The following is a 106154-nucleotide window of genomic DNA, read 5'->3' on the forward strand; positions in this document are numbered from 1 at the left end:
TCCGGGGGTGGGACTGGGATAAGTAGCGCCTGGGAGGACCCAGACCAGAAGGGCGGGGGGGGAATGGTGATAACGCAAGGGGGGGAGGGCAGCACGGAACATCCCCGCCCCCTTCCTGCCCCCGAGGGCTCCAGGGCCAGGCTCGGGCAGGGAGACTCGGATGCGGCCCCCCAGCGCGCGGGGGCGGGGTGGGGGGTCTCAATCCCAAAGGCTTGTCCTAGGCGGGAGTGTCGGTTTCCGGCCGGACTGTTTTTCAGCGTTGCACCAAACCCGGCCCGGATGTGGTGACCGGAAGTTCCACGTGGTTGGGGAAACGTGGAGCCGGGGAGGTGGCCGGTTCAGCTTCCGCCCGCGGCCGGCGGCGGATCAGCCACGGTCGCTCGTTCATCGCTGACCCCGACGCCGGCAGCATGGACCGTCTGCAGCTGCCGGACTCTAACGCCCGGTACCGGGACCGGTGCTTCTGGGACTCCCGGTACCGGGAGGCAGGAGCTGCTCCGGCTGAGTGGTTTGGGGGCTTCTCCTGCTTTCGCGAGCAGCTGGAGGCGGAGCTGCGCCCGGGGGACCGGATCCTGGTGCTGGGTAAGTGACACCCCCTCGGGATCCCCCTGAGCCTCCCCGGGGCTTCCCCCTCCCTCCAGCGGGCTGGAGCCTGGTGCTGAGTTAGGGGTGCCCCGGGCTGTCTTACCCCTTCCCCCGGGGCCTGGATCTCGGTGGGCGTGTGCTGGCGCTCCCCGCGCGGGATGACACGTGTTTTGACTGACGCCTCCTTCCCCTCCCCCCCCGCGTTTTCGGGTACTGTAGGTCCTCCATAAACAAAGCCCCGACTGTGCCTCCCCCCTTTACTACGGGTGCCTCCCCGAGTATGTTCGGGCTTATGCCCTCGGTGGGTTGTAGCCTCTAGGGGCGCCTTGGGACCTGTCTGCCCTAGGAGACGCTCCCTTAGTGGGGGCACCTGGATCTAGCGCCCGCTCAAGATGGGCCTGAGCCATGTTCCCGGATAGTGCTGGGCCCGTGGGTTGTGCTGGGCCCTGTGACTCTGAGGCACGGGTGTAACTTGGCTCAGATCAGACCTGCCTTCTCCACGAGAGTGAAACATGTTTTAACCGTGTCAGGCTCTGGCATGTCCCCGGCCCTTGGCGGAGGAGCGGGATTGATGTAGGTGGAGCAGAGCGACAGTGCGGCCCGTAGGAGCAGGGGCTGACATGCTAGCCAGTGCGACCCGGCAGGTGATGCTCCGTGACAGGGCTGGGGTGGAGCTGGTCCTGGGGGGCGACACCTGTACACTGAGGTAGCGCCTAGTGGCCCCCGCCCTGCTGAGCTCGGTTCTGGGTGAAGTCAGACCCAGAAGCAACCTTGAGAACCTGACAGGGGTGTAGCCCCATCTACCTGAGCCTGCTGGCTGTTAGGAAGGAAACCTCTGAGACCCGTGACCTGCCTCCTCTTGTCCCAGAGTTGTTATCTCTGAAGCCTACTGATGACATGTTGAGTGTTGATGTTAACTGTTTCATTGCTAACCATTGTAGTAGAGAAATCCAGTGACACTGGGGTCGTGGGGGGAGGCTGAGCAGAGCATCCTCCTTTACCCCATGCACATCTCTACCCTGTGCTGGGCACTTCCAGGTGTGGAAGGGGAGATACTGGAGGGTGGGCAGCTGCTGGTGTCAGTGATGGGAGGCAGCTGCACCGAGGGCCTTGGGGTACAGGATCAATGGCAGGCTTCGCCCGGCTTCCCTCCCAGCAGCTGTGGGGAAAGGCTGGGCTGTGAGGGGATGGCCTCTGGCTGTGCAGTGTGGGAAGAGCCCTGTGAGTTGGTGATCCTTGAATGTGGCCTCCCTGGGGCTCAGTGCTGCAGAACAGGCACGGGAGAATGTGGCTCTGTCTTTCCCTCTGTCTGGGGATGTAACTAGCTGCTTCTGCGAGGGGTTGTGGTGAACTTCATGAGGAGGAATAGTGGGGTCAGCACTGACTTGGAGAGGAGAATGTCCCCTACCCACTCTACTCCTCCCTGCAACACAAGCCAGAGCCAGTCTGGTTAGCTGCTGAGATCCGCAGCCTGTTGGAAATGTCCCTGATAGGTTTACCAGGACTCGTTTTCCACACAAGCATTCCTTTCTTAGTCCAAAGGCCACATGGTATTGGTTACATCCAAAATATCAATATAGGCAGATAACACCCTTATATTCTACACCCAGCCACAATGCAGTGATAAGCATAGGCCGAATACTCCAACTGGATCAGGCCTGGGGGACGTCTTCCCATAGAGTGGCACGGACAAGCTCTGACAAAGAACCCCTAGCAAAGCTCGCTCTACACACTATGACAAACAAGCGATGTCTTTGCTGGTGGCTGGATCTTAGCTGAAGCAGTTTAGGGCTGCGTTCCGCTCTCCGGGGTTTTTCCCCTTCTCTCACTTTGCCATATTTTTTCCCCGACTGTTGCACTGAGCATTTCTAACCAATGGTTGACTGCGCCTGGTGCCCAATCAACCATGTTTTCTTTATCCCTGTGGCTTAGCCCAAACCTTAAACCTGGTAACGCGGCTATTCCAAAGGGTCACTACGTGTTTAAGGCGATCCATCCTCCTTTCTCATGATTTCATTCTGTTTGGTCACGTGCATTGGGCCTCTCACTCATGCTAACATCCAAACTCAACTCAAAACCATCGCTCACCCAGGGCTAATGTGTCCCTATATTCCTACACGGCCTGAGACGGCACCAGGCAGCTGACTAAGGGTGTGTGTATTCTGAGTGTTCTCCCCATCCCTGGATATTCCAGAGCCCCTGATCTTCTGGCTAGTCATTCGCTGTAGGCTCTTAATAAGCCTGCTCTGTGCTCCAGGAAATACCCCTTGCTGCTGGTGGGTGTGAGTGCGAGTGCGGCCACGGACGTGCCAGCCCCAGCTCTGGTTCAGCCCCACCCGTTGCTGATGCGGAGGCTGAGAGGTTTGGGGCTAGAGCCGGGTTGTCCTCCCAGGGAAGAAGCTATTTTGTTTATGGAGCAAAGGGGCTGTCAGGTGCCAGCTTGGCTTGCATAGCTTCTCCCTCCACGGGGACGTCCATATGTGCCACCCACCCCTCATTCCCCTGTCCCTGCAAGATGCTATGGGGGAAGCAGGCCTCTGGCCTGCTGCCTGAGCTCCCCATTCCCTGGATGATGGAGGTGCAGCCTGTGTGTGCAGGTATCAGTCTGGGAGGGCATCCAGGGCCCCCTTATTCCAGGGCGACCTTGGCAGCGGGGGCGGGGGGGGCGGCACTGGAGCCCACTGACTTCCATCTGCGGAAGTAACCTCTAGAAAGTAGCAGGTGCACTACCTGCCGATTCCTCCCGAGCTCCACCAGGGGGCAGCATGGCCCTTTAGCCTGTGGCCATGCGGGTGGGTGCTGCATGCCGCCAGCCGCTCACTTCTGGGCCCTGTTACGGGCGAGTGCAGCGCTCCGGCTGGGGCAGCCCTGGGAGCTGGCTTAGAGCCAGGGCCGCATCCCAGGGCCAAGCCCCTCGGTCACTGCGTGGGCGTTGGGCTCGCTGCGGGTTGGGGCTCCCTACGCCCTTCCGGGAGCTGCTCCGCGGACCCACGCCGGGGGACCCATTGCTCTGCTGGGCGTGTCTGGGATTGTGACCCCGGGCTGGTCACCTTGGGCGGCTTCTCCTCCTCGGTCTCTGGCCCCTCTCCTCTCCCCTGCCCCCCTTCATTTTCTTTGCCAGGCCTTTGCCCCCTCTGCCTGGCCCTTGACCTGGAGCATCTCTGGGGAGAGCCCCCTGCTCTTTCCCAGCATGCTTTGCTAATGAGACCTTTGCACTCCTGTCTCTTGCTCCCGAGAGCTGTGCTGCTTGGCGGGGATGCCCGGGAGCTGCTGCCCGAGGTTCCCAGCAGGGTGCTGGTGGGTGCTGCACCCAGGAGGACTTAGCGCTCGCGCCTCTGTTCTCCTCTGGGGCTTCACTTGGCCAGAAGAGCTCACGCTCTCCTCCTCCCCCTGTAGAAGGGCCAAGGGCCATGTGGGGAACTGAGGCAGAGAGGAAATGGACTTGCCCAAATTCAGGCAGGTTGTTTGGGGCAGAGTCAGGGAGAGAACCCAGGAGTCCTGGTTCCGCCTCGCTAGCCCAAGGCATGTGGAGTCCAGCCTGGCGCAGCCTTTGGAACGGAAATGTCGGGGGTGGGAGGGGGAGTTTCCTGCCCTTCCGGCCCCTGGGTGTCGTCACTGGGCTAAAGCTGCGGCACCAGCGCCTGGCACCGGGTGTGAGTGGGTCCTGGCAGCGGGGCTCTGCGGGCTGCCCTTGCGCTGACTCAGCCCAAGCCTAGCTGGGATTGCAGCCTGTGATCACTTATCCAGGCCAGTCTGTCCTGTGTCTGTCCCCCCCTCCCAAGTATGCTCAGGATCTGCTGCAGTTTCCACCATCTTCCTCCTCCACCCTCAGGAGAGGCGGCCAGCACCACCCCGAGCAGCCGGGGGCTTGGACCTTTTCAAGGGTCTCTCTTCTCTCTCTCTCCCTTAAAGGCACCGGGCCGTCTGCTGGGCCCTTTCATCTCTCCTGTGGGGCAGGCACCGCACCACCCCCGTGCTCCAGCAGCACGTAGCCAGCTTGAGGTGAGGCCGTAGGAAATAGTGGCTCCCCGCTCAGCCCACTTCCATCGTCTTCTCCTTCCTCTCTGGATGAAGTCCCAGGGCCGGGGCGCTCCCTTGGGGCTCCGCCCTGCACTTGCAAGAGCCCTGGTGTCTGGTGCAGACCAATGCCCCGCTGAGCTATGCGGGAGTCCCTGGAGACGCTGATCAGTCTGGCTTTATATATGGCCATCCCACCGTACCAGGCAGCGCTTCAGGAACCTCCCCTCTCCCCGGGGTGGGGCAGGATGGAAGATGGGCCCGAGGGGTTGCGACACATCAGTGACTCTTCCCTGGGGTGGGAGGAGGGGGACCATGATGCTGAGCTCCTTTGGGAAGGGCTTTGAGATCTGTGGGTGACCTGGGCTACGGAAGAGCAAGGCGGTGGTAAGGGTAAATGTTGGTTTCCCGTCCAGAGGCTTCTGTGCGGTAACAATCAAGGCATTTTCTGATGTCTCCCGTCCAAATGGGAAGGATTGAGGGGCGGTATCCCGAGTGGTAGCCGGTGCCTTTTATTGCTGGCAATAAATTCTTTGAAGGGATGTCTACACTGCAGTAAAACACCCCTGGCCAGCCCATGTCCGCTGCCTCGGGCTCGTGGGGCTATAAAATTGCAGTGTAGATGCTCAGGCTTGGGCTGGAGTCTGGGCTCTGGGATCCTCCCACCGCGTGGGGCCCGGGAGCCCGGGCTTCTGCCCACGCCCAAATGCCTGCCCTGCAGTTTTATAGGTTGGCAATCCCAGCCCGAGTCAGCTGCCACGGGCCAGCGGTTGGTGTTTCATTGCAGTGTAGACACACCCTGAGGGAAGCAGCCTGGCCTGTGTCTCACATCTAGACCGAACGCCGCAGTGTTCAGGGGAAGATACGAACGCACAGTTGGCTTTTGAGGAGCTGAGAAGCAAGAATGCACCATCACTAATTGGAGGAAACCGCTGGTGACCCGCAGTTCCTGTGGCCAGGATGCACCATCAGGACGTCCAGTTCTCGGTGCTGGCTCAGACGGACCCTGGCAGCAGCCCTTGGCTTTGACTGGCATCAGCAGAGCTGCAGCTTCCGATTCCAGTTAAAGGGGCCTCTTCGTTCGTGAGGGTCAATGCGTCGCCAGCAATGAAGGAGCTGAAATGTCAAGTCTGGCTGTTGCACGGGGGGGGAGGAGAGATGTGCGAAAGCCCCCAGCAGAATGGGAGCCAACTACTTTCCAAATGGCCCCTAAGCATCCAGAACCTGCTCAGGCGTGTCATTGCTGCTGTCGCCAAAGCATGGGAGAGCTGGTGCTGATCTTTACGTTGTGTCAGCATCACTGGACTGGACCGAGGGGCGCGAATAAGAGAACACGTTCTATGGGACCGTAGTAACGGGGCATCGCAATCGCACATTTACCCCCATGTCACCCCTGTGAGGCCGGGCAGTGCTTTTATCCCCTCATTGCAGCTGGGGAATCGAGGCAGAGAGGCTGCGACTTGTCCAGGGTCGCACAAGAAGTCTGGAAGAGCAGGGTCTAGAACCTAGGCCTCCCAAGTTCCTGGCTGGCGCCCAGACCGCTGGCCCGTCCTCCCTCCTCCGCCTGCCCTGGTGGCGAAATCAGGGGTGGGGATGGGGATTCTTCATCACTGGAAGCCTTCACACCAAGACTGGGCATCTCTGTCTAGAAGAGCTGAGTGGGTGGGCTGGATGTGGTGCATTCGGTGCACTCGATGGCCGGCGTCTCTGCGGGCGGGCGGGCAGAGATGATTCCCTTCTGGCCTCGCTGTCTGAGTGCAGGAGAACACGGCCTCCCCTACAGTGGGGAACTTGCTGTGCCCATCGCCACCCTGCCATTTTGGCCAATCCGTGCCTCTGTCTGGGGAATTAATGCACACAACGCATGATTCATCTGTGGAACTCCTTGCTGTGGGGTGTTGTGAAGGCCAAAAGTATAATTGGGTTAAAAAAACCTAGATAAATTCCTGGAGGTCCAGTCCATCAATGGCAGTGAGCCAAGGTGGTCAGGGACGCCACCCCATGCTCGGGGCAACCCTAAACCTCTGACTGCCAGGAGGGGAAGATGGGGTGGATCACTCCATAATTGCCCTGTTCTGTGCACTCCCCCTGCAGCTCTGATACTGGATATGGACGGAGGCAGGATGCAGGGCAAGATGGACCATGGTCTGACCCCGTGCGGCAGTTCTTGTGTTCTCACAAACACGCTCCTGCTGTGAGTTGCATGGTGTGTGTTTGTGTCTTGATTTGCAAAGACTTTGGGGTGGGGCTGGGGGCTGGACAGTGCCCACCACCTCCTGCCTCTCTCCAGCCTGCCCCTATCCCCTCGCTGTCCTGAGCACCCGTGAATTAACCAGATCCCCCAGCAGGCAGCAGGAGAAGTCCTGTCTGTCTGGGGGATTTAGCAGGGCAGAGAGGAGTCAAAGCGTCACTTAATTCCACCTGGTGCTTTATCCATCTCTGATCTGGCTGCTGCTGCTGCAGCTTTTAACCTGGTGCCGCCTTAATCTGGAGTTTTCCCCGAGTTTCCAAGCAGGTTCGGATTAACCAGGTCTAATCTCCTGATCCTGTTAGGGGATCAATCTATGCGATCCATGATTAATAGCAGCCAAATCCCCCCGGGCCTGAGGGCTGCTCTGGAGAGCCAGGAGGGGAGCCCATAGGTGTGGGGTGGGGACAGGGGCCAAGCCTGTAGACAAGGTTCCTGGTGCGGGGGAGGGGGCTGAATGTGCAGGGCCAGGCTCCATTGGGAGCAGGTAATGGAGTGTCTCACCTCAGTCTGGGGCGGGCGGAGGGGTGGTGGTGGTGGTTCTGCATTGGGGGAGACCCCGGGATACACCTGGGATGGCCTGGCTGCCACCTCTGCATGAGGTTTGGGTTGGGAGCTTCCCCTGCCCCTGATCTGAGGGCGCTTGGCCAAGGCTCGGCTGTCCCAGCTGTCTTCACTGCAGGGCAGTGCCAGGATCCGCTCCCCCTCCCTCCCACCCGACCCATGACACCCCTGTGGGGCTGGCTGGGGAGCTCCCTAGGGAGTGTGGATGGCCGGTTCCCTTCCCTGCCCTGCCTCGCATGTGTTACAATCACAGATGCTCCTTCCCTTCCCCCCGCGGTTAAGCCCTGCCAGATGGTGCCAGGCTGCAGTAATCTGCTCGCTGGCCAGTGGCCCTCTGCTTCCCAGCTGCATCCCTCCCCGGTAGGTCGGGTCCCCACACAGCTCAAAGGGGGGGGGCGTAGGGACCCCCAGGCTCGCTGGAGCCAGCGCTGTGACTCGGCTGCCAGAGAAACCCTGTAAAGAACTGGGCCGCTTGGGGGTGCCCCATCTCTGCACCCCAGCCTGGCATTGGGGGGGCACTGGGCTGCTGGGGGAGCTGCCCTGTGCTGCACCCCAACCCGGTGTGTGTGAGGGATAATGCTGGCCTGCAGGGGGCGGTGCCCTTCATTCCCTGCCCGGGCCCCATCGCACTGTGAGTAGTACACTCACAACCCAGCTTGCTAGTGCTGGTGTCTGCAGCCCGGGGCATGGCTGGCATCTGGCCCTGGGTGTGAAGGTCTGTCGCTGGGTCCCTTCCTTGTAGCCAGCGATCCAGGTCTGATGGTTGTGCTGCCCCGAGTGTGCTCCTTGCCCCAGACCACTCTGACATGGGCTGGCCCCAGTAAATCCCAAACTGGACTCTCTCACCTGCCCGACCTGGAGCGGGGCAGGGCAGAATCTTGCTCTCTCTTCCCTGGTGCTGGGTTCCTGGCCAAAGCCCTTTAGCCCATGGTGAAGCTGGCCAGGCTGGAGAATGAGTTCAGCCGGGCTGGGATCTGCATCCCCAATTGCTATGTGGGATGGAGCAGAGTCCTGGGTCCTTTTGGCTGCTCTGCGTGGGCGCCGGGCACACCTGCCCCACGCGGGTGTGTACGTGGGAGAGGGGGTGCCCAGGCATGCACCCCTGTGTATGTGGGCCCACACTCAAAACACAAGGTCCAGTGTGTGTGTGTGTGTGTGTGTGTGTGTGTGTGTGTGTGTGTGTGTGTGTGTGTGTGTGTGAAATTCACATGGAATTTGCAAACTGTTCATGAAGTGCTGCTTTGTCTCTCAGCTAATTTCACCCTGCTGCACCCTCCCAGAGCTGGAGGCTCCTGGAATCACAAAGCAGAACTGGAGAGCCCAGCTGCGTCCCGCTGGGGTTGACCCCTAGGCAGCACTGCTGTTCTCCAGGCCTTAGTCAAGATTTAAATGGTCCAAGCACCAATTTCTGGCCCCTCTTTCCTCTGTGCCTAGCCCACACCTGCCTGAAACTAGCCAGGCCGATCCTGATGACAGGGAAGGGGAGGAGTATTGAGGTTTGGGGCTCGGGAGGGCCTTGAGCTGGGCCTGTGACTGTCCTGGTCAGAGACCCCGCAAGGGATCTGGATGTGTGTGGCATGCCTGTGGCTCTGGAGAGGACAAGAGTGTAATGACGGCTGCAGAGCCAGCAGGGGGCACCCAGGCGATTTTGGTGAGCCCTGCAAAAATGGAGATTACGACTGATTTCTCGTTAGTGGCGGGGACCTTGGCCCCTGTTAGGTTGGAAGCGGGTCGTTCAGCCTTTGAGACCAGACCCCGTGCTGGGGCCCTGTCAGGCTGAGCGCTCTGTGTATCTTCCGCTGTGTGTTGGGGGGGCTTGAGCCATGGGGGGGCGGGGGGGCAAGGAGCCAGGCCCAGAGCCTGCTGCAGAGCGGACCGTGTGTGCCAGCTGCAATGATGGGAAATCACTAGAGTTTGTTGGATTGGCTGTGACGAGAGACACTGTCAGGCCAGGCTCTTCCACACTCCCCAGCTTCTCGGGGGGGGAGCAGGGAATGCGTGTTATCGTCTAACCGATCTGCGGGCGGGGAGAAGCTGGGAGGGGGCAGTGGGGAAGGTCTCAACTTCCCACCCCCCCCCTTGAACATAGACTCACAGACTTTAAAGTCAGACGGGACCATTATGATCATCTAGTCCGACCTCCTGCACAATGCAGGCCACAGAACCCCATCCACCCACTCCTCTGATAGGCCCCTGACCTAGGGCTGAGTTATTGAAGTCCTCAACTCATGATTTAAAGACTTCAAGGTACAGAGATACTGTGTGACCAAGGCTTGAGCTCCTAGTCCCGCACCCCAGCAAACAGCAGCCCCCTGGCCCCAGGATCTGCCCCTGTGTCCACTGACAGAGGAAAAGTGCAGTAGCTGGATCTTGCTGCTAAAATGACTGGCACTGAAACAGTTAACACTGACATTTGAATAGTCATCTGTAGGTTCCAGAGTTAACAGTTGACTGAGCTGGGTGGGGCAGCTGGCTCCTTTGTGGGACTCTGGTTTTCAGGCTGTCTGCAGACTGAGGCAGATAGTCCCATGTAGGGTCCCACCTGGGGGAATTGACTTTTCTTCCAGAATGGCTACAAACTTGTTTGTAATGAGTTGCATTTCTTTGACAGATTCCCCAGGTGCGAAACATCCAGGGCTCTGCTTGGGGCCATGGCCCCGCCCCTGCAGTTCATGGCCCCATCTGCCTTGGCTGACTCTCACCTGGGCATCTGTTTCACCTGAAGTCTCCTCCTGTATCTCTCCCAGCCCTGGCAGGGGGATGGGGGACTGCAGCCTCAGCTCCTCCCCCTGCTGACATCCACCTCCTACCTTCAGGAGGGCAGCTCCCTTCTGGGGGCTCCCTGACTCCCAGCTGCCACACTCCAGCACCTTAGGATGCCGCTACCCAAAGAAGCCCAACTGCATCCCCATTTGCCCCCCCCCCCCAGCTCATTACAGGATCTGCTTCAGTGGGGTCCTCTGTAGACTTGCTCCAGCTGACTGCCCGGGGTTCATCTCTCCCTCCTGCTCCCACTTCAGCCAGGACAGCCTCCCTGTGTGGGTTTCTAGTCCGTTTCCAAATCACACGTGTCCTAGGCCCCATTGTCCTGACTGTGAGGCGCAGGCTGCGCCATTTCCGTGAGCCGGCTGGCCTGGGTGTGCGTGTAACCTCCGCTGTGCCCCCTTGCAGGCTGTGGAAACAGCGCCCTGAGCTACCACCTGTTCCAGTTGGGCTACACGGATATCACCAATATCGACTACTCTCCGGTGTGCATCGCAAGCATGCGAGCCCGCTATGCCCAGTGCCAGGGCATGCAGTGGGTGGTGATGGATGCTCGGGACTTGGCCTTCGCAGACAGCAGCTTCGACGTGGTACTGGAGAAGGGCACGCTGGATTCCATGCTGGTGGGGGAGACGGACCCCTGGAATGTGTCGCCTGACACCGTGGGGCTGCTGGATGAGGTGCTGAGGGAGGTGAGTGGGTAGGGCTCTGAGGTCTTTGGAGACTAGATGACCCAGCAAAGGGGGGCTGTTCTCAGCCACTTTGATCCCCTTGTGGCAGGGTGGTACCTGCCTTGGGGCCCAGAGCCTGGTCTGCAGGGGCCCAGCTGGGATGTGGGATTGTGTCCCTTGGCCTGAGACCCTGACACCGGCTCGTGCAAGCACCTGGCAGCAATGGCTGCCCCTGGGCTGGGCTTGGTTGGAATGGGCCATCTGGTGCCCGAGAAGGGAGAGGCTCTATTTCCAGAGTGCAGCTTGCTGGAGGTAAGCCTGGGTGTAAAGGGGCCTGCGTGTGGAAGCTTGCCAGGTGTGGACATGCCATGTGGATGTGTCACAGAACTGGGACTGAGCATCCCTGTCACCCCCCATGAGAACTGCCTGACTGCTCCAAAGCCAGGGGCAAAGTCGGCCCAGCCCTGGGCCTTTATCCAGCAGGGAGCCAAGTGGCATTCGGGTCTGGCCCAGAGAGCAGGGCTCTATGCTCCAATCTATGGGTCTGGGGGACCTGTCTCTCCCCAAAAGGGGATGCTCATGACTCCTCCCCACCCACACTCGCCATACAGAGCTCTTCCATGACCAGCATCTCTGCCAGCCACCGGGGCACATGCCAACCATTCATCTCCTCCTCATCTCCTGGGAGGCATTGGAGTGGATGCCGGGTCCCTGGCTTGTCCCAGAGACCTCTGGCCACGGGTGATCTCGCTCTGCCCCAGGGCTGTATCCTGAGTCTTGGGAGGGGAGATGCTCGTGTGTTCCTTTCCAGGGCATCAGAGATGGCCTTTCCTTGGCGGGGCGGGGATGTTGGTCCACAGTGTACGAAACGTCAGGCTGGGTATCTCCGCTCTGAAGGCAAAAGCGGGTAAGGGGACTGCGGGTCAAGATTGAGAGGCATGAGCAAAGCTGGGTGTGGGGAGAGCCCAGGGCTGGGATTGGCACTGATGGGTGCCGGCAGCGCTGGGTGTGGCCCCGTGGCTGGGACTTTCTCCCTGGAAAGAGTTAACTCTGCAGTTTGTGTGTGAAGGGGGTGAAATGCCTCTTCCCCTTCCTCCCCAGTACAATGACTCATCAGGGTTGCCATGGTGACGTGGCCTGCAGAGCCTGCTGCCTGCAAATCGTTTCAGTCGCTCACCCTTTGATGTTGGGTTTTGGGGGGGATGCCCCTGCCAGGAAGATGGAGCCTGGCTGTGAAATCTCCACCCAGGGAAGGGCCCTGGGCTGGGTTGGAGGGCCCTGCATGGGTGCTCTGGAGACCTGGGTTCTGCTCCCACCTCTGCCCCTGACCTGCCGTCTGACCCTGGGTACCTCACTTCCCCTCCCACCCTTTGTCCACTGAGGCTGTAGATTCTTTGGGTCCCCACGGTGGGTCCCTGGTCTCAGTTGGGGCATCTGCCCGTGGCACTGATCCACAGGGATCTTGCCTCTGGCCTATACATGGTCTCTCCAGGTGGGTGCCTCATGTAGTGCTGAGCCCCCACCACCTCAGTACCCTGATACTGGATCGCTGGCACCCCTGTTTCTCATTGTGGATCTTCCTGCAAGACATTCCACCTTTGGGAGAAATGCAACCTGCAGATGTTTTGCAGAGACACAGGGCAGCCTTTTCACAGCGAGCCAAAAGAAATATTCGTCCGCTGGAGCACGGCGTGTCAGGTGCTGAGGTTAGGACAGAAAAGGTAACGCTTACATGCATGTCCGTGCTGCAGTGTTACCTGCGCCTGTCACCCAGAGCATCCAGCATCTCCTCTCTCTGCCTCACTGGTAACCAGTTCTTACTACCTGCTCCGAGCACCTCCATCTGTTGTTCCCAGTTACACTCATGCTGGTTCTGCATCCTTAGACGTTCCTCTCTGGTCCTTGGTCTTCCATTGTATCTCCCAGGCAGACACTGACTGTCTCTGATCGTTCATTCAAACCAACAACCCAGCCATGCCTCCTGTCTACCTCACTCCTATCCGCTCCCTGGTGCAGGGCAGAGATGAACTCCTGCCAGGTCTCCATACAGCATGGGTGGGTAAAGCCAGGCTGTCGTCTACACTACGGAGCCGATGTTGGCCTAGCCCTGGTGTAGACACAGTGTCTGCGGAGAGGAGATTTTCTACCACTTCCCTGTGTGACATTAGCTAATTCTTCTGTCGACATGGCTGCATCTTCCCTGGGGCTATGTCTATCGGGGCTGTGGTTTTTTCACTCCCTGACTGAGATGGCTATGCCGGTAGCAGTTTAAGTGTAGACCAGGCGCCCGCGCCCCCCTCCCCCTCCCAAAAAATAAAATCGAAGTGAAGCTGGGGACTAGGGACAGAAACAGGAGGTATTAGAAGCCAGGTCCCCTCCCCCTGTGATTCCCTCACTTGGATCTATCTCATTAGCTGGGGACCCCCTTGCGGAGGCAGAACTGACTGGCTTGTTTTCCAGGTTGCCCGTGGAAACCCTTGTCAGTATTGACTAGGCCAGTGACGTTACCATGGGGATGGGTGATGCCTCCAGGCCATTATTAATTGGTGCTAGGGGGAGATGTGGCTGCAACAGCAGGAACCAGATTCAGCTCATGGGGGGGTGGGGCACTGGGGATCCCTGGTCCCAGGCCCTGCTGTCCATTGGCACTCCTCCTCCCCCCGCCTGCTCTCCTGTGCTTGGCCTTTTACTTTCGCTGATTTTTTTCCCCTCTCTCCTGCCCCCCCCCCCGCCAGGGTCTCCCCGCTACCCAGCTGTTCTGCTCAGTGAGGCTATCTCTATGGGGCACTTGCCCAGTGCCAGGGCTCCTATGGATGACTCACCCTGGACCAGGGGGTTGGGAAAGACCCTGGCTTTCTGCTCAGCTTGAAACAGCCCCATGCCCTCCCAAGCCCACCCCTGTCCTGCACCGAGGCTTTCCCCTGCTCTCCCCCATGCAGGCACTGTCTGGCTGTCGCTAAGCATGCAGTGCATGGGGGGGGGGGGGGAGTCTGTCCCCCTGCTGATGTGCAGGCTTCCATGTGCCTCAGCCACAAATAGACCAAGGATCGATCACTCCTCTGAGCACCATGAGCTTCCTTCCACTGCCCTCAGCCCAGGTCACAGCCCCGGGACCCCCAGGCTCTGTCACAGTCCCCTGCCATCCCCACCCCCTAAGGCTGGGGATAGGGACAGGAATCCTGCATGTTTGCCCATGCTTCTGTCTTGAGATCCCAGGGGCCCTCTGGGGCTCAGAGCAGCGTGCCTGGGGCCTTGCAGTTGTGGGTGCTAGTTCCCTTCCCTGCCCACAGCTGCTGTCGACTGGGCTATCAAGCGGCTGGTTCAAGCAGATCTGGGGCACTGGCTGCTGCCCTCTGGGAGAAAAGGGGAGTGTGCAAAGAATTGGGGGGCCCGAGAGTGAGCTGCATCCTGTCCTGCAAGAGGAGGGGAGCTGTGGGGCTGGGAAAGAGGGGGGGACCTCAGTCTCCCCATGGAGCTCTATGAGCATGATGCTCCCTGCCCCGCCTGGCCCAGAGGCAGCAGCAATCACCCTCAGGCTGGTTAGGCTGTGTGGGGAGGAGAGGCCCTAAGGCCTCCCTGTTGCTCAGCAAAGCAGTTTTCCAGGGGCACCACATGCCCCCCTTGCCTACCCCCACTCTGTGCTCTGCTGGTTAGGAGAGGATCTTGCAAACTCTGTCTACCCCCTGGGAATCAGGAGATGTGTGTGTGGGGGGGAGGAGTTGTGGGAAGGGGGGATGTGGGAGCAGTGGTCCCAGCCAGCCCCTCTCCCCAGGGCAGGCTCTTTCCCTCCAGCCCAGTTTGCTCTGACTGTCCCAAACCATGGGGCTCCCTGACCAGCCGGGTGCTTTAGCTTCTCCATTGCCCCGAATGGTCCCATGCTCTCTGGTTTACCCTTCACTTGCCTGCAGGCTGCTCCCCCAGTTCCCCACCAGACCAGGGCCACTTGTGTTGCTGTGGGGCCTGCAGCTGTCAGTTGACCAAGTTAAGCTCTTCTGACCTTTGCTCCAACCTCAGTCCCTCCAGCTTTGGGTCTCTGAACTCCCTGCAGCCTCTCTGGCTTAGAACTGGATGCAGCAACTTTGGGGGTGGGAGGGTTGCTGGAGACCGGGGCTGTGTGCACCCTTCGGAGGGAGGGGTCCTGGGCTGAGCTTAGGTGGCGTCTCCCTGGAGCTGTGTAGGGCCGGTCCCCTCACCACTCCTCTGGGGGAGACCATGGCCTTTGTGCAGCCTTGTCCCATTGCAAACTCCTCCTCCTCCCACAGCCTCTCTTGACCTCGCCTGCTCCCATCATCTCAGGCAGGGGCTGCCTTTCCCCAGACGCATTAGCTGTGTGTTTCCTGCCCTTCTGCTGGCTGTGGGCCCCTCTGTGCCGCCTTCCCTCCTGGCTGCGTTTTGCAGCTCTCCCAAACGAGCTTCTGCCCGTGCTTCCCCGGTGAGCGGTGGAGATGTTCAGAGCAGCCCTCTGCCGCCAGCTTCGTTTGCAGCCACTCTGCCAGGGTCTGGTCCCTACAGCGATTCTGGGGTGAGCTCTCCTGGGTGCGGCTCTTTCTAGGCCCTTGTATCCAGCGAGAGTCCAGCATAGCCCCACTGAGGTTACTTGGGGGCTGCCCTAGGCTGGCTGGCTCTTCTCGTGCTGGAGGATGAGTATTGCACCCGCCTCGCTCTCCACTTGACAGAGACTCTCTGGGGATTGTGGGCCGGCATCCCTCCTGCCCTTCCTGGCAGTGGAATTTGGCCTGGCTGGGTGAAGGAAGCTAGATCCAGATGGCCCCTGGCCCTAGTGAAATGGCGTAGGGCTGGAGGGCAGCGGGCAGGGCTGGTGTGGCACTGTCATTGCACATCTGTTTGCTTTCCTCCTCCCCCTGCTGTTATGAAACGAAGGATCCAAATCCCTCTGCCCCAGGGCTGGCCGGGGGGGCACTGCCCTCCCTCTAAGCAGACCCACATGGTCTCGCCTGCTGGTGTTGCTGTGCCTGGACCGTTGACCTGGAACCTAGGATGCCAACTTCTGCTTGATGCGGAGCAGAATCTCTCTCCTGACTGTCCAACTGGCAGCTCCAATCCTCTTAGGGAGCAGCGCGGGGCTCTCGCTTTAACAAGATTACGGGCAGCCGCCCCAGCCATTCCCAGTTCCCGCGGGGGGATGTGTGCATACACACTGCACCCTGGCGCTGCATGAGCACACAGGGCGATGGCTGTGGGAGGGAGAGCACAGACCTGCCCACAGGCCACGCACACGTATGGCTTTGCAGGCTGGGTATGAAACACGTCACAACACGTGTGAACATGTGTAGACCCCTGTGCTCACAAATGCACTTGGCCTTTCCTGCCTTCCCTGCTTGTGCACAAGGGCTTGCCTGCCCTGCACCTTCTCCTCTCCATGGCAGCGCCTCCCCTGTTTCCATTCCTGCTGCAGAATCCACCTAGCTCGTGGCAGATCTGTGGACTCAGAGTCCTGCAGTTGAAGCCTGTGATTTGTGAAGGTCCCCAGTGGCATCAGCTCCCCACTGGGCAAGGAGAAGGTGGGGGGGACAGGCACCAAAAGGGAGAGAGGAATGGGCAGAACTGGGTGTGCATTGGGGGTAGAGATTGAAGGACGTTGGAAGCCAGGGCTGGAAGGGGAGGAGGCTGTGGGCTGGGGGGCAGTGGCACAGCCAGGGGAGGCTCTGCTCCTCAGTCTGTATCTCACTTCCCCACGTGTAAATCCCTGCCTGATTTGAAGCATACCCCGCACAGCTGGAGAGCCCAGCGGCCCCTGGGAGCTGTGCCAGGGAGTGAGCAGATCCTGCTGCACTATAGGGGATGGGGAGGGAGCCTGGGGTCCTCTTGGAAGCAGATGCTTCTCCCCTTGCCCATCTCCCCAGAGCCTCCGCAGCAGCTACTGGTTGAGAAGAGTTCTGTGAAACCGTCTCTTAGCAACGTCCATCAGTCCTTTATTAACTGGAGATTTCACAGCAGGAGACGGGATCCCACCAGGTGTGTGATGGGTCCAGACCCTTCCCTCCCCAGCAGCCTGCTCTCAGCAGGGACCCCCACCCCTCACTCCTGCCCCACCCAGGCAGCTCTGGGTACTGAGGAAATAGCTGGGTTTGGCCTGGCGCTGGGAGCCCAGCGTAAGGAAATTTGCACCAAACCTGAAATCCTGTGACTGTTTCTGGTGCAGCCGGATATTTCCATGGGAAGCACAGAGGCCCAGATTGCTGCCTGGATACCTTTGGGGATCTGGGCCGGACGTTTCATGCCCCTCTGGGAGGCAGAAGAACAGACTAGACGGGTTTCCAGCCTGATCCGGGCTGGCAGTTGCAATGTTGCTGATGTAACCCACTGTTCACTCAACTGCTGGGGGATGATCTCCTGGAGGCACTCGGTTCAGATCTGGGCGAGTCGGCCACGTTGCCTGGCTCCAGACAGTGAACCTCCGTGGCTGCCCGGGGGTGTGGGGGAAGTCCCTTCGGTTTTGTCTCCAAGCACTTCTCGCCTTTCCCTGGCTGTTGCCTTCTGTCAGTTGTGCCTGCTGCCTCTGTGGGCCTGACCCCCACCTGGGGCTCCCCCACGCTCTGTAGCCCTGCTCCCCACCCTGAGCGGTTGGCTCTCCTGGCTGTGGTCTGCCATCCTTCAAGCCCTTGTCGGACGTGGGCGGACAGGAGATGTTCTGCATATTTCCTCTTCCTTTGCTCTTGTTCCCTCACTCCAGCTGCCTCCTCCTCCCCACTTCATCCCAGCACTCGCCCACTTCTACCCCCTTTCCCCACTGGATTCCCCAGCCATGGCCCCTCTTATCATGGTAACGCACTTTCTCCTGCTCCCCTATCCCAGCCCAGCCACTTGGATCATGCCGGCCCGAGTGCTCGGCATGGGCTGACTTCCAGTGAGAAGGTCCAGGCTGGCCTCCGCCCTGCTTGGCAGTTCCCTTGCCCGTGCAGGGGGCCGCTCGTCCCACCGTTTGGATGTGCGGCTTCCTTTTGCGCTGCTCGGCTGGCAGCTGGCTCAGTGGAGACCCCTGCTTCCTGCACTGGCCTCTTGTGACTGTAAACCCTCCTGGCCAGCTTCCCGCTTCCAGCGATCGATCGAGTGACTGGCAGCTGTTTTAACCAGGGTGCTGGCCCCAGCCTGCTGAGGGGTGGGAGCTGCTGGGGACAGGCTAGTGCCTCGGCGGAGGGCTTGGTGCATCATCAGTGTTTTTCGGGTGAATTCCCCCTGGTTTGGGTTGGGGGAAATGCAGCAGCTGAGAAAGGGCTGCCCCTTGTCCATGGAAGCCGTATGGGGTGAAAGCCCTGGCCAGGTGGGGCTGTTATCCCGCATGTCTGCTCCTCTTCTTGCTCATTGCCTTTCTCCTCTGCTAAGCTCTGTAATGTACTTTGCCCCTTTGACACTGATTCCTCCTCCTCTCTGCTGCTAATCCCCTGTCATTGCCACGCAACAGGAACTGGGGGGCGAGGGGCCAGTTCCACTCATCAAACTGGCAGTGACCTGCAGCACCCAGACCCGCCTTGGAAACTCTGCCCTGTGCAAATCGGGGCTTCCAAAGCGCCGTTTCTACCCGCCGCTGAGCAGAATTGGGGAAAGGGGTGGCTGGGAGCAGGGGCCCCACTTGTGGGGGAAGGGCCGATTCTCCTAGGCCCGTAGCCTGGAGCTGGGTCTGGGGGCGGGGGTCACACTGGGGTCCAGTTGCTGCTGGCTGAGCACGGCTCTTTGCTGGCCGGGTGAGGCCATCAGCAGCTGGCTCCGGGCACCCCAGCCCTTCTGCAAAGCAAAAGCCTTCAGGGCTGTTCACGTGGCGAGGGCGTAGGGACTGGCGGGCCCAGCTGCCCCTGGGCAGTGAAATGGAAGCACAAAGGGCTGTGATTAGCTCTTCCAGTGCCTGGTTAGTCTCCCCAGCTGTGTGGGTCCGGGCTCGTGGGGCTTGGGCAGCTCTGGTTCCCAGCTCTTGGGCTGTGTTCTGGTCTTGTCCCAGTTGGGCCCCTCCCCATGGCTGCTTTCTGCATGGCGCAGGCCTGGAGTAGGGACGTTCCCTGGGGCTGGACCTGGGCTGTGCAGCCCTGCCCCCAGCCCCGGCCCTTGAAGGAGGAGAATCCCGACTCCAGCTCTCTTGGAAGAGGCAGCGAAGGCCACGTGGGGTCTTGCCGAATCCCTGCGCCGTGCGGCGCTGAGGGTGAGTCAAAGGGCCCGGCCCTCAGGTCTCCATGGCAGAAAATTGGCCCCTCAGCTTGCTCCGGCACGCTGGAGGCCAGCGTAGTACCGAGCCCTTGCAGCTCTCCTGCGGGGCCTGACTTCAACGTGCCCTTGCCTCCTGTTACCCACTGCTGGAATCATCCCCCTGTGGGGCAGGGCTTGCTGCCCTCGTCACTAAGGGGGATTGGGGTGGAGGGGATGCATAGATGCGTTCCTGCAGAGCCCTGTGCACGGACTCCTCTCCCCCTGCCGAGTGCCCCCCTCCCCGTGGGGCAGGCATTCGTGCTTCTCTGCTTCTGGGGTCTGTCTAGGGCAGGTCATTTAAACATCTCTCTCCCCAGCTGCTGGGAGGAGAAGTGGGGGGACAGGGGGTGCTTCTTGCCTGATCACTCTGCTGGTGACCAGCTGCCTTGTGCTTGTGGGGCTGGGCTCCAGCGTCAGCCCCTCTGGGCACGGGGGCTTTTCCTGGCCCATCCCACCCGGGGAAGGAGGCGCAGGCTGTAGGCCGGCCGGGGGCGTGGTGTCTCCCTGCAGCAGCCTGTCTGGGTCCCAGGCACTGGTTTATGGCCTCTCTCAGCGGAGAGATGATGGACCCTCTTGTCCTAGTTCTGGGTTCTTAGGCTGAGGCTGCTCGCCCCAGACGGGGGCTCCCGTCCATCGAGGGAGCCTCGTTCAGGCGTGAGGGGCTGAGTCCTTGCTGGGGGCTGGGTCTCTGGGCATCAGCCAGGGGCAGCCGGTCACCGTGAAGGGGAGGGGGGCAGAAATAACCTGCCTGTCAAACCTCCCACTGCCCCGCATGGGTAGGGTGGGGCTTGTGGGCCCCAGGACCAGCAGCAGTCCAGCACTGACTGCCACGCAGCCTGGCCTCCCCTCTCGGCCCAGGTCAGAGGGGTCCCTCAGGAGAGGGGGGCTGATTTCTGTTTAAGCCTTTGAGTGTGCCGGCCAGGGGGGCAGTGTGTGGGCCAGAGTGCCAGGCAAGACCCCTGTGGCTGAGCAAATGGGACCCGAGTCCTCACTTGTGTTGCTAGGGCTGGGCTGGACTGGCCAGTAGCACCTGTCACAGTTTCAGGGTGACTGCCCCAGTATTCCCCTCTCCCCCCGCCATGGTCCACTCCAGGAGTTCCCAGCCAGGTCTCGGGTCTCCAGTTGTCACGTGCCTCTGCGTGTCCCCCTCCCTTCCGACGGGAGGCGGGGGTGTTAAAGCTGCACAGCCCCCTGCCGCGCACTGCAACATCCCCAGCAAGCCGCTCTGCAGAAGGGCCGACCCCTGTGCGTGCTGTCTCTGCGGGGGCTGTGGCCGGGGTGTTGCCAGCAGGTACAAGTTACCCCACAGCTCTTCTGAGCGAGCACCTTTATCCGTAAGGTAAAAGCATTACACAGCAAACACCATGACACCCATCAAAGTGCTTCTATGGCTGCTGGCACCTGCGAGAGGTCACCCAGCCGTCTTATGGGGCCCTAGCAGGGCAAAGTTTTCCCACCCCTTCCGCAAAGGTTGGGGCTCCCCAGGCACAGAAAGTCCTGTCTGTTTGCTGAATAAAACAGAAGCCCCCGTGTCAGTTTGAATGCAGCCTTTTTATACGCACGGCCCTTTCCTTGTCCGTTGCTCTCTGGAAAACCCACTTTGAACCAGTATGTAGCAGCCTCCCCAGGGGTGGTACTTCTCTGCTGGTGTTTGTAACCTAAGCGAGTCACCTTAAATCACCCCAGCTGTTTTTAATTCCTGGAGAAGCCGTGGTAATGCCCCCAGAGCTGCATGCAGTTCCCAGCCACAGGGATACATCAGCTTCATATAATGTGATCCCCAAAGCTGTGCCATGTGGTTGCAATATCTTTCACAGCACTGACCTGGGAAGCCCAGGGCTGGCCCTTCTCCCTGCCTCCTCTCCTGCCCTATGACGCTGTGACTGGCCTGAATGGGCCCTGCTCAGCTCTTATCTCCCAGGGACCAACTGCGGCTTCCTCCTTCGGGGATCAGAGCACAGGGGCCATGGGACACCCAGCTGCTGATTTTTCAGGGTTAATAGCCCCTGAGTTGCCTGTGGCAGCAGCTCTGGATTCCTCTCTGCATCAACTGATGGACAAACGGACGGTGTTCGTGGCAGACACTTGTCCCTGTATTGCCAGGGCATCTGCCCTGCCACAGAGATCCCATTCTGCCCTGTTTGAATGCTCCTTCCCTGCCCGCTTGCTGCAGCGCGTCCCACCCCGCCCACAGCATTTTGCAGGGACCGCAGCAACAGCAGCTCCTCGGCTCTGTAGCCCTTTGGCAAAGCGTGAGTCATGAGAGATGAAGGACGGTCGGTCCCCACCTGTCAGGGGCCCAGGCAGCCGAGTGCGGGGGAGTTCCCGGCTCTGCTCCGTGCCCTTCCCATCAGGCTGCACTGGGAGCAGCCGTGCGGCAGAGTGCAGGGAAGCCGCCGACGCTGGCTGCTCGCACCAAGCTGCGCCGTTAGCATGCTGAGCACGCCGGGGCTGGCCGCAAATGCCTTTGACATTGGATAAAGCCAAGCAAGAAAATTGATGTTCTTTTCCATCCTATTAGCAGGAGCTTAGTTCTAGTGAGGAGAAAACGATGATTAAAAGGGTCAAGTCCTCTCTGCTTCAAACACCCCGTACCTTGGACACCGGGCTTTATAGCTCGGCGCGGGAACGTTCTGGCGTGACGAGCGCAGCGGGGGGCTGGGACGGGGGCTCTCGGCGCAAACAACCGCTTGGAATGAGGAGGCTCCTGCCTTTGGGGGATCCTGTGCGGATCCTGGGGCTATTGCCCTGGGGGAGGGGCGCGAATGGGGTCCTGTCACTCATGGGGGGGGGGGAGCTGTACCCTCATCTGTGCTGCTGGGGCATGCACGAGAGTTCCGGAGAAAAGACAAAGGAGAAACACCCCCCACACACCCCCGTCATAGCACTGGCCTGGAGCTGGCTTCCTGGTTCAGGGGCTCCAGGAGCTGCAGCTCCAGACCCAGGCAGTGCTCATGGTTTCTTGGCAGCCAGAGGAGCCGGGGCGGATGGTGACAAACGCCAGCTCACGCAGTGGAAGCCGGAATCTGCCAGATCCCATAACATCCCCCTGCCCCTCCTTTCAGTGGGGACCGGGCATTGCTGCGCCCTTTCCTGCCCAGCTGTGCTGCCCGTGGGACGGAGGAGATTCCTTCCTGACCCCTGTGGTGAGCAGCAGATGCCCTGAAACTGGGGCTCGGCTCCCCGCTCTCTGCATTAGCCGGGTTCTGTGGTGAGACATGACGTGACCCCTTCTCTGCACACTCCTGGAGCAGCTGCCAGGGCAGAGGGGTGCGCTGGCGGGGAGGGCAGGGATTTGGAGAACCTGCCCACATGCTGGCTGTTGGGGCGGGGAGCCTGCACAGTGCAGGGGGAGCGCTGACCGTGTCCGCTTTCACCTTTTCCTCCCAGGTCAGCCGAGTCTTGCGGCCGGGAGGCCGTTTCATCTCCATCACCTTTGCCCAGCCGCACTTCCGCAAGCGCCACTACGCACAGCCCGCCTACGGCTGGTCCCTGCGCCACTCCACCTACGGCGCCAGCTTCCACTACTTCTTCTACGTCATGTGCAAGGGCCAGGAGCTGTCCCCTGCGGACCTCGCGCTGGGGCAGAGACTCCATGAGCTGCCCTGCCCCGCCTGCGCACCCAGCTTCCTCCAGGCCTCGGACAGCGAGGATTACCTCAGTGCCATCGAGCTGTGAGCCGGAAGGGCCTGCCGCAGTGCTAGCAGCAAGGAGTTCTCCAGCCGGCCTGGGGGCCTAAGCCAACCAGTGCCGGGTTCGTGGGGCTGGCTGATGTCATGCTCCGCTACTCCAGTGCCTTGCCTGTGGCTGGCGGCGGGAGCCCAGCCCATCCTTCCAGGCACTGGGCGCCGTGAGACCCAGCGGACAGGTGCTTTGTAGCCGGCTCAATAAAGCCGGTTTCTGTCTAATCCCCCGGCCCAGCCCCTTGTCCTGGCGCTGTTCAGCTCAAGGCTTCAGCATGTGGCTGTATTCCTCGGGGCCCCCTTGTCCCAGGCCCCCTCCGCCCATGAAGGTCTGGCGTGTGTAGACTAGGGTTCCCAGCAGCCAGCGGGGTCAGGCTGCTCTGGAGGGCTGGTGTCTCTGCAGCTCTGCCTCCCCCCATAGCAGGGTGACTGCAGCCTGTTCCTCCCGCAACAGCGGTGGGTGGTGAGGCCAGGGTGACCTATGGAGCACCCCACCTCTGGCTGTGGAGCCCAGCAGGACAGGGGTGCCATGGGGACTGGGATAGCTCCCTCCACTCCTGCCAGTCCACTGTGGTGCGTGTGCTCCGTGGGGCTGGATCCAGAAACCTGCCCCAGTTTTGCAGGCAACCAGGGGCAGGCCAGGTGAAACCGGGGAAGAGCTGGGACAGCACCTGTGCGGGGGGAGGCTCTTGTTGACGCAGCTCCCCAGAGAGCTCGGTGCCTGGGCTCTCTCCCCACCCCCAGGCCTCTGGCCTTTGGGGCTGGAAATGAAGCTGCCAGAGAATCCCTGAATCATATTAATTCCCTCCATTCATCTTGGCAGCGGGGGGAGAGGAGACGCGCCTGCGCCTCATGCTCTCCGATGTAGATTTCGCAGCAGTGCAGAGGCAAAGGGAGGGATTTTATCATCCGCCACAAGCAAATCGCTCTAATCCAGCGGCTGGCCTCGCATGATTAGGAAGCATTGTGCCAGCAAGAAAGGGGCAGGATTCCCAGTTCCTGAACAACATTCCCTGCTCAGCTGGCCGCCCCCCAGGAATTCACCCCCAGTGTGGCCCAGACTGGCCCATCCTCTGCTTGAAGGTGCTTTGTGCAGCCCGTTCTCACCCCAGGGAAGGAAAGCTGTGGCCTGGCTTGGGCTGGGAGGAAGGGTGATCCCTTAAATTGTTGGGATTAGGATGTTTGACGCATTATTTTACTATGCATGTGGCCAGAAAGTGTGGGGGAGGGGGAGAGGCAGAGAAAGGGGGAAGGGCTGGTTATACCATGCATGGTCACGGACCGATGGGACATGACGACCCACTGCCTCGGGGACAGGCACTGGTTGCTGGAATGGAGCTGGCTCCTGGACTGGAAGAAGCCAGGCACTGAACTCAGCAGGGACTCAGGCCCTGGGATTCAGGACTCCTGGTTGTTCAGTCCAGCCGGCCGCCTCTTTGGAGGAGGGGAGAATCTGCCTGGTGTTGAGTCAGTTCTGGATTTCATCCCTGTGCCCCAGGGTGGAGAACCAGCTCCTTTTTCTGGCATAGCCGCTCACTCCACCTGGTCCAGGGAGCCTGGGTCTCCCAGTGCTATGCATGGGCCTCTTTCTCCTGGGTCAGGAAGGAGATGCCATTTCCACCATGTCAATTGCTGGCTTCCCCACTCCTGGAGGAGGCGATCCCCTCTTCCCAAGGCCGCATCTGTCCCGAGGCTGGGGTGGCGCTTTCCCATTGCTGCAGTAGCACAGGTGCAGCTCCTCTGGTGCTAACGATTGGGGAGCACTCGAGTTCCCTGGTGCTGCAGAAGACTGCGCAGGTCGCAGTGACCTGATGGTAAAACCAGCAGCATTTGGGTTACAGTAGGCTCCCCTACAGGGGCCCGCACCACCCACGCTCCAGCATCCCAAGCACAGCTGGTTGGGTAAGGCTAAAAAGCACCCCTCCATCTTCCTGGGTGGGTGCCCTGGTCTTGTCCAGCATTTCCACTCTGCTCCGCCAGTGCATCAGCCCCTTCTACACGGATGGGGACCCTCCCACAAATAACACCCCGATGTTAAAATGGATCTGACGCTGCCCCCCATTTGTTCAGGTTCTCCCCAGTGAGCGTCTCATGCCATCCCCCCGCTGTGGCCGTGGAGTTGGCTTTCTTCACCCTTGCGTGTCTTTCCCTCCTGCTGCCTTTGGGCCGGATCTGTGAAGCACAATCGCTTGCCACATGTATGTGGGAGCTTGTAAATGTCAGCCCTCTCCCTGTTAGTCATCTGGCTGGCTCCCTCGCTCGCACACACCTTTCCAGCTCCTCAGAGCCGCTGCAGCCGCTGAGTCGGAGCTGCAGCACCAGATTGGCTACCAGTGCCTCTCCGCCCACACGGGTCTGATAAAAACTCTGATGTTTCCCAGTGTTTATATTAGCTCTGCATAAAATTTGTGTGCATGAAATCTTTAATGTTGCTCATGACCTAGATTTATCTGTATGGATAAAATGGGTGGAAAACGCACTTCACTTTTCAGCTGCCACTTTGGGAGCAGTTGAAGTGAATTGGGCTGGTTCTTTCCCAAGTGGTCTGGAAGGATTGTGTGGAATCCATGTGTGATGGGCAGGGGCACAGTGAAAGCCTTGGACGGGTTAGTATGGGTTGGGGGGAACCGTTTTTCCTGAAGTCCGCCAATTAGCTGGACTTTGGTAAGATCTTGGAAGTTTAGCAGGCATGATTTGGGGATTTCAGTGCATGCCAAGTGAAGAGCTGTCTCTATAGAAGACTCCACGAGTCCGATTTACAGCGTCACTGGCCGACTCATTAGCAAACTTAAGGACTCAGTGAGCCTGGCTAGCCCACCCAAAAGAGTCTGAGTAATCTCAGCAGTGGCGTACCGAGAGGGGAAGATTGTGGGGGGATCCATGCACTCAGGCATCGGTCTGGAGGTGTCAGCTGAGCCGTTGGAGGAGGAGCGGCCCCCCACTGTCGCAGGCGGACAGGGGCCTGCGGCTGTGCTGACTGTAGTATCGATAACTAGGACTGATCAGAATTTGAGACTGTTCCAGACCTAGGTCTCAAAGTCTGATAGGTGCTGGTTATTGGTACTACACCTGCGGGAAGAGCAATGAGGGAGCTGTGGGGACCAGAGCCCGTCATGTCCACCCCCCCGCGGATCTCCCAGCCGCACCCGCCAGCCCCACAGCACGGGGGAGTGGGGGGACAGCAGGAAACGGGCCCACAGACCCCCCCCCCATGGGGCGCTGCTGCTGCCAATGGTGGGGGAGAGCGGGAAACAGGCCCGCAGACACCCCCCATCCCCATGGGGCGTTACTGTGAGGGGATTGCAAATGAAAGTGTTGGCCCCCAGGCACCAGAGACCCCTGGCATGCCACTGAATCTCAGAGACATGGGTTTGTGCCCCATGGTAGGTGCAGTCCTTTATTGTTACAGGAGTAACGGTGGAGTTCTCTGGCCTGCATTATCTGGAAGGTAAATCTAGATTGTTTGAATGGTCCCTTTCTGAGCTGTGGAGATTCAACTCCCCTCTAGCCCCTGGAGCTCCAGGTCCATGCGCAGTTGGGAGGAGATTGGGGTACATTTGATCTTTGTTCTTGTTTATATTTTTGGTAGCTTCTGTGGGCCCCAAGCCTTGATTCCCTTTGTGCTTGGTGCTGTCTGTACTTGGTGAGGACAGAGTCCCTGCCCGAAGGAGCTAATCTAGAGCTTGTCTACGGTGATCAAGGGGGGCCATGTCCCAGCACTAAGTGCAGGTAAAAAGCAAAAATAAGAGTGTTCCACAAAGTAACTGAGGAGGCTTTGAATGATTCGCCAGAATGGGCTCTTTAAACTCCCAGGGGAATGAAGGCGAAAGCAGGCAGAGGAGGTGCTGGCACTACACACCCTGCGGCTCCAAGATTCAGCAAACATCCCTGTTCCTGCCACAACCTGGACCTTCTGCTGTCTGGCTTGGCTGTCTCTGATTTGTGCTCTGGGTGGATCTGTGGCTGGGTAGGAACCAGAGTGACACTGAATGTGTCAGGAGAGCCTCGCCTGCAGAGAGCACCCCAAAGTGAATGAACGTGTGCAATAGCAAATGGCTCGTGGGCCCCCGAAAGCGGAGACTCTGCTGGCTGGCAGACCTGCCTCTCTCCATTTCACCTGTCTGCTAGCGAACGCCTCGGCAGCTCGGAACGTGACAGGAGCCAGCAGCAGCTGAGCTGTGGGACCTGGCGGTCCTAGTGCAGCTGCGTGTTCTGTCTGTGTCCATCAGCAATGGGCACAGGCACAGGCAGGGTCCCGGGAAGGCTTTGCTCTTCCTTTGGCACCTGGCATAGCTGCTTCTGTGTCACCCACGGTCTGTAGCCCCACAAGGAGGAAAACATTCAGTGAGTCAGAACCACTGGCTCGCTCGCTCGCTGCCGGGAGTCACAGAAGGTTCTGTGAGGAGCAAGCCCGTGGAGGGATGGGACTTGCATTGTATGATGGGCGGGGTGCAACGGGCCTGCTGCCGGGCAGGAGTGCAAGGTGTGGGTGCTAGGTGGGAGAGCAGGGTGTGTGCTAGACCCTGCCCACTGTGGCAGGAACCAGTCAGGGGCACAGTCAGGGGCTGCTTCATTACAAATTCCATCCTTCCGCTGAGATCCAAGCAACAGCCCTGATGCCACCACAGCTGGGTTCCTGCAGCCGTAGCCAGCACGCTGCCTTGCTACGCTGTCCCACGGTGCTTTGAGCAGGTAGCCCATGGTGCCCCAAAAACAGCTGCCTGCACCAAAGACAAGGGGTGTGTTTGTCCTGGAGCCCCTCCCCGTTCCACGGAGGATGATAGGATTCCTTATGCAAAACCTGTACTCCCTCTGTCTGGGGACACAGGCCATTTGGGATCATGGAGCCCTTCCTGGGACTGTCTTTTGCAGTTTCCTCTGGCTTATGCTGCCTGTGAGACACTCTCTGTGGGGCATTGTATCCCTGGCCAGAATCCTGACCTTGGCATTCAGAGACACAATGCTTCACGTCAGCTCTCCGACCATTTCCCTCTCCCTGCTTGGGAGGGACAGAAGAGGACTGAAATCTCCCCAGCTGCCCTTAGATTAAGCCAAGCTTTCAGCCAATGGGTTTTTTTGTATTTTTTTTTTAATATTATTATTTGGCGTCCCGTAAGCTCCAAGCTCTGGAGATCCAGCCCCTTAGCCGGTGTAAATCAGCAGCACTCCATTGAGGTCAGTGGAACAATGCCAATTTACAGCAGCTGAGGTTGTGGCCCACAGAATTCAGTAGCACAGGTTGGGCTGGGCCCGACGCTTTCCCTGCTGGCGGGTTCACAGCACAGCTGCCTGTGAGTTCTGGTTACCCAGCGTGATTCTATTGATGTTCCTCTGGGGGCCCATGAGCTGCCGGCAGCCTGCTGGGAAACTCCGGTGGGACTGGCCAGAGTTACGAAAACTGATGCGCGTGGACGAGCTGGGCACCGTGCGCTGGTCTGGAGGGGAAAAGCAAACTGCTCAAGACCCTGGTGTGTTAGCGAGGAGTGGGCTAGCGTTCTGTGTCATCTAGACCGCCCAGCGCAAAGGGGAGGGCCCTCCAGCGGCAACTGGCTGCAACGCTGACCGCGTGAAAACTAGGAGCTGGGTCACGCACTGGCACGCTCAGCCTGTGAGACCCCCCCCCCCCACCAGCAAAGGGGGTGTCCTGCACCAACTGGCTTCATGCCTGTCCAATTGGCTCTGACGCCATTAGAAAGACAATGTCTGGCAATACCAAACCTCGGGGCCGGCTCTGCCCCAATAAACACGTGAACCGACGGTGTCGCTGGCCTGTTGTGAATGTTCTGCGGCTGGAGCCCACTGGTGGGAAGCGGGGCCAGGCACCTGGCAGTGTCAAGTCCCCGACGTGATGCTGACCCCCCAGCATCCTGCGCGCGAGGGGAGGGGCCTGCTCACCGTTCCCTTTCGGTAACTCAGCAAGGCTGGGGGAGCAGTACCCGCCCTGCTGCCTGTCCATCGAGCAATGCTAGCTAGGGCAAGTGACGGCGTTTCAATGGCATGCTGGGCTAGACGTGAAGAGGAGCCAATTTCTGGCCTCACACAGGGGGACGAGCCACATGCTTGGTTCTTGCCCAGTTACGCTCAGCACAGGGACAGGCCCGGCCAGCTAAGCAGAGCGGTGATGCCATAACACAGGGAGCTGCACAGCCCCAAGTTAGCCCCTGACCCAGGAGCAGCATCTTCCAGCCCTATTAAATCTCCGCTGGCCACGGTCGCCATCGTGTAGGAACTTTTTTCCCAGTGTGCATTTTGGGGGCTGGCCCTTTAAATGTAGCACCAGCTGCTGCCCTAAAGTAGCCATCTTGCTCCTGGCAGCTGCTGGTGGCCTGGCTGGGAGCTAAGGACCTGCTCTGTTTCCCCCTTCTTAATGCTGAGGGAGGGGCAGGTGTCTGCAGGCACCTTACTCTGGGAGGAGAGAATCTTGTGTGCAGGATCTGGGCCAATGCACTGCGGGGGGTGTCTTAGCACACAGCAGTAGGGTGGGGAGAGGCCTGAGTTTACATTGGCCTGATCAGACATACCCATTCCCACAGTCAATTGACCCTGTGCTTGGTCAGGTCCAGGAGCCAGGCTGTGCGCCAGCGCTTGCCACCAGCAAGGGCTCACTAGCTACTATTCTCATGTGGCCGTGGACTGTGCTTTAAGCCCCCACCCCACAGCTAAAATGCCACAGTGGGGACAGAGGAAGCACAGGAACGGGACCTGGGTAAGTGCTGAAGGCTGGGGCAGGATGGGCTCCAGACGAGGCTGCAGGAGTTGGCCTCCTCCCCCTTTCCTGTGGGCCATATGGGGTGGGGGGAGGTTGGGCAGGGGGAGCCTGCTCTCAGGAAGGCGGGTGAGTGTCCCCTTTATTGCAATCAGCTCCCATCTCGCAATGCTGTGCAGCCTCCGGGGAAGGGGAATCTCTTCAGCCTGCCAGCCCAGCGTTGGAGCTGACCCAGGCCTCGCCCAGTCAGCTCCAGCACCGTGGGAAAGAAACCCTGGCGGGATCGTCCATGGAAACTGCCGGAGGTCTGAGCCGAGTCAATAGCATTAATCAACACCCCTCTGCGGTATGGCAGCCCCTGACAGATGAGCCTCCGCCGCGCTCGGGGCTGCATGGTGAGGCTATGACCCTTTCTCACTGGTGCTGCTCTGGGCTGTGCATCGTTTACACTGGCGTGCGTGGGGGGTGACCTCTGCCAGAGAGCAGCCCCATACACGGGTGCTGCCCCCTTCTCTCTTGTGGCCACAAACCAGGACTATGCGAAGAAGCTGGGATTCCAGTAACCCTTTGTGAGTACACTGGTGTGTGTGCGTGCGTGCGTGCGTGCGTGCGTGCGTCCGTCCGTCCATCTGCTTCCTGGCTCTGACCCAGACCCCCCACTGCTGGGGGATGGCTCTCTCCCCCCTGCCCCACTGTAGTTTGCATGTGTCCAGCACATTGCGGGCCTGAGGATTTGAGACTAGGGTAATTTGATGGATGTCAGTGGAGTTACTCCTGATCTACACCAGTGTGAGCGCGAGGAGCAATGTTCTCTCTGGGTGATCCCAGAGTATAACTCACCATTGTCCATTAGTGCTGGTCAGCTTAGCCTGCAACGTCCAGCCCTTGGGGAGGCCTCTCCCCGCTAGGAATCTCATGAGCCTGTCTCTGGATAAAGGACACTGTCTTTGACGCTGGGCTCCGCATGGGGAATCAAAGGGGCTGTTCTCACCCACACGGGATCAGTGGGCGGAGGCGACTAGAGCCCAAGCACCAGTGCTGCAGACAGCATCCTGTGCAAGTGCCAGGCCTCTTGAGAAAGCTGGTACAGGCAGGGTCTTTTCCATGGGCTGTGGTCTCCACTCAAGTGTTCCGTGTGGCAACCCGCCCGTTAGTTTGGGGTGATGCAATTGAATGGGACGCCTGTCAGCACACAGGCCCACCTGTGTGGATCCGACTTCACAACTGGGGCCTTACAGGGGCTCCTTGGGACAAGGGCTGTGTCTGCTTGTCACTGACGGTGTGGATATTTCAGTAGCAATGTCCCCTGTCTCAGTGCCCCCTGCTCTGTGTGTTTCTGTGACCCCCTGAAGGCAGGGGGCAGGGAGGTGCTGGAGTCCCAGGGAGAGGCAGGCATCTGACAATCTGATTCAGTAGTGAGAGCTAGAAGAGGATCAGCCTGTTAAACAGTGTGAATGTAAAATGTGCACCTGAGTGACGCCAGCTGAGAACCCAGAGGCTTCAGGGGCAGCTTCCTCTCTTCTACAGCTCAGAGGGCACGGACAGGAGCACTCAGAGAGAGATCAGCCAGGGCAAGATCTGTGGGCACCCGTGTTTCACCATTGATCCTGTACCCACATGCTTCCCTTGCCACCAGAAGGAGACAGGAGCTGGCCCAGCTGTAGAGACACTTAACTCCAGGGCGCTCAGACCCTGACGCCCCACACGGAGCATTTTGGGAATTTGTTCATGTCAATGTTAATCTATGGAAATACAGCTTTGGCAGAGATGGATGTGTGTGTGATTGTGTGTTTATCTCCTACTGTGTGGAAGTACTGCTGGTGTTTGTTGAGGGCCTGTGTGTGTGTGTGTGTGTGTGAGTACCTTTGTGTCGTTGTGTGTGTAGATATGCAGCTGGGAGCCTGCACACTGCATGTGAGTTTGTTGGCCTGCCTGTGTGAATGACTGTGCATATGTGGTTCTCCCTGTGCATGTGTGCACGTGCCAGGGGTTTGTTGTGTTTGTAGAGAGGCCCATTGCCTGTAATTGTGGTATTTGAATTTGACTCTTTGTTACTCACAAAGTGCAAGGGTTCTTTAAACAGAAATCAGTGCAAAAGCTAATGTAATATATGTAAAAGAGGGATTGTGTGTGGGGGCAGGCCCCAGAAAGGTAAAAATGAACTTCTTCCTCCTTCCAAACATCCTTGTAATTGCCAAGTGCATTTCCCGGTGGTTTAAAGGAAACTTCCAAGGCCGGTGGGAGGTTCCAGTCTCCTGTCTCAACAGGTTTTTGCAAGTCTGCAGGGCTCAGAAGTGGGTGTGGGGCTTTGCCCCATCTGTATTCACCAGGCCAGATTGGCAGAGACCCTGGGAGTTTTGCACCTTCTGCTGCAGTGTGGGGGGCACAGGGGACTTGCAGGTTGGAGCTAGTGTAAATGGTGGAGTTTCTGTAACGTGAAGTCTTTAAACATGAGTTGAGGGCTGTGGGCGCTCAGCCAGAGGTTCTGGGTCTATTACAGAAGGGGGTGGGCGCGGGTCTGTGGCCTGCCTTGTGCAGGTCAGACTAGATGATTATGGTCCCTTCTGGCCTTAAAGTCCATGAGTCTATCCAAGGCTTCCTATCAGCCTATGCCTAAGGCAGCAATAGAGAGAGCACCCGATGGCCTGGCCGCGGATACCTTGCTGCTCCCCTTCTCCTCTGCTCCCCTCAGCCCTGCTTCCTGCTGGGTGCTGTGGCCAATAACCAGTTGTGTTGGGCCTTGTGATGTGCTTGCCTGGCTGTTGACTATGAGCTGGAAAGCAATGTTAACTCCATGGGGCTCCAGGTGCCTCTGGGACCGACCTTCTCCTCCAGCTCGCTGCTGCGTATTTCCTTCCACCCCCTCCCAGGTTGAGGGCAGCTCCTCTGAGAGGCCCCAGTAAAATATTTAACAGCCACAAGCCTCTCAACAGCCCGATTCCTATTTCTGTTTAAAGCAAAAACTAGGTCACCCGATTCCTTCCCAGCGAACCTGCAGGGGCTTGGAGTGTGACCCTCTGGGATCCAGCAGCATTCCTGAGCGTGGGGGTCTACCCCTAGCTCTTGAACCCGAAGCAATGCAGAGGGTCAAGCCAGGGAGGGAGGTGGCAACTGCAGCACAAATGCCTGCAACCCAGTGCAGTTCTCTGGGGGCTGTGGTTTCCTGGAGAACATGGTAGAAGCCCTTGAATAATCTCTCAACCATTCCCTCAACAGTCCTGCTCCAAAGCCTGTTGACTGCACCGGAGGTTTTCCGTTCATTTCACTGAGGTTTGGATCAAGGCCAATCACAGAAATCTCACTAGGGAAGAAACCCAGGGCTCGCTTCCTCCATTTGTTACATGTATGTATTTATTCATTGAGTTTTGTTCACCAATACAGTGAAAAATGGCATTAAAATTTACAATGGGTCATTCTTAGAATGGCATGACATTGTTTTTTGCTTTGTTGTCTTCATAAAATGACGTAGTATATTATTGAAAGGATGATGGTTTCTCATGCACATCAGACCAGAATAAGCTTTTAAAAAATTAAATTAAATTAAAGTACAAAATTAAAAACACCAACTTGGAACATCCCCCAAGAAAGAGGCATCAAATAACCAGCAAGTTATCCAAATACATTTGTCACCAGGGCAATAAGCTCCCCTAAAGTCATTGTGTTTCTACATGGTCCACCAACAAAGCCATTGATCACAGTATAAGATTCTTAGATACATTTGTTTTGTTTTGTTTTTGTTACTGGTGTTTTGATGTGTGCAAAACCCTAGCCACATTCAAGAAGTCCTGTCCAATACTGCTATATAGAATTAAGAGAACCAACCATTTTAAACATATATCTGCTTTGCAATGGAAATTCCATTTCTATACAATTTTTTCTTTCTTATGGAAAAAATATGAACAATCTTTGATGCAATATTTCAACATTAGACATTAGCAGATCATTTTTAACAAAGATTCGGATATAAAAATACAAATATGAGGAGTTCTGTTAAAAAGAAGCGTGCCGTAGTGGGATGACCAGTGGCACCAAGATGTGGCACCAGGACCAGGAAGCTCATGCAAAAAAGATGGAGCAAAAATGTCTCTCGACAGCAAAACGATCACTGTCTTTTATATTATAATCCATCCGTGTCGGAACCTCTGCCTTCCATTCAGCACTGCTGGCTTTGTATTTGCTTCCCATCTGCTGGTATTTTGCAAACTGGATAGGGATGAGATGTTGGGGGTGTATGTATGACTTAGGGAACGGGTGTGGGTCTGAAATACAGAAGGGGATGGTTGCACACACAATGAGCCTGCTACAGCTGGAGAGGTGTGTGTCCAGGCAGCTGTTAGATACACAGCCGCTCGGAGAGAGACCGAGAAAGGTGTAAAGTGCGTCGTTAGAGGAGCCCTCTTTGAGATGAGAACGCGAGACGATCCCAAGGGCTCCGAGCTTTCAGGGGAACAGCACCTTGGCGTCGTGGCATGGGGAAAGAAGGGGGACTCGGGGGCTGGAGAGAAGGGAATGGGAGGGGAGTGGGCGCTGGAATAGACAGCTCCCCGGGAGGGTGCTGGAAGTGGTGCTGGAATGGACAGCTCCCCGGGAGGGCGCTGGGATGGGCAGCTCCCTGGTAGGGCGCTGGAAGTGGCGCTGGAATGGACAGCTCCCCGGGAGGGCGCTGGGATGGGCAGCTCCCCGGGAGGGCACTGGAAGTGGCGTTGGGATGGGCAGCTCCCCGGGAGGGCGCTGGAAGTGGCGTTGGGATGGGCAGCTCCCCGGGAGGGCGCTGGAAGTGGTGCTGGGATGGGCAGCTCCCCGGGAGGGCGCTGGAAGTGGCGCTGGAATGGACAACTCCCCGGGAGAGCGCTGGGATGGGCAGCTCCCGGGAGGGCACTGGAAGTGGTGCTGGAATGGACAACTCCCCGGGAGGGCGCTGGAAGTGGCGCTGGGATGGGCAGCTCCCCGGGAGGGCGCTGGAAGTGGCGCTGGGATGGGCAGCAGCTGGCTCCCCCATTCTGCAGGGTGCTCCAGGGAGGGGGGTTGTGAGGGCAGGAGCTGGGACTGAAAGAGATGGGTATCTCCGGGTGGGCGTCTCGCCCTGCCAATCTGGATTGGGATGGATGGCCTTTGTCCCTGGTTGTCCCTTTGCTCTCGGTTGGATGCTGAGGAGGGTGAGATGGCCCCATCCGTTACCGCCTCGGGCTGGGGTCTGGGATGGGGGTGGAAGGTGTCGCCAGCAGCCTCATCTCCTTCCTTTGCTTTCCTCGTTGACCACAATCCAACAAACATGCACGGCCAAAAGTGCTTAAAATCAGAGCTCAGAGTCTGCAGCTCAGTGCAGGCGCCTCCTCTGCCGGCTTACACCCCAGAAGGCGACTTGTCTGCCATCCCCTTCAGCACATCGTCTATTCTATCATCCTCGATCACCACTGCAGGGGGACAAGCACACACTCAGGATCTGGCCAGGGCCGGACGCAGGAGCCCCTACGCAAGGCTGGGCTGGCAGAGATGCCCTCTGGCGGGGCGTAGCTGGGGCTTGGGCTCCCAGACTTTGCCTCCCCTACCGCCCCCCGCCCCAGCCAACATCTGCTAGAGAAATCCGCTCCAGGGAAACGGCTCCGGGAGCGAGCCCCTTGCAGCTCCCGCTCGCTGCCGGGGGCGCCGGACGAGCCAAGGTGATGCAAAGTGACCGCAGCCAGGAGCAGGAGACGGGGGATGGAGATGGGGGGGCGGGGGGGAATAAAGCCCCAGCAGGGGCACTGGGGGGGGAAGCGCAGACAATGGAGCGCGCCCCGCCTGCCTGCCCGGGAAGGGCGAGCGGAGCGCAGTGCAGCCAGCCCGGCGCCGAGGGAGTCGGGGTCCTGGGGCGAGGGGGCCTTTGGGGGTTGGCGAAATCCCCCCCCCCATCTCTGCAGCGGGGCTGGCGTGTGCGATGATGGAGCCCGGCGCGATCCGCTCCGATCCCTCCAGGGGAACGCGGGGAGGAGTGGGGGGGACCCCCCCCCCCCCCCTCGGAGATTAAACGGGGTCCATCTGAGGGGGGTGGGGCAGGCAGCAGCGGAGCCCCAATGGGGGGAGCCGCCTCCCTTCCCCTTCTCCGAGCCTGGGGAGACCCCTCCCCACTGCGGATCCGGATTGGGGGGTCCCAGGGACCCCGGGAGCCGCTGGCGGGGAAGGCGGGGGGGCTGCGGGCGCGCGTACCTCTCTTGGCCCTGCCGATCTGCCCCAGCTTGGGGGGCCGCTTGGCCTGGTTGCCCCCGAAGAAGGAGTTGGTGTCCTGCAGCCGGCAGCTGAAGGAGATCTCGCTGACCTCGGAGTCCGCGCCGTAGCGGGCCACCTTCTCCTCGCTGTAGGGCAGGATCTCGGACATGGTGGCGGCGGGCGGGGTCCTGCGGGGCGGCTGGAGGCGAGGATCCGGCAGGCGAGGCGAGGAGGGGAAGGTGCGGGCAGCCGAGCGAGCGAGCGAGCGAGCGGGCTGTGCGTGTCTGCGCGCCGGGCTCGGGGCAGCCCTACATCATAAAGGAAACCCGGGCGGAAGAATGAAGTCATGCATCCGGGGCTGGAGCGCCCCGGCCCCCGCTCTGCAAGGTCCTCCCCCAGCTCGCCTCCGCCGGCCCCCGCCCCCTGCTCCTCCCCCCCCCCCGGCCCCCTCCTCCCCTCCCCCCCCCAGCTCATCCCCTCCGGTCCCCAGTCCCTTCCCCCTCCCCTAGCCCCCTCCCCCTGCTCCTCCCCTCCGGACCCCCTCCCCCAGCTCCCCTCCTCCTCCTGCCCCCCAGCTCATCCCCTCCCCCAGCTCCCCAGTGCCTTCCTCCCCGGTCCCCCCGCCCCAGCTCCCCTTCCCTTCCCCCAGCTCCTCCCCCGGCCCCCCCCCACCTCCTCTTCCCCTCCACCCCCCCTTCCCCCGGCCCCCCCAGCTCCCCTCCACCCCCGCTTCCCCCAGCTCCTCCCCCACCCCGGCTGCGCGGCGGGAAGGGCGGAGGGTGACATCAAGAGGCAAGAGCGGAATGACAATGAGATTGCAGCAAAAGCGGAGGGGAGGCGGCCGGGGTCCCTGCTCATCCCCCCCCCCCCGGCCCGCGGGCTCCCGGCAGCGCCCCAGCGGGAGGCAGATACCCGCTCCCCAGGCCCGGGGGCAGGCTGCGTCAGCCAGAAACCCGATGGCTCCCCGCCTGACTCCCCCTGCACCCCCCCGTGCCTCCCCCGGCCCTTCCCTCCCCCCTCTGCCTCCCTCTGCCCCCCGGCCCTTCCCTCCCCCCTATGTCTCCCCCTGCCCCCCGGCCCTTCCCTCCCCCTCTGCCTACCCCTGCCCCGGTGCCTCCCCTGGCCCTTTACTCCATCTCCATGTCTCACCCCGGCCCTGCCCCCAGCTTTGTCTCTCTTCTCCCCCTTTGTCTCCTCTCCCCATTGTCTTTCTCTTCTCACAACAGGGTCTGATTTTTTTTTCAATGCCCCCATATTCCTTTTCAATATCCGCTGCCCAGCCCCAGCCTGCCACCCCCCTAGCCTAAGCACAGCTCTTCCACCAGCCTTCATCTTCCCCGGGAACCTGTTCCGGACATCCTCAAAAGCAACCCTCAGCCATCACCTACATCATCATAAGTGGCCCCTGGCACTGCTTAAGGATGCAGATTAGCTTCCGTCACGACCCCTGCTGTCAAATTGGGGGGGGGGGGTGAAGCACCAACTCCTGGCCTGAAATTCTCCCTGCTTGATCTCTGCTTGAAGGTGAGGTTTCGTTTGTGTGTGTGTGTGTGTCTCTCTCTCTCTGTTAACGTTAGCCGTGACTGCTTCATCAGGACAGCACTAGCGTCAGTTTAGCTAGTGCCAAGGATTTTAATGATGATTAACCAAATGGGGCAGCGACGCATGCAGCCCTTTAACACACACACTGCCAAACACCGATGGAGAGGCGTATTTTCTAAGGCCAGCTGGCTTCTGATGGGCTCCGACTCCTCAAGGAAGGCTGCAGGCAGGAGGTGACTTGCCGAATGCTTCCAGATCATGGAATTTACATCCTGGGTCTGCCACTGTTTTGCAAGCCACCAGCGCTCGAAACCCAGAAGGCTAAGGCCTGGCCTCTGCGGGGAATATTGGTTCTGGTGCAGTGCAACTCTCAAGTAGATGGGCTGCACCAGTGCCATATGGGACCTGGCCTGCTGCCGTTTATCCTGGTTTGTAACTGTAGGGCTGCGTCGTCTCCCGGGGAGCCATGCACAGAGAGGACCCTCTGCCCTTGGGACCGTGCAGAGGGAAAGGGCGCTGGGTCTCTGCGACACCATGTGCTCCCCACTTCTCCCTCTACATCTCCTAGGGTCAGTTTTGGGGAGGGAGGGGGAGAGATTGGCTGGGCTAGGACCGCGGTTCCCAAACATTGTCCCTTCACAACCCCTTTTTCACATGTCTTGCTTCCCGGGACCCCAGACAGCCTGGAGGACAGCACCTGACGATGGCGTCCGCCGTGCAGTGTCACCTCACACGCAGTGTACGGGCAGGGTGGCGCTGCGTGGCGGCGGCCATGTTGCTTTACAAAATGGCGTCCTCCTCACAGCGTGACACGACGCACGCACAGCCAGTCTGAGGCCATGCTGCGTGAAGGGCGCCGTTTTGTGGCGCAACATGTCGTGTGGCCCGACCTCGCGTGTGTGGGGCGTGTGAGGCCATGTTGTGTGGCGGGCGCCATTTGGGCCACGCACCCGGGATTGCCACAAACCCGTCTGCTGATGGAGCGACCCCGCGTGGGGTTGTGGCCAACAGTTTGGGAACCCCTAGACTAGGGGAAGGCGTGGGCAGGCCGGGGGAGGGGAATCTTTCCTAGGAAGAAGCCAGGGGCTCTCAGACACGCCAGTATCGGTCAGGAGTAGCCGCATTGGCTCTCAGAGCAAAACCAATGTGAGTGAGAAGAGAAGCAAGACCCGGCTGGGCTGGACCTTTACGGTGATGAAGTGAGGGTCATCCCGTCCTACAGGGATAGGTTACAAAACCCTCTGCATGGAAAACTAGGCCAAGATATTTACACGTGTGTAGCTCTGAGGGCACAGAGCGAGTCTAGGCTATTGAGGTGAAAGCTGTGGGATGGAGTCCAGCGGGGAGAGCTTTCCTCAAGGGGGAAATGCACTCCCAGGCAGAATGCCAAAGCTCTGTGCAGCACTTAAGCCCTTAACATGAGGTTTAAGTGGCTCATAAGGGCCCTGGAGGTGGGTGAAGCCTCTGCTCTGGGTTGAATTTCGCCCTTAGGGAACTCGGATACAGGCAGGTCAGAGCTAGGGGAGCTGCGGGCAGAAGGGTGGGGGTATAGGAGAGTGCTAGGAATGGGGTATCAGACAAGAGAAGGGAAGAGAGTAGCAAATAATTCACCTAGCCATGATCTGTCATTTGGCTTGTGTGATAGGAAAACCTAAGATACATGGTGTTTCTGCATCCTGCTTGTCTGGATGAATCATAAGCAGGAGGAAGGGAATCCAAGAGATTTCAAGGTGGCAGCAGGCGTGTTTCCTGGGTGAAGAGAGACCCGTAGCGTTTAAGGGCAGAAGGGGACCACCAGGTCATCTAGTCTGACCACAGGCTGCTCAGCTACACCTAGTTCAACAACCGGAATCAGACACAGTATTACTGCCCACGGGAGAGTAAACTGGGTGTGCCACAGGCAGCTAAGGTTTGCTTCCAAGGGAAGAACAGCTGTTGGCAGGATTCGCCCCTGCTCTTTCCATTTCACCATAGCTCCTAGGTGCCAATCTACCACCGGCCAGCACATAGTGGTGTCCGGCCCTTGTCCCCGCACCCTCTCTCTTCCTTTGGCATCAACGGTGGGTTTCATATTCAAGATGGTCCTTTGTCCACTTGTCAGTGCTGGGGTTTCTCCTGGAGCATACACGGAGCATTCTCTTTCCCAGGGGCACACAGCTCTTCCTTGCCACGCAAAGGATCGACTGTAGAGATTTTAGAGATAAAGAAGCAGAACTTTAGAAAATCAAGGGTGTAACTGATGCACATTCAGGAAGCTGCACAAGGGCCTATGAGATACTTATTCCCATGTGAAATGAGTGTACAGGACCGGGCCTTCACCCTAAAGGCATGATTTAATGAGAGTCACACTCCTGGAACTGAGGTCTAAGTTTATATCATAGCAGGTAAAATTGATATTGGGCAAGCCAACATATATAGAGTCAGAACAATTGGCAAGGAGACGCTGAATACGTGGTTAAAATGACATCAAAGGGGTTTGCCTGAAGTTGCAGTTTCTCAAGATCCCTTCACACATGTCTTGGTCTCCTATCACGGGCTATAGCTACTATACTCTTTGGAAGGTTTTCCAGTTTCTTTCCATAGCTTCCCAAAGTCCCAGCTAAACAAACAGGATGGTCCTGTCAGATGTGATGCCAACACACTGACTCTGAGGGGAATGGTGCCTGCACTTCTAAAGAAAGGTGTCAAGAGGGTGGCATAAGCTAAGGCGCATCATTTACCAATCCAGATCACTTTTCAGACCTTTTTTCAACACCACACAGATGTCTAAGCCAGCCCCTGTTGTCACGACACTTTTCTGTTTGCTTTTAAAAGTAAAAGTGCGATGAAAGTGCAGTCTTTTGTGTGTGTGAGACTCTGTGTGTCTATTTTTGCATGTGCAGGGTTGTAACTATGGAGCCAATCTTTGTAAAGTGCTTTAAGATCTGTGGATGATCAGTGCTAAAGAAGATGATAGCATTATTATTATCCTACTATTCATCATAATGTCATTGCTCTGTGTTTGTTTATAGTACAGTAATACACAGACTCCCGTCAGGATCGGAGCCCCATGATGCTGGGTACAGCACAAAGCCATGGGAAGATATGGTCCCTGCCATGAAGAATGTATAGTCTAATTGAAAAGCAGACAGAAAAAGTAAGTGTGACAAACAACGGGGTGCAGGCCAAGGGCACCAGTGATAAATTCACATGGGCACATATTATTGTTACAGCTCCTCTGAACTGGCTGAATCAACCGCACGTGACCATTTATAATGCCGCAGGAGCACCTGAAAAAGTAAGCAGCAGACCACTGCACACACTGAGATGTGTCCTGCTTTCCAAACCCACAAGGGCTAATGCAGCAGCACATGTACTCACACGCAGGGGCACGGCAGCACACATGGCATACACTGGCTTGTGAGGAAGAAGGGAGAGGGCTGGGGGAAGAGAGGGAGATTTACAGAACTAGGCGCCATCCGGTTGGCTAAGGAGGGGTCCCATCCATATAGGAACAGACTGGATCAGACTAATGGTCCATCTAGTTCAATATCTGGTCTCTGACAGTGCCCAGCCCCAGATGCTTCAGAGGAAGATCTGAGGAACGCCTAGTGGTCAGTTATGCTCCATCCTGCCCACAGGGGAAGTTTCTTCATATCCCCCATCATTTAGTGGCTGGTTTACGCCCCTGCACAGGAGGGTTGATATCCCGTCTTTTAAAATATCCTATCAGTGTTCTCATTATCTGTAAAAATGTCTGCTCCATTGCTGACTCCTACTAAGCTCTTGGCCTCAATGGTATCCAGTGGCAGTGAGTTCCACAGGTAAATGTGTAATGAAATATTTCCTTTCACCAGTTTTAAATTTGTTACCTTTCAGCTTCACTGACCAAGCTCTTGCCCTTATACTAGGAGAGGAGGAGAGGAGGAGTGCCTGATTTACTTTCCCTCTCCCATCTCTTTGTCATGTCCCCTCTTATCCGTCTCTTCTGGAAATTAAACAGTTCCAATATCTCCTCTTATGGAAGCTTTTCCAGGCCTCTGATCATTCCCTTTCCTGTCTCTGGACCCCATCTGTATGACCAGAACAGTATTCCAGATAAGGATGAACTATTCATTTAGATAACGGCACTATAATATTTTCCATACTACTTGCTATCCCATTCCCTATGCACCCTAGCGGTGTGCTTGCTTTTTCTGAGTGCCCCTGAGACTATCATCACGGCCGTTATCCTGGGTCTCCTCTTTATAGGAAGACACCTGTGGGAGGGGAATTTTTATCATGTTTCCCCCAGATCTTCCTTCCTGCTCCCATGTTCTTCATCATTTTAAAAATCAACATCATTCAAACCAATGTTTTATGAGTGTTTTTGCAGTTGCGTCTTGGCCCTGCTTTGTGAGCTGCTGCCTGGGAACAAAACAAACAGCAGAAAGGCTTGGGACAAGGGCTGGTTTTTTCTCATAAATGGAGAACGACAGGTTGTCTTTGAGAAATCGTTTGTGCTGCATCAACCACTGAAGCCACAGTTGCAGCAAAACATGAGGCATCACGCATCGGGCGGGGGTTTTCTGATGATGTCAACAAAACTCTTGAATTCAGCTTCCATGGTTATCGTGACATCAGAACCGGCCAGGTGTGTCGCCTTATATGGCAGCTCAGAGCTCAGCATGAATGTGTGTGTGTGGGTACCAGTGTAGATACAGACTCAGCCAGGTACGTGGCTTTCATAACACTGTCTTTCACCAAAGTGCATTACTTCTGATACATACCAATGTTGCACAAGTAAAATATAGGCAACGTTTTCCACTCTATTCTGATACTAAACTGGTCTAAGTGATTACTGCCACTGACTGGCTAAGAACTATGGAACACCTCTGGCCTGTGTTACACAGGAAGTCAGACTAGATGATCACAGTCCCTTATGGTTTTATAATCTAATCTGAGTCTAGGAATTGTGCACAGCCTCTTAGATCTGTTACCCGTCCTCCTTCCTTCTCCTGACTCAGCTGGCATTCGCATCTCATCCCTCTGGTACGACTTGTCTTTTTTAGATCGTACACTCTCTGGGGAAGGGACCGGCTTTATGTTCTGTTTGTACAGCACCTAGCACAACAGGGTCCAAGTCCGTGACTGGGGCTACCAGGTGCCACAGGAATACAAATAACAATAAATATAATTAACATCAAGTGTTTGTACAGCCCTAAGAACAATAAGACCCAATAAGGCCCAATAAGACCTGGCTGTGGGCTTTAGGGGCTACCATGATTTAAATGTTAAAATAATCCCAGTATTTGCAATGCAAGGTCCTATTCCCACCATGCCCTGCCTACAAGCCATCTACAACTGGGTATTTCCCTGCGACAAACATGTTCATCAAGATGAAATTCAGTCTGGGTTCATCCAAGAACCAAAAGATGCAGAGACCATTGCCAGCTCCTGAGGTCCCAGGGATTCTTTATTACAGCTGAACGATTTGCTGGCCCCCCTAAGAAACGTGTTCCGTGAACAGACTGAGAGCTGGATTGAATTCTGGGAGTAAAAAGCTTCCTTGTCAAAAAGAGCGATCAGAAATCAAAGGGGGCTGGTCAGGAGGCTAAAACAGGGACTGCACGTTATCAGCTGAAAAATATTTGTGTGTGTGAGAAAAAGAGAGACAGAGAGAAGGAAATATGCAAATATCTGCTACTTTTGGGCTGGATCTGGAGAGCATGGATTGTCCAGAGACAGTAAGGCAGTGGTTGGTCTCAGTGCAGTGAACAGACAGTGAAGGAGGGGAAATGGTATTTTCTGTACTGTCAAGTTGACCTTCCATACGGCACTGGCAGGCAAAGTGCATTTCCTGAAGCAAGTGGCAGATGCAGGGTGCAGGCCAGGCGGTGGCAGGGAATGCTGAGCTCTGCTGACAGCGAGAATGCAGGCACCTAGGAATAGCATCTCAAAGGCTTGGCACCTCCCGTTGTGCCACTGATGGCTGGAGTCTCCAAAGAGCTCGGCACCCAGCTTGCTGAGCCCGCAGAAAATCTGGTCTTTGGTGGCTGCAGAACAGCAGCTGACGTGAAGTCAGGTAGTTGAACAATGGACGTATTTGCCCACATAGCTGGACCGAGGCGACCGCTTGGAGGGCACGGAAGAGAGTTCACACGGAGGCCCGAGAAGCGTGAAGCAGGAGAGCTGTAACCCAGAGAGGGCTGTGGGCCAGTGTTCCTCCTTTTGTGCTGCGCTCTTTGTTACGACATGAGGTTTAGTGCGTCACTAACTCTCGTGATTTTATGGGGAGTCTCACAATCTTTGGTGTTTGTCTGAAAGCCCCGGCTCTCCGGAGTCATGTGAACCTCAGCTTTTGTAACACAAATATGGATGCCGCTAGTCCTCCTGGTTGCAGAGAAAAGCTGGCAGACATGATCCTGAAGGGCCCAATCAGATCGGAAATGAAAAGCCCAAACACTCATTATTTGTTTTAAATCTTAGAACTTTTAAGCCAGTCTCGTGATGCTGGGGCCCTGACTCCTGATTTTTGAATGCTCGCTGGCTCTGGTGCAAAAGCTTCCACTATGGCTGGCTTGAACACCTGGAGATTCAGAGACACTGCAGGTGGGGGAGGAGAAGGAGGCTGGCACTTTGCCAGCAGAGGAAGCGGCTGCTTCTGCCTTCCTCCCTGCGTGACCCAGCATGTGACCCTCCCTTTGTGATGTTGATCACCGTAATAGCCTTTCCCTATAAACATAGCCTACTTTTTAAAGGGTTTGTCTAACCCAAAGCTGGGGGAAATGGCCGAGCTTGGTATTTCTACAGCTGGCTCTTTAAATCTGGGCCCAGTGGCCAAGGTCAGCCCAGCTCTGGAGAGAAGGAAGGGCTCTGCGATGTCTTTGACACACAGCCATGGTGAGCCGCTGGGAAAGTTCAGGTACAGTAGCATTTCGCTGTTACAGTCTGATTGTGACGATGATCTGCAGCGGTGGCAGGGAGCTGATGCATCAGGCGGAGAGGATAGTGACGAAGCTGGCCTGTGTGGAGCGCTGACTGCTTGTTTGTTCCTCTCTGCTGAAAGCTGCAGCCCACACTCGCAAAGTACAGCACACATGTGCGAAGAGGGAACGTTGTGCGTGAGCCGAGAGCCCGGGGAAGGAATCATTGCCCAGAGTAAATCCTAAAGGCGTGTAAAGAGTTGTGTTTTGTTTAGGTCTGAACTCTGGTGGTAGACTGAGCCTAACTCTTTAGGGAGTGCTTTATGACCTTTAAACTCAGATTATAGTCCCTACAGCTGGTGTAAACAGGATTGCTCTGGAGAATGCAGGTGGGATTATTCAGGCATTATTATGATATTTGCCCTGGTAACTTTATTTTGTGGCAACTGCTCCAGGATGACTGCAAAGGGGTTTGCTGGTGCAAAGCGCTTTGCTAAAGCAACATGTGTCCTCTCCAGAGCCCACTGAGCTGTCTTTGAATTTGCACCTCAGCTGATTAGACAGCCCTGTGCTCTGGGACTGTAATGGCACTACAATCCCCCTGCTTCCCTGTGGGAGGGAGCGCATGCTGTGCCCTGTTAAAGAAAGGAGAACAGGGGGTCTCCTCCTCTGTTCCAGGTCTGCAGCCACCATGCCCTCCCCATATTGCTCAGTGGGAGGATGGGTCCAGCTAGATCCCTAATAGATGGGAGCAGGGTCCTGGTGTGGCAAAGACTGAGGATCACTGAGGTTTAATCAGCCACACGGGGTGCACTCCTCAGGGCTCTTGGACCTGTCTCAGACTCAGTTCAAGCAAGCTCAGCCATCAGGACAGCTCCTTCTGCCTCCACCCCATTCTCACATGCAGGCTGTTGCTTAGATCCTTCTGTATGGCTCTTGACTGGTATGTATCATATTGGATCTTACTGAAGGAAGTATTCTTTTAGCCAGAGAGCTGCAGGACACATCCCTCCATCCTTGGCCAGGGTTATTGTTGTGAACAGAGAGATCTTGATCTCCTCTTGTACAATCCACCCTGCATGGTGCAGGGCCCCGTCCCTGGGTGTGGTGTATGAAACAGGCTGCGCTACCATGTTATTGGGATACCAGGCGTAAGAGGAAGATGGTCCAGGGACAATTCCCTTTTCACATCTGTGTGGCCCTGGGCTCCAGCTCTGGGTCTGTTTCGGGTGCGAAGCTGTGTGATAGGCTAGGAAGCCAGACTCACAGCTGTGACTTTTGTTTAAAACGTTCTAGCTGGTGGTGAGATTTGGTCTTACACATCCCGGCGCCCGTCAATAAGAGAGGAAAGATGATGCAGTGGTAGGGGCATTGGTCTCCTGGAATTTGGGAGACCTCCTTGCATTGCCACAGGCTTCTTGTGTGACCTTGGGCAAGTCATTTAGTCTCTGTGGCTTAGTTCCCCAGCTGTAAAAGGGCACTTTCCTACCCTACTGGGGTCCCCATAGAGAGGTGCTACCCTCATGCAGGACGGAGCAGAGGGAGACTGGGATTCCACCTGGGCCTCTGGATTGCCATTTGTCTGTATCATGATCTTGGTGCTTTTGGCAGCTTCCCAGCCTCTCCAGTTGTTCTTACCTACCCAAGGACCCAGTCTTCAATCTAACTTGATTCTGGGTATTTGGCATGTGGCTGGGAGCACCTTACGTGGCAGGAATACGTCGCTTCATACACTTAATTTTCACACAAGGACTATGGTTGTGTTTAAAGATCATTTGTCCTGTGGGGGATTTACTAGCTAGTGGAATATTATCTGTGTTTCAACACAGGTGAGAACTGCCATGGGGGCAGGTCCCTGCACACAACTCCAGTGGCATATGGGGCCATTAATGTGCTGCCACTGATCAAGGGAGAATTCCCCCAGCAAAGGCATTTGACCTTCCACTGCTCCCCTGGCAAGCTTTGGTGCAGAGGGTGCACCAGGGGAGGGGGTGGTGTGGAGGATCAGGGCAGGAGGAGGAGGCCATAGTGTCGGTCACTGCAGGGATTCCAGGCCATGCTGCAGCTCCTGAACCACCCAGGACAGGCTGCCATAAATCAGAGCACCCAAGAGCTACTCTAACTCACAACAGGGTCTATTTCAGCTCCTGCAGCAGTCCAGAATCCGGAGAGTGCAAAGGTGGCCTCAGTCCCTCTTTACCTTTGGCCTGTGTGTTCTGCACTTCCTGGGCAGCGTGGCTCATCAGATTAGGCTGACCGATCTCTGCTGGGATTGTATATCACAGTGGAGAGTGGTTCCATGGGCCAACTTGTCACACTGCAATTGTTGGCCTCTTCAACGTCTAACCTTGCCCCCCAGCATCTCCCTGCTCATTGTAAAAGCCTAGGAAATGCCAGACTGGTCAGCTCAGTGGCCCATCTAGTCCACTATTCTGCCCATATTGAGGCTCAGTAGCAGATGCTTTTCAGAAGGGCATAAAATTCCCCATAAAGGACAATTGTAGAATATCCCAACCCCGAAGGGAAGTTTCTTCCTAACCTTAGATGCTGGGTTCTGCCCTGAAGAAGAAGGTTTATAAAAAAACAAATATTCTCTGTAAGGTGATGGTAGATGTGCTCTTCATCTGTAAAATAGCTTGGCTAAGAGATTGCAGCTTATGAATGTCAGACAGGTGTAAACACCAAGAAGGGAGAGGAATTGTTTTGAGTGGCACAAGGGGATGGACCTAGGAGCAATTAGACATAAGGAAGAAAGTGAACTGTTGGCTTAATCTCAGGCCAAGCTTCCTGCCAGCAAGACAGATCCAGCCAGAGAGGTAGAAATCCCATCACTCAAGCCATTTTTAATACATTTTTCTCCTGAAATAATCACAGCCAGAAATTGACTGATGCTGAGTATCCCAGAGTTCCAGCGGCTCGGGAGACGCACACCATCCAGTACACAGAGAGAGAAATATGTAGCAAGGTGAAACAGACACACCTAGCAAGGAGTATAATAATAATGGTTAATGTAATAAAATGACAACGTGGATGGCAAGGGACCTAAGCTCATAATCATCCTAATGATCTATCATGTTGGCATGTCCAGGGTAAGTTCTCAGATGCTGGGTAAGCAATTGCCAGGAAACTGATTTGTCCTGAGTATCCGCAGGTAGTGGAATGAAAGAGAACATCCGGAGAGAGACACTGGAGAATTGGGATAAACCAATGGTGGAAGATAGAAAATACAGTGATGGTTCCTTTCCAGGTGAATCATTTCCCAGGCAAGAAAGGTGTTGATGCTGTGGGAAGATGGCACCGTTCTGAAGAACTAGCTGACACCATTTCATCATATACAATAAGGGGATCAGCTGCTCCACCATTAAAGTGGGCTCCCTGAGGACTCCTCCCTGCACGTACCCTTCTGTGTACGTACCCTTGCTGGAGCAATGAAGCCTTGCCATGGAAATACAGGTGTTTCTGTACTCCAAGCTCAACACCTGCAATACAGGCAGGGATACAGCCCCAGTTGGTACTGCATGCAACAGCCCACCTGCTAAATTTCACAGGCTGGTGTGAACAAATCGCTCAGCAACTGACTCAGGGCAGGACGCCCTTTCATGACTGACCACAGACCTTAACTCTTTCAGGAGGCAGTGCCGCACCCACTTCTTCGCCTTGGCTTTCCCACAATAGCAGCAAAGTATGAAATGGTATTAACAAGAGTATGAAAAACTGACAGCTCCTCAGGATGTTCCTGAAAAGGGGAAAGAAAAGCACAGAGACAGTCTAGGGGTCAGGCTACCTGTCATATTGACGTGATCCCTTTAGGTCCCAGATACCACGGTGATGGGCTTGGTATCAGAACCCAGATAGAATGGAACAGACGGATGCCATGGTGACCAAATAGATAGATCAAAGGGATTTCTCTGGGGTGCAATGAATAAAAAGAAGGATCTCAACCAGCTGAATCTACTAGTGAAACGCCTTCCCATATTGGTCTCCGTCCATCTCACAGGGATGGTGGGAGGCTGAGTTTGTTAATGTTTGTGAGTTCAGATGCCACAGCGCTGGGGTCATCTGAGCCCTTTGCAGAACCCCACAACACAGAGCCCTCTCACAGAAGCTCTGATTACAGCAGTGTGACTCCTGCCCCCTCGTGAAGGTCACTCAGTGCCCCCGACCCCGTCTCTCCGTAGCTGGCGAGAACATGTGGTGAAACTTGCAAATCAAGGGATGGCCACTGCTTCCTCCGGCACCCGTTTGTCTCGGTTCTGCACAAGGGCTGCAGTCAGAGATTAACCCTACGTATTCACTGTGAATGTAGTGTCACTCGTCGTCCCAACGGGGGAAGGTCCCAGCACAGGCCTGGCCAGGAGGATGCAAACTCCCTGCCTCCCACCCACTGGGAGATGCGTGAGAATGGGGAGGGCACCACAAACGAAGAATTTTTTTTTCCCTTCCGCCCCTCCCTGCCGAATGGGTCCCTTGAAAAAAACCTCATTCATCTTTTCCTTCTCCTGCCACCTCCGGTGCATGCCAAGGAGAGGATCGTTAACATCTGCATCACCTTGACGTAGAGTGAGCGGTGTGGAACGGTGATAAGGGATCCTTCCCCTCCCCCGGCGGGTGCCAGGGCTCACGGGGCCCAACCCCCATTATCACGCTGGCTAGCAGAGTTCGATGCGGGCGAGCAATGCCCGCAATCGACAGCTGGGCTCTTGCCCCACAGCCACACGCTGAACGTGCTAGTGAGGGGCTGCAGAACCAGCGGTCGCAGAACCCGTATAGAGCAGGGGGGCTGGGGGCCATTGAACCAGACTGTAAACCCTGGATATGATGGAAACCAGGCCGGAGGGTGCGGCTGCCCCCCCCAGTGCCCCTAGTTCCAGCACCTGCAGGGGGTGAGGGGCAGGGCAATGGATCCTGAGTGTGGGGCCTGGGACAGCTGGAAATTGACAGGCCAAGGGCAGAGAGTTGCCCTCGGAGGGGGATGGGCTGATGCGAAAGCCTTTCCTCCATGATCTGTGGAGCGGCTGCTCCCTCCTCCCCCGCATCCCCCCGCGAGGAGGCTGCAGCTCTGGAGCTTTCCGAGGCGCCACCTTTGGCGCAAATGGGCCGCATTAATATTCAGCACCACGGCCAGCTCCTCCACGCACAGCCGCCCGCTGCATGGAGCCATTCCTCCCCGGCTCCGGAAGGATTGCGGCGCTGGGCTCGTCATCAGCTCCCGAGCAGCGCCCTGCAGCCAGGGGAGAGGGCAGCTGCACCTGCAGCATGCAGGTCCGGGGCGCCCAGGGGGACCCGATCTGTCTGGCCTGGGCCAGCCGAGAGGCTCTGAGCCCCCCTCCGGCCTTGCAATGTCCCAGTGAAGTGGAGCTGAGCTTCTCTGCAGGGACAATGACCAGCTGGTGAAAGAGAGAGACATGCTTTGTCTGAACCCATGTGTGTGTGTGGGGTGGGCCCCTATTTGTGCCTGTGTCTGTTGGCGGGCGACTCCCCGAGCGTCTCAGTCTCGGTCCGAGGCCTTGGGAATATAAAATGAAAAGGGGGAGCGGTCGCCTGGTTTTAGTCATGAAAGCTGTTGAATGAGCATCCAGGCCCGGGGGCCGGCAGCTGCTGCTGGGGCAAGAGGGTGGTGAGCTGGATGGGGGAACAGAGACGGGGATCAGATGCTCCTGAAGGGATCCTGTTTCCTGTGCAACACTTTGCTCCCACGCAGATCGGTGCAGCCCGGGAGAGACTGAGATTCTCATCTGAAGCCCAGCCCACGGGGCCTTTCATTCATGCTGGTGCATCCATAAATTGGCACAGGGGTCAGCTCTGTCACTGGGACATTCCCCTGCCACAACATAGATGTGGGTTAGGGGAGAGATGTCAGACAGATCTTTCCCCTCCTCTCTGCCCAAACCCCAGGCAGATACTCCAATGGCTAAAGAGCATACTGTTTACAATACATTACAGGGTCCCCCAATATTGCCCTGGAGTGAGTTCATCCCAGTAAGCCCCTATAGTGATTCTGATATGTCCCCAGAGTTCTCCTGTCGGTATTTTGAAGCACTCAGCATAACTATTAAGTTATTTTTCTTATGTGTATTACAGTACAGGGCTCAGCTGAGAGCAGCCCCATAGTGCTGGGTATGTTATAAACACATAGTGAGAGGCAGTCCCTTCCCCAAAGTGCTCACACCCGGCACAGAGCCGTAGCCACAAGAAAAGTCCCAGTATCAGAGGATGAGCCCCACTGATCTAAGAACCCCATTTCCAGAGCCGCCGGCCAGTCTCCCAGGAAATGCCTCAGCAGAACACCCCAGCATGGACAGACCGAAGTGTGACTCACAGCCGCTGCCTTGGCTAATGTGCCCTGGCAAAGACATTCCCTTGCTTTGTAGAGATGTTCCTGCCATCCTAATGTGCCGGTGAGCCCAGGGGCCCTGCAGCTGTGTGCACATTACGCACAGTGTGTACCACTGGCCGCAGTAAGGAGAAGCAGCACTGGTCACACCACAGCCCATGGAAGAGCCATGGGGTCAAACCTGAGTGGGTGCGGTTGTGACCCTGTGTATGGGGGCGGGGGTGGGTCGCAGCTCTGCTCAGGTTTGGCCTGGCTACCCCACCAGCACAGAACCAAATCGGAATGGGCAGCGGGGTAGCCAGTGCTCCTCCTCTTTGCTGCTGCCATGGGGCTGGCTCCTGCACCAGGAATTTCCCCTGGGGGCTTGCCCAGCCTCACCCCACTTCCAGCAGCCTGTGGGGAGGGACACTGCCCCTGGACGTGCTGGGCTGGAAGGCAAGGGCTGAGCATGGCACTGGTGAAGAACTGGGGCCAGCGGCTGCAGCAGGGATGGCTCCACAGGGATTGACAGTGTGTACCAAGGGGAAAATTTCTGGGGGCACCCCTGAGGACCCCAATACCGTGGAACCTTGTGTGTGCACCAGGGAAGATTTAGCACCATTCCTCACAGCAAGATGGCAGCCAGAATTCATCTCCTTCCCTCCAGCCAGCTCTGCCTTTGCCTGGCCACTCTTTCTGGCTGAGGGCTTTATCCTGTGGCCCATCACCGAAGTATCTGAGTGCCTTCCAGCTAAAATCAATAGCAAAAGCAAAGTCTTTAGGGGATTTCCTGGAGGCTCTGCATCTTTTCCCTGCTTGGGGGAGGGGTTGTGGTTGTTTGGGGAGGGGGAGTATTTATGGAGGCTGGGGCGCTGTGTGGAAGGGGCTGTTGGGGCAATTGTCATTCTTGCGCTGGTGGAAAGGCTTTCTCGAAGAGGAGGGTTTTGCAATGCTTCCTAAAGAGGGTCAGGATCTGGGCTCACCTGCCCTCCTCTGGAAGATTGTTCCATTGCTGGCGCCCCTTGACGGAGAACGTCATCCCCAGCTCTCATGTGCTTGGTCCTGAGCTTTCTGATCTGCATTATCCCAGAGGAGCTACCTCAGCAGTGCATAGATCCACGTTCCGTCTTTGATGTAGCTGGGGCTTGATCTGCTAATTGCCTTGATGATTAGGATCAAGGCCTTAAACTCCCATTTGAAACTGACTGACAGCCAGTCAAGGGCTGATTAACAAGATAACACTAGCACCAATCCCCTCCCCTTACCCTCCAGGGAGAAATGTTTCCATGGAGCAGTGCTTTCACACTGATATTAAGGTCACCCAGCATGTGGCCTCTTCTAGTCCCCTCTAGTCTGACCTGGAGCATCCCAATGGTGATCCCACACCCCTCTATTGACTTCTGGCCTTTTTCATTTGAATTTGTTCTTTCCAGATCATGGTCCAGCTGTTCATCTCCCCTTGTTGGATCCTTGCGCTGCTGAGACCTCTCCCCTCTTCCTAACATCATAGTGGATACGAAGACGGGTGCCCCTCCTGCACATGCACATATTCGGGTCCCATAACCTCTCCCATGGGTCCTGTTTCACAAACACTTGCTCCATGTGGACCAGGCATGGCCAGAGCAGGACCACATGGAACCCATGAAGTTGCAATGTGGAGGCTTCGGATGGCCTCATCTTTACTATATGAATGTGGCCCATGGGGCCCACCTAGCCCAGCATTCAGTGCTCCTCTAGCGTCTCTCCAGACCACACCCTCACTGTTAAAATAGGAGGACGATTGCTAATTCCTCCATTTGGCCAAATCATATGCAGCCCTTGACCTCCTCATCTGGGCCTCCCCAGCCGAGGAAAACAGCTCTCCTCAGGCATTCCTTTCCTGGTGGCTGTGAAGAGGCACAAGATGCTGCTGAGGCTTTCCAGCCACTCCCCATGATCCTGCCTTTTAAAACTCTCTGGTGAGAAGGACTGAAGCATCTCAGGAGAGAAGCAGCTCTGCCTATTAAACTCCATCTTCCAAGCCTGGCCTCCCCACCTTCTCTCTGATCCTGTCCGAAAAGAGCCTGCCAGCTTGCCCGGCCACTCCATTGCCCTCTACCTTGACTGGTCATTGTCAAGCTCTGTAAAGTTCCTGGGGTTCGAGTTTGTGGCAGAGACGCTGCACGGAATTGCCAGCCAGACACTGAGCTCCCACAGGGTCAGATCCAAGAGGCACGTCTGCAGCTTCCTTCCCTTCTAATTCTGAGTGGGATGTCTTTCCCTTCCTGGTGCGTAGGCAGCCTGGGATGGTGCAGGGGTTTCACAGGGGCTGGCGGGGAGGCAGAATTCTCCCCTCCAGCTACAGAGTGGCAGTGGAGCTGTGGGAAGACACCTTGTGGAGCATCTGGATTCCTGTGACTTCCCTTGTGTCAAGGATCTACAGGGGTCTCTTGCGTTGGCCTTTATACCATCTTCTGAATGTACCCCTATTTCTTGCCAAACCCTAAGTTTAGCCTTTTCAAAGGCAAATTCTGCAGCTCCCCAACTGTGAGACTGGGCCTTTGGGCTCCAGCATTGCCTGTGTGCTCTCCACAGTGAGTTCAGACGCTTGCTGGAGACATCTACCTCTTCAGGGAGCAATGCGACCAGTCAGCATTTTCAGTGATGCAGGGCAGCCTTTTCAAAACGAGGTAGCATTTCTTAGTCACCAGCCTCTGGAGTGTCCTTAGGTGAGCCTGGAATAGCCAAGCTTAAGACAGTGTCTCTACAGGCAGTAGCAACAGCCCCATTACTCCATGCCTTCCTGGAGGCCACCTTCTCTCTGGGCTCGCTGTGTTTCTCACTTTTCCATTCTGCTGTCCTGCAGAGAATTGGAGGATGCTCTTGGCTGCTTCCAGGCCCAGCCCCTGTAGTTGGCCCTACTGGGAAGGTGTTTGGGTCTTTCCACACACCCTCTTTAGCTACAGCAGCAGTGATGTAGAATCATAGAAATGTGGGCTGGAAGGGACTGCGAGAAGCCATCAAGTCCAACCCCCTGTGCTGAAGCCAGCCCAAAAAATCCAAGACCATCCCTGACAGGTTTTTCTTCAACCTGATCTTAAAAGCCTCCAGGGCTGGATTCTCTGTAGCTTGAAGTCTTTAAATCATGATTTGAGGACTCCAGTAACTCAGCGAGAGGCGTTGGGAGTTGGGTGGGCAAGGTTCTGTGGCTGGAGATGTGCAGGAGGTCAGACTTCTGGCCTTAAAGTCTAGGACAGGGGTTCCCAAACTGTGGTACGCCTACCACCAGTGATACACAGGCCACCTTCCAATGGTATGTGTCTAAGCTGCCCGACAGGCCTCCAGTTGCCAAGGTAGCTGAAGCGGAGTGTCAGCAGCAGAACTTCGGGCTAAGCTGCGGCCGACGCACCGCTTAAGCTACCTTGGCAAATGGGGCACCGGGCAGCTTAGTGATTCTCGGCCGGTCGCTTCTTCTTGGTGGTAGCACTACAGGGGGTGGCGTTTTATGTTGGTCATATGCAACGTGGTAGAGTTTGGGAACCGCTGGAGTCTATGGGGATCTCACAATCTCTCCTGCAAACCTGTTCCAGAGCTTCACTACCCTGACCGTTAGAAAGTTTTTCCTATTATCTAACCTAAATCTCCCTTGCTGCAGATTAAGCCATTACTTTGTGTCCTACCTTCTGTGGACATGGAAAACAATCGATCACCATCCTCTTTATAACAGCTCTTAACATATTGGAAGACTGTTCTCAGGTCCCCACTCAGCCTTCTTTTCTCTAGACTAAACATGCCCACTTTTTTAATCTTTCCTCATAGGTCAGATTTTCTAAACCTTTTATCATTTTTGTTGCTTTCCTCTGGTCTCTCTCCAATTTGTCCACACCTTTCCAAAAGTGTGGTGCCCAGAACTGGACACAGTGCTCCAGTTGAGGTCTCATCAAATCAGTGCTGAGTACAGTGGGACAATTATCTCCTGTGTCTTACATACAACACTTCTATTAATAAAACCCAGAATGATATTAACCTTTTCCACAACTGCATCACGTTGTTGACTCACATTCAATTTGTGATCCACTATAACCTCCAGATCGTTTTCAGCAGTACTACCGCCTTGCCAGTTATTTCCCATATTGTCGTGTGGGGCTCAGAGGCCTTTCCAAAACTCCAGCGTCATTCATGAGTTTCAGCCCCCTGTTCCCATAGGGGTTAGAACCAATTCTGCATCATTTGTTAACTGCACAGACATTTTGCCCTTGTAACTCTTGCCCAGGGGCGCTTCTTGCTCAAGGGATTAGGAGGTTCCTAGTACTGGGGATGGGAAGGGAGTTGAATGGCTGGAAAGTGAATGAAGAAAGGGGAGCAAAGAACTAATGTTTAAAGAGAGCATGAAGGGTTGCTAAGAGTTTGGAGTGTTGCCTGTAACTGTCTCAGGTAGGAAGGATTGGTCTGATGGGGTCTATAGGTCCCACACTGAACGAGGAGAGGGGGGAGTAGAGAAATACTGGGCTAGGGCTGCCCCACCCCTCAATAGGTACATGGCAGGTTCTCAATGGAGGAACAATTTAAAAGGCCTCTGGTAGGAAGCGGGGGAAGGGATGGGGGCTGGATTGGCTTGGATTGCAGGCAGCACCAGGAAGTAGGCTGATGCTGAGAGCTCTGCCAGCAATGGCAGTTGTGTTGTGACGGCTGCTCTAGCAGCAAGGACATGGATTCTGCCCCCCACTTCCTGTGGGATTTGAAAGCCCTAAGAGAGAGACTGACTGCCTGAACAGGATGCTACGAGAGTCTGCCAAACTAGTGACCACGCCCCAAACTGAGGAATTCCAGACTGCTAGGGAGTGACCCGGGGGAAGTATAATTTGGGGTAGCTCCGTAACTGGGCTGGGCACTTTGACAAACCCCTGTGGCCCTGGGTGAAGTGTGAGAGCCGGGCTCCCCCTACCTTGCCCCCCTGCCCAGTCCTTTGTAGTGAACAAACTCAGGGGGAATAATTGCAGCAAGAGGGGGTGATTGAGGCTGCAGCCAGGGCCCCCTCTGGGACAGCTAGACTGGGAGAAACCATAAGGCCATGAGCTGACCATTGGGCTAGCTGGTCATCAGAGCTTCCTGCTACAATCGGAAAGCATCAAGGGCCAGGGGATGCCAGTGTCATGAGTTGTTTGATTTTCTGCGGCAGTGTTGGGGGAAGAATTAATTTTTTCTTCCTTTGGTTCAGATGTAAAAAGGATGTAAAGAAAAAAAATCTCAGCCCTGAGAGTTAGGGAAAACCTGGCTGGGACGGGGACGCTGGTCAGTTCCAGAGCAAGGGTCTTCACTGGAGATCCTCTCCTCTCTTTCCAAAAGCTGCTCGAGCGCGCATGCGGATGCGGGAGACCTCCAGTCCCACTGCTCTGCACCTCCCATGCTCTTGGTGACACATGCACCGAGCCTTCCATCTGCAGCGCTCTTGGCAAACTCCGCTGGCATCAGCGGGTGCTGCCTTCAAGAGCTGACCTTCTGGATCCCGTTCCTGATCGCCATGAAGAGGGGGCACTGAGCCTCCGTCACTCCCGCACGATGCAGTGACAAGGAGAGGAGATGCTGGAGTGAGGGGGACATGCTGAAGCTAAGTCAGGGTGGGGATTTGCTGGGGGAAAGATAGCGGGGGACCCAGGACTGACTGGCCATAGGGAGTGAAGAGTTGTCTTCTGAGCAGAAAGTGGCACCATCAGGGCAGAGCGAGGGACCAGTGGTGGAACAACTTGGGGGAACCTAGACAACTAAATGGCCTTTACCCGTCTGGAGCCTGAGTTGCTTCTCGGTCACCGGGATGCAAGGAAGGGAAAGGTTGGATAAGGACATGTCTGATGGACCAAAATCCCCGGTCATCCTAGAACGGGGGCAGGGGGCACAGACGATTGAGCTCTGTGGACGCATGCTGATTGTTTCTCCCCGGCCCTGTTCCTTCTCTCCCTGGGGTTAGTTCACACCTGCTGTAGAACAGGCTTCACTCCAGTCTCCATGGAAGGGAAATGCCAGGATCCCTTGTGCCTTGGAACTGCGGGAGCCAAGCTGAGCACAGCCTCATTCTGTCCAGGTTTCCTCTGTACCATTCTTTCCCAGATGGACTCTCCTGGGCTTTAACTCCATCCCCGGTGGCATAAACCTCCCTTTCTACACTGGATCTGTCCCTCGGCGAGGGAAGAAGCCCTCTAATAAATCACCCCCACATCTCCTCTTCTCCAGGGCGAATGAGTCCAGTCTCCTGAACGTTAGTTGCCATCACTGAAATGAGCTTGCCAATATCAGCTCATGCTCTGCTGGCGCAGACTCTGACACAGGTGGCCAGTGGCTATAACATGCCTGTGATGGGATTTAACCCTCCCTCCCACTCTAGCACTTAAGGGGTTAAGGGGAGCTGGCGAGCTCAACAAGTGCAGCCAATTACTCCTGGAGGAGGAGCCAGGACCAGTCTGGGATGATGCCCAGCTGAGAAAGCGAGGTGGCTGTATTAGGGTTTGGTTTCATGCAGGAGCAGGAGGCCCATGTGGAAAATAGGCCTTGGCAGCATCTACTGAGAGGAAGCAATAGAAAAGGGTCAGGCAGGCTGGGATGCAGGGGAAAGGAACATCCCTGGATAAAGGTCCCTGAGAGAAGGACGAGACTAGGAGAAGCCTTGTTAGAAAAGCTGGGCTGTAAGGGAAGAGGCATTTAGAATCAGAGAAGATGAGGGACTTCAGGAGATCATCCAGTCCAACCCCCTGCTCAAATCAGGACCAACCCCAACTAAACTATCCCAGCCAGGGCTTTGTCAATTCACCCCTTAAAAACCTCTAAAGATGGAGATTCCACCCCTCCCTGGGTAATCCATTCCAGTGCTTCACCACCCTCCTAGTGGAAACGTTTTTCCTAATAGCCAACCTAGACCTCCTAGACCTTTCTGGGCAAGGGACCCGGAGAGAAGGACAAGAGTGGGTGAGGGCTTTGAAAAGGGAGATAAACGCTGAAAAAGGGGCACGGCTAGGCAAGCGGGGCTTTGGGGGAAGGTCCAGGCTAAAGAGGAAAGGAGCCATAGAGGGGCCTGCAGGAAGGAGTTTGTATCCTGAGACTGTCCCTGAGGGGAAAGGGCAGCTATGGGGGAAGGCGATTCCTGAAGCAGGCCTAGAAGAAAAGGGGCTCCAGGGAAAAATCCCTGAGATTCAGTGGCTTGGGAGGAACCCAGCCCACAGGGAAAAGGCTTTGGAGGGAAGCTCTGTGGCAGAATGAGGAGGAACTCTGCGGAGCCCGGCAGGGGGACGGAGAGCCTGGGGAGGACTGATGCTGGGAAGGTTAGAAGAGTTTTTGCCTCTTTGAGTTTGGACATTATTACCCCGGAACAGGTGGACTTAAATCATGAGCTGGCTGCAGGGCTGAGTGGTGGGAAGCGGCAGACCCCCAGCAGACCAGAACGACCATTGGCAGGGGTGCCTTATGGGGCGAGCACCACTACATCACGCCCAGTCACGGGGAGGCGCTCCAGCGGTGAGTCCACTCTTTCACAAGGCCCAGGGGCTGAAAAAACAGTGAGCAAAGCAGCGTGCAGGTATGTTGGCTTCCCTCAAGTAAAACGTGGTCTCCAAAGCTCCTGTTTTGGGGGTGGGGAGTGTGAGCAGAAGAGAACGCGCAGACCGTCTCCCTTCAGCTGGAACAGGGGCTCCCTAGCTTTGCCCAGCAATCTGCCGGAAGCTCAAGGGTCCCCGGCACTTCACACAGAGTAGATCAGAGCCACGCTCCTCCTTAACATGGAGGTGACACCTCTGGAGCGCACGTCTCGGCGTGCAGGAGGGCTGGCTGCTCAGTGAGATGGAGAACTGCACGGTGGCAGGACCAGACTGCAGTGCGGGTGGCCTAGGTGATTTCTTTGGGGTGGCTGCGTGGAGCTTTCGGTCATGTTTTGAGCGCGGGGCTTGTCTTATCCGGCCACTCCCTATCTGGTGGGTCTGCTCCAGCTAGAGGGCTGCTCAAGACTAAATTTTTAAGCTCAGACTGGAACCTAAGCCCAGCCAACCTGCCCTAAGCCCAAGGGAGTCGAGTCATTTTGGGACCCTGGAAATCTGAGCCATTGCTGCCACCAGTTCCTGCCCGTAGGGTCCGCGTGGAGGCGGCCACGTGTGCCCGGGTGGGGGGGGGGGGCGGCAGGCCTTGTTCCTGCCAGCTGTTGGGCCCCCGCATGTGTGAGTGCAGAGGTGACTTGACCCAGGCCAGAGACGGTCGGGGGTTGTTTTCCAGCCTGAACCTGACACGTGTCATCAGGTCCGGTTGGATCTGGGTCAGCTTGCAGGAAGCCTGAGGAGGGCCGGTGCCAAGATCCACGCAGGAGGAGATGTTTTGCAGGGCCCGGGCAGGCCCCGCATCCCATGGGAGGATTCTGCAAAGATTCTCACCTGCTCCCGCTTGTTCATATTAATAGGCTGCAATCTTCTGTCTGTCGCCATAACTATCATCGCCATGGCAACAGACGGCAATGTGAGCATGAGGGGGAGCTGCCAGACTGAAGATGGTGTGTGCGGGGGCGGGGGTCTGTCAGTCAGAGCCTGGGGGGGATGGGACGGAGGGGGGGTTGGATAAGTACCTTCCTGTGTGCACCCGGACCTCCTCCCCAAGGTCTGAGCCGCCTTGGCCCCAGAATATTTCAACCAGGAGGACACCCCTCCTTTTGCCAGGCCCCTGAAGGCCGATGGGCCGCAGGGTCAGTGTAACGGTTCCCCTGTAGCGTCGAGGGCCCTCTGTTTGTTCAGGAGGCAGCGTATCCTCCTGCGGATGGGAGAAAGAAGGCTGGGAAGGACCTGCCGCAATCGCAGCCTCCCCCCAGGACGCCCCACGCGTGAGCAGAAACTCCACCCCAGCCAATCCCCTGGGAGCTGGTGGGATGCAGCTCTGCCTGTGGCTGGGAAGCCCTGCAGAAGCTTGCTCCTCCCGGCTGGACATGTCCCTGAGATGCGTCCAGAAGGACGGGGCCCTCGAGGACACATGGGGACAGCCACAGAGGTGTCCGCAGGTTGCCCAGCATTGCAAAGAGACTGTGCAGCAGCAGCAAAAGTCTGTCCCCTTGTGCATGACCAACAGCCAGCCATGGCGACCTCTTCTGAGAGCTGGCGCTCTGAGTGCACCCCCGCAGGCTGGGAGACGTGGAGAGAGGAGCCTGCCCCACAGATGCCCTGTTCTCCAGCTGGTGTTCTCCACCCTGAGTGGGAGCAGAGCAAGAGCTGGCTCACTGACAGACATCCCCTGCAGGAGAAAGACAGGTGCTGTGTGGACAGGCCCCTTCCATCGGGGAAAGGGAGTGAGGCAGGGACCAGATTCATCAGCAACATCCTGAACCCACAGCTCCTTCTATCCAGCCCCCCCCCCCCCCCCCCCCCAGTCAGATCCTCTTAGAACTGCTCTGCTGCCAGGAACCCTCCCTCCCACCAGAAGGAGCAGGCTCTGTCTGGGCTTCATACCACGACCTGCACTGCAAAACCCTACCCCTGCAGATCTGCAGAGGAGCCAGCAGATGGAGAACCTGGAGACTGCACATCCCGTGGGACAGGGAAAAGGCCTTTCCTCCTGGCCCAGCAGGGATGCTAACACCTTGGACTTTTGGAAATGGGACGAGCAAGGAAGGAAAACTGCGCATACCCCAAGATGCTGACAAAGAGAGTAGCCCGTCTGGCCCTGTGATGTGTCGTCCCTGGCCCCTGCTCAGACTGGAGTGCTGGCAGCAGAGTTGGAACCCCAAATACCTGGTGAAACTCCATCCCGTGCAGATGTCTCTGCCTCTGCCGAGCCTGTCCTGGTTTACACTTGGGCAGCATGGGGTGAGCTTGTCAGGCCAAGAAAGATTATTTGATTTGCATGAGGAGCAGTGCTAACAGGACAGGACATGGCAGGAGAGGGGCAGAGGGTAACAGACTTCCCCCTCCTCCCCGAAGTTTGAATTGGTCTGGACCAATCCCAGCTTGCCTCAGGACCCCTTGTCCATCTTCCCAGAACGGGAGTCAGCCTGGGCTTCTGGCAGCAGCGGCAGGGGCTGCCTGGGACAGAGACTTATGCAAGAGGGTTGTAAATCCTTGTGCAGTTGATTTCCCATCCTTTCTGCCCTTGGCCCCGCCGTCGCCAGACCCTGCCTCTGCCAAATCACACGCACCCCCATCCCTTTCCACTGCACAGCCCCTCTGCCAACATCCCTCCCCATGGAACTCACCCAACTCAGTCATGCTCCCCCAACCCCCTACCACTCCACTGCCCCCCCAGTCAAACACACAGGCATGGCTGCTACCCTGCACCCCCTGGTGACCAGCAATCCCCTTCTTGTCTAGGTCTGGCTGCTCTTGGAGTAGGCAGCTGGGACTGAGGATTCCTATTTCTGTGCCTGTCGCGCTGCCAGTGGCTGGCTGGGGGCAGAGCCTTACCCATCTGTGCCAAGCAGGAGGCAGCCCGTTATCAAGGCAATGCAGTTTCTCCATGTGAACAGGGGCGATCTTAAACTCAGCAGGGGCATTCAAGTCTGTTCACCTGACACTAATGAGGGGGGGAAGGCCTGCTGTGACGCTGCCCTCAAATACAGGGGTCTCCCTGGTTTTATTGTGGCGGGTTCCTTGGATGACTCAGGAAGGTGGATCTGGAGCAGTGGTTCCCGAACTTTTTGGCTTGAGGGTGACAAATATAATTTGTACAGCCCTGAAGGGCCACCAGTCTCTGCCAGCAGGTCACCTCCCCGCCACCCCCCACTGCAGCCAGAGGGAAGGAGTTCAGCGAGGAGGATCTCCTGTCCCCCTGGCCGCAGCAGGGAAACTGGGTCTCTAGGCAGTGGCTCCCTTCTGCAGCCAGGGGGATGGGAGATCAGCGCTCGCCTCCCTCTGGCTCCAGCACGAACCCCAGCACTTAGGGACCCAGGCAGGGCACCTTGTTGCGCTCCCTGCTACAGCCAGGGGAAAGGCAGCACTGATCTCCCGTCCCCTTGGCTACAGCAAGGAGCCTGCACCGGCAACGCACTCTGCCTGGGTACTTATGCAGCAGCTCCCTTCTGCAGCCAGCAGGAGGGGAGCCATGGACCACCTCGGAAAGACCCCGCGGGCTGGGAACCACTGATCTGGAGCTTTTTCAGCCTTTATAAAATGGGGCTGTCACAGTTCAGGGCAACTGCATCTGTATTCCTGCCCCTGTGCTCCTGCAAGGGCATCCCCCCAGCTCCTCCGCTGTCACCTCTCTTGAGGGAGAGAGACATGGGTCTTTGCCCAGCTACACAGCGTACCTGTCTGCGTGAAGGGCCAGCTCCTGTGCTTTGCTTTCTCTTCAGAGGCAATGCACAGTGTAATTACTCGTTACCAGGCAGCTGTTTCTAAACAAGCACATTTATTCTTCAGGTGAAAGCAGGACAGAGCAAACATATTCAAAGAAAGAAAAGGACCTGCCCGCATGCTAATAAGTTTAACAGAGATTACCTGCGACTCCAACAGGGGGTCTGGCCGGCGAATGGGCCTTCAGTCCTCATGCAGGGTTTTTGTCTGTGCTTACGTAACTGCTTTTGCTCAGAAGACGAACATCCACAAATAGTTCATGCCTTCCTTTATGCAGGCGCGGCTTTTGATCTTGTCCTCGTGTAACAGGTCCTTTCGTCAGGGCTGGGTTTTTGCCTAACTGGAGGGTCACCTCCCCCTAGAGAGGATATCTCTATTGTGCAATCTCGTCCTTTGAAACTCAGGACGCTTCCCAAGGTTTACCTGGGCCACGTCGCCCCCCAGAGTCACGTACAACCGAACAGTAACACAGAAATGTTGCATTTTTAATACCGTGGACTCTAAAGCTACTTCAGTGTAAATCAATAAGGGTTTTCGAGGATATCGCAGGATCGTTGCAGGGCCTTGTGCCCCGGTTTGTGGCTTTCTGAGGGTCAGCGGGTGTTTTCCAGGCCCTAAGGGAGGAGGGCGGTTTTGCTGATCTCTGACCTTAGCAACTGCAGAACTCTTGCGTCTCTCCTTCCCGGCTTGCGTCAGAGAGGCCCTGCTGAACCTTCAACAAACTGGATTTTGTGGACTATTTGTGGCGCCTCAGCGTTAGATCTACATCAGCAAAACCCAAACGTTCCAAGCAGTTTGAATTCCAGCCCCTTCCCCTCTCCTTTCCTCAGGCATCTCTTCCTTGGTATGTGCAATGTCCCAGTGCGGGCAGTCATTTGGGAAACTCCAGGCAACCAGGGCATCCTGGAAAAACTGGGTAGGCAGGACTGGAATTTATATTGCTCCAAACAAAGGGGCAAGACCCCATTACAGACCAGCAGCCCTGCTTTTGGACATCATGAAGCAGCTAAAAAGAGCCCAGGCCCCCTTTCCCTTCCTTTGTAAAGTGCTTTGAATCACACCCATACCCACAGAGAAGGGCCCTGTATCTGGGGGTGGGGTGTGAGCCAGCATCCCTGCATATACAGCTGTGTGTGTAGAGCACGGGGGTGTCAGCCTCAGGCAAGGTGCTTGTGTCTTCTCTGCAGGGGGCCCCTTGCACTCTCTGTGGGATAAGGCAGCAGAGGAAGTGACTGGGGCAGAGCGGAAAGGGGTGAGGGTGATAGATTCCATGAACTGGGAAATAGCAGAGCTCTGGTGAGACAGCAGGAAGGGGGGGGCTGTTACCTGTCAATCACAGGGACACTTGTTTGCTGACTCCGCTCTTCCAGCAGCTCCTGCTGCAGCAGTGAATTCCCTCTCCCTCCTGGGAGCAGTGGCACAAGGGGACTCACTGGGATGCTGCCCTTGGCTCGCCGCCCCACTGGGCACAGCGGTTTCCTTGGCTTGCAATTCCTTTTAGATGCTCCTGCCTCCTCTTTCCCCCTGGGATTCAGCCCCAGGAGGCTGCAGCACACAGCCTGTGAGGGAGAAGCAGCCCCGAGCCCAGCTGTGACTGGGCTGAGAGCATAGGCAGAGGGCCAAGCTGCTGGACTCAAGGCTGAACTCTGCTCACGGCCCCATCTGTTGCAGCACAAAGTGCTGGGAGATGGTCTGGACTGAGTCCCCTGCCCGTGCCCCTCTGCTCCCCACACCAGGCTCAGCGAGTTCTCTGCTGCAGAATCTCCTGTGTGGTGAAAGCTGCCCCATGGTGCCTGCAGCAACTCTGAGCAGTCTCCTGCCCAGGTACTGCCACGGAGTCACTGCACGCAGCATGGGCAGGCAAGGGGCTCCTGTACAGCCCCACCACCAACCAGGGGCATTATGGAGCTTCCACCTCCCCCTAAGGGAGGGGGCTGGTGCCAGAGGCAGGAGAGCAGAAGGCACCGACCAGTGGTCTGATCTGAGAGGCGGGATCCTGACGGGAAGGACCAGTGGTGGAGGATAGACTAGACCTCCTAGGGGGTCTTCTGCATCCCTCACCCCAATGTCTGCTGGGAAGTGGGATGCCAGGCTCCATGGACCAGCGGTCCAGTCCGATGAGGTGACCGGAGCAGAGGCTCGAGGGAGCTGGTGCTGGAGGCCATGTGTCCTTTGGGAGGGGTGCTGGAGCGCTCCCAAGGGGAAGCCTCTGCCCACTCCCCTCCCCAGTTGCCCAGGGAACTGAACTCAGACACTGAGGGGACACAAACAAGGTGAGCCACCCCAGGGGATCTGCTGCTTCTCACCCTCCGGGGCCTACTCACTCGCTCACACCAAATGTTCTCTGCACGCTGGGAGCCGTGTTCCTGGCAACCGACTCTTCCCCCATCTGGTGTTTGTCTCCTTCCTGAAATTCCTCACACGGGGAGGCTGAGGCCAAGGAGAGAGTTAATGCCCAAGGGAACGGGGTCCCCTTCCCCCCCACTCCACAGTGCACCAGTGATTAAACTGGAGGCTAGAACAGACCTGGCTGGAGTCTGTCCTGTACCCGGCGCTGTGACATGTAGAGAGAACTAGGCAGTGCCCCGTTGTGGAGCGATAGCTCGTGGCTCAGCCCTGGGGGGAGTCATGGACCCTCTTCATCCTCTGCAAGTTCGGAAGCTCAGTCACTGACCCATCACAACTGGCCCCCGTGGCTCCCTGGGGAACCGGCCGCTCGGGGCATTGGCCCCACGTTCTCGGCTGCGTAAACTCTGTTCCGCACCCTCTGAAGCCAGCGCCACCACCTCGTCGGTGGTGGGTCTGGTAGCAACTGGCTTGCAAGGGAATGAGATCCCCGTGGGCAAGTCATCCTGGCAGGGGCAGCTATGCTGGAGTGAGGTTGCAGGGGCTTCTTGGTCACTGATGCTGCCCAAGTGCGGCTGGTACCAGCCCACACCCTCCAGTAACGAGACCTTCACCCTGCAGGGGCTTGGGCGGGGCTGATTCTCTTCTGGCCTTATACCTTGTTCATCACTGTAGTATCCGTACTTTGCAGTACTGCATTAAGCCACATGACCAACATCTGTCATGTGTTTGTTCCCTCATCCGCTCCCCAGGAGGAGCAGTCAGGGCAGCAGCATGGTGTTATACCTCACGCACGCTCTCCACCTCCCGTATAGGTGTGTTACAGAAGGCAGGTCAAAGAAATGCACCTTGCACTTGAAGCAAGCGGTGGTGACCCTTGTGATGGTGCTTAGTTCCTGGGCACGGGCCAACCCCAACAGGGGCACTTGTGGGGAGGCCTTTGCCTGGCTGGGGGCTGGGCAGGACTGACCCGCTGGAGGGGCGTTCCCTTTGCAGCGGGCTGGCACTGGCAGGGAAGCCCTGATAAGAGAGAAGTGGGAGGTTTTTTTGATCTTGCTGAATATTTGCATTGCAGGTCACATGGCTACAGGCAATTACCCCATCAAACTTTGCAGTGGAGCCAAGAATGAAAGTAACAGTGATTGACTCATGGGCTGGCCAGGCAGCTGCATCTCTCCAGCGAACCCTACCTGCTTAGGTAGGTTCCACATGGGTCCTTGTGCTATTTTCTGGGGTCAGTTGCAACCACTTTCCACAAACCATTTACAGCCGTTTAAAGCCAGGACTCCCAGCCCACTGCATCAAAAAAAAAAATCAGGAGTCAGGCCTGGAAAAATGACCAGATTGGCAAAAAATAAATTCATCCATCATGAGCCTTTAAATCACTAAGCAATGTCGGGCTCTTTTCATTGCCTTCCCAGGTCTATGGGGCCAGGCTACAGTGGTGTCGTGTTTTCAAGTGTTTTTTCTCTGCACCCAGGGGGTCTAGACACGCTAAAGCTGAGATTCCCCCAGGCTCACCTGACTCCGGGAGCTGGGGCTTTAGGGAAAATATCAACAAGTGTCAGAGTGGGCAACACCGTGTAAGCCGTTACCCTTCGGGAACTGGCCCCATGATCAGCCACTCTCCTTTCAGGGCCGCCGAGAGGCTGTTGCTCTGTAACAGGGTGCTTGGCGCTGCTTCACCTGTTCTGCGGCTAGTGCTTTGGATGATCCTGCTGCCACGGAGTTTGGGGCCCGGGCTGGGCCGTTCCCTCCATCCCCATGGGCCTCCCTCTTATGAAATTAAACGATGAACTCCGGAGATGCTGAACAGGCTGGGATGGGTTTCCAAGGCAACGGAAGTGTGTGAGCAGGAACGGCAGTGGAGCAGGATGGTGTGGTGTTGCCATAGTGACAGGAAGAGTGAGCTTCAAGCTGGCTCCAGGCTGATCCCCTTTGGTGGCGGCAGGCCCACCTGGCCTCCATCCCGTCGCTGTGTGCCAACAGCAGGGGGAGGTAGACGCGCAGGGAGTTTGGGGTAAGCAGCCAGCAGGCTGGCCATGGTCTATGGCAGAGGGGTCACGCCCCCCAGCAGGACCTGGGCGGTAATGCCATTTCCCTGCCTGCCCCAGCACCAGGACCCCCATTCCCAGAGAAACCACACTTGCTGCCCCTTGCTCGCAGGGGACAGGGGGATCAATGGGGTTCCCCCGCTTTACGGGCCCACAGCAGGGTGGGACCTGGCTGCTCATGAGGAATAAGTCCAGTTACCAGCTCTGTTAGAGAGAGGCACAGGATGCAGCCCTGCTCCCCCGGAGGCGAGCAGTTCTCTCCGCATGGCCCGCCCTGCACTCAGGGAACCGGGCCACAGACACCCCGTTTGCTTGTTTTTCTCTGCCTCTGCAGTGACTGAAGAACGCATCCCTGCAAATGCAACCCTCGGACCATTGCACCCCCCGCCCGCTGCCATCCCTCAGCAAACGCTAGCCCCTCACACCCCCTGCTGGAGGCAGACAGGAGTGGTTCAGCAAGGAAGACGGCCACTAACGCAGCGCAGAGCAAAAATGGCATTAATCCTTGCAGGCCGTCAGCATTATCCCCTGGACAGGGTGGGCGAAGGCACGGAGAGTGTCCCAGCTCATAGAGCAGGCACAAGGCAGCATCAATGCTGGGATTAGCATCTACGCTCACTGCACAGAGCACCCCAGTGCTTGTGCCAGGTGCGTTTCCCCAGTGCTCTTGCTCTAAGCCTGCCACAGGCAAGGGTGGGAGCTCATTCAACGCCCCACAGAGCCAGGAATGTGGGGTTCCTGGCCACCCTCTTCTCTCCCTACTGCTCCAGGGAGGCAGCAACGTTCCAGCCCCAGGTGCCCAGTGCATGTTTGCAGGTGCTGTGGGGTTTGGGGGCTCACGGCAGGGAGGCGACTGAGTAGGCGGCTAGGTAACAAGCAGGGCCCAGCAGCACTGGCACAGCCCCAGGCCATAAGAGGCACAACCAAGTGGTGAACTTCCTGCCTCTTGCACTGGACTCATCCCTCCACCTGCCCCTGCCCCCCCAACCCTTGGGGGGCCAGACAACCCCTGGGAAGGGGGCGCTGATGTAGAGGGGCCCAAGGAAATGACATCACTCTGCAAAGGGGTGGTTGGGGCGAGGCTGCGGGGAAGGGGGCTGGGCTCTGCCAAGGATAAGTCAACACCAGCGAACCCAGGCTCTGACTTGTGTTTTAGCCCCACACCAGAAAACCTCTGACCCAGCCTGGGTGGTGCTTCATGCCCAGGCTAGTTTACACAGCTGGGGAGGCAGGGGGGGTTAGAGCCCAGGGCCCTGGTTTAACTTGGGCTGGAACCTGCCCATTTTGCAGAGGCAGCAGGCAAAAAATCACTCGTGTTGACATCTTCCAGTGCTTTCCCACAATCCCCCTCAAAGGACAGACAAGTTCTGCTGTTGACTGGAAAAGAATCCTAGAGCCTCTGGGCCGGTGAGTGCACAAACAGCAAGGACACGGTAACATGGGTCTGACTTTGCAGTGGGGAAGCTCACAGCTGGGCTAGGCTAACCCAGGCATCAATCACACAGGCTCACAGTGCAGTAAAGACATGCCCTAAATCCCCAGTGCAGGCTCACCTTCGAGAGGAGCTGTTTTCCCAGCATGCCTTTCTCAGGCTGGCCCTTTAAATATAGGAGAGCCAAACCATGGCAGGTCTAAAGGAGCCATTTTGTAACAGGTCGCACCTCCCTCCCTGCCTGCTGGTAAGTACCTGTGGGGATCTCCCCTCCTGTTTCAGCTGCAGTCTGTGTTGCCTGGGGGGCTGTTGTGTTGTTTTGTACCTAGGGGTGTAAGTGTTGAAAACTGACTAGTAAACTGGGCACTTTTCTCTTTCCTGCTGTTCTGCAGGGTGAGCACCATGATCTGTAACAAGTGATTCTCCTCCTAAGACAGCAAACCTGTGAAAGTCATGCAGAGTTTCTGCACCTTGTGCCTGTCTAGATGATCAGCAGCTATTTCCTACCCCCTCCCCCTTAAAAGTTAGCCCATTCTTTTACTAGTGTGGGGATTAAAGAAAGGTACAAGCCCAGCCTCCGTTCCTTCTCTTTATAAATAATGACCAAAATTGCTCCAGTCATTTCTCCCTTGCAGCTACAGCCATCCAGCGCACGGCACGTCCTGGCAGCAGGGCAGCACTCCGGCCAGGCAGCCCAGGGCTTGCGGCTCAGTAGATTCTAGGAAGGCTTCCAACAGCAAATTAATGGGGGGGCCAAACATACCTCACCCCTCTCCTTGGGCAGAGCCTCTGCTCCAGCTTATGCAGGAGAGCAGAGGGCTGTCCTCCTCCTGGGTTCCAACAGCTGGGTGTGGATCAAGAGAGCTGCTGTAATCCACCCTCCCACGCTTCAGTTGTGGCGCTGCCGCAATCTCCTGCATGGGGGTGTAAAGGGGGCATGAGAGTTGGAGCAGAAAGTATCGAGCACAGTGCCCTGGCTTTCACTCCCAGGGGAAGCCTCTGCAGTTCGATAACCTCATGCAGGAGACCAAGGGGGAAAGACAAACATGTCTCCCTGCCCCCAGACTGCTGCTGCCTGTGTAACATGCTGCATGGGCCTACCGATGGGAAAGGGGGCGCAGGAGGCATCCAGCCTGGCTGTTCGGTTGTGCAATGCATGCTGCTGGGCTGCCCCTCAAATGACCTGAAACCTCCCTTCTCCCCCCCAGCTTCTGCTGGCCTCCCCCCCCGGGCGTTACCTGGCCAGCAGTGACGAAGCCGTGCTAGAAAAATAAACTCTGGTGTAAAATCGGGCCCAGGGTAGGCGTGAAAACACTGTGTCCAAGCACCATCCCCGGCCGCTGCTGGAGCATTGCGCTTCAGGCCTCCTGGGCTCTGCTCAGCCACTTGCCGGGGTCAGCGTCCGGACAGGACAGCAGCTCCGCTCTGGAAGGCCAGGCCCAGGAAGAGACTCAGCGGAAAGTACCGCGAGCACAGTTGCCTCTCAAACCCCGACACGCAGCTCCGGGTAGTAGGGCTCCCATTCAACTCCACCCCCCATGGCTGGTGCAGCTGGGGGCAGTTGTGGTGCTGTTTCCCCTCCCCCCACTTAGCCCCCTTGAGTAGCAGCTCACTAGCTGCCCTGCGATCACTAAGAGTTCCCATCAGACTCTCCTCACGGGACTGGGATTGCTGGGAACACAGGCGCTGGGACGCTCTGAGGGGGCGACTAAGCGAGAGCTTCCCGGTGAGTGACATGAATTCAGGCTGCATAACCCCATCACCACCTGACCAGCAATGAAGAGGGAGAGCGTGAGCACCCACACACCCCTAAACCCAGCCCAGGAGGCTCAGCTTGCATTGCCCCTCCCCCAAGCCCTATGATTGTAAGCTCACATCCCAAGTCACCCCACACTTGTGGATTGCACGTTGCACCCCAAGCTGTGGGGGTTTTATGGGCTGCGTAGCGCCAGACTCCACTGTTCCTGCCCTGGTACAGTTTGAAGCCCCTTCTCCACATCAGGCCTGGTAGAGGGGCACTACCCGGTCTATGGGGCTCCTGCAGATGGGGCAGGTGTGGCTGGGCAGGGCTTCAAAGCAGCGGAAGCAGCAACAAACGTGGCCGCAGCCCAACAGGACGCACTCGCGGGGCCGCGTCAGGCAGATGATGCAAGTATCCTCGGATGTGTCCTCTCCCGACTCGGTCGGCGTGTCCCCGTTGCACCACAGGGCCTCCAACTCCTGGCGCTGCTCCTCCTGCTCCTGCTTGTGCCGGCGCCGCTGGTAGGCCCGGCAGAGGGCGTAGAGGATCACCGCTACGCCTGTCAGGCTGCAGAGCACGGCGGCCCCCTTCCAGAAGCTGCTCACTGACTCCATCTCCGCCAGCAGCGTCTGCCAGTCTCCCAGGTGCAGGAAGTAGCTGGACCCATCAGCCGGGGGCTGCAGGTGGAGGGCCCCATCTGGGTGCAGGGCCAGCTCCCCGATGCCAGTCAGGCTGGCCCCCACGCGGAGCATCTCCTCTGTCTCCAGGATGCCCTTGGGCTTCTCCCCACTCAGGTAGTGACTGACCAGGTCTTTGAAGCTGTGGGTTGGGTGTTGGAAGTGCTCATAGACGGTCTCCAGGGGCAGCTGGACAGCACGTAGCGGGCTCTCTACACTCACCCGGGTCACCGCCTCCGCTCTGGTGGACGCCAGGACAAAGGGCACCGTGTACACCTGCTCCGAAACCACCCGCTCGCTTTCATTCCTGCAACCATTCAAGAGCACGACAGCTGAGCCTGTGGCTTGCAGAAGGGCTTCCAAAGGCCCTAGATCCCTGGTCTGCTCCCGCCCCACAGGCTAACCTCGCTCTCTTACCTTCCCCCACATGTGAGGGGCCAGCGTGGTCCTTTGAGACAGTCTATGGGCCTCTCAGGTAGCTGAGTCCCCAACCCATGCCTGCAGAGGACATTGCCTCCACTGCAAAAAGGGACCCTGCCACGGGTGCAGCTCTACATGCACCCCAGATCAGCTGGCCCCATGTCCTCCCCTGACACCACCGCCTGCTGCTGGTGCCCCTTTCTTCCCCAACAGTAGCCCATCCTCCACCCCAGGTCTGCCCTAATAACCGCTCACCAACTCCGGGCTAGGCTGTTCCAGATCAGCCGATGCTCCTTCAGAACTAGTTTCTGGATCACTCCCTGCAGCTCCTCATGGTGCTGACTGGACAGAGCTGTTTTTGCTGGCAGGACAATCCCTAAGGAAAAGAGATGGATAATGTGGAGGGGGTGTGATCTCTGCGAGTCTAGTTCTGGTCCGTGGAGCAACTCCAGCCCCCAAGGCTGTCTAGAATTCCCATGGTCCCTGGTGCTATAATTCACCAGAGCGCTGCAGGAGACCAGGTTTGACTAGTGGGCTGGGAGAACTACAGTTGCTTAATTATGAGTCGTTGTTGTCCCCCGGTTCCCCCCCCCACACACACACTCCCCAAAAATTCAGTTGATTCAGCAAGAAGCAGGTCTCCCCTCGGGGGCCCAGATAGGACATCCCCGGCTGTGTTTCTGAATGGCCACCGACACGTTGCTCTGCAGACTGGCCCTATCAGTAATGGTAATTCCCCAGTTACTAGGTCCAACACCCAAGCTGTGAAGGTTGCTGAGAGATGGGTCCCACTGCAGCAAGCTGGAGAAGCGTACAGGGATCTTACCTTCTAAGGCAACATAATGCAGGCACTGGCCACTGGTGGCAGACAACAGGTCAGGCAGATTATCATCCACCTGAAGCTTCGGGGCTTCCTGCAGGATCAGAGACCAGAAATGAGAATGAGCCTCAGACACCTGCAATCTAAATGAGCTGCTAATCAGCGCCCACTGGGGAGGCAAGCCCCATACGCTCAGCCAGGGCTGTGCCCCACCTCCTCACATTGCAATACTCCAGGGGCCAGCAGGTACCTCCCTCTTCACCAGAATGTCTCTTGCCCCTCAGGTTTTACACTGGGACAGGGGTTGATCCACGTAACTCTGCAGGCCACGGAAAGGTGGCACTAGGTAGGGGCCCTTCAATCAGCCCCTGGGGACAGGATGCTTAGGGCACGTGGAGGTAAGGGAATTGCAGGGGAATACGGCCCCTCAGGGGAGTCTCCTCTCTTTACGTGAAGTTGACTGACATGGTCACCATCCTGTTCTAGCACTTGCGGGGCTCTGCGGTGTTTACGCTTCAAGCAGGAGTAGGCGCATCAGACGCGGCCCTGTGCCAGGCGTGGCATGGATCCCTCTCCCAGAGGCGCCGGTGGGTAGGGAGGAATCCGGTGAACAGAACTGGGGTCCTCTAGACTGAGCGGTGGTGGCAGAACGAGATGGGCCGAGTCCCGCCGGACGACGCGTCCACCCTGCCCCTTTAACAGAAGGCAGGGCCCAGGGGGGCTGTTACGCCCGGCCTGCCGTCTACGGAGACTACAGATCCCAGCGAGCGGTGGGCACCAAGCAAGCGCCAATGGAAACCACGGTACCCCCCTGCCAAGCCAGGCTAGGGCCAGCGAGGCAAAGCCTCCGCCGGGATCCTCGAGGTCCCTGCCAGGCCAATGATTCCAGGACTGCCGGCGCTGAGCGTGGGGCGAACAGGACGGGCTGAGCCGGGCCCCACCCGGGGCGGGGCTGGGCTGGGCGCTGCTGGAGGGGCTCGCCGGGGGCGGTTCTGGACCGGGCCCATTTCGGGCAGCGCTGCAGGCTGGGCTCTGCCGGCCCCAGGGCGGAGTCTGCGGGAGCAGGGCCAGGGGTCCCTGCCGGGCATGGGGGGCGCGCCCCGAGCCGGGGGCAGGCGCAGGGGGGCCGGGCCGGCTCACGGAGCCCCGGGTACCTGGATCCGAGCCAGCGCTTGGGCCTTCCGGCGGTAGCGGTAGTAGAAGAAGGCGGAGAAGGCCAGGCTGCAGCCCAGGCACAGCAGCTCGCCGGAGGTGACGGGCGGGGGGTCCATGGGGCCGGGCGGGCCGGGGCGCCACGTCTGCAAGGAGAACACAGGCGGGGCTGCCCGTCAGCGCGGGGCACGGCCTCCGGGGGGGCTCCGCTCCCACGTGGGGGCTGGGCCCGGCGGGCGGGGACGCCCCGAACCCCCGCTGGTGGGAGACTCACCCCGTCCCGCTCCCCCGCGCGCCGATTAGGGGCCACCACCCCCCGGCGTCCCGGGTGCAGGGTCACCGGCCGAGCGGCAAGCAGCCCCAGCCCGCGCCGCGCTGCTCCCTGGGAGACGGAGTCCGTCCGCGCTCAGCGCCTGGGCGCCGCCGCCGTGTCCGGAACGCCTGGAACTACAACTCCCAGCGTGCACCGCGCCTAGAGCACCTCGTGGGGCGGGGCAACGTCGGGGCCCGCGGCGCCGCTCCAGGGACTACGACTCCCGTGAGGCACTGCGGTGAAAGTTCTGGCCACGCCCTCATCGCGGGGGGGGGGGGGAGCACTCGGGGAGTCGGTCAGCACCGGGGTCCTGCAGCCCTACCATTAGCACAGGGTCATGAGCTGGGGAGGGCATGATGGGCTGGTGCCGGGGGGTGACAGGATGTCCTGGTGGGGCACCAGGGCTGCAGAGGGATGATGTTCCCTAGGCTTAGGGGTAGCAGGGAGGGCGAGTGTCCTGGCATGGGAGGAATTCCAAGGGCTGAGAATAGAGCCTGGGGCAGGGAGTGATGGGAACAAGGTCCCAGGGAGGGGTTTCATCTGGCGTATGGTAAAGGCCACCTGGACTAGCAGGCTTTTCAGAGCCGAATAACCTACCCGCACTCTGTGTTTATAATCACCCCTGACCTCCAGATTTCTCCCTTGATGCCCGCGAATCGCCCATTGCACTCCTATCCTGGTTTGTTATTGTAGGGTTGCTCGTGAGACTGATTTGTTGTGGTAGGTTTGCGCAGAATTACTGGTATTTGTCGTGTATTATTGTTATTGCAGGGTATGCTCAGAGCTGTGCAGTGTATACGGGTTGGTTACTGTGTGGGTTGTATATGGCTGGCTGTGATAGTGTGTTATTGTGGGTTTGCTCTGGAAGCCTGGGCTATGTGTATTGGGTTTGTCAGAAAGGCAGCTTGTGTATGCAGGTCTCCAGTCACGCATGTAGACAACAGGGTGTTTTTATTCCAATGCCCACTAGAGAACTGGTTCAGTGTGGGAGGAGTGGGGGAGGAATGGCATTTATTGGAGTTGGTACCGAATGGCCGCGCAGTCAGGGCTCTTCTTGAGTGGGCCATGTTGGGCGTCGTCATCAACCTGCCCTGAGCATACCTTCTATCATTGTTATATTGTGGTAGCACCCAGAGGTACCAGTGTCCACGTCTCATAGTGCTGGGTGCTGCAGGAACACAACCAAAACATTTCCAATCTAAAATGAACAACATGAAGGGGGGAGAGAGATTGTCGGAGATCCTATATTTAAACAGACAGAGCTGCATTAGCTCAACATAGGTACGTTTAGTTTAGAATGACACAAATTAGGACAGTGTTTTCAGAAGTGGCCTCTGAGTTTGGGTGCCCAGCCTGAGGCGCCCGAGGCCCAGTTTTCACGATGGAGTCAGTGGGAACGGCGGATGCTCGCCATCTTTGACATTCAGGTCCAAGGGATGTCATGCTGCAGCATAGCTCACCCAAGTCATTCAAAAATCAAGAGTCAGGCTCCAAAAGTCATGAGATTGGCTTAGAAATCATGAGATTTTAATAAATAAATGAAGGCGGGGGGATGTTTTTTGAGTCTTTTGGGGTCACATTTTCCAGCCTTTCTCCGCAACCAGGAAAAGTTAGAAATTTACTTTGAAATTCAAACTGAGAATCTAACATAATCCCATGACTTCAGGAGCTGGGGCTTTAAGGAAATCACCAAATGTTGCAAATCTTGTAATAAAATTGCAAGAGATGGCAACTTGGCTTGGCAGCCAAAATCAGTCACCACTTCTGAAAATGTTGGTTTAAATATTATTTCCCCAGCTTTTCAGCACTGGCTGATTTCTTGTACATTTCTTGGTGGAATGAGGACTTGTTTGTCTCTTCCCTCTAGCAGCTGGGTGATATTTCACTTAAGAAGAGTAGATTCTAAAGATCAGAGATGAAAGTGCCAAGGAGAAACTGAGTTTGTGGCCGACCTGGCAAATGCGGGGATCGGACGTGAAGGAAATGAGCTGCTCCTTGGAGAAAGGCGGTTCTCAGCAGGCTTTATTGTGGGTGAAATTGTGGGCACGGGGCTTGTTTCCATTGCAGAGTTAACTCGGGCTCTTCCTGAGTCGCTCCCATCCACACGCACAACCCTCTGACCTGAGCATAGGGGTGCTTTACACGTGGGCTAGTTGGCCTATCCTGGGGTATAGGCTGAAGTCCAGGTGCTACCTGCACCCCAGTGTGGGTGCAGGCTAACTCATTGGGAATGCTGATAGTCCTCCAGTTCCTTCCCACAGTTCCTCCTGCAAGACCAGGGCAGACAAGTTCTCCCACAATTCCCTGGGAAGGAGTCACGGAGGTGTGTTTTCCAAGGAGAAGCAGTGAGGTTGTGATGTTCCCATACAAGTGGCACCAGGGAAGCCTGGGGAGAGGAGGGCAGGGATTGGGTTACAGTTCTGGTGTGTCCATACGTGGGCAGTGCCAAAGAAGCTGGCACACTAGGGGAGGCCTCTGTCCCTCCCTTCTGCAGGAAGCCTGGCCCTCGGCGCTTCTGAGGCTTTCAGGGAGTTAGGGAGGCCGTGAGGAGGAGGAGAGGATGAAAGCCAGATGCTGGGCTTATCAGATCTTTCCTTTTTATTTCCTTCTGGCATCTGAGAAATTCACCAGCCATTCACTAGCTTGTTGCACATGTACAAATAACATCTCTCTCCACCCTGGCTCTAAGGAGAAGCAGCCGCTGGCAGGGGAAGCAGCCACTCCTGGCAGCTTTGGGATGGCTGACCGTCTGCGGTGGTTGGCCATGCATAGGAGTAAGTTCTTCCCCTCTGGCTCTTCGCTGCCTGGGTCTCCAGATCCAGGTGCTGCTGCTGCTGCTTTGTTCAGGGCCTGGCTGGCACTTTGTGCCATGCTGCAGTGGGGCCGCGTGCAGCAGCTCCCTGTGGGGAATTGCTGAGGTGTGCACAGCATGTGGAGGTTGGGCAGCTGGTCCAGGGGATGCAGAACTGATGGAGCGGTTACTCCCACCATGGCTCTGCAGCCTGCCCAACTCCAGCTGGTGGTGCTAGAGTATCTGCCACGCTCCCAGCCTGCAGCCACAGCATGGAGCAGGGCTGGGGCTCCTATTTGCTGCAGCTCCTGGGATCCTCCTTCATTCCCTGGTTTCCCTAGGGCCTGAATCCTGTAGTCCTTCCACTGTGGGGGGGCCTGGCTGGGGCAGGGAGCTGTTTACCTTGAGGCCAGGGCTCCAGTCTGTCCTGGGGCAGTAGTGACAGAGGTGTTACCATCCAACAGCCCCGTGTGAAAAGAGTAGAGAGTCCAGACTCCAGTGGACAAGGGACCATGTCGCCGTGGGCATTAACCCAAATCCTTGGGGCTGTGGTGGGAGATTTGCTAATGTGGGGGGTGCTTGTCCTCCTGCTGCCATGTGCTCAGGTGCATGCTGGCTCAGTGCTGGGGGGGGGGGCCCTGCTATAGCGGGAGTCCCTGACCCTTACATGAATGGTGGTCTTTGTGGGAGAATTGGACTCCATCAACAGAGGCTGGGCGCCTCCCATTGCTTTATTTATTGCAGAGCTACTAGGGAAATGTGGACCATCTCCCTAGCAAGTTAGTGTCACTCCAACTCCTGTAGGGATCAGCTTCCCCTACTGGGGATAGGAATTGTCCTGTCACCTGCGATTCAGCCTGCCTACGAGCCCTTAGATGGGGGTAAATGTAGGAAGCCAGTGGGGCTGATGGTGTCCCATACTGGGATGGGGTTAGGTTTCTTTGAATGACCTCCCTTGTACATTCGCAGACTTTCTCATGTCTTTTATTTTACATGTAACCTAATTTCTAGACTCTTCAAGGTTTTGTGTTTTTACAGAAACTAGAGCATTCACTAAAGTCACTGCGAGATTTTTTCCCCCAGTCTTAACTCCACTTTAACAAAGTCCCTCCGGCCCCGGCAATTTCCTTAATTTTTTTTAAAAAATACATAAGAAGTGTTCAGTGTCAGGATTGCCCCAGGACCTCGCAAGCTGCCCTCTCCAGATTCCACCCCACCCTACATCTGTGTCTCTGACTCCATGCGGGTACTACCCTGCCTGGTGCTTATCCTGCTGTGCTCATCTTGGCTGGGATGGTGCAGCGCTAAGAACTCCACGGAGCCTAGTGTGAAAGAGGAAACTGCTTTTAATCATTAAATAAATCCACCGACAACCACCCAAAACTAGTCCAAGGCACCAGTCCCCGCCATGACCAGCAGATTAAAGCAAATGGGGAGTTTCTAAGCCAAGCTGGTTTTGGATTATAATGAGCCTAAAAAGGTTAAGAAAATGCCCCCGAAGCGAGAGCAGCTCACGTTCTGAAGCTTGTCCGGTCCCGTTTAAATGATCCAGAAGAAGCCTGTCCTGGCACACAGCTGAGTGAGCGAGGGTGAAGGTGGGAGGGCAGTGGAGTTAGTTTAGAATAGAAGGTTTGTGTCAGAGCTAATCCTGGGTATGGCCCCGTCTCCATCGCAGTCCGAAGGGATCCTCAGGAGGCTAACGGCTGCTGTTCCGTTAGGTTTAAAAAGATGATAAAATGCCTGTGGACATTCTCCACCTGCCAGCCTGGCCCCAGAGGGTGCTGGGCTACTGCTCTTCAGACCCGGAGTCTGCCCACTTCCCTGTGCCCGGAGCAGTGGTAGGGGGTGCCGCACTGCTGCCCTTCCTGTCCTGGCTGGCTCCATCTCCCAGCCTGGTGCCAGGGGCACTGTGCTGCTGGAGGTGTTGTCCCTCTGCTCCTGCCCCGGCCATACCCCTCTCCGGGATGACACTTTCTCTGCCCCATTCTACCCCGTGCTCCCCAACTCTCCTCAACTACTCCAGGGTTTTTCTTCATAGCCCAGCCCCTGGCTTGCTGCAGCGCGAGTGCTGCCCCTGCCGGGAGTCCAGGGTGCCCTTCTAGCCAGGGCGTCTCGCCCGACTCCAGCAGAGACAGGTCACACAGTGCTGAGATCACCCGGGCCCTGGCGGCACCCGCACACCCAGTGTTGCTGTCGTTGGAGGAGCTGCACCCAGCCTAGACCCGCAGGGCAGGGCAGGGCAGGTATTGCCCAAAGTGAGCCATCGAAGGCTCTCTCAACCCATGACCCTCTTTTCGGGGGTTGATGGAGGCAGGGCTGCCTGGCTGGCGTGGGGCTCTGGCAGGAGACCATAGGCTGACTCTCCTTGCAACGAGAAGGCTGGCCGGGGTGGCAGGTGCTGATAATAGGGGTGGGGTCAATGGCGCAGAGATGGAGCGTGACCAAGGCAGGTGGGCTGGGTCCCAAGCTCCACCCAGCAGGAGATGCAGGACCACCCGGCTCCTACACTCACTCCTGGAGACGTCCCCATCCAAGGGGCTGGGGGAAGAAGGGGTATGACTCTGGGATGCTACGGCGGTGCTCCGGCCTGCCTGTGTCCTGGGACGGTTGGTTGGTTGTGTCTGTACAGATTCTCTCCGTTCCCCTCCCTGCTCGCCTCCTTGCCCTGCCGGCCCCTCTCTCTACCACACCTCACAGTGCTTGCCGGGGTTCATGGGCGAGCCCACCGGGCAGTTAAAGTGCTCGACAAAGTCCCTGGTGTTGCTGAGGGTGCCGATGACCCGGAACTTGTCTGGACTGTGCGGATCGGTGACCAGCCCCTCGTGCGAACTCTCCGGCGTGCGCACGGAGCACCACACCTGTGCGAGGGAGACAACCAGGGCCAGGGTTAGGGACATGCACACCTGGTCTGATCCTCAGCCCAGGGCCCAGCCTGGCTCCCGGACGACTGCTGGGCTGCACCCTCTCCTGAGCCGGCGTCCTGTCCTGGGCACCCTGGGCCAAGGCTGCCCTGCGCTGAGACAGAGCAGGTATGGCCCAGGGCAGCAGCAGCCGTGCGACTGCCCTGACCTCTCTGGCGGGTTCGGGGAGGTGGTGAATGAAGCTAGGGGAAGGAAAGACGAAGTGCTAGCTGGGAGTGAGCCTGACCCATGTTAGAGTTGTGTGGGGCCCGGATGGTCCCCTCTGGTTCTCTTCTCTTGGGTCTCACTTCTGCAGGCTCGGGCCTGATAAAACCATGGCCCCTTGATCCCAAAAATGGAACGCCAGGACCTGTGGATTAACACTGAGGGACGTCCGCAGGGCTGTGTGTGGGGAACCCAGGCCTGTAACAGCGGGGGGGGCTGCAGGTTGGGAGTGAGGGGCATCAGCAGAGCCGTGTGGGTGGGCATGTCCCAACGTTGGCGTGACCGGAGGCGGGAGGGGCTGTGGGTTGGGATTGAGAGGTGGCGGCAGCGTGGGGGATGGGCAGCTTAGCTCTTTTCCCAACCCAGGTCCGTACCTGAGCAAACCCTACGAAGAAGAGCTGGTTGTTGGTGAGCCCCACGGCAGGCAGGTGCTTCTCCTCCCCGTTCTTCCGCAGCCAGGCTTTATAGGCCTGCAAGGAACCAAGAAGGCATGCCACGAAACGGTAGCAAACACCAGGTGACGCTCGGCTCAGAATCAGGGGGCAGTGGGAATTGAACCCCGGGCCCTGGGGCCGTGCTGCCCATCCCCCGCCTGGGCGGCTGGCTGACTCACATTGTACGCTGTCTTCAGGCCCCCGTTGTCTGCAATGTTCTCCCCCAGCGTCTGCTTGCCATTGACGTGCTCCCCGTTCACCAGGTACTTGTTGTACTGCTCCATCATGCACTCGGTCCGGTTCTTAAAGGCCTCCAGGGAGGAGTTCTGCCACCAGGGCCGCAGGTTCCCCTCTCTGTCGTACTCGCGACCTGGAAGACAAGCCGGTATGTTCTGCGTGGCAGGAAGAAGAGCTGCCGGCACGGACGGCGCTACAAGTTCTGTCACCTGCACTCGTCCCTGGTGCCTCCCCTCAGGCAGCCGGCTAGCGAACTGACCCACTGCTCCCAGCACAGGCTCCGTTCCCTGCTGCGTGGCCCCCAGCATGAAGGATGTTGCAGGCAGCCCCAGGGATAAGGTAAGTGACAAGGGCCCGTGCGATGGCTTGACAGGGGATCTTTGACCTGCTGCCTGTGTGTGGGTATCTGTCAGGAGCAGCGGAGGCAGCTGCTGAAATGGAGAGTGACGTGAAAAGGGAAAAATCAGAGGCACAGACCAGTCCAGCTCAGGGTGGGGATGGAACACCTACTCTATGGGCTTCAGGAATCCTCCCTCCCCATGGTGCCCCTGCCAGTGCGCAACAGGGAAAGGACAGGATCATCTCCCAGGATCTTCTGAGGCCCCATCTCTCCAGCAGGAGCTGCCTGGGCAGCAGCTGTGCGAGCTTCCCCCTGACCTGCCATGGCCCCTGCAGAAGAGGAAGTCACACTTCCTGGCCTGCTCCGTGCTTGGCTTCTCGAGTTGCTAGCAATAGGGTCAATTGGTGCTGGTGGCTTCTCTGTCTGCCAGGGACTGGCCAGAAGCCCTACTTGCTTCACCTTCGGCCACCAAAGAACCATGGGTGACTTGCTCTTTCTTGGCCACCAGGGCTGGCTTTGAACCAGCAGCCTACAGGTGAAAGCCTCCACTCCCGTTCTCAAAGCTCTGAGCCTGCAGGCCCCCTACCCTGATGGCGGCTCTGTCTGTAACCCTGTAAGTGCGGGAACATCACCCGCTTCTCAACCAGACACCCAGGGAGTGACTCTTGGCTTACAGGCCCCAATCACCCCAAAGCTGCCTTTTGGGTTCCACCACTAGCCGGGGCCTGGCAACGCTCCAGAGCATGCAGAGAAAGGATGCAAACAAAACAAGCACGAGTTCAGCTGGAGAAAGGGAAGATCCCCAATAGCCACAAGGAGCAGGATGGAGGGGGGGACTGGGAATCGTCAGCCACTAGCCATGGCCCGAGATGCAGAGACATGGGTCCTCACCAAGCAGATGGAGCAGAAGCGAAAGCTGCACAGAGAAGCCTGGGGAGATGCCTGCAGGTGTCACCTGGGGAGACAGGAGGACAAACAAATGGGGTGGAGAGCCAGCCGAAGGGAAAGGGCATCTCGGGGGCTGTGAAGAAGCTACCGTGGGCAAGGGGTGTTGACCGTGCTGCGAGATGACGATGTGGGAAAGCACACGATGGAATGAAGGGCACGGCCACGGGTGGCCCAGAGGAGAGATGCCGGGAGCCTTTGCAGGCATGTAGAGGACAGCGGTGCTGGGCGGCTCCATAGTGCAGAGGACAGAATGAGGCTGCGATGAAGAGGAGCTGGGCCCTGCGTCGGGGGGGATTTAGCATCGCCTCCCTATCTACTGCTTGGTTCCAGTGTCCCTGAACCAAGTGTCTCTTCCAATAGTGCCTGGAGCGCTCTTGGAGCGGCAGGGTGTGTGCGTCAGACCAGGGAGCTGAGCGAGGGGCCGGAGGGAGCCTGACGGGCCAACTGGGTCCTACCTTGGTCATCGAACGCGTGTGTGAGTTCGTGTCCCATCACTACACCAATGCCGCCAAAGTTGAGGGCCCTGGGTGAAGCCAAGAAGAAACCCTAGTTTATTGTCGACGTTCTTACCGTGGCCCTTATCACAGTGCTACTGGGGCCTCCCTGCTCACGGCTCAGACAGCAGAGTCAGCCCCAGGCTGCGTTCCAGTGCGCTTTGGTGCCCTTTTGATGAGGAGTCAATGAAGAGGGCCGGGGTCCTGGCTGCCCAAAGGAGGTGACACTCTAAGCGTGCATCTAGCTAGGCACCTGGAGGACGACTGCCCGTAACAATGCGCTGCACTGGCGGGGCAGGCTTGGAGTAGATCCTTGCCTAGCATCAGTTTGTCACTATTGGGCAAAGCGCAAACTCTGCCCAGCCAAGGGCTGCATTGCCAGATTGCTGGGAGCCCAAGGTGGGCACCTAATGGGCGATCGGTCTTCAGCTGCCCTCATAGTTAACACTGAAGGCTGGCCCGGGGGGAAGGCTACCAGCCTTAGCAATGGGCCTGGCCACATAGAAAGAGCAGTGCAGGCTGGCATTTGCGGTTTCTGCAGCCCCAGCGTGCAACTCCATGGGCCAAACGTTAGCCATCCCCACCGGACAGAGAACAATGGGCCGAGGACAGGGTGACCAGATGTCCCGATCTTATAGGGACAGTCCTGATATTACCCCCCATCCTGTCACGATTTTTCACACTTGTTGTCTGGTCACCCTAGCCGAGGACCAAGCCACTGGGATGGCGACACCTGCCTGGCCTTTTCCACAGCATGGGTGCTGACTCCCCATGGGGCGGGCTGGTGCAGGACCTGTCCTCTCGGAGGTTGAGAAGGGCAGGGAGCAGGCAGAGGCTCATCACACTGGGCCAGGTGATCTTCCTGTTACTGCTCGTCCCACCCCCAGCCCACAGCTGCTTCCTGAGGGACACACTGCAATGGGACCCAGGGCAGTAGCACGTGCCTGTCCTGCTGGGATCCCAGGGCAGGAAGCTCCGCTCTGATCGGGGAAATGCAGGGATTGGGGAATCTTCCATTAGCACTTGGATGGCAGCAGCTCTGAGCCAGAGCGTCTCCCACCTTGGAAGCTCCGCTCCTTGCTCCTGGGACTGGGGGCTGCCCCCGCCTGAGAGAGGGAGTTGCCCAGATCTGAGCATTGCCCAGTGAGCTGCAGCTGCCGGTGGGCCTCATGCCCCCCTCCTTCGCCAGCCTCCTCCCGCCACACCACACAGGCTGTGACCCGGCGAGAGCCCAGAGCACCGGACGCACTTGGGGTGGTTGCGGGCGTAGAAAGGAGCTTGCAGGATGCCGGCGGGGAAGACTATCCCATTCTTGGTGGGCAGGTAATAGGCGTTGACGGTCTGCGGGGTCATGCTCCACCTAGAAAGGATCGAACACGTTAGGCAGTGTCTCCCCAGTGCCTGCCAGCCTGCTAGCAAAGGACCGGGGCGTCCAGGCCACAGCTGCGGAAGCAGCCAGCCATGCAGGGGAAAGCTCCTTTCTGGGCTCGGAGCCAGCCTTACCATGGCCCTTTTGGTCCAGCCAGAAACACTCTGCTGATGTGCTGGGAGCTGGCTGAGCCTCACCCCATTATAGCAGCCTCCCAACCGCCTGAGAGCTGAGGTCTGCCCCAGTGACTGGGGTGACATGAGCCAAAGGTTGGCCAGGAACGCAGCGGGACGTCAGTCCCCTTCTCTGGGGTCCTGGCTGGGGCAGCTCTTTTTCTATTACAGGGTCAGGCGGCTGCTGGGTTGTGTCTGTGATGCAGATGGAGCAAGGCGGGTGACTGTTGTGATGTGGGAGTGAGTACGTGTCCTTGTGAAAAGACGGGCGGCTGCAGCTGCACCAAGAGCGGGGTTGGCCGGGGGAGAACCTTGCAGTGGGATTATTCAGGCCAAGTGCTTCTGAAGTGAGCTGGGTGTCCCCACCTTGCATGGGAAGAGCAGGGTGCAGCTGCCTTCTTGGCTTCCATGATGGTGCAGTCTGTGGAGACTACAACTCCCAGCAGGCAGTGCGGCCAGCCACTAGGTTCTAAACAGGGCATTGCATACTGGGACTGGTCGTGTCCACAGGCTGCACCTCCACCTTGCTAGTGAGGGTGGCTGCGGGCTGCATTGCAGTGCTACGTGTGCTGAGCTTTGACCAGCAGAATGGGGCAGGAGCTCCCCCTCCCCTCTCTAGCCGGTGGCACCAACCATGCTCCAAAACTAGCCCTCGTGTGGTCATGCAGAGGACCAGGGCGGTCCATGCACTCCTCATTTGGGGCCCTGCCTCCACCCCAGTCTTTGCCCCAGTTGCGGGGGGAGGTGCCCCTGATGCAGCAGCTCCTTACTGGTCCCGGTTGGGGGGTTTCCGCAGCTGGTCGGCCATGACCTTGGCAGAGAAATTGTAGAAGTTCAACATGTTCTGGAAAAAGGAGTCTTCAGAGACTTCATACTGAGAAAGAAACACAAAGGGGTGAGATGGGCTAGGGCTGCACCCCTCAACTTTGCAGGCTGGGTACAGGGTGGGGTGTCTGGGATGGGCTAGGGCATGCCCTCCCCCACAACTCCACAGGCAGTGAAGGGGTGAGATGTGGGTAGACAGGTCAATCTAGGCACCAGTGACTATACCACTGGGGGCCATGAGTGCCTGGAGCCCATCCCCACTGCACAGCCCCTCCCGTGGTGGGACATGCTATCCCGGGTGGGACATGGGTGAGATCTCACCCCAGTCGGACCCTTGCTTCACTGGATCCCTACAACGTGCCTGCCACAAGCAGCTGGGAGCCACTTGCTCCCCACTGGCCTTGCAGTCCCAGGGCCACACTCGGTCCAGGTCCCTATGCCAAGGGCCACCTACCCCGTCATAGACGTCGTCCAGCTCCTTGTTATCGAGGATGAAGTCCGGGAAGCCGATCATGTCGTAAATGGCGTCTGCCTGTGAAGAGAGGGGCAGGGGCAGCCGCTGAGATCGTAGCGGGGTGAGGAGAGGGAGCCAGCTACCCTGGTGTCCTGGAGCCCAGGGACTACATGGCTGGGATTTCCCCACTACCAGGACGCCCAGGTCCCAGAGACCAGGGATCCCCCTGCCGCATGCATCTCATGCGGGGGGAGAATGCAGGGGCAGTAGTTGAAGAGGGCATTGCCTGGGGGAGGGACCATTTGGAAGCTGGGGCACTGATACCGTCTCCCCTCTAAACCAGAGAAGGAGTTGGGCTGGCTCCCTTCCCACTGTGGGCTAGGAGGCCAGCAGAGCAGAGGTCACCTTCTCCTTAGCAGCCTGTCTTGTCTTCTCGTCCATCCAGTCAAGCTGGTCCAGGGATTCCTCAAAGGCTGTCCGGATCTCGCTGATCATCTCCTCTGCCTACAGGGGGGAGAGAGAGAGAGAGAGTCAGTCCCCCCCACACTGCCAGCCCCTGTGACCCCCACTCATTGTAGACAGTCATGCAGTGCTAGCCCTTCCTCCCAGCCTTAGCCCCTCTGGAGGAACTGCCCTGCTCCTCACAGGAGGACACCGAGGGCAGGATCTCTCCTCGCCTGGGTGACTGGTGGGGCAGGGAATTCCCTGCTCTCTCTCCTATGTGCACTTGCCCTGTGCTGCACAGAGCTGGGGAACTAACCGCTGAGGAATTGGAGGGCTGCACAGGAATTGGGGAGGCGTAGGAAATAGGGGAAGATAAGAGAAATAAGGATCTGCAGGGGGGTGGTGGGGCAGCAAGAGAACTGGTGCGTGGCAGTTTGGAGGCAGAGGGGCTGCAGGAGTACTGGTGTGAGGGAGGCCAGGGGTTCGGGGCAGAGCAGGGGTACTCACAATCTCCTTGCTATCTCTGTCGAAGGTGGCTTTCACAAACAAGGAGCCCAGGGCGAAGCCCAGCGTGTCGTCGGTGTTGGAGATGCAGGTTTGCCAGCGAGGGGTGCAGGACTCCAGAGAGAGAGTGACACAGACAGGGTGAGACCTGAAGAGAGTTGGGGCCGCGTCCCTGTGTCCTCGCCGGCCCTGCTGTGGGGCAGGGGCCTGGGCCAAGCCCTGACACAGGAGGACACAGTCTCTGGCCCCGCAGGGCCCCAAGCGCTGCTGCAGAGGGAGGGGGGGGATTCCCTTTTCTCTGCTCTGCATGGCCTGCGCAGCATCTAGGGGATGTTGGTTGCATTGCCTGATGCTGCCCTGAGTTTCACCCTGCCCCCTGCCTCTCAAGCGTTTCACTAGCCCCGCCATCCCCCCGGCTGTCCCTGCTCAGTGTCCTTACCCCGCGTCCCCCACTCGCAGCCGGCAGGGCTCTTTGACTCTGACCCGTTGCTGGAGGCCGTGTGGCCCAGAGGCATGTCCCCTTAGCAGCCCCTCCCATCAGTCCCTCATTCCCCGACGCCCCAGACAGGCCAGGTCATGGCCGCCTGGCTGAGGATGGTCTGGGATTCCCTGGGGGCATATGAAGCGGTAACGCTCACAGGGCCCAGGATTCCCCCATGTGCCTAAAGAAAGGCGCCTCGGGGCTGACGCCAGCGGCGTGGCCTGGTTTGCCCCAGGCAGCAGCCGCTCACCTTTTTGGTGCCATAGAGGGTTTCCAGCAGCTTCTCCTGGGCCGTCTCGAAGCGCTGGTCCAGGCTGGAGGCAGTTTTCTGAACCAGGTTCCACATCATGTAATTGTTCAAAATGCTGCAAACGACAGAGCCACACTGACTTACTGAGACCCCCACCCTGCCCCCATGGGCATAGGCTGGAGACACACCCCCACCCCCATCCCCACCCCCGATGTACATGGCCTTAGACATGCCCCCATGGGCACTGCCCTGAGACAGATGCTCCGCAGCCCCCATGGACATTGTGCCCCGCTTCCCAGGGGGTGCTGCCGACATCACTTGGCTGGAGGGTCCCGGAGCCAACCCCCCTCAGCTGGAGCTCTTACCTTCTGTCCGTGCTGTTGATGAGGTCGGAGACCTGCTGCAGATACTCACGGCCATACACCACCACGGGCTCCGCCTCGCTCAGCTCCAGTGGGGACAGGGCGTAGGCCATGTAATCCAGCCAGTCGATGGCGGGGGCCAGAGCCTGCCGAGATACGGGGCCGTGAGGGGAAGCACTGCTCCTCCCCAGCTCCTAAGGTGAGCTCCCCGGGCTCTAGGTAACTGGGGCTCCATGCAGGACCACCTCCTGGCTAGGGAACCCCATCCCACGGCGCAGCAAGCGCAGGAGACTGGGTTTCACTGGGGATGGAGGGGGAGGCGTGTCCCTGGAGAAACCCTTCAGATCACTCAGTTTTACTCCAGCCCCCCATCACGTAGACTCGCTGCCTGAATCTCTGCCTCACTCTCAGCCCCCCAGCCCCATCCTGCCCTGCCCCTCCGCCTCAATCCGATCCCGGATCCCATCTCTCTCAGTTGCCATGGTGACTGGTTGCTTGGTGACCGTCCGCATGGTGACTGAGGCTGGCTTTTCTATATTGCTAAAAGCTTAAAAACTGGGCTGAGGGTCCCGGTCTCTCTTCCCCCAGCATAACAGAGTGGAGGGCTGGGAGACGGGACTGTGGCTGGGATTGAGGGGGCGGCCATGGGGGGAGCCCAGAGCCGGGACAGCAGGGCACTGTGCAGTGGGACTGAGGGACATCTCCCCCAGGAGCTGCCTGTTCTGTCTGACGTTGGGGATGCGGATGCCCCCTTGCACCGCTGGCCCTAGGGAGTGAGCGATGTGGGGCAAGAGGCCCCCACGTTTCTGCGTGTGGGTCTGGGCATGTTGGGCTGGGGGATGGTGGCAGCATCTCAGCACTGGCTCCTGGCTGCTTAGGATGCAGCTCAGCCAGGCCTCCTGCATTAATGACACAGCAACCCTGCTGGAATCCTAATGAAAGCCGGCTGGGGGGATGGGCAACAAAGGGCCCAGCCAGAGAGAGCCTGGGGAAAGCAGCCTGGCCCCGCCCCCGGGGGGGGGGGGGGGAAACAGAAGGGGTTACTGGGATGGGGCTGTTGTCTCTCCTTGTGCCCTGGGTGCAGTGAAGCTGGGCTGGGCTCTCACGGCTCTGCCCAGGCAGCTCTGTAATGTAATGCAGGACTCGGATCAATCCAGTTCATCTCTCGTTTTTCATGCTGAATTTTTCTCCCAGCTGCTCCAGGCCGTGGTGGGACCCGCCCAGCAAACGGGAGCCTCCCGCTACTGATCCCTGATACCTGGGAATAGAGCTCAGCCTCCCCCCCCATGCCCAGCGGCACCTGCTGCTTCCTTTCCCCTGCCCTGCCCCCTCCCACAGTAGCACCCTGCTAGTTCTCTCCCCCCACATCCCTCCCAGCAGCGCCAGGCTGGCCCCAGGACTCACCTGTAGCTCTGCGATGCTCATCTTGTGATAGATCTTCTCGTCATCCCGCCTCTCGTCCTGCGGGACAGTGATATTTGCCAGCAGGGTCTCAAACTCCAGCACCTGCTCCATCTGCTCCTGGGTGGAGACCTTCAGCCCACCCAGCAACATCCCCAGCTCCACCATGTAGTCCAGATACGCAGCCAGCACCTGTCACTCAAGCCAGAGGCAGTGGGGTTAGTCACATAGGCAGGGCAACACACTGTACCCCGCACAATCAGTCCTGGGCCGTGGGTGAGTTCAGCCCCTAAGGATCCTGTGCTCTTAAATCCCTGCAAGCAGAGGCCCACCTTCCCCCACCAGGATGTCCTGCCAGCACAGGCTCCAGTCCAGGTTCCTAGCACCAGGGGCTGGCTTTCCTTCAGCTCCTTAGATCTGGGGAGGGACACATTCCACCCATTGGGCTGGATCTGCGTCAGGAGCACAGGAAGGCGTGGGTCCTACCCAGGGTGTGGGGTGGGAGCATGAATTTCACACAGCAAAGACCTCTTGGGTCATCTCAGAGCTGGGGCATAAATTGAGGAGGGCTCAGAGAAGAGCCAGGAGAATGATTCAAGGATGAGAAAACTCCCTTAGAGCAACAGACTCGAGCTGAGCCTATTTAGCTTAACGAAGAGACGATTAGGTGTGATTTGATCAGTCTGAAGTACATGGGGAACACATCTCAGCTCATTGGGCTAGCAGAGACCGGGCTAGCATGAATTAAGGCCTGCCCCGCAGGCTGGCTCAGCAGACTCTGTGGAAGGGAGGGAACGCGCAGGCTGCCCCCACCCAGCCGCCTACCTTCTCATTGGCTGTCTTGTTCAGGTAGTAATCCCGGGAGGGGAGGAAAAGGCCTGATTGATCCACCTGGGAGATGGAGAACACATGAGCCTGGACCCCATCTCCACAGCTACCCTCCTGTCCTGCCCCCACACCTAGTCACTGCTATTCCGAGGAGCCATGGGGTAGAAGAACTGGGGCAACCCCAGCCCGGCGAAGCTGATCTGTGGGCAATCCCCACATGGCTTTCACATTCCCAGCAGCGAGTGGCTGAGGCGCCTTCCTGGGGTCCGTGGCATTGGCACATTTCACTCCCAGGTATGTCAGGGAGGAAGAGGGCTGAGTGTCTGAACTGGGCCACCTAAGCTCAGAGTCAGAAATAGACAGCCATGATAGCCTTGTGCTGCCTGTGCTCCCTCTGTCCTTGGCTAGGTTCCCTCATGCCTTTACTCAGCCCCCCTCATGCCTTCACTGGGCCCCCTGTATCCCTGGCTGGGATCCCTTGTGTCATCCTTGGGCCCCTCTCCCCCTGCCAGGCGGGCCCCTCCACCCCATTTTGCGGTGACTGGGTGTTTCCTTGCTGGGGTGAAGGGAGGGGTTTGCCTCAGGCCCATTGCACGGTGGGAGCTCTGTGTGAGGCTGGGGCACCGCGTCCCCGCCCAGGCTGGGCCCGCTCTCACCGGGGCATGGTTGCAGGGTTACCTGAATGATGTTGCTGTTGGAACTCTTGGAGTCAGCGCCCACGTAGACCGTGAAAAAGGGGGAGGCCCGGTAGGTCCCTGACACCATCTTCAGAACCTCCATGAAGTTGCTCTGGTTCCAGGGCCCGGTAATATTCCACCCGCCAATCTGCAGGAAACAGGGACACAGGATGAGCTGCCCCACTGGGACACCCAAATTCCTCTGGCTTTAATCTTTCACATTCACACCCAGCACCAGAGAGACCCTCTATGCCCTGCCTCTGCTCCTTGCCCAATGCCCCGCCCAGCACTATGGGGAGCTGCGCTGCTGGGGAGGGTGGGGGGTGCTGCTGCTGTGCCCCCATGTGTTCCCAGCCCAGCACTAGGGGGTGCTGTGTGGCTGGGGGTGCTTCCCTCCACACCTTGCCTCTGTTCCATGCTCACTCCTGGAGAGACTTTGCCCCTGCAGAGAGGAGATGGCGCTGAGCCGCCTCCCTCCCTGAGCAGGGCTCCCGCCCAGACCTCAAGCTGGTCCCGTGCCCCCGGGGCGCCCACCTTCTCAATCAGGTCCATCAGCGGCTGGGAGCCCAGCTCTGCAATTTTCTGCTCCTTCAGGCAGGACAGGTAGTAGCGCTGGGTCTTCCTCTCCGCCTCACTGCTGGAGTTGAAGGTGGCATTCTCTGGGGAGCGGGTAACAAGACGGCTGCAGTCACTTCCTCCCTTACAGAGGGATTGTAGCACACGGAGAGACCTTGGAGACCGGCCCGCCTGGCCTAGAACTTCCTGGCTGTGCCCACGCCCTGTGATCAGACCCCCTTAGGGCCTGCTCCTCTTCTCACACTTCTGCTATATGTGGAGCCCCCTGTGTCACCATCGCTCCCCTGCCAGGTCTCCCAGGAGAGCGGACACAGGGTGAGCAGGGTGCCAAGGGCTGTGTTCCAGCCCCTGCCTTGGACCCAAGCAGAGGGGAGGGAGCACTGAGTCTCATGGAGGTTAGGTTCCCCCAGATTACATGGCATGATCCCCACCAGCGACGGCACCAGGGAAATGTCCCCTGCAGCTACTCAAGGGTCTGCCCAGGTGCATCCGGTGTGCCACCAAGTGCCCCTGGCCAGTACCGGTGCGGGACAGACAGACAGCCGGCCGCTGTGCCACCGTGTGCCCCTGGCTAGCCCCACAGCCGGCAGGGAGGCTCCGAGGCAGAGTGACCATGGAAGCTGATGCAGGATGTGACCTGAGCTTGCCCCGTGCTGGTTCTAAGAAGCTGTAACCTAGCAATTCATGCCGGCAGGTGACATGCCCACGTAAAGGTTATCCTCCCACCACCCCAGCACCAGCCGGGCTGGGCCAGCTGGAGCCAAGCCAGGAGACTCACCAGCCTCTATGCTGAGGGGTCTATCTGGCTGCATGTGGAATGTCTCCTAACCCCACCCCAGTGAATTTGGGTGTGTGTGGGGGGGGGCCTGCAATCCCTGCATGTATGGGCCTTCTCTCCCTGTCCCAGCCTGGGTAGCATTTTGTCCATCCAGCCCACCATGCACTCTCCACCAGTGCCGGCCTCCCCGATCCTCTGTGGCTGTGTGGAAAGGGCTGCCACGGCATGCGGGTTACACCCACCTAGGAGGTGTTTCATGATGGCCTGGTTCTGGTCCCAGATGCTGTTGAACGTGCTCCACTTGGAGCGGCCATCGGGCAACGGGTTGCGCTTTATCCACCCTCCACAGGAGTACTGGTAGAAATCCTCGCAGGGATTAGCGTCCCGGTCCAGGGCCTCCAGGATCTTACTGGCCACAGTGATGCAGGCTTCGGTTAGGCACGTGCTGTGGGAAGGGTCTGCGGGGGAGAGAGAGACAGTTATTTTAGGGCCCATGATCAACACAGGGGGAAACTGAGGCAGGGACTCGCTTAAGGTCTTGCAGCAAGTGGGTGGTAGATCTGGGAATGGCGCCCTGCCTCCCACCCTTGCAACGGACCACTCCTGGGTTGGTACCTGGACGCCATTGAGAGGGGGCGCTGGGCATGTGATTGCCAGCACACGGGCACTGGAGGTGGCCCCCACTGTCCTCAGAAGCTGGGAAACCGAGTCCTGCAGTAGCACCCTTCTTCAGCTGGGAGGTGAGGCCCTGGCCATGTGGTGCCTTAGAATATTTCATGGTTACTTCCTGCAGGATCGTCCCAGGAGCATCCCCTCACTGTATCCTCCCCCCGCCCCGCCAGCGACTCCTAGGGTAATTCCAGCCCAGAGCCGCCTCTCTCCCCCGCCAGCATTTCGGCATGTTCCCGCTGGGCAGCTGCTGTTTGGCAGGGAATGATCTGGGGGGCTGCGGGGAAGGTGTGTGAGGGAGGGGCCCCCCCTTCCTACCTTTACTGTACTGGACGCCCAGACCAATGAGAGAACCCAGCAGCAGCAGAGCCATGACTAGGCAGGCGGCGCAGAGAACCAGCTCCAGCTGGCTCCGTGAGTTTAGGCGACTTAGCAAGGGCGCGGCCCCCTTCCTGAACCCCACCTGGGGGGGGAAGCAAGAGGGTGAGTTTCCGGGGGTGGGGGGACGGAGGGAACAGAAGGGGAGAGTGTTTGAATGGGCACCTGATGGATTAAACCCACAGACACAATCAGAAATAGCCACAAATCAGCCTTGCAGTGGGGCTAGTCCTTCCCTCAGGGCAGCCCTGCCTTAGGACCCCCCCCCCCCAGTGCCACCCTGCTTCTCCCGGGACTGCCCTACTGCCCACAGGCGTGCAGAGATGCTGTGGCCCCTCCCCAGCGCTGAGTGCCAGCAACTAGTAATTCTGTTGGGAGCGGGCCCCATCCGGCGCTACAAATGGATGGTGCCCATGGCTGGAGTTGGATGGCACCTGCTGGAGGGCGGGAGGGGAGCGGTCAGGCATTGCAAAACCTCCCCTTTCTGGCCACAATCCGTGTGGCCCGGCTGGGAGAGGCAGAACGGACGGGAAAAGCCGGCTCTGCCCCAGGGGCGATCCCACAAGGCCTGACCGTGGCAGCAGTGGAGATGACTCAGTGACACCACCCTTAGAGCTACATTCCTGGGAGCCAGGGCCTGGCACTGGTGCCCAGCCATGTGAAAGGGCTGCAGCCCGGGCAAAGCCTTCAGACCAGCTGAGCTGCCTCAATCTTGCTGAAAAGTGGAAGGAGACGCGGTGCTCCCAGAGGGCTTGCAGGGGAGTTTACTCACCTCCAAAAACTGCCCCCAGGACCCAAACAATTCGATGTGACAGGCAGCCCCGGGCCAGGAGAGGCCGAAAGCTGGGCTAGCAGGGGCTGCAGGGCAAGACTAAGGGGCAGTGGCGGCGCTGTGTGTGGGGAACCCAGGACCGGAACAGTGGGGGGAAGAGAGGTTGCAGGGCAGGACAGAGGGGCACTGGCAGAGCTGCGGGTGTGTGGCCTTTGGGAAAAGGAGGCAGAATCAGCTATAGTTCCATTGGAAACGGCCCCTTTCCTTCCTTTTCCCTCTCCAGTCCCTGCCGGTGATATCGGACGCGCTCTGTAACTAGCCTGGGCAATGAGATTATCCAGCAACAGCTTGTATTAATAGCTCTGCTGTAGAACATGAGCTGCCCACAGGAACCTGGAGAGGCCCAGAGGCTGAGCCTTGTCCGTCCTTGCAGTACGTGGGCCCTGGCCGCTAGGAAGCTGAGCAGCGTCCTGGCCTAAAAGAGGCGCCACGTTGGCGCCCGTTCCAAGAGTGTGATCCTACCTCCACGCTGTCAGGAGAGGCGCTTCCATCCCCAGCCGCATCCACCCCCTCCTCATCCTGGAAAGTAGCTCGTTTGTAATCAGACATCTGCAGAGAGAGAAAAGGCAGAGTAGGAATGACACCGCAGAGGGCTGAGCCAGGATCCTGTGCGGGGCGCTGGCCCCAGCTGACCCAGAATTCTGCAGGAGGGACACTGAGGCAGAGCTGAGGAGCCATGGAGCTGTTTAGGGCAGGGCAATTTCCTCTCCCTCCCTGCCATTTCTATGGCCTCTCATGGCTGGGGTACCACCGTGGGAATTGCCGGCCTCCCTTTTATGTAAAACCCTTATTCTGCGCTCTGAGAATGAGAGAGCCTGAATAATCTCCCGTCACAACCAGGGGCTCCTTGCAGGCAGAACGCAGGTCCTGGCAATGCCAGCCAAGAGTAGACAAATGTGTTTCCCTCTGCCTACAACTTTAGAGGGTCACGGTCCTTCCCTGCCTGGCCCCTAAATGTTTCAAGCGCAGGCCCAGGTGGTGCTGCCAGGCTGGTGCTCTGGAGAAGGGGAAGTTCTTGCCCCCGCCTGGCACCAGCAGTTGCCCCTGAGCAACGTCCATCCCTTCGCCCTCCGTCCCTTCGCCCTCCCTGGGTTGCCATGGCTGCCTCGACAGAAGCTGCTCTGACATCAGCATTTCTGACAGGTGTCAGATTGCCTCCCGGAGATTGTCCTCGGTTCCCAGGCAACCTGCAGCTTCATTTCCTAGCAACCGCCACCTCCTCCTCTCTCTGCTCCAGCGCTGGGCCTCGCCATGCAGATGTGGTCATGCCAAGAAACAGCTGGAACTGGCTGCCTTGGCATCTTAATGTAGCAGCTGACAGCAGGAATATCTGCCCAGCCCGATGGGCTTCCGCTAACCTCAGAGAGGTGTTTTCTTGGGCGAAAGGAACCTCCCCCAGCCCAGCACCCTCCCATCCATCTCCCTCCCCCAGCCCTGCTCCCTCCCCGTCCTCAATGCAGCCCTCCCATTTCTCTCTGTGCCCCGTAACTCCGTGATCCTGAGCGTTCCTCTCTGGTGGGGCAGGGAGCATAGCCAGGGCATGAAGAGCAGCACCATGCCCCCTAAAAACAAGCGAGGGTAGTGGGGTGTGAGGAATGGCCAGAACATGGAGGGCAGTAGCTCTGCATCCCCTAACACCAGGCTGTGCTACAGCGAGCTGGGACGCGGGGCCAGGTTACTAAAGCCAGTGAAATACGCTAAGAGGCAGCGAGGCTTCTGTCGGGACTAGGCTGAAAAACTGGGATGCCAGATAGGCTAGCGAACATGTTCTAACGTGTGTGAAGAATCTAGTGTAGACAGGACTCTGTGCCTGCCGCCCGCGTTACCTGCTGACACGCCCCACCCATTTGTTCCAGGCTACAAATGTTTGGTCGATCCCGCGAGTTCTTTGGCAATCCAAGTAAAAGAACAGAAGTCCAGGAAGGACTAGACAGCAGCTTGCACTTTCAATCAGCCCGACTTGTCTACACTAGACTTACAAACGTGTCAGGAGCTGTCTAACACTGCAGGGGTGATAACAGCGGCTTAGCTATGCCAGCATAGCCCCAGAGCATAGACTCATCCTACAGCAACCGCAAGGGGGCTTCCATCACTGTACGAACGCCTCTTCCCCGTGCAATGGTGTGAAGCATTCGGTTGGCGAACTAGCCACGTCTACACCAGAGGGCGTTGGGGGGAGGTTGGCATAGCTAGCTATGGCACTCAGGGATGTGGATTTTTCACAGCCCTGAGCATCATATCTACGTCAAGCTAAATTCCAAGTGCAGACCAGGCTTTGCTCAGAAAGTGCTGATGCCAGGCCTCAAGTGCAGCTTCATTAACATTAAAAATGAAGGCGTGGAATGAGTTAATGCTGATGATGACAATCCCTAACATGTGTGTAAGTCTAGTGTGGGGGAAGGGACCCCTCAGCTGTTTAGCTGGCCATTTCATTCCAACTTCTTTTGCGCCGCCCATGCTAAGGAGCCTCGTAAAATTTGCTGGGGGAAGTGGTTTGGGAGAGTGGGATAAGAACATAAGCTGGAGGCTTTTGCTAATTGACCAAGAGTGAAATAGTTAATGACAGTTACATTGCACTTGTCATTAGGTTTCAGGGTTAACGCCATTGAGCTGGATGGGGATGGGTCACCACTCTCCGTTTTGTGTGAGCCTGTCTGCAGACTCAGGCAGACATCGTCGTGGCATTTATATTCGGCTCACGTTTCCTTCACAGCTGCGAGGGCTAGAAAGAGTTGTTGAAAAACAAAAGCTAAGATTGGGGAGCCCAATTGCACAAGGAGGGATGGATCGGGTAACAGGCAGAGCGTGAGCACCAGGGCACAGTTCACAAAGGCCCCAGAGGCATCGCACTCCACTAGCCACAGACCACTGGGGTTTGCAACAAAAAAAAAAAGCTGCCAGCTCGGGAAACGAATGGGCTTCAGTGTGTTCAGAAAAACACATTTGGCAGAAACTCCCTGGTTGGGAAAGGATTCCTGGGAACTGCTGGCATCTGTGAAAATGTCTGAGCCAGGGATTCCCTCCACCCACCCCTCCAGTTCAGGGAGACCCCCTGCTCCGGGGAAAGCACAGCTTGTACAATCTCCGGAATGCAGACCTGCCCCACTGTGCCAGACAGAGCCCCCCTAGAACCCCTGCTTCGGGAGGACGGGCAGCTCAGATGTGCTTGTCACTCTGACTCCTTCAGCCTCCCACCCCCAATGGGGTGTAACTGGCTCTGGTAACTCTTGGCCACACGGGCCTCTGGGGAGCAGCCCAGGACCCACACACCCCATCACAGGCATTCTCCTTTCCAAGGCCTTCTCCTCACGCAGTAAAACCCACCAGGTGTGTGCTGTCATGGCAATACAGACCCCAGGAATCCCTGGCATCCACTGGCGTCCCCTACCCTGGCCCTAGGGACAGCGGGTGATTGGCCCCTGGCTTTCCTCCCCCCACCTCTGGAGACCCAAGCAATGTAGAAGGAGAGGAAGGATGTAACACAGTGGGCAGAGGCACCCATAACCAAGTTGCAGCTGGGTCTCTGGCGCTCCCAATCCAAGTGAGGTTCCCTGGTAACTGGCCTTTCGAGCAAGAAACATCAAGCCCCTCGCTGCAGCCCCAGTGTATCCCAGCAGGTCACTGGGCCTGACTGCGAACGGCCCCCTGCCGGGTGTGGTGTAAGCGGTGGGCTCAGCAGGGGCCCTTCCCAGACCTAGGGGGAGCAAGGTGGGAGGGAAGCCTCTACCTACCCTGTCTAGTGGGTGCTGCCCAGCTCACGGTGCTGGCTAAGCCTAGCCAGCCCAGCCAACCTCCAGCCTGGGTCAGCTTTCCCCCTCCCTGTGGAACGGGGTGCTAAGATGTCCCAGCTCCGCTGTGCCGGGATCCTGGGGCTTCTGACATCTCCTGAGCATCTCCACTTGAACCCTCCACAGTGATGAGCAAGTGACGATTCCCAACGACCCGAGAGAGCACAGCAGGATGCGGCCAGGACACAGCGAGGCAGAGCCCCGGGGTCAGGGTGCCCGGGAGGAGACGATGGGGTCTGACCTGGCTGAGTCTCCGGCTCAGGGTGAGTGGGGTGGGGCCATGCTGCCCTGCCGGATCCAGGCGCTTGAAGAGGGGGGCAGCAGAGACAAGCTGCCGGACCCCAGCTCCCGGGGTGAGTGGGTGGGGCTCAGCCACTCAGACCTGGGGGCTCAGAAGTGGGGCGGCTGAGCTGCAGCCTCAGGGGGCCAGGCGGGGCTGAGTCACAGGATCTAGACACCCAGGCAGCGAGGCAGGGCCAAGCAGGCGCTAGGTTCAGCCCTGACTTCTCTGCCAGCCCCCTTGGCTCCCTGCTGTGGGGATGGCTGGCCCCTGACCTAACATCCTGCCAGGGGAGGTCGGGCCCTTCCCCTTTAGTGCCCCCAGCCCCTGGAGGACACCTCCAGAGCTTTCCTCTAGCCCCTCATTGAACATGATGAACTCCCCCCAGAAAGCCTGCCCACCCCCCAGCCTGGAGGGGCTGCCTGAGTTCTTCCTCTAGGGTGTGGCCATTGTGCAGGGCCCTTGAGGGATGCTGGGGGAGACAGAGACCATGTGGCTCCCATTCATCCCCTCCCTCCCCCCACCTGCCCCCCATGGGCTCAGGCTCGGGGGACGGGTTGCACCCCCCAGTGGTTTACACCCCCAGCCAGCCTCCCAGAGCTCCAGGGACCCCTGGCCCCCCCTCCACCCACAGCTTCCCAGGCCCTGGTGCTGCCCCCCGTGCTGGGGGGAGGGAGCAGGAGCCAGTGCCAGCGTGATTTAAAAGTCCCCCCTGGAGCCCCTCAGCTCCCCCCGCCTCGCCGGGAGCTGGGGTGTCCCGGGAGCCCGGGGCTTGGCCGGAGCCTGGCTGGGGGGTCGCCCGGCGCTGGCTGCCCGGCCGGGCGGCTACTCACGTTGTTGCTGAGATCCTGGAGAGCTACGTTCATCCTGGACATCATGGGGCAGCCCGGCGCGGCCCCCGCCGCCTAGCTCCGCTCCCAGCCTGGGGCGAGCGGGGCCGCAGCCGCCGCGCCGGCCCCGGGGCGGGCCATGGGGCTCGGGGGGGGGGTTGGCTCGGACCCAGCAGCCCCCTTCGCCAGCAGGAGGGGCGCGGCTCAGCGCAGCTGTGGGGGCCGGCGGCTGCCCCCGGTCACTGGGGCGAAGCAGCGGGGGGCTCCATGCGGGCGCAGAGGGTCTGGGACTGCGGCTCGGCCCCTGCGCTGCGGCTGCGCCCAGCTCCCCCGCAGGGCGCACGGTGGCGAAGGTCACCGGGGATGGAGGCGCCGCCGGCGGCTCCTCGGGCCGCGCCAACACGCCCGGCCAGTGCCAGTGCCGGGGAAGCACCGCGGCGCCCAGCCCAGCCCAGCCCGCGCTGTCACACGCAGCACGCCGGGCACACACACACACACACACACACGCACACCGCGGATCGCACCGATTCACAAGCACACCCGCGCCCACGCAGAGCCCCGCGGGCCGCAGTCCCGCACACACAGGGAGGAGCGCACGGGCGCCCAGACACAGCCAGTCACACGGACACACAACCGCGCACACCGAAGCCCCCGGTCTCACAAACGCGGAATTGCGCACACCCAGATACACGATCACAAACGCGGAGATTCACACACACGATCCCACAAAGAGCACGTGCACACAGGATCACACGGACACACAGTCTCACAAACACAGAATTGCACACAGACAGATACACAATCACAAACGCAGAGATTCACACACAATCCCACAAATAGCACGTACACACGCACAGTCTCACAAACACAGAATTGCACACCGACAGATACACAATCACACACACAATCACAAATGCAGAGATTCACACACAACCCCACAAACAGCATGTGCACACACACACAGGATCACACAGACTCACAATCTCACAGACAGGATCACTTGAACAAGCCCAGACACTCCATTCAATCCCACATTAGTGTATTGGGGTGAGAAGTGCCAGTATCCCAGGGACAGGGCTTTGCCAGGCACCAGAGCGACCTACACCATCTGTGGGGTTTGTTCCCCTGTTCCTCTGTCATTGCTGCCCGGACTGGTGTGGGGGCAGGTCACTCTGTAGCCTGGGCCCTGAGCTGTCTCTCTCTTGCTTCCAGGGCCAGGTGCAGGGTGGTAGGGGAGGCTATTGCCATTGCTGATCCTTGGAGGGGATCTCTCCCTCTCTTCCTCCTTCACAAGGTGGATAAAAATTAATTTAAAAATAATCAGATATATTTAAATCCAATTATTTAATTTAAATTAAATACATTTTTTCTATTTAAAAAAAAAACTGTTTAAAAATTCAATGTGTAATTCTGACAACCATTAAGACCTAAACTTAGTACAATCTATTAAAATCATTTAAATAAAATAAATAATATCCAAGCAGTACCTGCCTGCTGAAGTTTCAAAGAAAGTCAAACTACTAAACTGGTGGAAGTCACTGACTACGCACTTGGAACCAGTGTTTGTTGAAGGGCTCACCCCGCTTTTGAAAGCAGTAGCCTCTTCTGCAAGTGCAGAGACAATATTTTCTTGATTTCCAGGTTATTTAATGAGTTCAGCTCATATAGTTCATTCAAAGTGAAGAAACCAATTGGGAGCTGGAAAAAAACCAGGAAAACTTGTTTCCCTCTTCTATCTCTGAATAAAAACTAGATGTGAGAGGTTGAGATCTACTAGCTCTAAAATCTTGAAGGCATAGGGCTCAGAAACTATCCGTTCAGTTCATTAACATTAGCTAATATTAAATCGGTTCATTTTAAGTGCAAAACATATTTTGATAAGCAAAAATATATATACAGAACATGAGGTAGCTGTATTTAGCTAATCAAAAAAGAAATTTCAAATACTGTTTTTGTGCATTTTAATTGAATTCCAATTCTATCCAAACAGAGCATGACACAAATCATAAGTAAACAATTAGTTAGCAGCTAATAAATAAGAAATGTTAAAAAATTTTTGAGATAATAAAAAAAGTAAAAATTAAGAATCTGAGTACGAGTATGTTAAGCTATATCACTGTTTAAATACATGTATTTAGATGTAATGTATGCCCCTGGTTAGCACCAAATGTAGTGTAAAAGGCTATATTTCGCTGCAGATCAACATATTTTAATGGTTACCAAGCACGAGAATCAATCTTTCTTTAGGAAAATAACTAAAACATACAAATGCGAAACAAGCTTAAAACTGATGATTTAAACCATGGTTTCCTGCTTGCTGATTTAAATCATAACTAAAATTGGTGATATAAATTGCTTTCATTTAAATCACTCCGCTCCATGGGCGGCCGGTATAATAGACTAAGGGAGGCTAAACCTCCCCAAGCAGGATGCTGCACTCCTTCCTTTGGAAGGACGGCCAGCCTGCCGCCTTCGGAGCACCGCCACAGAGGGGTGCCCGGGCTGTCGTCCCGCCCCTGGTGCTGCACCAGCTCTTCCTCTTTCCCCATGGCTCTGCTTGTGCTGCTCCAACCTCTTTCTGTCCTGCTCCACCTCTTTCCCCCAAGCCCTACCCTTGCGCCTTCTCTTCCTGGCCCTGCTCCTTGGCAGCTCCACTGGCAGGGAGGCGTGGGAGGCAGATGGCTGGCCTGGGCAGAGGGGGGCAGGCGCCAGGCTGGGAAGGCCTGGGAGCTCTGGAGCCAGGTCACTCACCGGCAGCATCTGCAGGGTGCAGACCTGTTTGCCAGCCTCCTCAATGCTGCTGCTTGCCCTCTTTATGGCCATGGCCGCCACCTGCCCGCCATGCTGCCTCGGCCCTGTTATGATGCTGTCTGGATTAGGGGTGACTATTTATAATATTAGTAATATCAATATTGCAGAATTACAACAAATCTTGCAAAATACGCCATGTAAGGTATCATTGGAAAAGTTATGACTTGCTGAATGTGATAAGCTCATCTATATATGTGTATCATCTTTGTACTGTAAGCCATGAATATACGTGATATTTCTGTATCTAAACTTGTGCTGTGCTACTGAGTGACACCCCCAACGGGTTAGCACCCACACTGTCCAGCCTGACTGAGGGCCAATCACGGGCTGTCAGCTATACAGTAAGGCCGGGGAGAGAAGCCAGGGGCCACTACACCTATTTAATCAGAAGAGGTAGAGAGATGCCCGTGAACAGGCAGGGAACTCCAAGTGCTTTTCCATGGCCATGTGCTGTGAGCTTGTGTTTGGGACACGCCATGTGAGAAAGGATATAAAAGCCAGCTGCACCATCTCCATCTTGTCTTCAGTCCTGCTTCTGACTTCTGGATCAACTATTCTACATCTGAAGCTGTGAACAAAGGACTGACAGACCCATCCAAGTACTGGATGTGCACCAGAGGAATTTTACAAGCCAGCAAACTCACCAGTACCACCGATATATATGGACTTTGAAGTCATATCTGATCTGTGTCTGATTGCTTTGACCACTTATCAACTCTCTTCTCGTTTGTTTCTTTTCTTTTCTAAGAAACCTTTAGTTTTAGATACTAAAGGCTTGGCAGGCAGTGTGGTATTTTGGATAAGAACCAAACTAGTATTGATCTGGTAATGTGGCTGTCCCTTTGGAGATCAGGAGAACATTTTATACAGTGAGAAAAGTTTTAAATAACGCCTCACTTTACTGGACCTAGTTGCTACCTGGGAGCCAGGGACTGAAATGCAATAAAGGAGGCTGTATATTACATTTCTTAGGCTTCTTGATAACCAGTGTAGGGAATCAGGAGCACTGTTTGTGACTGGTTGAGGAATCTAAATTCAATGTTAGACACCAATTTTGGGAGAATCTGCTCGCCTTTTTGCAGCCTGCCCTGACCTGGGCATTTTCAGTGGGCTATAGAGGGAGGTATGGGTCACACCTACATGTCCTGTTGACCTATAGGTGTAGTAAGCCCCTAGATTCTCTCCTGGGTGCATTGTACAGCTCATTGCCCTTGATGGACTATCAAGCAGACTGGATAGTGCTGACGTTAATCTGTCTGGGGGCGTCACTCAGTAACACAGCACAGGTTTGAGATACAGCTATATCACACATATTCATAGCTTGCAATACAAAGATGATAACACACATCTAGATAATCTTATCGTCTTTAGCAAATCATAACTTTTCCATTGATAGCTTTTCATGGCATATCTTGTAAGATTCACTGTAGTATTGTTGTTAATATTATAAATGGTCGCCCGCACTTCATACAGCATCACATGTGTAATTTCATTTCCCATTACCGTGCTGGTGCCTCCAACTTAACAGGCCACAGGTACAAACTTTCATTAGTTTACTTGTAGCGGTACAACAAAGAGAGGGAGCGTTATCTGCTTTTCATTCCCCTGTCGAGTTAGGCAGAGGGGGAGCAGGCGGAGCTCTTTGTTTATATATCCAGGGATATCTATTGAATCCTCCTGAAAGACCTCAATAAAACTAGCATGGAGGTGCTCTGCAATCCTCTCCTGAGGTTTCTACAAATGGCACACTTATTTCTTCCTCGGCAGTAGGACACTTTTCCACGCCAGTCAGCGATCGCTTCGGCAGACACCATTGCAATACACGGGTAAGTGGCATGCAGGTCCAGGCAGCTTCAGGACACCAGGAGCAGCTGTGCTCTGTGTGCCTTTGTTACTCTCCGGAATGAGATCTGAACTAATACCTCCCCTGCAATACATACCACGTGACCTGGTTTTCTCGATTGCCACCTCGGGAGCCTCCGAGCCAGCGCGATCCCAGCTCCAGGGATCACGGTCACCTGTGGTGCCCAGACCTGGACCCTCAGCACCTCAAGGGGTCATAGATCGGTGGCCAAGAGGCGATGAGCGAACTGCTCAGAACAAACCCAGTGAGTACCGATGGGTAGCAGGAAGCCCTCCACGGAGGTCGTGTACCGGGCTAAGTGGAAGTGGCTGTGGCCTGCCGGGAGCAGTCCCGAGACTCTCTGCCCGGCCTTTCGCCAGTATCAGCAATCCAGGAAATGCTTGCCACAGCTAGCAGCCATATTGGCCTTCCATCAGCCGCTGGAAGGGGGATTGGGGTTTGGTCCCGAAAGGGGATGGGATGCTTTACCCGTAGGCCCGTGACCCAGTGCCTCCCTGGGATCTCGACCTGGTCCTTCCTGGCCCATGGCCCCCCCCGAAACGCACGGCGTCACGCCCTCTACTCTGGCCTTCTGGGAAGGTGGACTTCCTGGAGGTATATTACCTTGGCAAGGAAGGTCTCCAGGTTCAGAGTTCTGACCTCAGAGCTCCTCCCTCATACTGTAGTCTATAAGATAAGGTTCAGATGGGACCACGCTGGGCCTTCCGGCCCAAGATGGTTGCCCAGTTCATTGGACCAATCATATATTCTCCCCAGGTTTCCCCAAACCACACGGCTCGGAGGAGAGGGAAAGGCAGCACTCGCTAAAATGCGAGTGGGGCCCTGGCTTCTACACCAGAGGTACGAGGCTGTTCTGGAGAGCGACGCAGCTCTTCCTCGCAGCAACCGACCAGATGAAAGGTTCACCGGTCTCTGCCTGGCGCAATTTCCTTGCGAATAAATTCCTGCATCGCGTTCAGCCAGGAGTAGGTGAAGGTGCCGCTCCCGGACACCGCCGCAGCTCACCCAGCAGAGCTCAAGCTCCATCTACAGCCTTCCTAGCGGAAGTGCCAGGGCAGGGCATCTGCAAAGCAGCTGCCAGGCTGGGGGTACATAGCTTCACGTCCCACCACGCCTCTGTCCAGGGTGCGGGAAGGAGTGGGCTTCAGCAGAGCGGTGCTGCAGGCAGCTCACCGCTAACTCTGGCCCACCTCCAAGGTACGGCTTGTTAGTCACCTCTAGTGGAATGGACATGAGCAATCACTGGAAGAAGAAAACAAGGTTACTTACCAGTAGCTGATGTTCTTTGAGATGTGTTGCCATGTCCATTCCACACCCACCCGCCGTCCCCGCTGCCAGAGTTGGCGGAAAGAAGGGACTGAGGGGGCTTAGGGCTGGCAGTGCCTCATACACCGCAGCATGTGTGCGGGATTCCAGGGAGCACCAGAGCCGGCCCTACGGGATCTGCTAAGGGGGAAAACGTTCTGGTAGCCGTGCACGGAGGTGTGCACTCACCTATAGTGGAATGGAGGTGAGCATCACCTCTCGAAGAACAACAGTTACTGGTAAGTAACCTTGTTTTTCCTTGGTGCTGCCAAGGTGACTGGTGTACGGCTTCATGCGACAAGGGACAAAGGGTAGGGTGGGTTGCCCTTGGCATTTCAGCATCACCAATGGCAATCGGCTGGCCAAGAAAGAAAGTCCTGGCGTGCAGCTTTCTGAACAGTCCTGTGTTCTTAAAGAGGTGAATGTCATGCACCTTCCCTGAAGAGCCAACACTCATGTTGCAGAAGCATCCCTGGAGATCCACCAACTCTTACACAACCAGAGAAAAGCAGCCCTTTCTGTTGATGTACGCTGTGCTTAAATAGGGATACACGTTCTGTCTATTGCACCGCCGTAGTTTGGAAACTCCAGTGCGGCAAATCCATCCATTACGTTCTGCACATGGCCGAGAGCCGCAGTCCTGCACAGCAGGAGACAATTAATGGCCCTGCACGCTTGCATAGCAACGGGGCCCACTGGGGCTTTTCCAGCTCCAAAATAATTTCCCACTGACCAGTAGCAATTTGGTGGGGCAACTTTCCACAGTGTGATCACCACTTGCTTCTGCACTTCCCTGGCACAGTGGGTATTGTGGGCAGTGCCAAGGATAGGGTTACCTCTCATCCCTTCCCCCAGGACAGAGCTCACTGTGGCCTGGTCTACACTTACCGCGAAATTCGGCAGCAGTTGACTGGAGAGACGCAAGCTACATAGTCTCCTGTCAACGTCCTGAATTCTAATGAGCGTGGTGTCCCCGCTACGCTGCACCAACGGGAAATGCCCTCCTATTGATGCAGCGTTACTCTTTTTCCGGGGGTGGATTTATTAAGTCAGTTTTCGGATCAATTGAACAGGTCTCCACTTCCGCTCAGTCGATCCCAAAGAATTGATCTGACGGCGGCAATTTGCCGCCATCAGTGAAGACATGCCCTGTGCGTCATGGGATCTCTGCGGGGTGGGAAGGTCCCAGAGTCATACGTCTACACTGCAACGAAACAGCCCTGCAGCACTAGACTTGCAAGCCTGTGTCAGCTGGCATGGGCCAGCGGTGGCTTTTTAATTGCCGTGTAGACATAGCCTAAGGGTTCCCAGTGATCTGGGGAATGTCTTATGAGATGGGAGATGGGGCAGAGGTGACCTACATCTGATCTCTCCTCTGTCACAGAGGCAGCATACATTGTGCTCCTCGGCCCTCACTCACCCTAACGCACTCACCCCCCCACCCCGTTCTCACTCACAGTCACAATCACAGCCTAACACACCCTCATGCACACTCCCCACCCCCCACTCACAGTCACCCCGCAATACACACACACACTCACAGACACATTTATGCAGCCAGGGGATTGGAGAAGCCTGGTCCATTGGTTGTTAGGACCGAAGAGGAACAGGGAGCCAGCTGCCATGCACTGAGAGGATGGCCGGATCTGTCTCCACAGGGTCTGCTTTAGAGCAAGACATGTTCTCCATGCTGGTGTCTGAGCTGAAGAGTTTCTCCCCTCCCGTGGGTCACAAACTCACGCTGGATTTTCTCCCATACGGGTAGCATGAGCGTGTGTGTGTGTGAGCAGTGAGGCTGCCCGTGTATGTGCAAGAGTGAGTGTGCAAATGCAAGGGTGAATGTACATGTGTAAGCAGTGACTGTAGATGTGTAAGTGTGCCTGTGTCAGGAGTGTGAGCCAGTATTTGCCAGGAGTGAGTTGGTGTAACTGCACATATAGAGCCTGAAGTTCAATACCCGCCCCCCCCCCAAGCGCCCTCTTGGAAAAACTCCTGGGATGTTGATGTGTGAGGAGGGTCCACGTGCATGTGGAAAAATGTGTGCAAAGCCAAGGAGTCAGCGGAGAGAATATGTGGATGGCAAGTGATGGTGGGCGCGTTAAAGATGCATGTGATGAGTGTGTGTATGTGAGTGTGCACATGTGTAAAAATGATTGTGAGGCCTTTGGCATTACCGAGCAGGGAGCACAAGGCTGTTGCATTCCAGTGCTAGTGTAAACATGAGTGCAAAGGCTAGGGGATCACCTTTGCACTGAGCAGCAGTGATTCCCCTTGCGAGCCTGCTCCCTGACTATTGAGAGCACCACAGGGTAAAAACGGGCTGGGTGTGGGTGGAGAATGGGGATATCTGAGTATTTGCTAAGAGAATCCTCCTTTTGCTAACAAGGGACTTAGCACCATGTGCCCGAATTCCCTTTAAGTCTCACTCCTGCTACGGGCTGGAATTACTTAGCAGCTCTGCAGCAACATCTCATTAATGCCGGCTCTGGACCCCCTGTGCACCTCATCTGGCTCGGCACGTCTTACCTTGCATGGCTACATGCAGCAGATATGCTGGGCTGGATCACATCCTCTACGTGCAGGTAAGAGAGAATGTGTGTATAGAGGGAGGGTGGTTGTTCACAAGCAAGGAGTGTGAGCGTGCAAAGATAAGGAGTGGTTGGGAGTGTGCACAGTGTGAGTAACAATGCAAGGGAGAATGGGAATGTACATGCGTGAGGCACCTATATGGACAGCTGTAAGGGGCATGCGAAGGTATGAGTATAAGGAAATGTATGCAGAGCGAGGGCCAGGTTCTCCACTGACTTGCACCTTGCACCATGATTTATACTAGTGAATGGGTGTGAAGTGTCACCAATCTGTGTTAGGAGCACCCAACTTGCACTCGTGGAAATGACTATACCAGCTGCAAGGTAATAGAGAGCTGGCCCCAAGAGTGAATGCACATATGTAAGAAGGGTGAGTGTGCACGTGCAAACGGTGTTTGCATGTAAGGAAGGCGTGTGGATGTACGTGGGCAAGGACAAGGAGTAAATGTGGGTGCACCCAGAGAAGAGTGAGCATGCACACGAGTGTGATGTGCAGGGTGTGGCTGGGAGGGTCTGTGTGTAGGGAGTGTACATGTGCATACAAGGAATTAGTGTAACTGTGCACATGTCCACACACGGGACCAGCGTGCCTCTACTATGGAGGTATCTATAGAGGTGTCTCTGAACATCTCTTTTGATGTAGGTGATGGGTAGGGACAGAGGCTGGTAGATGAGGCTGCATTGGGACCCCTTGGCTAGGAAGTTAGATGGGTGCCATCTGGT

General features: G+C 57.2%; 4 protein-coding genes and 1 long non-coding RNA gene across 6 annotated transcripts; 2 read left to right on the forward strand and 3 right to left on the reverse strand.

Annotated features, from left to right (window-relative positions):
- The first annotated feature begins 294 nt into the window (after positions 1 to 294).
- Positions 295 to 24244, forward strand: EEF1AKMT4 (EEF1A lysine methyltransferase 4). Its single transcript, XM_067536559.1, has 3 exons — positions 295 to 582; positions 10586 to 10869; positions 22435 to 24244. Exons 1-3 carry the CDS (start codon positions 411 to 413, stop codon positions 22720 to 22722), a joined length of 744 nt encoding a protein of 247 aa, XP_067392660.1. The 5' UTR covers positions 295 to 410; the 3' UTR covers positions 22723 to 24244.
- An 8518-nt stretch (positions 24245 to 32762) lies between these two features.
- Positions 32763 to 36022, reverse strand: CAMK2N2 (calcium/calmodulin dependent protein kinase II inhibitor 2). The gene is made up of 2 exons (XM_067536560.1): positions 35620 to 36022; positions 32763 to 34847 (listed from the first exon to the last, which is right to left on the reverse strand). The coding sequence occupies exons 1-2, from the start codon at positions 35786 to 35788 to the stop codon at positions 34777 to 34779; spliced, it is 240 nt and encodes a 79-aa protein (XP_067392661.1). The 5' UTR covers positions 35789 to 36022; the 3' UTR covers positions 32763 to 34776.
- A 7887-nt stretch (positions 36023 to 43909) lies between these two features.
- Positions 43910 to 65776, forward strand: LOC137145630 (uncharacterized). Of its 2 annotated transcripts, none has more exons than XR_010917696.1 (3): positions 43910 to 44044; positions 65062 to 65184; positions 65623 to 65776. It is a non-coding gene; the product is annotated as an uncharacterized lncRNA (long non-coding RNA). The 2 variants fall into 2 exon arrangements; XR_010917697.1 differs by lacking the exon at positions 43910 to 44044 and adding an exon at positions 57724 to 57901.
- Positions 65777 to 68625: 2849 nt separating this feature from the next.
- On the reverse strand, positions 68626 to 72837 carry LOC137145629 (mitochondrial ubiquitin ligase activator of nfkb 1-A-like). The gene is made up of 5 exons (XM_067536495.1): positions 72557 to 72837; positions 72285 to 72428; positions 71137 to 71224; positions 70566 to 70686; positions 68626 to 70197 (listed from the first exon to the last, which is right to left on the reverse strand). Exons 2-5 carry the CDS (start codon positions 72399 to 72401, stop codon positions 69471 to 69473), a joined length of 1053 nt encoding a protein of 350 aa, XP_067392596.1. The 5' UTR covers positions 72402 to 72428; positions 72557 to 72837; the 3' UTR covers positions 68626 to 69470.
- Positions 72838 to 76354: 3517 nt separating this feature from the next.
- ECE2 (endothelin converting enzyme 2) lies at positions 76355 to 97307 on the reverse strand. Its single transcript, XM_067536467.1, has 19 exons — positions 96867 to 97307; positions 92428 to 92514; positions 91074 to 91218; positions 90329 to 90544; positions 89267 to 89391; positions 88734 to 88880; positions 88053 to 88118; positions 87231 to 87419; positions 85830 to 85972; positions 85465 to 85579; positions 84737 to 84847; positions 84191 to 84289; positions 83786 to 83863; positions 83277 to 83380; positions 82214 to 82324; positions 80926 to 80993; positions 79125 to 79315; positions 78886 to 78981; positions 76355 to 78244 (listed from the first exon to the last, which is right to left on the reverse strand). Exons 1-19 carry the CDS (start codon positions 96909 to 96911, stop codon positions 78068 to 78070), a joined length of 2313 nt encoding a protein of 770 aa, XP_067392568.1. The 5' UTR covers positions 96912 to 97307; the 3' UTR covers positions 76355 to 78067.
- Positions 97308 to 106154: the final 8847 nt, after the last annotated feature.

The sequence above is a fragment of the Emydura macquarii genome, unplaced genomic scaffold (genome assembly GCF_026122565.2).
Source record: "Emydura macquarii macquarii isolate MOO-44397 ecotype Brisbane River unplaced genomic scaffold, CSIRO-AGI_Emac_v2 contig_3603, whole genome shotgun sequence".
Lineage (NCBI taxonomy): Eukaryota > Metazoa > Chordata > Testudines > Chelidae > Emydura > Emydura macquarii.

Coding starts and splice junctions, on each gene's coding strand:
- EEF1AKMT4 (XM_067536559.1), top strand. CDS start 411: ATGGACCGTCTGCAGCTGCCGGACTCTAACGCCCGGTACCGGGACCGG. Junction 583..10,585: donor GGACCGGATCCTGGTGCTGG/GTAAGTGACACC, acceptor GCCCCCTTGCAG/GCTGTGGAAACAGCGCCCTG. Junction 10,870..22,434: donor TGGATGAGGTGCTGAGGGAG/GTGAGTGGGTAG, acceptor TTTTCCTCCCAG/GTCAGCCGAGTCTTGCGGCC.
- CAMK2N2 (XM_067536560.1), bottom strand. CDS start 35,788: ATGTCCGAGATCCTGCCCTACAGCGAGGAGAAGGTGGCCCGCTACGGC. Junction 34,848..35,619: donor GATCGGCAGGGCCAAGAGAG/GTACGCGCGCCC, acceptor GTCCCCCTGCAG/TGGTGATCGAGGATGATAGA.
- LOC137145629 (XM_067536495.1), bottom strand. CDS start 72,401: ATGGACCCCCCGCCCGTCACCTCCGGCGAGCTGCTGTGCCTGGGCTGC. Junction 70,687..71,136: donor GCATTATGTTGCCTTAGAAG/GTAAGATCCCTG, acceptor TCTTTTCCTTAG/GGATTGTCCTGCCAGCAAAA. Junction 70,198..70,565: donor AACAGCCTAGCCCGGAGTTG/GTGAGCGGTTAT, acceptor GAATGGTTGCAG/GAATGAAAGCGAGCGGGTGG.
- ECE2 (XM_067536467.1), bottom strand. CDS start 96,911: ATGATGTCCAGGATGAACGTAGCTCTCCAGGATCTCAGCAACAAC. Junction 88,881..89,266: donor TGATGGACCTGATTGAGAAG/GTGGGCGCCCCG, acceptor TGTTTCCTGCAG/ATTGGCGGGTGGAATATTAC. Junction 84,848..85,464: donor CCCTCTATGGCACCAAAAAG/GTGAGCGGCTGC, acceptor CTCTCTCTGGAG/TCCTGCACCCCTCGCTGGCA.